This window comes from Carassius gibelio, chromosome B17 (genome assembly GCF_023724105.1).
Source record: "Carassius gibelio isolate Cgi1373 ecotype wild population from Czech Republic chromosome B17, carGib1.2-hapl.c, whole genome shotgun sequence".
Classification (NCBI taxonomy): domain Eukaryota; kingdom Metazoa; phylum Chordata; class Actinopteri; order Cypriniformes; family Cyprinidae; genus Carassius; species Carassius gibelio.
This window is the reverse complement of record NC_068412.1, coordinates 9,095,795-9,239,973: the sequence shown is the minus strand read 5'-3', so window position 1 is coordinate 9,239,973 and position 144,179 is coordinate 9,095,795. Positions and strand designations below refer to the sequence as shown.

General features: G+C 37.6%; 8 protein-coding genes across 9 annotated transcripts; 4 read left to right on the top strand and 4 right to left on the bottom strand.

The window, feature by feature from the left end:
- Positions 1–6,168: 6,168 nt before the first annotated feature.
- LOC127976699 (ectonucleoside triphosphate diphosphohydrolase 5-like) lies at positions 6,169–14,540 on the top strand. The gene is made up of 13 exons (XM_052581303.1): positions 6,169–6,704; positions 7,444–7,523; positions 7,978–8,121; positions 8,588–8,663; positions 9,217–9,252; positions 9,449–9,537; positions 9,629–9,708; positions 9,815–9,876; positions 9,962–10,063; positions 11,002–11,145; positions 11,255–11,311; positions 12,605–12,720; positions 12,923–14,540. Exons 1-13 carry the CDS (start codon positions 6,422–6,424, stop codon positions 13,004–13,006), a joined length of 1,353 nt encoding a protein of 450 aa, XP_052437263.1. The 5' UTR covers positions 6,169–6,421; the 3' UTR covers positions 13,007–14,540.
- A 799-nt stretch (positions 14,541–15,339) lies between these two features.
- coq6 (coenzyme Q6 monooxygenase) lies at positions 15,340–27,084 on the bottom strand. Of its 2 annotated transcripts, XM_052581300.1 has the most exons (13): positions 26,829–27,084; positions 26,382–26,590; positions 25,861–25,995; positions 24,365–24,423; positions 22,508–22,634; positions 21,076–21,206; positions 20,861–20,968; positions 20,659–20,721; positions 20,391–20,498; positions 17,749–17,951; positions 17,336–17,451; positions 16,430–16,596; positions 15,340–15,673 (listed from the first exon to the last, which is right to left on the bottom strand). In XM_052581300.1, exons 2-13 carry the CDS (start codon positions 26,587–26,589, stop codon positions 15,644–15,646), a joined length of 1,455 nt encoding a protein of 484 aa, XP_052437260.1. In that variant the 5' UTR covers position 26,590; positions 26,829–27,084; the 3' UTR covers positions 15,340–15,643. The 2 variants fall into 2 exon arrangements, with proteins under 2 accessions (XP_052437260.1, XP_052437262.1); XM_052581302.1 differs by lacking the exon at positions 26,829–27,084 and having other exon boundaries at positions 26,382–26,821.
- A 2-nt stretch (positions 27,085–27,086) lies between these two features.
- On the top strand, positions 27,087–32,150 carry fam161b (FAM161 centrosomal protein B). Its single transcript, XM_052581299.1, has 9 exons — positions 27,087–27,291; positions 28,008–28,318; positions 28,398–28,840; positions 29,223–29,554; positions 29,644–29,765; positions 29,871–30,038; positions 30,124–30,223; positions 30,311–30,477; positions 30,845–32,150. Exons 1-9 carry the CDS (start codon positions 27,283–27,285, stop codon positions 30,924–30,926), a joined length of 1,734 nt encoding a protein of 577 aa, XP_052437259.1. The 5' UTR covers positions 27,087–27,282; the 3' UTR covers positions 30,927–32,150.
- A 2,780-nt stretch (positions 32,151–34,930) lies between these two features.
- On the top strand, positions 34,931–39,051 carry ngb (neuroglobin). The gene is made up of 5 exons (XM_052581298.1): positions 34,931–35,152; positions 35,367–35,600; positions 36,482–36,590; positions 37,767–37,886; positions 38,050–39,051. The coding sequence occupies exons 2-5, from the start codon at positions 35,503–35,505 to the stop codon at positions 38,200–38,202; spliced, it is 480 nt and encodes a 159-aa protein (XP_052437258.1). The 5' UTR covers positions 34,931–35,152; positions 35,367–35,502; the 3' UTR covers positions 38,203–39,051.
- Positions 39,052–50,250: 11,199 nt separating this feature from the next.
- tmem63c (transmembrane protein 63C) lies at positions 50,251–110,953 on the bottom strand. The gene is made up of 23 exons (XM_052581297.1): positions 110,868–110,953; positions 76,910–77,189; positions 75,827–75,906; positions 74,232–74,319; positions 73,577–73,614; positions 71,925–72,067; positions 70,345–70,396; positions 70,113–70,221; positions 69,272–69,345; positions 69,035–69,115; positions 68,841–68,961; positions 68,527–68,660; positions 67,029–67,151; positions 64,854–65,007; positions 64,602–64,708; positions 62,581–62,667; positions 60,207–60,272; positions 59,947–60,109; positions 58,528–58,633; positions 57,693–57,860; positions 55,464–55,579; positions 53,550–53,624; positions 50,251–53,326 (listed from the first exon to the last, which is right to left on the bottom strand). The coding sequence occupies exons 2-23, from the start codon at positions 77,141–77,143 to the stop codon at positions 53,102–53,104; spliced, it is 2,544 nt and encodes an 847-aa protein (XP_052437257.1). The 5' UTR covers positions 77,144–77,189; positions 110,868–110,953; the 3' UTR covers positions 50,251–53,101.
- A 421-nt stretch (positions 110,954–111,374) lies between these two features.
- On the top strand, positions 111,375–114,125 carry LOC127976693 (palmitoyltransferase ZDHHC22-like). The gene is made up of 3 exons (XM_052581296.1): positions 111,375–111,534; positions 112,502–113,059; positions 113,139–114,125. The coding sequence occupies exons 2-3, from the start codon at positions 112,504–112,506 to the stop codon at positions 113,423–113,425; spliced, it is 843 nt and encodes a 280-aa protein (XP_052437256.1). The 5' UTR covers positions 111,375–111,534; positions 112,502–112,503; the 3' UTR covers positions 113,426–114,125.
- A 587-nt stretch (positions 114,126–114,712) lies between these two features.
- LOC127976692 (CLOCK-interacting pacemaker) lies at positions 114,713–119,231 on the bottom strand. Its single transcript, XM_052581295.1, has 4 exons — positions 119,079–119,231; positions 118,479–118,594; positions 118,087–118,256; positions 114,713–117,229 (listed from the first exon to the last, which is right to left on the bottom strand). Exons 2-4 carry the CDS (start codon positions 118,522–118,524, stop codon positions 116,420–116,422), a joined length of 1,026 nt encoding a protein of 341 aa, XP_052437255.1. The 5' UTR covers positions 118,525–118,594; positions 119,079–119,231; the 3' UTR covers positions 114,713–116,419.
- A 926-nt stretch (positions 119,232–120,157) lies between these two features.
- LOC127976691 (placenta growth factor) lies at positions 120,158–142,223 on the bottom strand. Its single transcript, XM_052581294.1, has 7 exons — positions 141,712–142,223; positions 124,140–124,176; positions 123,019–123,215; positions 122,733–122,812; positions 122,511–122,540; positions 122,366–122,428; positions 120,158–121,234 (listed from the first exon to the last, which is right to left on the bottom strand). The coding sequence occupies exons 1-7, from the start codon at positions 141,826–141,828 to the stop codon at positions 121,213–121,215; spliced, it is 546 nt and encodes a 181-aa protein (XP_052437254.1). The 5' UTR covers positions 141,829–142,223; the 3' UTR covers positions 120,158–121,212.
- Positions 142,224–144,179: the final 1,956 nt, after the last annotated feature.

Here is a 144,179-nt window from a genome sequence, read left to right as displayed (position 1 = left end):
CTTCGTGCTGTCTTTGCTGTAAACTGGTTTAAAGGGACAGAAGTGAGAGACTTATTTAACCTCATTTGATAAAACTGTTTTGAAAAAAAATATTTTACATTTAGAAATTTCTAGAATATCTGTTTCGGGTTTTTTGTTAGTGTAAAAACTTTTCCAAAATAAAAAAAATTTTCACTTATTTTTCACAAAATCTTGAAGTGTTCCTGTAGCTCAGTGGTAGAACATTGCATTAGCAAGTGCAAGGTTGTGGGTTCGATTCCCCAGGAACACATGATAGGTGAAAATTGTTAGCCTGAATGCACTGTAAGTTGCTTTGGATAAAAGTGTCTGCTAAATGCCTTAATTTAATATTATTTAATTAAAATTGACTCAAAATATACTTATTTGTTTTTTTTTGTTTGTTTGTTTTTTTTTTTTTTTTTACTTAACTTAGTTAAGTAGATTTACTTAATTTCCAAATGTGTTAAATTTACTTGAAAAATGCTTGTGCAAAAACTTGCCAAATAAAAATTAAGTAAATTTACTTATTACTTTTTTCAGTGCACCGGCTACAGTTATCTTTAATTCCGTGCTTTATATTTTATTGACTGCATTTCATAAATATCACTTAACATTTCAAATGAGAAAATGTCCTTGAGTAAATTCAGTTTCTGCTTACTGGATCACCAATTTAATCAAATATCATGGCATATGATGTTATTTCATGAGTATCATAGAAATGTAATGCAGAAATGAGGTTTTGTACACAAAATACGGATCACTTTTTAAAACAATTTCCAACACATAAATCAGAAAGAATGTCCATGAGAACGGCCTATAGCCGAATAATATTTTTTGTGTCCAAGTGTGTGTTTTGGATTGAAAAGCTGACCCAAATTTGAACACAACTGCCAATGTCCTAAGGTTTTGACCATACTGTCAAACCGAATTAGGAGATGAATCTACACTTCAAAGGTCAAATATCCTGTGGTGGCAATTCATGCCTTTTCTCTCTTTCTTTGCAGTTTTTAATTGCTGTCAAAAATGGCCGGGTCACAAGGGACACAGCTGGAAAAGCCTTGATGAAATAACAGTTTGGCTGACTGAATTTCACTCTGTTTTTAGTCACATGTCAGACCGCTTCACTAGTAAAATAATAATAATAAAAAAAGAAGCAGACACTCACGTTCACTCGTTTTGTTTCCATTAGCTAAGCCCTTTCTCAAGTGTTTTATCACATAACGTGAAGGCCAGGGGGGGATGGGCCTGGAAATGCCATCTGAGTCCACCGCAACAATACATTTTCCAGGATTTTGCTAGATTGGCAAATGTGAAATTTCCATGAGAGTCTAAAAAGGGACGTTTCAAGGTTGTCCAGACCAGGCTTCTTGTTTTCTTTCTGTCGGACACTTACTGGGACCCTGTTTTTTTTACCAGTATGAAGTAAGGGACGGCAAATGGAAAACAGCTGTTGACCAAAACAGCACATTTTGAAACTTTAAAACGACAGTTCTATATGGGATTCCATGAAAATTATTTGCAATGCACGAAATACGGGGTTTCTAAAACGTTTGCATCAGCATAATAATAAGGTACAAGTTTCTTTGTAGTTTTTTCTCGTAATTCGCCAGTTGCCACTGCCAGCCCATTGAACACGTGAGGGCCATAAAAGCTTACACTTCAAATTAGACATCACCCATGATGAGAAATTCATCTTCATAATGTAATCCACTACTGGCAAAGAAGCAGTGACCGAACATTCATGCTGGAACTTTAGATTGTGTAAAAAATAAATATACTCCAGATAAAGATAGAGTACAGTAGGAACGCAAATGATATGTTTATATCTAATAATACCTATCTATTTCATTTGGAAAAATTACATGGAAATCTGCCGGTTTCACTTGTTTATACTTTCTGTTGTCTTTTGGTAAATTAATAAAACAAAATGAATACTGTAAATGCCTCTTTGGTTATTATATCAATGCTTTATATAACATTATAACTCTACTATCTGGAAATAGTACATAAAAAGCCAGTCAGTGGTATTGTTGGAATCACAGAGGAATTAAATAATATATTATTTAAAATATATTATTGCCAGCATTAATTTAGCATTTTTCTGGGAACATTCTCCTGTAACTGGACATCACGTGTACACGCAACTCTATAAAATCTCCATATAGCCATTTCATGCATGTGATGTGAAGGCTGCAGTAATTTTGTAATTATGGACATGTGGGTCTACGAGATTCTTTGGTCTCATTATTTTTTAGATGAGTTTTGAGTTTCATGTTAACTCAGACCAGTATGGCATTAAAAAACAAATATATCCAAGCAAGTGGGGTACAATTTTGCCGATTCATCAATAGAAACAATAATTGCACTGTGTGTTTACATACTTAGACACTGTTTCGAGGAATTTTCGAAAACCAATCCACTACTCTGCTATAAAGTTAGCTAAGATAAAACCTAAAAATGACAACATTAGCTCCCTTTGTTGAGGTTACTTCATATTTGAATGCATGTTTATTTTGAAAGTAGGTCATGTATTGTGTTGACTTGCCAAGCTGTTTTAAAAGCAATTCATATTGTCGTCGTTTACTGATCTGTCAGTTCTACTCAGTCTTTATATAGAATTTTATTTTGATATTCATTGCTGTGATTAAAAGAGAATGGTTGCCATCACCCTATGATTTCCTATGAAAAACGGTTCACTCTGTGGGGACTCGTGTATAAAATAGGGGGTCACGTAATGGTCGGTATTCCCTGTTGTTTGCAACACCAGGGTGTAGCCTTCAGAAACCAAAAAATTGTGGGGTGAGCTGTAACTGAAGCACCATAAGGTTATGTAAGCAAAAGGGGATCACTTCCAGTTCTTCTAGAGGAGAGCAACTTGAGCAAGTGATTGACATGTCATTCTATAAGCTAGAATTACATAAGATGCGGAGTAGCCGCAAAGCTTAAACAAAATTGTAGTTGACTTAGCAGATTCTCAGAGGCCAAGCTAAAAGACAATGTAAACTTAGCTCAGAATAATTTCGATTCCGTCCAGCAGCACCACCCTCGCATTGCATGCTTTTTACTCGAGTTAGTTGCCGGCTTCCCAGCCAGTCATTTCTGTTCTGTTTTTTGAGGAAGCTGGTGTGCATCCATAAAACATTCCACAAGCAGAAAAAGGCAAAAGAACATATGTCTAAATGTCAGGGTGTAGCTACTGTAACCTTATGGCGGCTCTTGTCTTTAACTTCATATATGTTGTCGGGCGACTAAATTTAAAGCTAACTGCTATGACTGAGAAGAAATCAGAGACACCCCCCTTCCACACCCCCATAAAAAGTATCATCTTTATAATCATGTTTGTAATTACAAGGTTCAACAGAAGGTCTTAGGCAGGGCACCTGTTATAATCCATTCCTGTGGCACATTATTTAATGCATTTATAAGATTAATTTACAAAGGCACATTAGAAGTAAACCCATTTGTTCATTAAAATCCCTTTGAAAAGACGTGATAAACTGTGAATGGTTTTACATTTGTTAGGTAATTTCCTTGAAAAGTGTAAGCATCCCAACTGACCCAACACAGCTTAACCAGTTGTATGAGATTGGGACAGGTAAATTTGCTTGTCCTACCAATAGAAGATGGGTGAGTGTTTGGAAAACCTGTCTGATTATATTTGCAATTGCATTTGCAATTTTGCTTAGTGACACTTGAAGCGCACACACCACAGGGTTAACCTTGGTCAACTAAAAAAAAGTGATTCATAGTGTGCTGCCGTTGTATTTTAATTAACCAACGTTCATTAAGTGTTCTCATTTTGAAATTTTGAGGGTAAGTAAATTCCCATTTTCGGGTGAATTATCCCTTTAAAAACAAATGCATAATGAATAACACATTGAGTTCATTTGCGCATGGTCAGACCTCACAATTTTGTTGTCATATTTTGTTTTATGCGCTATAGAAGTAGTTTATTGTTTTGTAACTTTTCATTATAATGTAGATTCAAGGATGCATTTTACATTCTACTGGGCTGGCGAAAAAATTCTTCCAAATTATTATTGTTTCATTGTGGCAAAACTTGTTATAGTCAACATCACACAAATGGTTTTGAATGTGTCAGGCTTTTGGCGTGCTTCCTGGTTTATTTTATTTTTTTGCATCAGCTTAAACAATGTACTGTAATTGCCCTGCTTTATGCCATAAATACTGTTTATGATGTTTTGTGATAATTCCATGGATGTACAGACTGCCTTGTCAGTAATTGTCTCAGTTATGTGTGAACATAAGTAATCATTTAGCGACAAAAAGGGTGCATTTAACTGCTGCTGTAACATAGTCACTATCGTGTGTAGTGCCATATAAACCTGTCCATCCTGAAAGCTAACAGCATAATAGGAAACCCCATGAAGCAATGATCTTTTGCAGGAGACTGAGCAATTTTTATTAAGCTTAAGTAGTCAGGCACCTATTAAATTAGCTCTATACTGTTGCCATGGCATGGTTGAAAGTGTTCTTTTAACTTGTCAGAAGTCAATACGAGGGCTTGCACATGCATGCTTGGCACGGGAGAAAAGACCATTATGGGGTACCGCAGTTTTAAAAAAAAGAAGAAAAAGAGGAAAGAAAGTGTAATATTTTTAGTTCCAAATTACAACGTTGGAACTGTTGCTTTGCTCAGCCGACTGTCCGGGGATTGGAATGGCATGATGGGAGCAAAGGCACTGCCAAACTCCACCCAGGTTCTCTCCCTCCTTCCCTCTGCCCTCTCTGTGCTTCTCATCTCCCCTCTCAACACTAAAATTGCAGACCAGCCTCCACCACCCCTTCTTTCTGCTCTACACCATCCCTCACCCAGGTCTCATCTGCAGTGGCAGTGAGAGCCATTCTTAACTCGCTGTGCGGTGAACCACTTTCATTAGTTGCAAGTAAAAGAGCAAAAAGACATGTCATCGTAATGCAACCCTTCTGTCAGGCCTGAATATTTGAGGATTGCACAAAACAATTCATCCGTGCAACCCTCCTTAATGTGAAAAAAAAAAGGTTCTCAGAGTGGAGAAAACCCCTGTGTAACCCTACTATTCAGTTTGTAGGAGGCTTTCAATTCAATGCTTACCAAAACTGTCACCTAAGAAAATGCAATTACTTATATGCTTTCTCTGTGTATGATCCTACATTGTGCCTTGCATAACATTTTTGTAAGGAAATTACTAAACATTTTGCATTTACAAATCCTATATTTTAGAGTAACTTTAAATATATATAAATATGTATTATTAAATGTAGCCATTTACCTCAAAAAAGGTGAATTGTTTTGATTCTAATGTTTGACCCTATGTGTCCTGGGTACAGGATCTTCCACTACTCTGTGGGCACTGAAGGTACACAGACACTGATGTTTACCATCTGCTGTGCCAAAATACCTGGCAACTGATTTGAAAACAGCACAAGAAATCATTTGTCTACCCTGCATTTGAGCTCTGAAGTTTAATGATAATAATGCAATTTTATTCCCTTGCCACAAACTCCTACAATAAATTAGATAATGTCTACACCTCTTTTAAAGCGAACAAAGGAGGGAAAAGCCCTATTTTAGAAGTTACGAGAGAAATAACTCAAATTAACGGCATGTTACACAGAATCTCAAGATGCCAGTTAAATAGCCATTTAAGATTCTTTAGGAGCTAGTTCATGATATAACTACTATTGGAAAGGAAGCTGGCTTGCAGCAATTGGAAGCTTGCATGTGTAGGTTTAAATGCGTGTTAGGAGAAAGAAAAAGTGGTGAAGTAACAAGACTGGCCATAAGTAGAAAGTAAAGCTGTAAGTTTTAATTAAGTACACCCATAAAATGTATTTTTAAACCAATGCATTTACTCCTAGCAATCCAGCCGGTTTTGAAGTCTTAATATATGCTCTCTTTTGTTCTTCTGAAGACATTTTAGCTGCATCTAAGCCACTTCGGATGATGGGGGAGGGTATGAGAGGGTAATGCCAATTTGAACGCCTTACGTATAATTGACGAGGAAGAAACAGCACTCTTTAGCAGGTATTCCATGTCCATTTTTATAAGCAAGGGGAGGGGATGGTGGAGGATGGATTTCAGAAAGGCTTGCAATGACGAGGCTCAGGATTGGTGGATACCGTTGTTTGGCATGGCCCCCTGCCAAGCACTTATGTCTTTATATACTGTAAACAGATGACCGACCAGTCCCGAGTGTGTCTCTGTGTTCACCCTCTCCTTCTGGCTCTATCCATCTTCTCTTTCTTCTCTTCTTCATCTTTTCTGTAGACCTTTGCTGCATCTGTACACCCTCAAGACTCTCTCTCAACAAGACCGGGCAAAAACTGCAAACACATCCTCCTCCATAAAAACTCTTTTTCAAGAAACCGCCTGTCAAGCCTTCAGCTGTTTGCAGTGTCGGCGTGGGAGAAAGAAACCATGTCTCAGCAGATGTTACTCTTTACAGTGGTGTCCATGTGGCTTTTTGCCGGGTACTTTCTGGCAGAGGCAACATATTACAACCACCATATGTACAACCGCTACCGTGCGCTCAATCACCATGCCAACATGGACAATCAGCTTCCTCCAGAGGTACCTGTGGTGACGGAAGCAGTGGCCCCTCATCCAGTCAACTTCAGTCGCACCTTTTATGGGATCATGTTTGATGCAGGCAGCACTGGCACCCGTATCCATATTTACAAGTTCATTCAAAAAGACCCAGGTAAGTCCTTTCTCCATGTTCCTGTTTTTGCAGATTAAATGAGCTCTGGAGTTCCCCAGATAACTTACTTGCTCCTCTTGTAGCTAGAATTTGACTACTGTTTGACTGATGGTCCTGACTCACATCCATGCTTCAGTGTAGCTTACACCATGAACTCAGAATGATCTTGAAGAGTCCCGCCTTGCAGACTCTGTGAACGGCTGCCCACTTCATCTCTCTCTCTCTCTTGATCACTTTCTCGCTGCATCTGTCTCAGGAGCCTGTGGGTCATAGCACCTCTGTGTTTGCCGTGGTTCATTTGCTGCATGGTGAGAAAGCAAACAGAAACACAGGGGTGAGAAGAGGAAAGAAGGATGGAGAAAGTTGGGTAATAAGCAGCTGCAGTTTCATTTAATAAATTGCAGCCCTGAGCAATAAGATAAAGACCATGGGTTTCAGCTGAGGTTTCAGCTGATAATGCAATAATCGGTTCCACAAAATACCCATCAAATGGAGACATGGCATCACTCCTGATGAGGTAAACTCTGAGCCTTTAGAAACTCTTAATTTTCCTGTCTGGAAAAATCTTGGTGGTCGCCATTTGTGGTAAACATACAATAACCAAACGTCTCTGCTCATGCACAAAAACCTTAGGAGATGGAGTCGAGTTGCCCACAGTCCATCGCTAATGTGCACCTTCTAATAGCAGACGTCTTCAATTGTCCACTCTGACTTTTCTCTCTGTCTCTGTGTCCCATAGTTGAGCTTCCAGTGCTTGACAATGAGATGTACCATGCCGTGAAGCCTGGACTCTCAGCGTATGCGGATATGCCCGAAGTGGTAAGCCACTAACTTTCTTATGACAACATCAGGGAATGTGTTGCTTTCTATTACATTTTAATAGCTTTGACTTTTTCCAGTCTCCTCTGCACAGTGCAGATGAAGAAAGACTTTTTTAACATTTCCACTAAAGACAACTCTAAAACACCTAAAAGTCTTTATTCAGCAAAATGGAATTTGAATTCTTGATGGAGGAGTTATTCTTGAGTTTGTGACATTTGCAGATATTCTAGTAAAAACTACTGGTGTGGTTCTCAACAATGTAACCACAAGAAAGGTACATTAAAATTCTCTGGGTATTGAAACACCTTTTTGCTGGTAGCCAAAAAAGTTGACAATTAACCTCATTATAGATCATGGTATTGTCAAAGGACAGGACTAGAATGGATTTTTAGCCCACTTTTTTTATTTTGGAATACTTATAATAACATGATTTTTTTTTTTCATTTTCTAGGGTGGAGAAACCATTAGGCAGCTGTTGAAGGTCGCAAAGAAGACCATTCCCAAAGAGCAATGGATACAGACACCTGTGGTTCTGAAAGCCACTGCTGGCTTGCGCTTGCTGCCTCAAGAAAAGGCCAAAGCTCTTTTGGATGAGGTAAGGCTTTCTCTTCTTCACAGACAGTTTAGTAGAGAAACCAACCATCCCAAAGGAATAAACCACGTTGTGTGCAAGACAGAGAGAAAGAAAGACAGGAAAAGTAAGAGAAGAGAAACCAATACTGTGCAAAAGCAGCTGTTCTGAGGCTGTCTGGAGTTGAATGGACCCAAATGCATTTTGAATTATCGTATTCAACGCCACCACACCAGCCACACTTGTGGTTTCATGCTTGCCCAGTTTCAGACAAATTTTACCCAAGATTGATTCAGTGAACTTCCCGTCGACTCCAGATAAAAAGAGCTGGCTTGAATTTTTATGTTGTAACAACCAAATGGTTTCTTTCTTTTTTATGGTGTACATTACAGGGCAACACATGAGTCATTAACTCTTAGATTTCTTTATATTTTAGAGCTGAAAATGCACATGATGGGTAATATATGTAATTTCTGGTTTGTGTCCACAGGTCAAAGAAATTTTTGATGACTCTCCTTTCTTTGTACCAAACAACAGTGTCACCATCATGAATGGCACCAATGAGGGTACTATAACCTTTCTCTGTTTAACACATCCATGCTGAAGCATAAATGTAAATTAAACCCACATCACAATGCACATACTTTGAAACATCCTTTTTACCCCAGCTTTCCTGTGTCTGTTATTGTGAGAGTGACCTGAGTGTTTAATATAGCTGTCTGGATTAAACTTTGTCTGGAAGCCTCCCACGCTCAATATAAAATAATCCTCCACATTTTTTAATTTCAGTTGAAATTAGGTTTCATGAAAACTCAGACATTCATGTACTTGTCTTGTGGTTTTATGAGGTGTGACTAATTTCACATCTCAGGCATGTTTAATTACCTGGGCTGGTCCCTGATGGCCCCAGTGTAGATGTACAGATGTATCATTTCAATGGATACATTAGCCTACATCTTAATGCCGTAGTATTGAATATATCAAAACTATTTGTTAAGTAGTTCAAATGTCAAATATTGTCTAATAGTGACCGGTGTTTACCATTTTATTTAGAGCTGAGACTAAATAATTACGTGTTCAAATTCTGCATCTCAACTGCATGGATTTTCTCTCTTACAGGGATCTTGGCATGGGTTACAGTAAACTTCCTCACAGGTACAGTCATACAATATTATAAGTTATTAAAGTATTCAATTTAAGAGTAGCCTAAGAGTAGACCATGACTGAACTCCCACCATGAACTCTTACAGCTAGCCCTAAATATATTTCTAACCTCCAATATACTTTTACATGTTATTCATGGATGGGAATACCTGATATTAAACAAGTTTGCTAAACTTTTGCACTGCAGGTCATCTGTACGCTAAAACAAGGAAAACGGTCGGGATCCTGGATTTGGGTGGGGGTTCAACTCAGATTACTTTCCTTCCTCGGTTAAAGGTATAATGATAAGACAAAACCACAGCCGACATATATTAGTTAGAGTTTTCAGTTGTTTTTTACATTGACGCTATTTTCCTCTCTTTCTCAGAAAACTGTGCTGACTGCTCCTCCAGACTACATTGCCAAAATCAACATGTTCAACACCACTTTTGAGCTGTATACTCACAGGTCAGATAGCTTGGCGATACAAACAGCTATTTTGTCACTTTCTAGACAAAGAAAAACAATATGACATCCGTGGAAAAATTCATTTTTATGATTTTCCCATTTGCAGTTATCTCGGAAATGGACTTATTGCTGCACGACTGGCAACTCTTGGCGCTCTTGGTGCTGATGGTAATTATAAATCAAATTATTTGATATTTTCTATATTTGTTTCATAATGGATGATTATTCATTTTTCACAATGCTTGACCTTCAGGTCTTGACTGGAAAGTTTTCACAAGTTCTTGTTTACCCAAAAAATTCAGAGAAGACTGGAGCTTTGGCGGACTCACCTACAAAGTCAGTGGAATTCCAGATGGTGAGTGACCTCAGTCTCATAAAAAAAGTCAGAATTATTATTATTATTATATTTTTGCATGCATTTGCAATTATTGTGAACAATTCATTGTGATAAAGACTACCTTTCACAATTCATTCAATTCTCAGTGGTTACATATCAGTACAATGGTTAATTCTCATTTAGTTACTACATTTTTGCTTTGATTAATGTACTCTTTCATGCAAAAATGTCACATTAAGATTAACTTCAAGCTTCCATTTATAGTCGGAATGAAACTAAAATCTGCTCAGGGTCTTTTTCTGCCTATTTAAATAGTCAAGTTCACTCAGTTCACTCATCAAATGATTCAACACTCTCTAACCACAGACGTGTAAAAAAGATCACATGCTTGACATTTAGCCAAGCCTTTTCTCCCTGTAGCAGTGTTGTGGTGCAGAATTACCAGCTATGATAGGCCTTGTTAAGCAGTCCATATGGTTTCCAACTGGTAGACCTGACCAGCCAGTTAGCTCCAGGTCATATGAAAGCTGCCTATTTGGAGCTTCCTGTGAGGAAACCTCTCCCTGAAGAGTTTGTGGCAAACCCTCAAACTCACCGCATTATGTTGTAAGGAGCTACTCTCCATTCAAGATACCTCAGATATCAAGCACAGGGTTAAGGTTAGGTTGGACCGCCCACAGAATCCTTAATGTCTGTTTATACACGGATTCTGGGTGTCCTACTGGAGGCGAAATTGAGTTTACAAGGTACTGGGTATATATGGGACGGACACTGCTGAGCAAATATACCCAAGCACAGCATAAAAAACTAATTGTGATTGGTTGCTTCACATGTCTGTCAGACTGACTGCTCCTATCTAAACAGGGTTTTTTCGAAGTGGACCACCAGACTTTATACTGACTGAAAAAAAACTTTAATAGACATTAATACAGATACATCTGGTCCTTTATTTCAAGGTTTTGCAGGGTATAAGTTGTGCTACCAGGAGGTAATGCGGGTGGTGAAAGGGATTGTGCACCAGCCCTTTGAAGTCAAGGGAAGCAGCATCTTCTTCGCCTTCTCCTATTACTATGACAGAGCTGTTGAGTCTGGTCTCATTGGTAAGTAGGTCTACATTAAAGATAAGGGTCAATGCTATGGAATATCTACAAATTATTAATGATTCTTTAAAAGCTATGCTGAACTAACTGTATTGTCTCAATCATTTAGACGGGTCCCGTGGCGGTACTGTGGAAGTCAGGGATTTTAAAAAGCGAGCCAAAGAAGGTAAGACTTTGGATGTTCTCCTATTCTCCAAAGAACACTCAGGTCAAAGTCCTGCCGCACACATTGCACAAACATAAACCCTCGGTGCTTGTTTGCATTTGAGGTTCTCGACAATCACACTGGCTTCACAAAATGATAGCTCTGCCACCACATAAACATAGGTTGCATCTTTCCCACATGAATACTTCTGCTCGCGTGTGTTCACCTTTTTTTGAAACTCCCCGACCCGCTATCTCAGCTTTTCCATGCCCTTACTAGAGTTCTTGAGCAGAATGTGACGCATATGTCAGTTTGAGACCTGAAATTGATTCATGGAATTTTGGTAGATTGTGTCCACCAGTAAATGTCCGCAGAGATGATTTATCACGAGGGGGAATGAGTTGGCACATTATTTAAGGCTGTTATTTGTACGCTGACACTGTCGCATGGTTTCGATGAACCGCATTTGGCACATCGGTTGTTCCAGTGGCAGCAGCCCTGTGGATACCCACCTCCTACCTGACCGCGAGACAACACCTAATGCCCAATATCTAACTGGAGGCAGGCAGGACTTAATGTCTCACGTTTTGTGGGAACACTTGGTATCTCTCATCATTTGGAGCACAACCAGCACTTGTGTACGACCTAGGGTATGAAATTATTCATTCCCACTTTCCTCATCGTTTCAAACTCAAACAAATCATAGTGTTAGCAGGAGAAAAAAACTAAACATTGGGTAGACCTGTTTCACAAAGATGTGCCAGACGGTTGTAGCAAACACAGTACTGGTGCCTCAGTGTCTTACCTGATTTTCCCCAGACTCTGACACACTGTAGCCTGACAATCAACAGTCTGGGTCTCACTGGATAGTTTATACACTATGCTTATCATCTCTTGAGCAACATAGGAATCTTTTAGTCTTTTAATCTTGTCATGGATTTTTATTGCCCAACTCTGTACTCATAGAGTTACAAAATATTTCAATATTCTGAAGGAAATGTGATGGGTGCTTGTCCATGCAAAAACTCTTCGCCATGAGCATTGCTATGTGGTTGCAAAACTTTCAAAGCCGTTCTTAGTGCTAGGGTGTTCTGGGTGGTTGCTAGTTACTTGCCACCACTTTCCTCAACAAGCCACCCAATTTGAAGCATAACTCATGTCTTTAGCACAGATTATGTGGGATGAGAAATGCGTCAAGGTTTAATACGAAGGTTCAATGGTTTGTTTAAATACTAACTTTAAGTATGAGCAATAGTAAAAAGCTTCCCATAGCAAGCACAGCTAATTACTGTTCTTTGCTTTTTCTTAAACAAGTGTGCAACAAGATGACTAAATATCGTCCGATCAGCCCCTTTTTGTGCATGGACATGACCTATATCACATGCCTATTGAAAGAGGGGTTTGGCTTCAAGGACAGCACTGTTCTGCAGGTGAGTGGAAAATATTAAAACATTTTTTTTTAACAAATTAAAAAATGTGAAACTCTGAAACTGTATGGGGAGGATCTAAAATTGGTATCAAACCTATTTACTAGCTCAGTGTTAAAGCAAATTGCCAAGACATTCCATGTCAGATGAAGTACCACAGATTAGGCAACAGCATAATGGATTAATGATCTTCTTCTTTTAACAGCTTACTAAAAAGGTGAATAATGTGGAGACAAGCTGGGCACTCGGCGCCATCTTCGATCATTTCCACAAGCTCAACATTCATTAAAGCCTGCAGTCTTGCAGTCGACACCAGCATGAGGGGTAGCACAGGGGTCAAGCAGGTGCAACACTCACCTGCTGAAGCAGCCCCTCTTTGTCCTCCACCATAACTCTTCAATTGAGTTTCAGACCTGCCCTGCACTGCAGCCCTATATCACAACGCTCCCCCCTCTCATCAGTTAAAACCTTACAGAACTGTTCACAAAGAAATCACTATATTTTTGTAAAGATGGCCAGGCCAGCCTGCTATTTCTACTGTATGTTTACATGTTTTTCAGTTGCCGTCTCACCTGAGACACTGTCTGTCTGTCTGTCTGTCTAACTTGGCAATTTTCAAAGTTCCAGTGTTTAGTGCACCCATTTAAAGCTCCTGATTCATGCTGTTGTGCAGGATATTGTGCAGTGGGATACATGTAAAAACAATGTGTTTATTAATGTAGTTTCTGGCGCTTCCTCGGAATTAACTTAGTGCTTGCAAAGTAGTGTAGTGTTGTTTTAGGTTATGGTAAATTGTACTGAAATTCCTGTTTAGTGCCCTTATCTAGCACGTAACACTTTACAGAGTAGATGGTTCAGCTACAGCCATCTGCATATGTTTGGGATTAGCAATTTACCCTGGGGTTGATTGGGCAGGTAGAGATAAGGACAAATCATACATGTACAGTCACTTTACTCGAGCACATGAGTGCTGTTTTACGTATTAATTAGTTATGCATGTATTTATGCTTATCTGTTTGTATGTTAAGAAGCAGAGTTGAAGAGCTGATTTGGAACATTTTAGAAGCATATCACTCTTGATGAAATTCTATAGGGGCTTTTTTTTTTTTTTTTTTACCCAAGTTCTAACCAGATATGTATTTTAACACTGAAATGGCATGAAGTTGAATACACTTGCATTGCAGCCATTATCAAACTAAAAAAAGGTATGCAAATGCTAATTTATAAATGGCTCAATACTTGGATAAAATATTACTCAAATGACTACTGGTTATTAAAGTAGACATTACGTTACTGTATTAAAAACTGAGTTATTTTTATGCCAACATGCAGAGTTTAGAGTACCTTGAACCTCATGTATGTCTTTAAACTTGGGTTAGTTATTGTGAATGGCTTGAAGTCATTTTAGTCGGTCATTATGTAGAACAGCATTGAAATGTTACTGCTTTGTGTATGCAGAGATGCTCATGTGTAACTGGGCAGAACAAGGTGTAACTGGGCAGAACTTTTGGCAGTATCATGTTAAGTGTGTTTTGTGACTATTGTACAAATATTTATTACATGAATACTTGCTAAATATGCAGTGTGCAGTTGTTGCATCTCGTTAATTCAAGTATACCTTTTCATGTATTTTACTATGTCTGTATATACACCTCAGTAATGTACTTGTTTTTTTTTCAAGTTGTCATAGTTCAATCTATGACATGAAATCATTTACTGCTTTGCCATTTTTAGAGGTATTCTCGACAGCAAATGCTATAAATATGCTTTCCAATTCAATGTTGTGTATGAAGTGACAACCTATTGTACATGAATAAAAAATATATGAGAACAAGATGTTGTTTGATAGCTTATTTAAAAGGGATTTTAAAGATAAAATACACCTAGCCTACAAACCTCTCTTGAACCATCAAGTAGTCTATTCTTGAACGTTACATGGATTTTTCCCTCGAACAGTGTAGAATAAGGCTGACGTAACATTAATGGTAGTAGCCTATAACAAAAAAAAAAAATGTATACAAGTATCTACATATAGCAAACATTATAGACGACTATTGCTTGCTTACCTGCTCAGAATGAGACGAATAGATTTCCTTGTTGATCCAACTGGGAAGTAATAGGAAGCCCCCATTTTACTGTCAAGTCGTTTATCTCCATTATTTACAGATGGGCGAATTAAATTCGCGCCAAATTATGAAAACTGCATCCGCATGCCAATAAACGCGCGTCTGTGTAAACTTTAATGAGATATAAGTTAATTTGCTTAGAGAATATCTAGAGCGATCTTAAATGTAGACTTTCATTTGTCTTCATTGGTAAATTATGATTTAGGACACTGGACTCACATTTAAAAGATACATTTTGCATCACTTACAAATAATTCATTCTCAATGCAGTTCCGTTGTAGCCTACATCTTTATCTTACAAATTTCTGGCAGTAATGGATCACCAACATAATGCAAATTACGTGATTAAAGCTATGTATTATTATACCTTTGACTTAAACCTAATTTAGTTTTAACAGCTACTCCACAACTTCTACAGGGAAAACTTTCGACAACCTGTACAAAACTGAATACATTAGGTCATAAAATAATGTCTGGGAAATCATAACAACTGAAAGAAGTTACAACCATATAGATTTATTATTTATGAAATATAAATCAATATATCGATTTATGAAATGTGATGTTTTTCTGGAAACGTAAAAATGTTTGGTACACATGCACATTTACGTTCTATAAGTAAAGGCAGCAGAGTAGTAGTAGTTACATTTTAATATGGGTGACTGGAAAATATGGCATAAAATGTTTTCCTACGAATTCAGAGGAATAAAATATAATTTATTAATTTACACTTATACATTCCAGGAACAAAATCTTCTAACATTAGAGGTCCAGCAAACATCCAGTATGCAGCTAGTGTTTTACTTGCTGGCGTAGGCCATGATCTGCTCCTGTGGGTACAAGAAAAAACTTGAGGTAAGGGACATACAGGTAAGCAAGTCATAATTCACAATTTATAGTTTTAAATTGAGAAATGCACATCTTCCCACTTTTAATCATGAAGGGTGACACAAGTCCTTCATACATTACATTTTAGACACATAAACTAGCTGTAACATCTATAATAGAAACAGCAAAGGTGGGAGATATCCCTCGAGGCTTAAGACAAGTTACGGGCCCTCTGGTTGGAACCACTTAGTAAAGTAATGAAGCCGTTTCATAAGAGTGGCCTGTAATAAAAGGAGTGTGAAAACACAAGCCAACACCACCATGCATAGCCCTGCAACTCCACCCACACAATTTCGGTAACAGTAAATTTAGAGCTAAACATAGCCATAGTAGTAGCTCCTGACCATGTAAATTACAGGCACGGATAAGAGTAGAAAGGCATGTAATCAGAGGACAAGGTGGGGGGATGGGGTGAGAGAGGGGAAGAAGTCAGAGGAAGAGTGAAAGAGGAAGCTAAAGTTGGAGAGGTGAAAGAAGGCTAAAGCTGGAAGCAGAACAGAGCAGAGAAAGAGCCACAGATGACAGAAATGAACAAGAACATGAGTGGACTGCCACAGAGCTAAGGAAAAGAACAAGGTCCAAAATAATGGAATACGATGGAGAAAGGGAACAGATTGTTCAATACTTTAAGAGCAGGAAATAAAAATAAATCAGATATTTTGAAGGAAATGTGGGAAGAATAAGAGATGTGATCATACTTTAAGTGGAGGCAGTGCGTTGGTAGCCTGCAGCCCGAAGGTTCTCAATAGAACCATAGGGCCGGCATTAGTGGAGTACAGTCTCTTCATGAGGTCAACGGCTGCCATCATAGGAAGATTGTGTCGCTGACGTTCAGTCTCGAACTCCAACAAGTGCTGCATGGCTCCTAGAGTTCAAAGGAACAATGGTTAAACAGTAAAGCTTATGAAGTACTCTCTTTTTACAGCACAACAGTTTTCCTTTATGTTATCCATTTGGTACTTGCTGTCTGCACAGAATTGAAACCTTTTAGAATTTTTTTTTTTTTTTTTTACAGATTTCAACCACATTTAATACAATTTAATCCCATAAAATTCTAGTAATTTCAATCCAAAATCTAAAATCTTCTATATGAATGGATATGGAAATCATTAGTTACTGCTCTTAATTATACATATATGAATCAGTCAACACTTCCTCATAAGATTACCATTTGTGGCTGCAAAGAAATTTATGTGCAGTTCTTGGCAGGGGTGACAAGTAAAAACACTGTATACCGCTCCAGGACAACCAGTTCTTATTACTAAAGTTCACCCTCAATATAAGGAAATGGAAAAGAGCTTATGAAAAACCACAAAGAGCTCCAATGGGCTCTTCTGAACCAAAAGTATGCTACTTCAGGTATGAAATACTCTAAGATCTGACTGTACATAGAGCCTTCAAGTCCTTTGTTTCTTGTTTCATTTCTTCAACACGAGGCAGTTCTTCACAATATAGCTTATATAATGTATGAGTTTCTTATTAGATATGCAAATTACAATACTTCATCTAATATTTGATCTACATCTCTTTGTAGTCATGCAAGTACAAAGCCAGTGAATGATACATACATTCAGCTTGACTGCTGCTGATATTGGAACACTTACCAAGGTCTTTTCCATTAAATGCTGCTTGGCTAAGAACTTTTGTGAGATAGGCCACATCGCCAAAGCCCAGATTGGCACCTTGGCCTGCTAAAGGATGGACTCTGTGTGCAGCATCTCTAAAATTAGAAAGATCAGAAAATACAGAGAGGAAACCTTCAGTCAGGAGGACCCATATTTAACTTGACCGGCCAAACCTACAGAAATTTCCTCCTTGTGGATTCTATATAACCTTAGAAATACATCATCACATAGGTCTCAGACAACCACGTACTGTAAACAGTACAGCTGCACTATAAACCTATTGAGAGATTTCTCGTTTATATATACATATGGCTCTCCACTTATGGGGAAAAAATTCAATTCTGAACAAATTCTTAAACCAAAAATCGTTTCATTCAACTTTGCAAACATACCCAATAATGGCAACTCTGTGGCGGATGTATTCTGTGGCATGGCCCATGCCTAACGGGAACATGACCCGGCTCTTTGGGCCAATACCTGCAACGCTAGGTGGAAGCTGACGTGCAGAGCCACTGTCAGGCATCAGGACAGAAAGGGCCACCCGAAACAGAGAGCCGGCAGTCTCCACCAGTTCAGAATGGTTCTCATTACTCCACTGAAGAGAGTGAAACAGAGAGGTGAACAACAGTGCAATGGCACCAGAATGATATGTGCAAGAACCTCTATTCATAATAGAGTTGTTAAGCTTAAATTGGATGGAAGATGAGTGGAGAGCTCCTGCTAATGTCATTCCAAAATCTAAAATGTAAAAGGATGAATTGTGAAGCATTTTTTTCTAGAATGACTAAAAGCAAACCCCATAAAAGTCCATACATCTAGTGCACTGTAAAGCAAGCAAGTTTGAAAAATTATTCTGAAACCTACAAAAAAAAAAAAAAAAGTGAAACCAAATGATTCTCGTTTTTTGATATTTATTATATCCAGCTGAACTCTCTCTCTCTCTCTCTCTCTATATATATATATATTTCTTTTTTCTCCTGCAATAGCATACAGTTTCTTAAAAAATTCAGGAATCACAAATTAATTGTGGTTGATTCATATATCAACACTCCCAGTTTCTATTAATAAAAAACAAACAGGAAAACAAAAAAAAAACACAGGTAATACCTTACATTGGGGCACCTTCAAGTCAAAAAGGCTGAGAACCACTGCTTTTGAGGACTTTGAAAAGAGCACAGCATGGTATTTTTCAAATGTCACTTTTATAGTGCTTTTTTGTTCCTTTTTGGATTATGACAGTCCCTGGTCACTGCTGCTTTTTTATTGAATGGGAAAGAGCTCCGTAAACATCCTTCAGTGGAACACCACAATTTGAAGAAATAAAGTCATATGGGTTTAGAACGACATGAAGGAGAGTAAATATGGACATGATTTTTATTAACTGAATGCTATCTTTATCTTAGGCTCTAGAGGTAAGTTATACCTTCTTCCTTTTGTGCTATAAAAGCACTAAAGTCTTAAAACACAGGTAATTCAGCAGAGATGCAAAAAGCATGCCTAATTAAAGTAAAATGCTGAGCAGGCCACAAATTTGAGTTTGGTCTGTAGAAAAAACATTCCGTGGAGTAATGACCAACACTGGCAAACCTTGGGCTTAATTAGCAAACCAGTTTTGATGGCAAGTGTGACTCAGATGCAAAGGCCTGTGACCAGTAAGGCCAGTAAAAATAGCCAGCTTGGGAAAAGAGGAGTTGTTATTTTTTTGACAGAAACACAAACAAGAAAAAAAGGGTGTGAGGGTCAGTTTGAGGGCATTCAGCCGAAATGAAGAGAATGCAGAGCACAGATAGGACATTTAAATTAGGGCAGCATAATTACTGTATTTTCTGGACTATAAGTCACACTTTTTTTCATAGTTTGGCTGGTCCTGCAACTTATACTCAGGTGCCACTTATTTATAAAAATAAATATGACATGAACCGAGAGAGATGAACCAAGAGAAAAAATTACCGTCTACATCCGCGAGAGGGCGCTCTATGCTGCTCAGTGCTCCTGTAGCCTACACTGAAGACATAGAGCGCCATCTCGCGGCTGGAGACGGTAATGTTTTTTTCTTGTTTCTTGGGTCTAAATAAATGCGACTTATAGTCCAGTGTGACTTATAGTCTGAAAAATACGGTAATCAAATTAAATCGCAAAGGCAATAAGTTGCTATTAGACAGAAGCTGCGATTGTCACGCATATCATTCAGTGAATAACGGTTTTGTGATTAGTAGTAAATCTCCATCCAAAGGCTAGAGGGCACTCTCGTGCTGAAAATCCAAATATGTCCCAAAGAAGAAATCCATGAAACGCTACAGCTGAATAAACAAAAGATTTTTCTTCTTTCATCGATTCAACGTGACTAATAAACACACAAATACAGCAATATATGGTTTATCAGAATTATTATTATAATTTTCATCATAATGAAGTATATCTATAATGAAATGCTAATCGACATTAATCGACATAAGCCATTACCACTGCTTAGAATACAATTAAATATTGTGTGCCTTAATTATTCTGTTTAAGAAGCCACATCATCTCAAAGAAGGACTTATTTCAAACACTCGACTGATGTTATTAATTGAATTTGGAGTAAAATCATGTTATTAAATGTGGTATTTTTACGTGCTCTCAGATGAGGCAGCATTTACTACACAGAGCCGTAATTCACTGAGAAGATACACAAACAGCTGTCATTATCGCAAATGATTTCATAATCCTACAATTATATCGTCTGCGATTATGAACGCGATTTCACATAGCTTTTCAGAGAACTATGGCTATGTGTACTAAATGCTGCTCCACCTGAAAGCAGGTGATGGAGATTTACTATTAGTCACAGAAACGGCTTTACTGACAAAATGTGCATGACAATCGTGCAGGCCTAATTTCAATCAAAAATCACTTCTTTGTTATGTTATTCTACATACCAAAATTAACTAGTATGTATGTAAACTATGTAATACTGTAATAGCACAGAACTTGTAAGGTGTTCAGATTAGGAAGGTGGACCATACATGTGGCGACAGAGTCAGTGTGTACTCACAAATGCAGAGTTAATGGCATCTACAAAGCTCTCTTCATCCAGCTGTAGAAGTTCTTCAGCATGCTGATGACTGGTGGACCAGACCAGCGAGCTCTCCGTGTCTGACAACTGCACAGCAGACACATACACCACGTCTGGGCTTGAGTGCCATTACAAACACAAGCATTTTCCATCTAACCACTAAGCGATATCACGACGAGCCAATGAAACAAATCACAGTAAGACTGACATCATTTACAAGTAAAAGAAACTCTTATAGTCGGCTCACAGGAAGCATTGCAATGGGTCCGGTTGGTAGGAACCTCTGCCAGGCTACGTTGTTTTCTGTGGGCTGAAAAACAATATTGCAAGGTTAATGCATTCAGTGCAACCATATTTCTTCTGCAATATGACATTTCCGAGCAAATTACAGTATTCAAGAAGATGGGAGAAACCGATGATTTGAACTTGTAACTGGAGGATCATCATACCTCAGACAAATGCAGAACAGCGACGACTGCTGATTGATCGTAATTCCATTTGACTGTTGGGATGCCAGCCTCTCTCCGCACCATTGAGTTCGGCCCATCAGCACCAATCTGAAAGAGCCAATCAAACCTACTTTAAGAAGTTAAGGTTTTGCATATGCAGTTATGCACTGTTCTGTTTGTAATACCAAATGACAAACTGGATAAATTCTACAAACCAACAGCTTGGTGTGGAGAGTCTTTCCATTAGCTAGAGTCACTTGAACCCAAGGGATGGACTCAGAGACATGGTAAGGATGGGGCCAGGTGTACTTCACCACTTTTGTTCGGTACTGCACTTCAACATGGTCTGGTTTATACATGAATGATAATCACACCAAAAGACCATTACACATTAAAATAAAACACAAAAGGAGCATTAGACTAAATCTTGTTCGGTTCCACTTGAGAAATGGGAAAAAAACAAAACACAAACAGGGTTTGGCCATGACGAAGTAAAAAAATGAAGCACCATCAAACCACCTCATAAAACACAAAGTTGTTTTCCTTTCTCTGGTTGAGGCCTACTAGTACTGACAATTCTCTTAATGGCTTTGGCAAGTCCCCCATGGCTGACTAATGGTGTTTATCTACAAGCAAACCAAGCAATACTTATGATCAGCTGCCAATATCCTGCACACAACAGAGAACAAAAGTAAAGGAAGCAGAAAATCCACTTTCCTTAGAATCACTGGCGGTCTAGCGCATGAAAAGAATTCCGGTCGGAATTACGCCGACATTTCGGACTCTTGAGATCATTTTGTCCACAACATTGAACACTAGTTCTTGTGTACGGGTGAAACCTATTGGCTTGTTGCTGATTTGAGAGCAGAGTAACAGGAAAAAACAGCTGGCTGATGCATGTACGCTTTGTCTAGTACTTCAGCAGAAATAGCAGACTGTTAAAAAGCACCAACTTGATAGAAACACATGAACATGCACGTGCTACCGCACATCTGTTAAATGCAAGATGCATTTTAAAAAAGGCCTGTTTTTTAAAATAAGCCATTTTACAGAGCATGGCATGGAAAAGCCAAATGCAGAGCCTTGGAACGGTTTGGTTAATTACAACAACAAAATGTTACAGTAAAATGCTGTCCATTCTCAGGCACTCAGAGCAAGTGAGATGCTACGGCTGGAAAGGAATGTGTGTTTTTTTTTTTTAAATGGGTCAATAGACCACTGCACGTGTCCGAACTGGGTGGCGATTCTCGTGGGGCTTTTGACTCCCACCAAAAGTAATGTGCTGGATGATCGAAATAGCAGGAAAAACACGGATGCGTCCAAAGAAGTGGAATCTTTAGGATTTCGAAAAAACAGAAGAAGAAAGATGTTCAAAAGGAGTACGAGTACAAATAAACATTTTGCCAAGAGAGGAAGGATTGGCTTGTGGTGACATCATTTGCCAAGCCATCCCTAAAACTAATTAACATGGAGACCACTCAGTGCTCGAGAGTGCTGGGGAAAACATTTGGAAAAAGCACGGCAAAAGCAACGATTAGGGACATTTCATCATGTAATGATAAACGTTCACTGTGCGAAGCAATGATTAATAAAACTAACACATAAATTGAGCCATCCAGATGAAACATCAAAATGTGGATCCGTTACCAGAGAGAGTCTGCAGCTGTTTGGTGAGGGCGGCCACAATGATGTCGTTCTCAACGATGTACGCCATCTCGTCCTGCAGATTCTCCTTATCAAATGTAATCAGGGCATCTGAACAAGCATCCCAAACCTAAAGCAAAGAACCAAATTATTGCTGTGGTTTACAACTCTATCCTTATGCGACCGCTCGGGCGCTATTTATGGATTTCCAAAAGAGCACGTGCTTCATTGAACTTGAACACATCAAAGCAGTTTGACTGAGCGAAGAGTTTCGCCAGACACTCCAACCAAACATCAGCCACCAACAGCCTTTGAGGTTGCACGGTTGACTTTGTAAACGCACTGGGGTGAGGCAGAAATGTAAAATGCCATTCTTCGTGGCGATTTATGCTTGTATTTATAGTTAAGCCAATAATAAATAACAAATATGCGAACATTACTGTCGAGCTAAGTTTGTTTCATCCGAGTTGCCTTGCAACTTAGTTCATAAAACATGCAGAGGGTTTTAAATGCAAAAGGTCTTGGTGATGGATGCAGCTATATTTTAAAAACTAAAATGACTTGTAACTAAGGTGACTAGCAAACACCTAAATCCATGAGTAACATGGATTCAGAAGGACTGTTCTATCCTTCTTGTTTTACAGCCATGCTAAAACCACTAATAGTAGTGGTTTTGCAATTTTTGATACATGGTTACGTGGAAGATTTAAAACGTGACCAACCCACAATTATAAGGATTTTACACATAGGAAAAACACAGCTGTTGATAAGTTTTGGAGTTGCTATGCACGTCCAGTCGCTGCCAAATTAAAACGTCCCTTGCCAAAATGACCCTTTTAACGCGATCATTTCTGTAACAAAGATACCAAAAAAGATTCAGACCACTGAGGATGAAAACAAATCTAGCTGATAACACTTTAGGGAACCTCCACACTTTTTTTTCTGGAAACAATGCACTTCCCAAGCCCGCTTTAGTCGCTTTCCTCCAACCGCTTGAATTTAATTGGAGGGCAAGAGGGAACCTAGCTCAGTTTCATTCTTGTTTGGACATAAACGCACTCACAAACAAAAAACAACAAAAAAATACATTCTTAAAGGATAAAGGAAAAGTATAATGGGTGAGGTATATCACTATAAAGTTCACACTGATGACACCCCTCAGTTTGTCCAGAAACCACAGGATTTCATTCTGGCAGTGTAAAAAAATCCACATCTTACAGGAGAAACCCCAAATCGGCATAGTAAACGAAGGGATCTCTGCAGCTTTCAAACGCTCTCCCTGCATCTGAATCTTCGTAATTAGTAGACACGGTTAAATTTATGTCATCCCGCTAAATACAACTCTAATAGATCAACTGTGGCCAGCAATCAAAACCAAGCTTCACTGTCAGGTTGCGATGTGGAGTTTGAGGTTCTGCATCTCTAATGTATGTTTTGTATTCGGAGGCTGTGGTTCTGTAGCATTGATTTATGGTTGGCTGCTTACAGTGCGATGAGGCAAACAAGGAAGAGCGAAACACGACACAGCTGTTTTTAATGGAGTGGCTTCCTGCTAGGAGTAAAATAAGCAGGTAAGGTCATAGTAAATTACTGTGTTGGTTACACATAATGTGTTTTTGTTTAGTGGTTAGCTGCTTTTAAATGAATCACGTTTCTTTTGGTGTGATACTTGATTAATCCATTAACATATCTAATTGTAAAGTGCTATCCTTAGTAGGGTGTTCTTATGGACATTCTATGAAGTGGCAGGTAACACTGTTGTGTGCGAATATGATTATCATTCAGTAGAACGTAGAACTATCATTGCATAATGGCACCGCCCAAGTAATCATTGTATCACAACACACTGGTTTTACTGACCTGCATTTTATTATATGGCTTGCATCTCATATTTACAATATGGTCCCAAGCACCAAGACCTGTAACACAATAGGACACAATTAAAAAGGTTACCCTTTATCATATCCAACCACAGCTAAATGTAGTAACGGAAAAAGTGCACAGCGCAAGAGAGAAGGCTACCTACTGACCCACTTCCTGGTGAATCTTTCATATACAAACATCATACTGTAAATAGTTTTAATGACAGGAGTGCAGTTTCAGAGCTCTGAATGAAACAGATGTACTTATCCTGACCACAGACCTTGTGATTGGATTGTGCCTCCACATTACCTAAAGTACTGGTTCTAAATGATGCCCAACATTGCCCATAATGCAAACATGCATTCTGTGGACACAATCAAAAGCATATGTTTCGTTCGACATAACACACTGTGTAGCCTGGCAACGGAGGGTGGCTCTGTGTCCATGGCATCACATCTACTACTGTCCAGCTAAAATCTGTTGTTTGTTTGTTTTTTAGCCAAACCCTTTCTGTAGTTCTTTATTTTGATATTTGTGACTTTTAAAATATACTGGTAAGAAATCTGATCTGCTATCAAGGGGTTAAGGGAACTGTCCTTTTAATCAATGTTAAATATAAAAAATGTAAGTCATTTCATTTATTTGGATGTCAAAAGAGAACGTTTAAAAAAAAAAGAAAACAATATATTCTGTTCCCCAATATATTCTATTACACACTATGTAGATATTATTCCACAATGTAGATATGACAAGTAATGATGATTATGCTTTTAGATCTTCAGTTTTTAGTTTAAGGACTTTTGTAATTTTACTGATTTATTAATTTTCAATTAATATTTAGTTTTAGTTATTTTAAAACTTGAACTCAAACATATTAATTTTAGCTAACTGCCAAGGCAACAATTTGAATGTTCCATGAGTTATTTATATTTTACAATAAGGTTCAATTGGTTCACATGAACAATGAAAAATCATTTATTAATCTTAGTTAATGTGGAATCCAACATTTTCTAATAGATTAATAAAATGAAAAGTTGTATCTGTTAATATTAATGGACCTGAGCTAACATTAACTAACAATGAACAGTTGTATTTTTATTAATGCACTGCTCATTGGAAGTTAATGTTAGTTAATGCATTAAATATATATAATATATATATATAACAATATAGTCATAGTTGATAAATATCGTTAACAAATGGAACCTTATTGTAAAGTGTTACCTAATTCTTTACCTTTCTGCAGTTTTATTTTGGTTAGGTTTTGGTTAACAACTTCAACACCAACTATATGGTTTTTAAGAGACTATATTCTATTTGTATTTAATGGCGTCCATTTTTGGAAGACATGGATGAATAAATTAAGAATTATGATTATTTTTGGAACTACCCAAGGTAGATAAAATGGATTGTAGGGTGTTCCTTTAAGAACCATGTGAGTGGCATATGAACCACACAGAAAGAAAAATGTAAAAAGCTACACAAGTCCGTACCACTAAGAAGCGTTGCTGAACCTGGGCTGATGGAGCTGACCCTTGTACTGTAGGTCTCTGGAACCCTGTCCATCTCTTTTTTGTGACCAGCTTCCAGCAGAAGAATCTTTTTCCCTGCCAAATTTGGATCTAAACCTGAAAGAAGTACAGATTAAATGTTGTGTGATTTATTTTCTTTCCATTGCCCTTTCTAAATCACTGTTATGATGCTCCTTCTGGCATTTTGCATGTTTTTACCAATGCATTTGAATAAGAACTTATTAAAAGTTTGCATAAAATCTGTGCGTTGATTGCACGCTGCTTACTTTAGCACCCATTGTTGTACAACCGCAATTGCACCCTTCACCTCCAACTCAAACACTTTCATCAAGCAAAATAATAACCTCTCTTTGCGTGAAAAAACAAGGGTGAAGAAAAGTCACGGGAAGGACTTTATTACAACTTGGAATGCAACGTAGGAGAGTGGAGATGAGGGGCAAGAGCAGGCTGGGTCACTGTGCATGTCAGGGACACTCACTCACCCAAAGAACACGCCATAGCGGTGCCCACCATTCCCCCTCCGGATATGATAACGTCAAAGAGCTCGTTTTGAGAAGAGCTGGATTCCTCATCTCGCTCGGAGGACGCGACTCCTCGACGCAGCGCTCGCGCTCCATTGAGTGCCCTCAGTGCAGCACACTGCCGTCCTTTCCCGAGCGCTGCTAGTGTAGCTTTCGTAAAAGTGAACATTCTATCGAGACAACAGACGTTGTTACAACCAATAAGCCTTAAAGTACAATTCTAACCCTCTTCGTTATATCTGTCCTGTTATTGACAATAACGGGTGTTGTATCTATCTGTCATCCAGCCATGTTGTTGAAAGATGAACACGTAAGAATTCTGTTTGCTACACTCCTTCCGGATTTTAAAAGCCACTGAAATAATGAAAACGAATCATTCCCAAAACATTTAATTTGTCTTTACTTTACCAGGTGAAATGTATGTCACACACAGTTGTATAAAACGACAGCAGCTTCAGCTTGTTTCTTTTAAAACACTTTTACTTCTCAGCTCTTGTTCAGAGGTTGTAGCGCGACGGAAGCATGTTGATTTTAGCACCCTCTGTCGTCGTGGAGTCAAGTCCGTTTAGTTTCTTTAAACATGAACCTAGGCAACATGTATTCGTGTTGTGTTGCTTCACACAGTGTTTGCTGAAATAGATGCTGTGCTTTATCTAGTGTTCCCGGAATAAACTCATAGTGTGGTAAACTGAGGACTCGGTGCTGGTGCTCAGGCGCCGGTGGGTGGTGACTGTCACTGCCGCAGAGATCACGATATCCGCCGGTTCCTGCTGGGAGATGGAGTGTGTCTTGATCTCTCTGAGTTAATGGATGAGTGTTTCACTGATGTCCTCATAGCGGGCTCGATCACACCACGGATCAGATGACAATGGTGAGAAAAAATAATTAATGTCGGAAGAGGATGTGGAGGACCAGAGTTTGAGTTCAGATGGAAACACGTCTGATATGTTCCAGTGTATTTATCGATTTAACACTGATGAATCTGCGTTTGCTATTGATAATTTCATTCATTTCGAATCGCTTTTAGCGAAGGCGAACAACGAAAACAGAGCGCGACTCGACTATGCGCGTTTGGGGTTGCCATAGTAACAACATTTACGCTGGTGACGACCTTCAACACAGTTCAGAAACAACAACAACAAAAGACAACATCAATATTTTGATAACAATGTTATTTTCTTTTATATATATATATATATTTAAATATTTAACATATTTAATTTAAATTTAATTTTAATCATTTTAATTTTAAATGTAAAATATATATATATATATATATATATATATATATATATATATATATATATATATATATATATATAATTATTTATCAAAACATTCATGGAAATCAGTGCTGTCTATGGGACGTTGTTCAGTCAGTCCAATAACAATATTTCTTGTAACATTAGATTTCCAAAATACTATAGTTTCGCTTGCATAGCAGGTCATAATACATTTTAAATAGTGTTTTTAATTACAATATTTGAAATTATAATTTGGTGGCTGGTCATTCAGCTCCTTTCTTATTTCAAACCTAAAACAATTCATTAATCGAACGAACAAACTAAATACAGTTTTTCTGTGCAGATCTCTCCCACTTTAGATATCCCTAGATCTGAAGAGGGAGACAATGTGCACGTTTCGGAAAGCCTGCTGTCCTGTCATGAGGATAGGGATAAGTCTGATGTATCTCTTGAGTTGCATTTGGAGGCTCTGAAGGCCAAACGCAAGCAGCATCTGGAGAAACTAGAGCTCCGGCACCAGAATGGCCTGGAGAAGAGGCTCCTGCAGAACTCCCTGCTCACTTCAAGCACCGAATGGATACTGAAATCCAAAATACCCCAGCAGAGCATCAGCCATCATGATAGGCCCAACTCAGAGAACGGCAGACACCCCAGGTAATTCAAATCCTAAATTTGAAAGCGATGGTCTCATAGATCTTGTACTGAAACACACGTCTTCCAATATTGTCCGTAGTTCAAAGGTGATTCTCCAGAATTTGACCTCAAATGGATTTAAAGCACCAAGAGCTACTGGAACTAATTCTTTGGGAACAGTGCCAGAGCGACCGAGGAAGCCTCTCCCTCAGGATTCACGGAAAGCCAAAGAGGAGGCAGACCTGGCTGAGTGTCAGAAACAGTTTCGCGTCGCTCCCGTCCCTGAGCACATCTCAAAGCCTCTTTATGAGGACCTCATCCATGAACAAGAGCGCTTGAGGAAGGAAGGTCGCGAGCAGAGGAGAGATTTCCTCTTGACCACGCAGAAGCCCTTCAGGTTCCACAAGAAGCAGGAGAAGAAGCGAGAGAGGCTGAAGGAGGAGACGGCCTCTGCTGATAAAAGTGAAAAAACAGAACCAGTTTGTGTGAGGAAACCTATACCGAAAGCGGTCTTAGACCCCAGCTTCTCTGAGCAAATGAGAGGTGCATTTATTTGATTATTTATCAAAATCAAATTATTATATGCACTCTTGTATGTACTAAACACAGTATGAAGAGTTCAGATGCAAAAGCCTCCAAGTGCAGTTTGAAAGAGCAGGCTCCTGCTGTATTTATAGATTCAGTTCATTTCACTTTAATGGCAATTACAGTATTAGATTCTAGAATTATAGAGAAAAATGCAAAAAAAAAAAAAAAAAATTTGAAGATTTCAAAAGGCCCTTAGAAGCTTGCATCTTAGCTCTTCATATGTAACATATTAAAAGAAAAACTTTACATAAAAATTATAATTTAAGTTTCATTTGAATATTTAAATCATCCTAATTTACTCACCTTCTAAACCTGTTGTTATGTGATGCCGGTTCAGAGCAGGAGCAGCGAAGGAAGATTCGCATTCATCTGAGAGCTCAGGAGACTCTGAAAGCCTCCTCAGCACCCATTCAGAGACAGGAACCCAGTGCAGATAGACAGACACGCAGTGCTCAGAAGAGCAAAAGCAAGATGCTGGGTTACTTGGACCAGAAGCTGTCCTTCAGACCTAAAACTAACACTACCGTGCCTGACTTTGATAAGCTTTACCAGGCCTTTCAACAAAAGGCAATGGAGGCTGCAGAGAGGAGAGATGTCACTCACTGTAAACCTTTCCAGCTGCGCACATCCACGCTACAGCCACGCCACAGGAGCCCAGAAAACCCACAGGTTTCTATCTAGATGATTCAGTTTAGATTCATTTAATGCAAATCCTACGTGAAATGTGTTTTGTTGAGCATGCAATTATTCTTGACTAGAAATCTAGAGACAAGACGAATCTAAAGAGAAGCAGTTCATTTGGTGGCCTGACATCACTGTCGATGGACACTCTTCCAACTTACATAACAGATGCGGCCAGGAAGAGATCCATGGCTGTAAGGTGAGCCTGATGCCCGTCAATGAATAAAAACATTAAAACCAATAAAAGTAGTCAGATGTTCTTTTGGTGAAATTTTAGACAAGGGATGTATAATCTGTCTCCCAGGAGATCTTTGGAGCTGAAGGACCTGAAGGAGCAGGAGAATGCAAAGTGGATGAAGGAGCACAGAATCAAGTCTCAAGCTATGAGCAGGGCAGTAGCAATGAGAGCCAAGGCAATGGACCCTCATAAAAGTCTTAAAGAGGTCTACCAGGAGAAACTCAAACAGAACCGGTGAGCACTAAAAAAAAAAAAAAAAAAAAATGTCTGCAGCCAAGCCAGGAATGCAATAATTGATTATGAGTTGTTGTGAATGTAGGCAAGCTGATCTGGAGAGGATGAAAGATTATCAGAAAGAGCTGAAAGAGATCAAAACCAGAGTAACGTCTCGCCCGTACCTGTTTGAGCAGGTGTCACAGGTACACCCCTTAATATCCAAAATCCACTCTTCTTCCAAATAATCTACCTTTTATATTTGACCATATGCATATGCCTAATGCTTTCAGAAAAATGCCAAGAATAATGCTGAACGCAGATACAGGAATACTTTGGAACAAGCAGGTCTGGACGAAAATTTTGTGAGATCAAAGGGAGAAACAAATAAAGCCATCCATGTGGACAATGAGTCTGCGGATGAGGATCATGACAGCACTGAAAGCCAAACCCAGGAGAGGTATGGAGACACATGAACGACGGGGTTTCAAATTAATCTGCACTTCTTTTTTTTTGTTGCAGTGATTATTATCACAGAGCGGAAAACAAATCTGTTCAATGCAAAGTGTGTTGAAGTATTTATCCAAGTTTTAATGAACGGTTTGGCATGACTCTCGTGTGACCCGTACCCATCAAAAAAAAATAATCTAACTCGATGCAAATACAGTAGACGCGGTTTTGACATGAAAAGATCTATTTATTATACATCTTTCTTTTTATGAGTTCATGTCAGCTTTATTGTCATTGGCAAGGCGAAAAAGCAACCATGCAAATATGATGTAGGAGACATATGGATACATGCTGTTCTGCTATCCTTTTATTTACAGTGCAGGAAGTGGGGAAGACAGTGTCACAAATGAGGAGGAAAAAGAAGAGAATGTGGAAACCAAAGGGGAAGAGTTGTGCTGACAGACGCGGTTGGTGGGCCAGCGTATTTCATCCATATTCCATATGTGCAGGGGAGACTGTGGTCAGACAACAAATTGTTGACAGATCATTTCAGTTATGTGCATGATTTACTTGAATACAGATTTTATTTTTTAGTACTGTATATTGTGCCAGTGAATCAGTGTGGGTCTTTATAGAGCTGAGCCCTCTTGTTTGTTAAAGTTTTTGTTCAATAGAGAAAGGATTCAATAAATTCCATATGTATTTTTAATGAAACAGAAAATCAAAAGCAAGTTTAATTGTATGATTCTAAGCATGTTATGGGGGCTACCGACCCAACAAAGGAATAAGTAACTAAAAAACACTTGGCAACCAGAGGAGCTGCATATTAAAAGCAGTTTATTTGCTCGAGGTCTACTTACTGCACATTAAATCATCTTGTAAACCACAGAAACAGATCTTGGGTTTGGTGTTGGGCACCCTCAGGGTTTGCAAACAGTAAACTGGGGAAGCCTTGTCTTGGCACGAACACATCTTCCACCTTGGGTCTGTTAAATGTGGCTTTGAACGTCTGCTATAATTATGATTATAATTAATTATAATTATGAACTATAACTGTCACAGCAACTAGCTTTATTCACGAAACTCCATTTGAATGAGTACACAAATATCATTCTAAGAGAAGTCTTCTTTAGCACAAGGCCCATCTGAAATTCTCATTCCTGAAGTCAGGTTATTTTGAGAGTCATTGCACTGGTTGGGTAAACAGCCCTGAACATTTATCCTCTATTGGAAAAAGAGCTTGTGCTAGTGTATTTGGCCACATCAAGAGCTTTTTACTCCAACTGGCTTCTTCAGTCCTGGTTGGATGTTCTGTGTTTTTTTTAAGGAATTAAAGGAATTTGTGTTTCTGTGTATAGGGATGGAAAGTTCTTAGTTATTTTAAAGATTTTGAAGCATAATTTCTGCTTTTGCTGTTACATGATGATCTCAAGATGGAACATAATTACTTTAAACAAGCCTTGTAGCATGCAGTTTATTTTAAAGGCTAAATTTTAACTTTTGGTGAAAATATGATGGCAAGTCTTGTCTATTTTGTTGTACAACTTGTATATTTAGTGGTTGAAAGAGTGATGAAACTGAAAAATTAAATGAGTCAACTGCACATTTGAAGATGACTACCCAGTTTCACCTCATGATACCCATTCATTCTGTTTCGGAAATTCCTTTTTTGTTTTGGATAAATGAGGTTTAAGTGGAAGTAGGGTTTTGTTCCAATTCTTATACTGGTATACACTGGAATTATGTCTTTTACTGGTAATGGGAGGGTCAGGGGGTCAAGATTTGGTAGCAGTTTGGTGCATCATTTCGAAAGGATTTACAGGTTGTGTGTATATGAACATCACCACAAAATCCTACAAATGGAAAGTTTAGATTTTCTAAGAGCTCAAGTCTCAGACTTGGGGTGTGTCAGTGGAAAAAAAAGAAAAAAACATGGAGGATGGGATGCTGTATTTTTTATGCCAATCCAAAAGTTTGCATCACACTGGTTTCTTCCACACAAAAAGCCAATAGAATCTTGCCTTTTGGATTATCGCAGAAATGCAGCCCTGTTAACAACAGAAGTTCATAATTCATGATAATCTTCACAAATGAACACAACTTTATGTCGGCACCGATAGTCTCGTGGGCAGTGTGCTGACATATTGCACTAAAAGTGTCCCAAGTTCAAATCCAGGCTCAAGGACCTTTCCCCTATTTGCAGGAATACAATAAACACCACAATTTTATAAAAGCGGACTAGTAAATAGATGAGTTTACACATTCAGCGTGATCCCAGTCAACCTCTGTAGTCCCATTTAGCCACGGGGTAATTCTATTTCAAGACATGTAAATGCTTAAGAAAATCACGAGTATGGTATATCTGATGTATTTTATGCGCTAAAATAAAACATGAAAAATATATTGAGCTTGTGCTAACCAAAAAACAACAACAACCACAATTAAAAAACATTGATTTCAGAAACAATGGAATCAGAAGTTCAAAAAACTTTAAACTGTAATTCTAAGGATGCATTGTTTGTAGCTTACAGTAAAGGGTACTTAAAAGAGTATCATTCTCCAGTGATGACTATTCAAAAGTAGCTATGTATTCTGATGATATATATATATATATATATATATATATATATATATATATATATATATATATATATATATATGTTGAGGTAATGTTATCATACTAAGACATTTCTTTTTTTATATCTGTTAAATATGTGGATACCATAAAGCTGACTGACAAAACTGAGTGTCTGTCTGGTCTGTTTCATGCACACACATCACTCAAGTCGTTTAGGGAGGACAGAACGCTGCGTTTGAGTGACAGCTTCTATCTTCAGCTTTAAGTGTCTGATAACTGAAAGTTCAAGCGCTCCTGCGAGGTCGCCATGGCAACTGGGCTCTCTCCTGTCACACTATCTTCAAGTGACACAACCGAATGTCCCTTAGACTGATAACATGAAAGATATACCTCTGAATCAGGTTGGACATAAGATGCTAATTATTCATGGAATCCATGCAAATACATTTGTTCTTCTACATGTAATCATGAAAAAACAATAAAATAAACAGAGGGATTGACTAAGATTTTTCAAGAATGATCCTGTTAAGCTGGACGAAGGTGAATGAGTTTAATTGAACTTAAATGCACAGGTTACAACATTATGATTTCAAAATTTCTATTCCTTAATAATATGTTCAAGTTCAAGGCATGTCAAATTGTCGACTAAAAATGTCAAAATAAAGTTTCTTCCATAGTTATCTGACATCATACTGTAACTTTACACAACCATTTGAAAGTTTGATAAGATTCTTAATATTTTTGAAAGAACTTTCCCACCAAGTCTCTATAAGATGATCAAAAATACAGTAAAAGTAGCAATATTTTGAAATATGAATTACAATTTAAAATAACTTTATTATTACTTTATTATTATTATTACAACATATTTTACGATCTTTGAAGCCTGCGATGGAAAACTACATTTTCATCATCTTTATTCAAGTCTTCAGTGTCACATGATCTTTCAAAAATCATTCTAATATAATTATTCAGTGCTCAAGAAACCTACACAAAACAGAAGAGCAGCATTTATTTGAAAGAACTGTTTGTGACGTTCTTAATGTCTTAACTGTCTTAATCCTTGCTGAATCAAAGTATTAATTTCATAAGAGAGAGAGAAGAAAAATCTACTAACCCTAGTTTGAACAGTAGTTTATGTTCAGTATACAACATTCTTATAAATAACCATTGAGAAACGTTATATAGATATACTAGATACATTATAGGTTTCATAATTTCTTCTGATGGATTTGGTACTACATACAGTAACACGCAAGTAAACATATTGTTTTAAAAATAAAACGAAATAACTTTTTCACGAAACTTGAAATAAATGTAATCTTTTTTTTAAAGAATGAAGAGAAGTTTTTAAGCAGAATACAGTGACGCAGTTGACCTAACTCTGTGAGTATGAATACCAAAGTCATGCAGGACGCCTTGCCATTATTCAAAAGCACAAGAACTTTAAGTATTTATGTTCTTTCACTCATCTACAAAACAGTATATTCAGATTACTGTCGTTCTCCTTGAATGTGTTTTTTGATTATGTATGCATACAGAAGTGCCTGAAGGTGTTGTTATTTTGTTGAAGGCCAGACTCTCACCTGTAGGAGGAGCTATGGCTCGTAACGTGCTATTAGTAGAAGCAGCGGAGATTAGAGATATTTCCATTCTGTCCATAATTTCTGTCCATATGAGCACGCGAGGGTTAGAGCATTCAGGACAGTTACAGTGTGATTGAACAAAAACATAACACACATTCAAATATTTGTAAGTTACTGGTCTTTGTTGAAATGCATGAGATTGTCAATAAGGTTTCCTCATCCTAGTTTGCATGCACATCAAGCAGCATCTATGAGGTTGCATGCAGCAGAGAGGGGAGAGGGAGCAGATAGAGGGAGAGATAAAGCGAGAGAAAGTGAGTGTTTGCATGTGTGTGAGAGAGCGGGGGGAGCAAAGAGGAAAGAGAGAGAGTGAGACAAAGAAAGAGAGAGAGAGAGCAAACACAAGGATAGCAGGCTTGACATATACATATACGCAGTGAACAAACAGAAATCCTAATGCCAGAGAAAGACAGACGAAGGCATTGAGAGAAGAAGGTCACCTCTAGAGCAGTGGATGAACGGTACGTCAGCTTCACTCTGTTTAAAGTCAGGGCTAAGTTAGGTTTCTTGAGTGCATGAAGCATCTGCTGGAAAGCATTTGCAGCTAAATTTATTTCAGTGCATTGCAAATAGATTGTAAATCAAATGTATTTGAACCTGTAGACCCTCATGCAAACTCCTCTGATAAGTCTTATTTGTCCTTGGGAAATGATATGCAATGTTGGCACTTCACAGGGGGGTCATACCGGAAGACTGAACTCTGGAAGTCTGGAAATGGGAATTCGGTAGGTCCTACTTTAAACAGAAGAAGATATTTTGATGCCACACCATTGAAAGACGACCAGGGAACACAGCATTACTGAGAGTCACAATGGAGAAACTCTCTGAAAAAGATAAAGGTCTGATCCGGGACAGCTGGGAGAGTCTGGGGAAGAACAAGGTGCCACATGGAATTGTTATGTTCACGAGGTAATATATCAAGTCTCAATGCACGCAGGCTAAAACTGTTTTATAGCAAGGGATAGTGCTATTTAATTTAGTCTGCATGTTTATTTAGAAAGTTGCAAGCAGAGCTGTGCGGATCATAAACACATACGCTGCTTTTGTGGGACAGATGCATTTGTCCAAAATAGGAATTTAATAAAATAATTGTATTCAGCAATGAATAATGCATTTAAAATAATAACTATTTTTTAAAGTAAATACATTTTTAGAATTTTTAAGCAAATAAATAGCACTTAATCATGCAATAATTGACAATATATGAACAATGCATTTAAAATAATGAACAATTTTTTAAAGTAAGTACATTTTTAGAATTTTTAAGCAAATAAATAGTTCTTAGTCATGCGATAATTGACAATTAAAATGTGTCCTTGCATTCCATGACTACAGATTGTACTTATCATAAAGGTATAGCAATTGAATAAACAAACTAAAGCGTGATGTCTTTAAATCCATCAAACATTCTCCATCAGTCTCCCACTCTCTGTTTCTCTAACTGTAGCTCAGTGAGGGGCTTGACTTGTTGCTTGGCGACAGGGAGCAGCAAGATCATTTTCATCAGAATCACCTTCTAAAAAGAAAGATGCTACCAAGTATCACTTTCCTGAGTATTGCTTTTCAAACTCAGTATAAAGGATAAAAGTGGCTTTATTTGAAAGAAAATGAGATTTAAGCTACAAAGGAAAAAGGATGTGAATTGTTCTGTTAATCATCAAATTGCTTAAATTGCCTAATTTAATTGTCCTTCTTGTTAAGGAAATGTGAAATAAGCAATTGTGGTTGAAGATCCATGTCAGTGAACTGCCTTGTAGTGCTGCCTGATTAAATGTAACATTTCTTGTTAGGTTATTTGAGCTGGATCCAGCACTTCTTACTCTCTTCAGCTACAGCACAAACTGTGGGGATGCACCTGAATGTCTCTCCAGCCCAGAGTTCCTCGAGCACGTCACCAAGGTGAGGTCAGAGGTCAACTGTACAACTGGTGGAGTAAAAGTGCAGGAACCTACTTTTGGGCAGTTTCTCAATACATTTTCTTAAGCGATCTTGTGTCCTTGTGTTTTCGCTCTACATCATTATTAACTGCCAATGTTCAATTCTAATAACCCCCCCCCCCCCCCCCCCCCAAAAAAAAACCTAAGTAAATGTGTCAATTATTGTGCATTAAATTGTGGTAGTACTTAAAATGTGTTGGGGCGCTCAGTTGAGCAACAAGCATATGCATCATATGCAAAATTTGCTTTGACTGGCCAAGGAGCTCTGAAAGAGGCCATATGATTGACAGGTAAAGCAACCAATCAAGTTTTGTTTGGTGCCATTCAATGTTTTGGGGTGTGAAAATGTCCCGACAATAACAGATCCTTTTGTAAAACTCTTGGACATATTTGAAAGAGTCTATGCCGCAAACTTTACATATTTCATATACTTTTGCAAATCTAGGATTTAGTTGATCCTGAAAAGCATTGATTGTCACAGTTGTAAACAAAACGCCTTTGTTGCTCCATGAGGGGGTTTGGAGTCACGGCGTCTTTGTTTCCAGGCAGAACACACGTCTCATGAAAGAATTCAGCCAATCAGATGGTGGACGTGACGAGACAAGGCAGGACCAGTCTTCTTGAGAGTGCAAGGCTGTTCTTTGCTTTTGTAGAACTTAGAAACAGTCTTGGTGTGGCATTGTTGGTAAAGTAGTTGATAGGCCGGTAACTGAAAAGTTCCTCACAATGAGTCAAGGATATATCTAGATGGAGATTTTAATACTCATCCTCCACCTGCAGCAAACTTGCCTGAAAGCTGCATTTGCTCCCATTATATGTCAAAAGTTATGCTTTGATCTGTTTGGTTGTTGCTCATAGAGCCACATGGTTCATTTAGGACCAGAGTGTCCAATCCTGTCCTGGAGGACTCTGTTCCTGCAGAGTTTAGCTCTAACCCCAAATAAACACACCTAGCAAGACATTCAAACAGTTGTGTTGGATCAGGATGAAGCTAAACTCTGCAGGCGGGGATTTACCAGATTTTTGGACACCCCTGATTTAGGCCATAATGACTCTTTCTTTTGACTAACTTTGACCCAACTTCTGAGTTTACAGCCATGTAAACCCAGCTCAAGACCGACTGTATACATTTGTCCAGGTGATGTTAGTGATTGATGCAGCTGTGAGCCATCTTGATGACCTACATACATTGGAGGACTTCTTGTTGAACCTGGGCAGGAAGCACCAGGCAGTTGGGGTGAAGACTCAATCCTTTACTGTGAGTACACTATGCCAACATGGTTTAGTTATGGTGACTGAAATTAAATCCATAACACTCAAGCGTCAAAGATGACAGTGAGATTGACAGTGATCTTCAGGAGAGTCACAGTGATTTTCCAGACCATTGATTGATTGACTGGGTTCTTTCACATGTTCCCTAGGTGGTTGGAGAGTCCCTGCTTTATATGCTTCAGTCCAGCCTTGGTTCGGCTTACACGACACCGCTGCGCCAGGCTTGGCTCAATATGTACAGCATCGTGGTATCAGCCATGACCAGAGGCTGGGCCAAGAATGGCGAACATAAGTCCAACTGAGAAGAAGTTAGATGTGAGATTCACACTGGAACACCCTTGAGGTCACAAACCAACTTCTACACAAACTAAGAGTGAGGGGCTTGAATATGGGACCACCACTGGGAAAATCAGTTCATTTGGTTCACCGAATGGTCCTAACTTTGGTAGCTTGGTCTAACTGCGAACTGAGATTGTAGATAACGAAGCCTATGAGGTTGAAGTATGCTTATTAAGAGTGCAGGACATAGATAGTTTATGGTTGAAACTTCAAAAGCAAAATTAGCTTTGTACATATAGTAATGGCTAAATGTATTTCCTTCAACTATCTTAAATGTTTTGATGTTTCATGTGAGCGTAAAACAGATTTTACCATGCCCATGTGAGCTTGGTCAACTTGAAAAAAGTTTTATTCTGAAGCCTCTTGGAATCAATTTAGATGACGGCCTTTAAAGCCACAACAATTTAACCCTAAATTACACAGAATTAATGCTCCTGCCTGTGTGGTGTGTAGTTTAAGTTTACTGTAAGTTTAGTGATGTTCACTGCGCATGAACATAGTAGTATTTGGCAATATGGTCCAAATGATAGTATCAAAGACAATAAGCAATCAGTAGGCATGATTTTTTTGACACCATCCAAATGTTCATGTGAAATGTTGTTTGCCATATTTTTCAACCGTTAACAGTATTTCTGGCGATGAAAGTAAATGACGAGAACTGTTACATCTGAAATAGCTTTTGGGATTTTTAGACTGTTAATTCATAAACCTGTGCCATGTCATAAGTTTACATTTCCATTGTATGGGATTACACGCGACGCACTCTACTCCAAGACTTACTTACGAAAGACTTGTGTAGACTGTTACTTCACGTACAGTGACTGTTATATCATAGTGACTAGATGATTTGTTCACCTATTTACAGTTGTAGATAGTCAAAAAGTCTTTATGCTAACTGACTCCAGTGGGTGTTAGCCATTAATAAGAATTTTATTTCACAATTTTTGTTAGCAATTTTTGTGAGTAATATTTTTAAAAAATAGTAAATTGCATTCGTTGGCTTATTACAACCTTGTAAGTTAAGAACAAACACACTCTTATCTAAGATAAGAATATTTGTTCCCATAATAATGAGCTATAGAAAAATGTTCAAAGCGATGATAACCTTTTTGCTGCTATTCAATAGCTTTGTAGAAATGTTGTCCTCTTTATATAAGAGATATTTCTACATTTAAATGGTTCAGGCCAAGTATTTCAAAGTGCGTAGGACTGTCACAGATATTGAAACTGCGGGTATGTTACATTTTACATGTTACTTTATATGACAATACCTACTAGCCTTTTCTGTATGTTTATGTGTATGTGGAATGATTATTTATTTTTATGTATTGCTCAATGGTGCACTATTTTACTTTTTGTGTAATATATATATATATATATATATATATATATATATATATATATATATATATATATATATATATATATATATATATATATATATATATAGTTCTCTCTCTCTTTGAGACTGTTCTCTTTTTCTGAATATGTATGTACCACCTAATGGCTTTCCAATAACCTCTAAGATGTCTATCTTTATGGAATGACTAGCTTATTAGTATTGAGGATCTTTTATGAAGATGCAATGTTTACAAAATTTTCAAATGATAGTTTATGTTTATTGACCATTGAAGTGTCATGTGTGTGTAGTGTTTTCTTCTGTGCTTTTTCTCTTGATATTCTGTGACTGAATTGTCTCAATGTCTACCTCACTGAAGCAGCTGATATTAAACAGCGATGTTATGACCTGGCTCCTCAGTAACCAAAAAGTTATATTTCAATTACACTGTACATCCTTATTCCTCAGCCAGTCACCAATCAAACTAGAATCAGGATCAGTCAAGGCTCTATGTAAACATGTGTTGGAAGCTTATTTGTAATAAAGGACAGAAATAAAGAAAATCTTGCATATGGGTCCTTGCTGGAAATGAGTGCATGGAGATTCCATTTCAATATATTTGATCTCTCTATAAATCTCCTCGTCATATTTATAATATTAGAAGTCGATCTCAGCATACAGTGGTATATATTTAATTTGGAAAAAAGATAACTGCTGAACTTCATTAGCTTTAAGAGACGTAGTGACATTTTTACATGGCTAATTCTAAATTACCCTGAATCCTAAATATGTATAGTTTCAGCCTTGCTATGACTAAAGTCTATTATGCTATTTATTTATCGTAATGACCCCAAGTCCAACCCGTAAAAATTATTTCTACCATTGTTAATAAGTTTGGAAGTCATATTTTTATAATCACAATAAACAGTTTACTTTGACCCTACATTGTATGTTTATTTTTGTAGGGTTAAGTCTAATAATGGTCTTGCACATATCATTGCACTATGCTATATTATTTGCAGTCAGTATAGAGTCTTGTACACATAACAGAGTTGAACCGTTGATAGGGCCAGTATGTAAAAAAACTGTAAACATTATGAAAACCTGATATAAACCGGAAGAGAAACCTTGGTTTATTTCAAACCAAGGTTTCTCTTAGCTCATGTGATTGAAAAAAGTGCTCCCTTACTACCCTTTATTTTGAAATCGGAAAATTTCACAGAATAACAATGTTAAATAAACAGTATTCTTCAGAAAATGCATAAATCAATAAATTAAAATAAAGACATTTAAAAGGATAGCTCACCCAAAAATTATGATTCTGGCATTAATTTCTCACCCTCAAGGCCTTCATTCATCTTCAGAACACAAATGAAGATATTTTTTGATGAAATCCAAGAGCTTTCTGACCTCTTCTGACATGTTTAAGGCCCAGAAAGGTAGTAAAGACATTGTCAAAATAGTCCATGTGACATCCGTAGTTCAACCTTAACTTAGTGAAGCTACGAGAATACTTTTTGTGTGCAAAGAATACAAAAATAATTGCAGTCTATTCACGATCAGAAAGCTCTCGGATTTCATCAAATATTTATTAATTAGTGTTCTGAAGATGAACGAAGGTCTTAAGGGTTTGGAATGACATGAGGGTGAGTAATTAATGACAGAATTTTCATTTTTGAGTGAACTAACCCTTTAAGGGACGATTCAGGTCAAATTCAAATGTCCTTTTTTCTTTTACAGAGTTAAATCTAAACCAATGCATGAAACAAATTTCAATTAAATCCCATTAGTTATATCAACTGTAAGTCTTGAGGACACGGTTTCTTGAAGATGATCCTTATATAACACTGGCACACGGGCTTGAAGAAAAAAGAAACAGCATTTGTCTTATGTTATTCTTCACAATGTCCCAGTTCCAATAATCAGAAGGTTATGAAGAAATACTGTTTACGCCTTTGCACTCTCTGATGTGACACTGTCAGAGTAGATGAGACGGAGCAAAACTCCAGAAGCGAGAGCTGCTCACTGGCTTTGTGGATTCAATTACACTGCATCATTGTAAATGTCTTGAAGGCTGACTGTCAAGCCTAAGCATATTCTGCCTCACATATAAGAAGCAAAAACTGTGCCTCCAAAAATATCAGCGTCTATCCACCACTGCTATATAACACCATTTGAGTCTTTTTTTATTTTATTTAATAGGCTCCTCTTTGAAATGCATATGATTCCAGATTTATAATTAATTGTGAATATTTCTAAGAATACCAAAGAATAGAAGCCACAAACACTTGTACTATATCTGCCCTAAAAGCTAAATAAAGTGTAAAATCGAGAGACAGTGGGAGAGTGGGAGAGAGACGGAGATAAAAAGGCGCAATAATAATAAAAACACTAAAAACAATACAGACTAGAGATCATTATTTTTAGAAAGTCTGCAATGTGTTGGAAGCAGGGCATTGGAAATTACCATGACAACCATGACAAGCAGAGTGAGAGAGCGTGTGGAGGGTTTGTATTTTGAGACTCAGAGAGGACCAGAGAGTGCTGGACTGTGGCTTTGGGATCTGCATTCAGTTCACACATGTTCACATGGTTCTGGTTTACTATCAATATCAAAATGATTCGCTTGACTCTACACTAACTTCATGTCATTTGGCTAATTTAAACGTATATTTATGTTAAAATAGTCTAAGAGTAGAGTAATAGATCACCCAAATATTATGAAAAAATTATGCGGTAATGCGAATGATATATGATATAAGACACATAAGAGTTGGCAGAGGGAAAGAGTTTCAGCGACAACAAAAGGATCGGTCTGTTGCTCACACAAAGCTGTCTTATGTTGTCAGAGGGTTTGGAAATAGCACACAAGTTCTATGAAGCTTCTCCAAACTTCTCGTGCTAGAACCCACGGAGACAGAATCTCAAGACCCACCAAAAACACATTGAAGAAATCTTATTTAGTTCTCTCTTTCTCTCTGTTATTTTACTTGTGTTATTACATTGGGTAAGCCTGCTAATAAATGTGTATTATCAAAAGGATATAAAACGAACACATTAGTGTGAACTGTAGGTACAGATTAAGATAATAGCATAAATATAGCTAAGAGATAAAATCATTTATAGATTGATAATATATTTTTACTTTCTTGGTGGTGCATCAAGTGCAGGCTAAAGGCTTTTTTACATAAATGATGCATTGGCATCAAACCTACAATTCAGTGATCATATCAAGAGAGTCATCTGTTGATTCAGTAGATGCTCCGACAGAATCGATGCAGCTCAACGCTGTCATAAATCAAAAGTTGAGAAAAAGGCAACCAGCTTCAGGAGATTTTTGAGTTTTCAGTTTATACAACAAATATTTAAGAGACCTCAAAAATCTCCTACAAAAGAGAGTTGAGAAAACTCAGAAATATCCTGAAGCTGGTTGCCTTAATCTTGTAAGTTTTGTAAACTTTAGATTTTTTTTTACAGTGAACAATGTAATGAAAGGTTTTCCTTTGCATTTTTGAAAAGTTTACTGTACCAACAACAATCATTTAAAAAAAGATCTAATGACTAAACGACTCAATTCACTGTGTTATCTATACCAGGCCAGTAGTTGGCGATGTCATTTTGTAAAGAAACACTATGTGCTTCCTCACATACCTATAGGCTGAACATGCAATCATTCGTTATGTTGTCATTGTCATGTGACCTGTGACTTCACTGCCATTCACAAATCATCTCCTGTGGACTAAAAGTGAAGCGTCCATTAGATGTGCACTGTGGAATCTCACCGGAAATAAAAGCTCATCCAGGGACTTTTTGCCTACTGTATTATGAATACTGTGAATTTAGACTCATAATATTCACACACTGTTTTTCACCTACTATGTATGCAATTTATTATACTATATGCAATTTTGGATGCACCGCCTCATGTTAGCAATATGTAATATACACTATGAGTAAATACCCAAATATGTAAATGGCCTCAAACAAAAGAGATGTTTTACGCATTCACAAATCACTAGTTGGTCATAAAAACCACTGGTATGATCTACTTGATGAGACTTTTTAATCTTTGAGTAAATTGGCCGTTCATCACTGTGTGGTAACCAAGATCAAAGTTTGAACCGAACATTCCAAATTTGAAAAGCTAACTGTAACAGTTGTGGATTACTGTAGGTTCAGTAGCTGTGTGGTTCGTTCCACACCTTCCACGAGGGGTTGGTGGCACCTTACTGTACATGTCAGTCTCTGGTGTTGATGTTCCCTCTTCTAATGAGAGTCCTTCTGTGACACAGCCTCTGCCAAAGTCTTCACACCTTTCCTCGACATCTCCACTAGTTCCCCTCAGGATCCCACTAATGACAGGAAATACAAGACTGCACGCAGTAAGCGGTCAGATGGTTATCAGATACTCTCTGCACATTTAAAGTTGCCGTGGTGTGTTTGCCAAGAAAACTGCAGCAGACTGTAACAGTAATTCCCAGAAAGAGTTCACACCACACACTTATGCCAAAATTTCAAAGCAGTGCGGCTCGACATATCTGGGACGAAACGAAAATTACACTACTTTTAAAGCTATTAAGGGGGACAGATCATTGGGTTTTCTTGTTCTTTTTAAATAAAATAGCTTGATGTAGCCTACTATGTAGAAATACTTTGTGAAGACATACTCACAAAGCAAGGCTTTCCTCCTAGTCCATTTGAACAATTTATGGAAATTAGGCTGCTAAAGTTGAGCATTCATAATAAATCATAATCATCACAATTATGAAGTCACAACCATGACCATGTTAACATATGACCACCTATATTTACATATCAACACATTTCGTACCCAGCAAACTTATTATGAGAAAATCGTAACTACCCCTTTAAAAGATTACAGTTAGCCAATTTTATTATTTACATACAGAAGTCTTAAAGGTACAGCAGCAAAAACCATTTGCTTAAAAGAATTGTTGATCTAAAAATCAAAGTCAAATCTCGTAATCTTAAACCTGTATGTACGGTGCCCCGGAGGTGTCATGTTCAGTTCATTTAGTTTAGTCATAGCCACGTTAGCCATGTTTTGAACATGATATTACTGTATGTTGTGGCATCGAGATGCTATAAACGACATCCATTTCGCATGGCCATGAGTTTAATGCATAAACAAACCTGCATGACCAGAGCAACCCAGGATTATCAGAGATGGATTCATTAACTTTTTATTTTTAATTAAGAAAATATTATATTATTATAGAAATTATTACATTATTAAATTATTATATTAGCCTTGGATAGCGGATTGTATTGCGAAGGTCATCATTCAAATTATACGGTGGCCTAGTGAGCTCAGCACCCTGCAACTTCAGAAAACACAAGCAAATAGAAAAAGCACCAGCAAATCAAGAAAACTGCTTCATCAGTTTGACAGCAGGTGCTGCAAATGCTCACAATGCAAACAAATAAAGAAGTTCATTTGCAGTTTCTTTATTTGGTTTTTGTGGGCATTTTCAGTGTGTTTGTTGTCCAAATAATGAAGTTGTTTTCTTAATTTGTGGGTGTTTTTTTTCTATTTGCAGTGCTTTTTGTAATTTGGTTGTGTTGTGTGCATTTGCAGCGCGTGGGTTATCAAATTTATGAAGTTGTTTTCTTTGCAGCGTGTTGAGCTCTCTTGGCCACTGCAAATTAAGTTTACCATGAATAAATATTACATAAAGTGCGTAATATAAAATAGGCCTACAAAAATACATTTTTAACCATCCTACAGCCTTTTCCCCTTAATATTTGTATTTTATTATTATTATTATTAGCCTAATATTATTGGTTATATTTTTTATATTCATTTATATGAAGTTTTTCCCTTTATTTCGATCTCTTCACTTTGATTATGCTGACTGGAATTTTTGCTGGAATGCAGTTTAAATTTAACATATATTTAATTTTATAATTAATAGACCGTAATTATAATTATAAATACTATAGTGTTTCGTTTGAGGAATTAAGGAGTTAATCATTCATGTAATCATTCATGTAATCATTCATTTGTAAAAGAAAATTTCTCATCACACATGGGCATAAATACAATCACGAAATCAAAACTTTATTGGCATAATTGATAGGCATTTATTTGCAAAATATATGGTAGGCTAGCAAATGCTAGGATAATTATACAAAAAGTTAACTATGTAAAGCGATTCAGGAATTAAAAGGGTAAGCAAACAAATAAATGTACAAATATAGCCCTAATAAGTTAATGTAATAATAATAATATACAAATATTAAATTAAATGTTTAATGTTATAAAAATATTTAATCCACCTCAGATAATCACAGGTTGCTATGGTCAAGCAGGTTTGTATACACATTAAACTCATGGCCATGAGAAAAATAAGTTCTTCCCTCAACATAAGAAGTCGTGTTCCCACGAGTTAATCTGACTTTCCCATTAATAATAATTAATCTTGGCCACAACATATAATCACGTTCCCACAAGTTAGTATATTGTGGCCACGACAAAACTAATTGAACTGACCATGTCACCTCCTGGGCACCGTAGATTACTTTTTCTTTTATGGTACATAAAATTTAATTATTTCTTCAGAATATAGCTGACATGAGGGCCTGTAAATAATGACTAATGTAAAACTGGTAGTGAATGTTGACTATAGTACAATTGGTCAAGCATAATAGTGCAAAAAAGAAAGATTAACTTGATCAAGATTCATGTGCTAATAAAATGCAAACATTCTAACATAACAGCTTGTTTCATAATAAATCAAGCTGTTCAGATGCACATGCACAGCAGGGGAGACAAACACAGGTAGCAGTCAAATAGGGAAAACAGTGGCAGTTCTATTCCAAGCATATGGCACAGAGGAGGAGAAAGCAGCGTGCTCTGTTCCCAGGGGTATTCACCTCCTGAAGACTGTCTGCTCAGGAAGGTTGCTTAGGAGACAGAAGGAAAATGTCAAGCTAATTTTTTTCCTCCTGTATTGACATCTGCAACTGCGACAAGTGTATTGCTTTCTTCGCTGCTCCCATAAGTGGAGCACATCACTGATGAAACATGGTCTTATTTTGGTCCCATTTTTGCAACATGGATGCTTTTTTTAACATCATATATTGAGAAAGAAGTCATTTAGAATTTTGTATAATTTCTGCACTGTCTCTACATTTCTAAGTTTATATGTCACCTGAACTTTTTGTCATTTCAGCTTGACTACTGATCACATGACCTTCACAATTTGTAATTCTAATGGTATTCACAACTCGTCTGCATAAGATTAAGGGCAGTTCATGGAAGACCTTTATTTCAATGGGAGTTGAATGACTACAGCTGATAATGAAACAAAGTTAATAAGAGATTAACAACAAAAATTTGAAGATATGCTAAGTGGCAACAATTAGCTTTGGTGCAAAAGAATCGAAGAGAAACACAAACGTGAAACATTAGCTCAATTGGTAGAGCATTGTGCTATCAAGCACAAGGTTGGGGGTTCAATTCCCCAGTAACATAAGATAGGTTAAAAAATTGATAACCTGCATGCACTGTAAGTCGCTTTGGATAAAAGTGTCTTCTAAATGCATAAGTTTAATATTATATTAAGTAGTCTATGTAAATGGCACATTTTGTATTCTTTTTGCTACTTCAGGTGCTGTTTATGTGTCATATTTGCAGCATAAAATATAATATTTAGTATTTATATGTGTCATCTGAACAATAGTGCAAACCCTTGATTTTACTATCATTTAAACTGGTAATTTTCCACCTCTCTATAGCAATACACACTCACACACATAAATAATTAGGTTGACTGTGCAGAGCCAGGCCAAACTGTGGTAATTAGTATGCAGACTCACGTCTCTTCACAGCCTGGCATTAGAGAGGTGAGCTGTGGCATACACTCAGCCACATTTGATGCCTCCAACATATTAATCACCACAACCATCAGGGAATTTTCACCCCCCTGAATGGTAAACATCTGTGTAATTAATCCCGAAAAGTCCTTGCAAAGGCAAGTTGTGCTATTATCTCCACACAGGATCATTTGAACTTTTCGACCTATTGCAGTTACCGTATGTAAGTTACCGAGTAATTATATGTATCTATCTATCTATCTATCTATCTATCTATAGATAGATAGATATCTATCATCACTTGGTAAGCCATTTTTATCTGACTGTGTGCATGGACACATGGTTGGGTCGGTGTCCTTGCAAAAGCACATCTCAGCTCATGCATACAGACCAGAAGTGGCACAAACAAACAGCCGAGTATAAAATCATACAATGTTTTTTGTCTCCCGGTTGTTACTTCTGGAAAAATGTTTAGAATTTCAGATGAATCCACATTTTGGCCTTCCGTCAGATATCCCTGCCAGTTCTGCAAAAGAAAGGAAAATAATAGCTGAGACAAAAACCGCTGAATAGCCTAAATTAACCAAAGACTGCTTGTGGATGGACATTCACAGCGATTCAAAGGGCAAATCAATTAAATATCAAAATATCTTTCATTTTTATGGGTTTATTTCGTATTTCCACAAGCATCTGATGGTGGGACACATCTAATTCCATTTATCAGCTCTACTCAACCTATGGAACTTTCCACATAGACATGGAAACTTCCATAACTGAGGTCCTGGAATATACTGTAACTTAATTCCTTTCTGGTAACCTACTGTTGTGGTCTTTATAACAAGTCTAAGGAACAGATATTTACAGGGGAAGAAATCATGAATTTTAAGAGGCTATGTCTAGAAGCTCAGTGAAGCAGAACATCAGAGTCCACATTTTATCCGGCCCCTTATGACTGATGTGCATGTCCTACTTTTTGGAAGCGATTCTCATGTGCGGCTTCGGTTGTTGTGCTGCTGTGGTGTCTCATAACACACACACACACACATATGCACACATAACACATGGTAATGACATCTAGTGTGCAGGGAAGACATAATTGGCAGTTTTCAAGTGTTGACAAGTCAAGTGACCGCTGGCTATCTTCTGGTACGGCAGGAGATTTAATTAAGTGGCGACATTTCATTTTCTGAGTCTGAAGAACACTTATAGGAAACATGTTTTGGAGAGTGCAGCACGAAACAAATTTTTATTTTTTCAATAAAAATTTTTGTGATTGCCTATGACAACATCTAGTGCATTGGGATTGGCTGAATACTTCAAGCGTGTGACAGAAATGTTACAGATTCTGATGCTGTCCAATAGAGCGACAAGACGACAAACACATTACACACGTGATTTGATTGATTTCTAGTCGTATCCTCTTTTGGAAGGCCAAGTGTCCATTCGGTTGGCAGCAACCACATGTAACAACCCCAGGCTGGAATTGGCTACATTCACGTTAAAAGCCGATCTGGCGATCCACAGTGCAAAGCGAATGTATTTCCTCAGAGACCAGCACAGATCAGCTCCAGGCACGACAGACTGGATATCGTCCTCTTTTGGAAGGTCAAACAACGTAGTTTCGCTTTCACAGTAAAACACACAGCGTCTATACGACAAAGTGGTGGCTGCAACAATGACAATACTACAGGGAGAATAAAAATTATGCCTTCTTTCTTTGCGTAAAGATCTGGCCAGCGAATCTTCCCACATGGTGATGTGATGATGGGGGGCTGTTAGAACGAGCTGTTTTAGGGCGTGTGGATGAGTCTTAACTTTTATAAAGAATATCTCTTTGGATTTGAGACTTTAGTCTTCGAAACTTTACAGATCTTCTTTATGCACCAAATGCTTGTAACACTACAAAGAAAAAGGAAACATTTAAATTGCATTTAAATCCCTTTAATGTAGATTTTATGACTATTTCACTAGTTCACGCTTACATATAATTAGCTGAGGTATGGTATGCGTATTTGGCGTGCTGTCCGGGGAAGGGCTCCGAGCTCGGGAATGGCCCGAACCTAGAGTACCCCCGCTTCCCCGTCTATTTATGAAGTGAACTTGAAGTGAGGAGATGGGGTGGAGGAGGGATGCTGATAAACCGTCAATGGATAGAGGTAAGTCAGCGATATTTATACTATGGGATTGATTACTTGATTATGGTCCACCTGTGTTGATTAGGCTAAGTATCTGACGCGCTCCTCCCGAATCTTGTTAATAAATTACATTTAAATCTTTCTACTTGAAAATTTCAAGTTTAATTCAGTGTGTTACTTGACTTAAAGGGAACTTAAAGTTCACCCAAAAAATGAAAATTCTGTCATTAATTACTAACCCTAATGTTGTTCAAATGCAGTAGAAACTTTGTTCGTCTTCAGAACACAAATTAAGATATTTTCGATGAAAACTGAGAGCTTTGAAAGCAGAGGAATGCACACACAATTCATCTTAGTACTCTCATGAACGTGTCAAAGACTGTCATGTAAGAGAAGACATTTTTGAATAATTTTAATTATGCCTTTACTACCTTTCTGGTCCTCAAATGTGGTAGTGGCATTGCTGTCTATTCAGGGTAAAAAAATATCTTAATTTGTGATCCGAAGATGAACAAAGGTCTTATGGGTTTGGAACAGCACAAGGGTGAGTAATTGATGACAGAATTTCTCTTTTACTAGCAGTTTCTGAGTAAAAATAATTTCAACACCAAATGTTTCTCAGTGTAGCACAAACAGTGCAGGACTAGTTAGGGTAGGGATTTGTTTAAACATATAGAATGATGAAATAGAGACACTACTTAACAGCATAAAGTTTTTGTCAATTTAATTTTATACCCTTACGCCCTGTGCTGCTGCAATGTAAAAATGTGCAGCAATTTACTGTCATAAGCGCCCTGTCACATGACACGACACCTCAAGCCACATTCTGTAAACCAATACTGAATAAGTTGTATACATCGACAGCTTGCGAATACAAACAGAACAAAAATAAATATCAAAAAGTATCTCAAAAGAGCAGTATATCAGGTACAGTAGGTATTGAAGACTTGAGTGTTTGCATATGTTTGTGTATATCATAGATACTGTAAAGCCAATGATAATCAGTGTGAATTCGATGCGATTGGAATGCAATTGTTTACTGTTGAACTGTATAGACAGAAACACTTTTCACATAAGTATTCAGACGCAAATATTTGGTCAATGCATTTGCCTTGTTGAATATGTTTAGTGTGCTAGGAATTAACTTGCTCAAACTGCTGCTTCGCCATGACAGTGGTTGACCTGAAAGACTAAAAATGACTGTAGAAGTCAACATGCAATGCAGATTTTAGCATTTTTATAAATAGTGGTCCGACACATTTCAGAAATCAAAATCAACAACTTAGCGAGAATCATTTGCGTACTTGCACAGAGTATGTTTTGAGGCTAAGTCAGTTTAAAACTTAGGAATCTCTCACCTGCTTGATTCATTGGTGGTATGCTTTAGAATTTAGCTTTGTTTTATCTTGCTCTGTAGTCCATGCAGCATATTGCAGGTCATGCTGGATTGTCAGACATTTTTTTTTCTGTTTACTTCTTAAAATCTGTTTCTTCAAGGCACAGCAAGAGAGCACGGTACAAATCACAACTCATTTACATTCAGTAAAGAAAACCCTCCACCCACCCCTTCCCTTCCAGCCCTAGAACCACTAGCAGCAAAGACCAAGAATACAAAATTTACTAAGAAAATGAAAGTGTTACAGAAGTCAGAGCAACACTTAATGGATCTAAAGACAGCTGCAGGCTGGTTTGAGCATGTAACAGAGTTAAACAACATGCAGTTGGAGACTGGAATTGAAGACTTGTGTGTAGGATCAGCCAATGACTTGCCATTTTCAGTTTGTCATAAGACTTCCTGTAAATAATTTTACAAACATATTTCATGGATTTGATTATTTTTCTAATTCTAATTTCAATGCCAAGCTCCATCAGCAACTTCAACTCATCCCTTAGTTTGTAAAAAGTAATAAACATACAATAAAAGTCAATAGCCTTAGTCAATTGGACCAGAATAGATGCTAAAATACATGATGTTTCAATTCTAAAACCACAAAATGTAAATGTTATCATGAAAAACCGCTTGGCTTAGCAAATTTAGATCTTAAATTTTCCTCTTTTGGATAATGTAAACCTAAAATGACTTACAGTTAAAATAAAACACTTTTATATTAATACACAGTGCTCCAGACGGTGACTAAAATGCGCAGCAACAATGTAAAGATAAGCTGTGAAAGGCTTCGCGCTCAAATGTGGTTTTGTCAGACAATCCTTAGAAAGTGTGCTAATATTGCATGCATTTATGGCGCAAATAGTAACATACAAGTGAAAAAAAATTTGACTAAATACGAATACTAAAACAAATCATAGTTTATATAACTCATAGTTTATAATAACTGGTATTAAATCCTGAAGTAGGAAGGTATGAACTCAATGACTTAAGTGATTCTGAACATATACTGTAGGAATTACATAATTTGTTGGCCAAAAAAGACAATGCTTATTTCTGGAAGTCAGTGGCTATTTATTTGCCTGGAGCATTAATATAAATGGTTTTTCGAGCTTTAATCTTTCTGTAATGCTCCATAGACCATATTGTAAGTGCGTTACTGTAGAAACTGAGCGAGTTCAATTTATGCCAACAAAGCTTAAGGCTTTTTGATCATCCCTTTAACATCTCATTTTTTTTTTTTTTCCAACAAACTGATTGTTTTTGCAGATATTGTTTTTTTTTCCAGTTTATTACGTAAGAACTAAATTAGACTGTATATAAGTGACTGAAAACCTCACTTTCGAATGTCCTCACATCTCTACCACAGACCAAACAACTGACTGAACTTAACGGGAAAGAAAAAAACAAACAAATTATGGAATGAGTGCCTCATTGACTTTGAAATCTACTGTAGTGCCAATTGACTGCAGTATGCACAACACGACTGCTATTGTCACTGCAAAACAAACAATACCTGGGAGTGATTGACTCTGATGCACACTGCAATAGATGTTGAGGGTGTTAATGACAGTAATAATAATCTAATAATAGTAATGCACTCTCTGCATAATGTTGCACAATTACGTACCATTGCTAAAATACAAGTACTGAATAAAAATAACAGTAATAAGCACAAACTGCAACATCAGCAAAAGGATTAATAATAAGCAAATAAGATTTGGATGTCTCAACTTTTTGGAGCTACACAACGTGACTATGCATTAAAAAAAGTACATCGAAACATCTGTTGAAATACAATGTTCCAAGCCCCAGTCAACCAAACCACCAGACACCCATTAACATCATTAGAGAGAAAAGAAAAATACAGAAGGAAGTAGAAAGCATAGTCAGAGCAAGAGAAGTGGCTGGCCTCTTTCTTCGACAGATCTTTGCTTTTATCCACTTCAGATACCTCTTTGAAAGCTCATCAAAGTCCTCCATGTCAGTGAATTCCCAACAAGCTTTTTGAAGCTGCATGGATGTCCGCAATTTGTTGTCTTTTACTGGTAAATGGAGCTTGTAGAGGAAACATTTTGCAGCATAGTGCCTCTTTATCAGCCACTAGCTAAGATAAAGCATGGGGCTTGAGCGTTAGCGAGTGGGAAATGGGGAAAGGTTGGTCACTGGAAACCCACAGGACTGTCCATGAGAGGGCTCGGGCAGCTGGGATCTGGCTCATCCTTGAGTTCAGTCTCCAAAGTTTCCTCCAGGTCCTTCTCCTCCACCCCTTCGGGGTCACGCACTGAGCTCTGGCTGTTCCCCATGGTGCCGTAGCTCTGGTGGGCTGGAGAAGGCATGGGAGTCAGGCCCAGCTCTGGCTCCAGCAAGACGGAGGCTATAAAAAGCTGAGGAAGGAAAGAACGAGAGGTGAGTAGGTGGACAACAAGAGTGTCATTATCTTAAGAGCTTCTTTTTTTGATTATGCAACATGCTACATGTGAAGTGCCTTTGACACTGTGAGTGGACGCCTTAGAGGAGATGAGAGGAGAGAGACAAATTAATTTCATAAAGAGGATTTGAAATGAGAGTGTGATGAATGAAATGAGCTGTGACAGGATGAGCAGGTACATTAGCTGTGGCTGTGGTGGAAACAGTGCTTCTTTCCGCATCAGCGAAGCCTCCTTCTGTCGTCTGATCGGACATCTGCAAAAAAACAAAACAGCAATCAGTTTTAACTGCCTGAAGATATTATTATTTTCCAACAATTAAATCTCAATTGAATTTATTTTCAAAGCCCATCTAAAATAATATAATTCCAGTGTTATCAAGGCTGCACTGTTGACAAATGCATCTAGTTCTCATAAACTTTCCTGTTTTTAAAATGTAACTTTGTTAATGTATGATTTGGGGGTATTCAAGAATGAAACAAATAAGCAACCTGTCCTCCAACCAATACGCTCGTATAGGTCTTTGTCCAAATCCCTGAAATACGAGCGTATACTACAATTGCACCCCTATTGGCAAAAGGTCGTTTTCATATTAATGTTTTGTGTAGCTCAGTTGGTAGATTATTGTGTTATACCTTGATATGTAATCATGCTATCATGGGTTTGATCCCAGGGAACAGACATACACGAAAATGTACAGTATATGCTCAATAAATCATAATTTAGCATGATTTCTGTGAGGGTTAGGTTTAGGGGTGGGGTTAGGTGTGGTCATTCGAACAAATAAGCCACCTAGTAAAATATGTAGGAAATACTGTGAGATCGGTGTAAAAAGCCCACACCATTGCATTTAAATAAACGTGCATTTTGATTGGTAATGACGTTATACGTCATTTCATAACGACAGAAGCAACGTGATTCTGTTATTATTTTTACGCTCACTAGAGGGCACTTAACTTTAAAACGTAAAATATAGGTCGTAATAAGGTGCTTGCACCTATATGGTCGTTTTTTGTTGGAGGACAGGCTCCCTGGGAATCACTGGATGCTAATAGGTGTTATTGCACGGCTCTGTGGAATACTTGGTTCTGATTGGTCAGTCACGACATTCCAAGGTATGTTATCCCTGGAAAACAACCTGTAAGAGCTAATAACACCGGTTCATCCGGGTAACAGCAGTCGGCGCTGTGCTCTTGCTTGAACAATTTTTTTTTCTTGTTGGAAGCTTTGTGTTTGTTTAGCTAAACATTAAAACTCGAAACAAAATGGTGTGCAATTATTTAATTATGTCATCCTGGTATCGCGGACTCGCTCTCGGTTCATACAAACCCTGCTGCCATTTTGCTACGATTGTTTTGTACGCTGTAATGGATTAGAGAACTAACAAACTGGTAAGGTTTTAAAACATTTTCATCTTAATTATTTTATTACCTTAATTATTTTGTGGTGAAATGTCATGTAATACGTGGTTTGACTGCACCGTTTCACTTAAATGTCCATTAAGTTTAAATTTGTTGCTTGCTCGCAACTGCTGTCTTCACAGAAGCTTTGCGTTCAAATGTTTCAACTCAAATCAATATTTCACGTCTAATTATTTACTTATGTGGCAAGTAGCCATTTAATAAGCGTGCTCCACTTCGCGTCAGAGTCCCAATCACCCTGTCGGGGTTTATTCTGCGAGAACAACTGGCTGGATGTATATTATCCCTCACATATAAATCATTCAGCAATGAAGCAAGTGACATCTTTTTCAATGGGTCATTGTATCATTCACCCAACCGATTCATTTAAAAGCACAGATTTATTTAGTAACAAAACACCACTTTGTGCTGAATGCACAATGTTAATGTTGTGTCAATTTTCATGGAATAAAGCAAAAGCAGACAATATCCTCAATATTGTGTCTAAAATTTGTTTAACTGTTGTATAGAATCAATATAACAACAATATAACAGCTCATTGTATCTAATTATATAATATAAATGTAAAATGCCCCCATGTCCTTGTTAATTTCTGAAAATGAAAAGGTGTTAAACTGTCATAATAATAATGTCACAATGCAACAGTGCATCAAGATCAAGGTTTGATCGCTGACCTGATAGCTTGTTGATCTGTCGGGTCGTAGTTTTTTCAGACAGAAGCCAAAGCAGGAGAAGGCAATACAGCACAAGAGAGTTATGAAAGTGAACAGAGTGACGGGCTGCACTGGACCTGCACGAGAGATAAACCATCAGGTTTTGTTTTTATATGGGACAGAACAGGAGACCTGATCTTGTGGTCTTGGTCTTAAGATCTCTCAAGACCACATAAACATGGCCTCGGACTGGGTCTGGGTCTCATTACTAGTCTCTTGGTTTGGGTCTGGTTTCGGAAATGTATTTTTTATATGTACTTAGACAAGACCACAGTATTGTACAGTACTGCAATTTCCAACAACAAAAAAATTACCTCAGGTCAGCAAAGTATCTTTACCATTACAGAGATTTTGCAAGGATTTTTTGACTCTAATTAGAAACTGTCAAAGTGACTTAGCATTTGAATTTATGCTGTAATAATTTCCACATTTTCTCCATTCTAGTTCATTGTAAATGGTCAGTCTGAATCTGAGCATTGGTGCTTAGATATTGGTCTGGATCTAGGCCTGGAGTGGTCTAGTCTTGTTCCAAGCTGAGGTTTTAAGGGGTCTGGTCTGGGTCTTGGAGTGACTTCTTGACTCCAAGTGAACATGTATTCTACAGTAGAACGTGAACACATGCACATGTCGGCATCAGAGTATTTGTGACCCTGGGCCACAAAACCAGTCTTAAGTCACTGGGCTATATTTGTAGCAATTGCCAAAAATACAAAAAAAAAAAAATCATTGTATGGATCAAAATGATCGATTTTTCTTTTATGCCAAAAATCATTAGGATATTAAGGAAAGATCATGTTCCATGAAGATATTTTGTAATTTCCTACTGTAAATATATCAATGCTTAATTTTTGATTAGTAATATTGCTAAGAATTCATCTCTTCAAAGGTGATTTTCTTTATATTTAGATTTTAATGGACCCTCAGATTCCAGATTTTCAAATAGTTGTATCTCAGCCAAATATTGTCTGATCCTAATAAATCATAAATCAATGGAAAACCTATTCATTCAGCCTTCAGATGACGTATACATCTCAATTTGGAAAAATTGACACTTCGAGTGTTACTCCACCCAAAATTGTTTATAGCCCCATTTTGACATATCTGAGCTGTACGCAGATGGTGTATACTCTGCGCTGCGCCCATGCACTGTTTGCTTTCAAACCAAAGCGTAAATTCATGTAAAATAACTGAAGAGCATACGCCATCTGCGTACAGCTAAGATTTGCCAAAATGTTGCTACATTTATTTGGAGAGACACAGAGGAGAGGAGATGTTGAATAAAGTTGTTAATTTAGTTTTCTTTGTGTACAAAAAGTATTGTCGTCTCTTCATAGCGTTATGGTTGAACCACTGATGGCAGATGGACTATTCCGACGATGCTTTTTAATACTTTTCTGGACCTTGACACTGTTATTTATTTGGCAGTCTATGGGACAGTCTCAAGCCTACTTGGTTTTATCCAAAATATCTTAAATTGTTTTCCAAAGATGAACAAAGCTTTGACATGTTTGGAACGAAATGGGGGTAAGTGATTAATGACTTAATTTTCATTTTGGGATGGAGTATCCCTTTTAGACTGGTTTTTCAGGTCCAGGGTCACATTTGGTTTTCATCCATAATCTATGCAGTCATTCTATTAATGTTTTAATTAATCTGAGAGGAAAGCCTTGGATTTATTTGGCACATTATCAAAAAAAAAAAAAAAAAAAAAGTACAAAAGATGTCACTGGGGCCATAACTTTTTCAATAGGTACCCTTTAGATACAAAGGTGTATCTTTTGAAAAGGTATCGACCAAGTGCAGCATTGTTGTTGTTTTTCATTTGGTCTGGTTATATTTTTAACAAATAATTTTTTTAATGCATGTACAAACTGGTGCTTTCAGAATTTTAGAGAAAATAACAGATTCTACTACAGTATCTGAAAATTTGTCCAGCCAGACATACTCAAGACCAACTGGAAACTCGTAAGACAGAGAATGGAAAAATAGATAGGTAGTGTATTTATTGCCAATTCTTGTGCCTGGCAGTCACTATGAACAGCTGTTTAATGGAAAAGAGCAGTGTGCATATTCTTGAAACATTCTTCTTTAGTGTACCACAGAAAAAACAACAGTGTTTAGAATGACATGAATGTGAATAAATCATAACAACACAGTTACATTAGGCATGCCATTTCTGTGTGAACCTACCCAGTCTGAGCACCGAGAAGAACAGCAGCCAGAACATGCAGAGAATGGGTGCCACCACCACTTGACTGATGGCGGCCGAATGGATCCGCTGGCTGAGCTTTGTGGGTAGATAGGCGTAGTAGATATTATAGCGATCTACCATGTGCTTCAGTACAAGGTACAGCAACCCTGCGAAATGAACAGAGCTGGAGTTACCAAATAATCTTTGATCTTTCTAAATTACAGTGTCCTTTTTAAAAGTGCTTTTCAGATGGCCCAGCAGCAATGCTTTGTAGGTAAAGTCATTTTGTATGAAGTTTTCCTGACCTTGTATGCTACTGCACAGGTATAATATTTATATATTTACCTGTTTACCTAGACTACACGTGAGTGCAAGTTGCCAAATGAATTCAGAACTAAGTGAAAAATCATGATGATGGATGTCAGTCTATAGTAAATAAACAGTCATGGTGTGTATTGGTGACAGAACAGGCGTGGAGTGGGCGTCTGGATCTCGGCTAGACGGGTCGGAGCGTCTGGAAGACTACAGCGGGTTCGCACCTAGCGGCCATGTCACACCGTGATACTGAGATGCTGTTGGAGATACGGCTCAGACGCCCACACACTGACTGAGGATGGGAAACGAGGTATTAGAACAGGCACGGAGGTAGAAATCAAGACTGACGGGAAAGAAAAAAGAGAGCTGTGGGTAAAAAGGAACAGAGAAAATGAGAGGAAAAGAAAAACACGACACAAGTGGTGCAAGTGGAGACAAATGGATTTGAGTGCGAATTTGGGAGCGGAAAAGAAGTACTCAAAGAAAAGTCTGTTTGTTGTTAAAATTACGCAGACTCACCAAAGGGAACAATGATGGGGCAGGTGATGCTGTAGGTCATACTGACTGAAAATATGCACATGGTCCAGGCATATTCAAGACCAAACTGAAACTCGTAGGCCTGACTCTGAGGATGAGAACGGAGAAACAGCTTGTTAGTGGATTTACTCTTATTTCTGGTGCTATGGACAGTAGTTGGATGGAAAAGAGCTGTGTGAAGATACTTCAAATTTTCTTCTTTAGATTGATAGTCTGTGCATTTGGAACGACGTGAAGGTTAATAAGAATGTTAATAAAGAACTATTACTACAGAAAAATGCTTTTTTGGGAGGAGGGGTTCTAGACAATTACTATATATTAGTGCTGTCAAACGATTAATCACGATTAATCGCATCCAAAATAAAAGTTTTGGTTTATATAATATAAGTGTGTGTGAACTGTGCATATTTATTATGTATATATAAATACACGCACATGCTAGGTTATACATTTCAAATATTTCTATAAAATATCAATTATATGAATATAAATATATGCATGGAAATACATAGAAATATTAACAAAATATATACTGTATGTGTGTGTTTATATATATATATATATATATATATATATATATATACATAATAAATATACACAGTATACACACATTTGTGAGCCTGGAGCACAAAACAACACAAAAAAACATTTTATGGGTCAAAATTATCGATTTTTATTTTGTGACAAAAATCTAATATGCTTTGCTAAGAATTCATTTGGACAACTTTAAAGGCGATTTTCGCAGTATTTAAATTTTCTTTGCACCCTCAGATTCCAGATTTTCAAATAGTTGTATCTCAGCCAATTGTCATATCCTAACAAACATAGAAAATGTATAAATCTCAATTTCAAAAAATGTACATTTAAGACCAGGGTCACATATATTATGTAAACAAAACTTTAATTTTGGATGCGATTAATCATGATTAATTGTTTCACAGCACTACTATACATGCATTATTATTTTAGTTACTTATATGTTTAATTTTACATATACATACAGAGATGCTCACATTTATTTATATTTTTAAATAAACTAATACTTTTATTCAGCTAGGTTGCATTCAATTGATCAAAAGTGTCAATATCTTTACACTGTTACACATTTGTTGTTTTTAATTGTATATATATCAAACAATATCAAGCAGCCTTTATAATATGAAATATTTCTTTAGAAGCAAATTATCATATCACTTAAGGTTCATGTGACACTAAAGATGACAGTAATGATGCTGAAAATTCAGTTGTGCTATCACAGAAATAAATAACAATTTAAACATATTAAATATACAACCATTATTTTAAATTGTAGTAATTGTATGTTTTTACCATACTTGATAAGATAAAAACGATCAAATAAACGAATCCTTCAGCTATAAGATACTGTATGGAGTCACTCACTCTTTTAACATGTATGCGTTCAGCTTTAGATTTGGCAAAGCAAAGACGCAGAGAGTACACCAGAAGAGCAGGAACACGCAGAAGCTCCATAGCCGTTCCGATCAGACTGGACGTGATCACGTAGTTCACAAAAAAAGCTCCGTTATCAGGCAAAAACACACATCTGAGGGGATAAAACAAAGTGGACATAGGTCTCAGCGAATTGTGAATCTTGCAGTTCTGATTCAGTTAGGCAGCATCTGTAGATTTAGGCAACTTACTGAAACTTGACATCTGTTTCATCCAGAAAGTGGATGTCAAAGAGCCACCTGAAGAACAAATCCAGGCTGGGGAGCAGACAAGAAGATATGTAATGTGTAATAATGCACATTATATATATATATATATATATATATATATATATATATATATATATATATATATATATATATATATACAGTGGCTAACAAAAGTATTTGGACACTTAAACTTTATTAATGGCAATATATTAGCCATTCATTTTACTAATTTGTTTTAAGGTGATTTATAGGGGTCTATAAAGTCATCTCTCCTCCAGTCCACACATTACCTACAGCAGAGTAAGCACCAGTTCATCACATTAACTATGAAAATGCTAATGCTAATGCTAATGAATAATAAATGCTAATGTTTCTTGCCAAGTGTTTGGATACTTTCTGATAGCCTTTATCTATTGTTTTATGTTGTGTGAGTTAAAACATTTGCTTGCTATAAATAAAAAAAAAACAATTTTAAAACGAAGTTCTTAAAAAACTGTATATTCTATTATAAACATGTTTTCAGTTTTTGAGTTAAATCAAATTCAACATGTTTAGGTGGTGTAACTCTCTGGAGATTGTAAAAAAGTAAATAGACTGAACTTGAAAAAAAAAAAGAAAGAAATGTTGGCATAACTGGGACATCATTGTTTATTATTGACCCACATACAGTACTGTATATAAAGGAAAAAGGTTATTCTGAGCAGAGGTGGGTAGAGTACCCAAAAACTTTACTCAAGTAAAAGTAAAAGTAATTCTAGAAATATTTACTCAAGTAAAAGTAAAAGTACTAGTCTTGAATAGTTACTTGAGTAAGAGTAAAAGAGTATCGGATAAAAAATCTACTCAAGTAGTTAGTTACTAGTTACTTTGGGTCATATATACGGAGCCTTTTTTTATATAGATATATAGACAAAAGATGTATGTAATGTATGTGTGTGTGTATAAATGTATATATTTCATCAGCCTTTAATCCAATTTATGTAATTTATTATAAAACCCTGTCTGTTTATTTAAGTAACAAATATAGGTGTCATGCCATAACATATTTTTAATACGACTGACTTTATTTTAAATGTGAATTTAACATTGAAAGTTAATGTGATATAAATATTGCTACTAATCTTTCATTGTTCAGAAAGAGAGCAAATAACATTTACATTATTAAACATAATTTTCACTGACAGTCTAGATTTCATTCACTCTCCGAAACTACCATTAAAACACTGTGAAATCAATATCTTAATTATAGATTCGTACACACATCTGCACTTTGTTGTTTCTGACGAGAGAATTCGCCAGAAAGAGGTATTCAGTAAGTGAACGAGTGAAGGAAGCACCGGCATTTCAGCGATGACTCATCGAAACACCTCTGATTGGCCATTGCATTCAAAAGCTCAACAGAACCGTGTGTGATTGGTTATAATGCGCAGCGCTGTAAAAACGCGTCTGTCTCTGGCTCAGCGCCATCAAGCGATCACAGATCTGAATTTAGCAGCTGATGATATGACTTGCTGAACGTACTCGCACTGGTGTGATTGTATTAAAATTAATAAAATCTTAATCGGCTATTCTTTGTCTTTTGGAAGCTGCATTCAACCTGTTATAAGCCACACACGTACAACAAACTAATGTCACAGTGGTATCGTGTACTGTAATCGAATGTAGCCCAAGTTATTACCTGTTAAACAGTAGACAGCACACGCGTTCATCTAATAAGGATCTCCATCGCAAGCAAAGAATAGCCTTTGCAGATTAGCTTTCAATTCAGTGCAGTTCCATAGCCCCGTTTTCAACGCTGCTAATATTCTTAAACGTTACAACTCTGAGTGAACTGCTTCAGAGCTCAGCGCGTGCAGCATGGAACTGAACGACTCCTTCAAACTGATTCATGAACCAATTCACTCGTTTGCCAATTGGTTTGATCAAGCCTTTGAACAGAATTGACTCAAAAGACTGAATCATTCGCGAATAGGCATCGCTCATTGTCCAGAGAAAAGTAGACGGCGCGTTTGGAATAAACTGAAGCATTTATTGCATTAAGATAAAGTAACGAGAGGGGCGTCGCCCACAGTAACGAAGTAAAAGTACAGATTTTTCCCAAAAAATGTACTCAAGTAAGAGTATAAAGTACCCATCTTTAAATATACTCCGAAAAGTATTCGTTACCCCGAAAAATTACTCAAGTAAATGTAACGAAGTAAATGTAACTCGTTACTACCCACCTCTGATTCTGAGACAAAATTACATGTTTCACAAAACAGTATATTACCAAAAAGGTATATTTTAGCTTGCTGTGCTTTTATTGACATGCTATTATAGCCTATAATTACTGTTTTTCAGATTATAGGATGTTTACCTGGAGAGACCCAGTGATGGTAGAATGATCACCATGAAGACAAGCAGAAAAAAGCATTTATGCATGGTGACCTGATTCTCACCGGACCTGAAAGAGACACACATAATAAGAAAATTCAACTGATTTCACCTGAACCTAAAAAAAAATGAATAAATATATGAAATAATAATAAATAAACACATTTTCAGATTTTTTACATGATGCATTATTCCTTTCTCTATCATTTTCACACCAGTTCTTCTATTCGACAGACTGTTTGTGGTTAAAGTCAACACAATTCTTGCCTCAAGTGACATATTTAATGGTTAAAAAAATGTAAATGTATTAAGTAAATATTAAAATGAGATTTTATGTTGACTTGTGTCTATGACCAGATCCTCAAGTGCTGCAGGTTCTGCAGTTGCACAGTGCAGAGGGTTTGATCCACATGAACTATAATGTGACTCTGTGAAAGACGCCGCCAGTCTGCATATGATTATTCCCTTGTTGTGATCACTATGACAACAAGCCTGGAGAGGCAAGCGGAGCGAGCAAGAGAGAGGGACAGCATGTAAACGTGTTGTGCATGGGTGGGTGGGAGACTGGGTTGGGGCTTGCTCTGCAGTTATGCAATATGTTTGTGCGCTGATATGAACATGTTTATGCAATAGATTTAAGCTGCATTGCAAATACAATTACCGATAGCAGAAACTTATACTGCATATTGGGACAGCATAATTTTGATGCAATTTTTCATGTATGTGTTGTATAACTTATTGTTCGACTAATTTTGATACATTTCTTGGTGTTGTTGTTTATTTATTTATTTTATTTTTCCATGCAATGCAATTCCATGCAAAATTGTTTTAATGAACAATCCCATTTGTGTTGATAAATGTGTATGTGTGAGGAATGTCTTCCGAAATATATTAGGAAGGGGAAAAATAACTTAGGCTGACAATGCTTCATTAATTTTTTTATGTTTATTATTTATGTGTGTATTATGCAATCTTCAAAGTTGTGAATCAAGCAACACCTTCCCCTAAATTCTCATTACAAGAATGCAAGAAAATCACATTCTGACTATTTTAATATAAATAATAACATTTTTGTTAACGTAAAAAGTTTTCATGCATTATGGTAGTATTTGTGCTGCCTTTAAAGGGTGACTTCACCCAAAAATGAAAATTTTGTCATAAATCACTTTCCCCCATGTCGTTCCAAACCTGTAAATGCTCCGTTCGTCTTCGGAACACAATTTTATGTCAATTTAAATGTTACAACTATATTAAAGAAATATTTTAAATATTTAAAATAAATTAATTAGAATGTTCTAAGTTACTAAAATAAATACATCCTAGTATAATTAGCATTAAAAAATATTAGTCAGCACAACTGTTTGCAGATAATAAAAATAATAAGAAATGTTTCTTCAGCATCAAATCTACATATGAGTTCTGAAGGGTCATGTGACACTGAAGACTGGAGTGATGATGCTTAAAAATTCAGCTCTGCCATCACAGGAATAAATTACATTTTAAAATATATTATTTAAAAATATTTCAATTTTTACTTATTTTTTATCAAATAAATACAGCATTTGTGAAAAGTCATCTAATTAAATTAAATTAAATTAATGCATTTAGCAGACGCTTTTATCCAAAGTGAGTTATAGTGCATTCAGGCTATCAACCTTTACCTATCATGTGTTCCCGGGGAACTGAACCCCTAACCTTCCGCCTGATAGAGCAATGCTCTGAGCTACAGGAACATAAGTATAATCCAGATGCATTATGATAATCAAAATCATGATGTTTTAACATATAACTGGGATCATATTAGCAACTGATTGCAACACGTTCGCATTAAATTAGTAAAAATAATAATAATAATAATAATAATAATAATAATAATGTGTTAATAACACAATAACTATTTTCATTATTATATTTCCAGTACAACCCATTCACTTTAATGTAACTGAGTAAAAAGAGCTCCCTCTTACATTGATACAGGGACTAGAAAAGTTTAAAGCATCATACCTGGTCCAGTGGTACTCAAAAAAAGATGAATAGTACACAATGAAGGGCAGGAGAATGGAAAAGGCCCACAGGAGCAGGGTGGGGAAGAACTGGGTAATTACTGGGTTCTAGACAGTAGAAGACAGTAAAAGATCAGATTCAAAACATTCGACTTCCCAAAACAGCACAAAAAAGCACTTTCAGTTTTATTTTGCACTCTAATGTGGTGTAATACAGCCGGACAGTTATAAAACGGCTTTGATGGTCACTGACCCTTAAGCTTTCAACCGGCCGGGTGACGTTGAACTTGTCCATGGTGTTTACGATGATAGCAGGGGTCGTGAGAAAGAAGAGCAAGAGGAAGAGCAGGATGTTGAGCAGGACGCAGCGGAGCCACCAGCGAGAACCACACACTGACAGATTTTCCCTGGACGAACACAGACACCAATCAACACGACAGTCTTAGCTGCAGTTACAGGACAGACAGTGTGCGCTCTCCAAGAGTAACTGAGATGTTCAGCTGCTATTACATAAACCGGAAGGTTTTTGCTGGAAAACCCAGACTAAGCTGGTCAGCTGGTCTCCAAAACTGACCAAACTGTTGTTCAGCTGGTTTAGCTAGTCAGCCATCTGGTCTTCAAGCTCAAAACTGCCCCAAACCCTTCCAAAACCAGCAGAGTGTCAGAAATCTCTCTGAAACAAGCTTAGGCTGCTTAACGCTTTTATTTTTCTATTTTGTTATTGGTGACTACGGTCAATTTTCTACTCTTGGCCCAGTAAAGCCGGACATAGGAAATAAGAAAAAAATAAAAGATTTTTTAAATTGGATTCAAAAAATTTGTTTTGTTGTGTTTTGTACATCAGGCTTTTTATATCTCATATTGTATGATACAGGAAAATATGAAACCTATGAAATGCCTAAATCTTATTCAGAGGACCAAAAAGAGCAAAAATATGATGCAGTTTATTGATATTTATATGGCCATAAAACAATATGACATTCTGATACCTTGTAATGTAAATCAGTCCGATTTTTTTAAAGTCACTCTTACGTTTACTTTATAAAATTATTAAATGTTTCACAGCAAAAGTCTTTACTAAAAGGTCTTTACTTCTAAAAGAGCTTTAACTAACAAATGTTTAAAAGACAGCGATATATATATATATATATATATATATATATTCATGTATGTACATATAAAAATGAACAATGTATTTCTACAGCATTTATTAATCTCTTTTAAGTTAAAAAAATAAGGTTCATATTAGTTCACACTTAACATATGTCAACAGATACAACTTTAAATAATAATAATAATAATAATAATAATAATAATATATGTATATATATATATGTGTGTGTGTGTGTGTTTGTGTGTGTGTGTGTGTGTGTGTTTGTGTAATAAGTTTCAAGTTCATTTTTTAACGTTGTGTTTAACATTGTGTACAACAAAAGAAAAAGAAAATTGGTAACACTTGTTAACTATTAACTATGACATTTCCCTCAATAAATTCTTAATTTGCTGCTTATTAACAGTTAGTAAGGTAGTTGTTAGGTTTAGGTATTGAGTAAGATTAGGGATGTGGAATAAGGTCATGAAGAATAAGGCATGAATATGTTCTTGATTATCACTAACACATGGCTAATATTCTAGTAATATGCATGCTAATAAGCAACTAATAGGTGTTACCTATTCTAAAGTGATACCATAACATATTTTTGGGTCACTTTAAGTAATAGCAATGCACATGAAAGGCATAACACTGAGAATGAGGTTTACATAAAATGCAAACAAATACCTTTCAAAAGTAATTGTTTCCACTGATTAATTTTCTAAAATTGCAAAACCATTTAGTCTATAAATGCCGTGGCACAAAACATCGAATTCACGGGCTACACTGAACTGGAAAACATTTACACTTCAATAAATTGTTTTAATAAGAAGCAAACATGCTACAACATTAGAGCTTATATCCATAAAAAAGAAAGTCTTGAATTCACAGACACACACACACACACACACACACTTGTCCAGTCAAGCAGAAAGACAGGCTGACACTGCCCCCCCCCCCACACACACACACACCCACACACACTCACACTCACTCAATATATGATTCTCAACACATATTATGTAAGAGATATAATGGCTTTCACAGTGGCTGTCTAGGCACACACTCAGATTGAGACTTAATTAATCCAATTTCATCTCTCGAATCCAAGTCTAATGGCCCGGAACAAAGCATGTCATGAAAAATATACATGACTTCAGCTTTCAGATCACTGTATACTTAGTAAACGTTAAATAAAACATCATATAAAACATTGTAAACCCAGATCATTTCATAGAAGCAAAAAACAACACTGCGGTTATTCCTATACTTTTTATAGTTTTTTTTTAATAGTTTCGAGATATAGTTGCTGATGTGGCTATGGATTCGACTCACCAGATGATGTCATTAGGGGCCGGGGCGTAAGAAACGCCCCACTGATGGGACTGCACCACTGTGGTGATGCTGGACTGCTGGGGTCTGAGGCGGCAGTGCGCTCGGCTGTAGTCTTTCACAATACTACACAAGCAGAAGCACAGAGATTACATGCATTTTAGCAATAAGGCACAAGAGAACATGTGAATATGTGTCTATTCAGCAGACTACTAAATTACTATAATGTGGTTTTTAACATGCTGTACAGGACCAGAATGAACTGTTTATATATATATATATATATATATATATATATATATATATATATATATATATATATATATATATATATATATATATATATATATATATATATATATATAATAACGTCTGTTTAACATATTTGATGTGCTCTATGTTTCGTATGTGTGTTGCTTACTGTTTATATGAAGCGATCATTTCATTATGGCTCAATTCATATGGATTACTTTTAAGATGTCCTTGTGAACTTTTTGAAGCTTAAAAGTTTTGGTGAACAGGAATTTCGTTGAAGGGAGAGAAATCCGTCAGATTCCATTCAAAATAGCTTCGTTTTTTTTATTAGTTTTTTTTTTTAGATGTTTTGAAGATGAAGAGAAGTCTTTTGGGTTTGGATGACAAGAGAGTGAGTAAATGTTACACTTGTTTTTGGGTGAACTATGCCTTTAATAATAATAAGTTATACTTTTTTAAATAGGAAAACATATTTCTAATTAGCATAGGATAAATCTATTTTAGATCTCAAAAATCTATTTTAGTTCTTTTTTATTATTATTATTATAAAAAAATGACCTGACAGAAATCAAACTGATGACTGATCTGACTGTACCATAAAGTAACAAACTGTACATAATTTCAGATTTGGTAATAAATCTTATTTTCTGAAAATATTCATGAATTCATGAGTGTTTGAAACTTCTGTAATAGTTGTATATGAGTCGCTCAGTTGTCCTTAGACAGTGATGGATCTCAAAATAATACAGTCATTTTCGGAAAGGGTTCAAATACACAAAAATGCTGGAAAACCAAAGAAATTGTGGGACCTGAAGGATTTTTCTGAAGAACAGCAGGTAGTTTAACTGTTAAGGACAAACAAAGGACTCATAAACAACTATCACTAAACAAAATAAACACAGCTGTGGATCATGCAGCTAACAACACAGTATTAAGAATCAAGGGGATGTAAACTTTTGAACCGAGTCATTTTTATAAATTATTTTATACTATTATTTTCTCTTGTGGACTAAACATCTTTTATGTGAAATATCTCATTCAGGTACAGTACTAAATAAACAATAACCCTCTTGTTTGGGTAAAACAATGAACATTTTACAGATTCTGTAAACTTTTGACGTCAACTGTAGCAGTTAATAACCTTTTTATTCATTCTTAAATGTAGGTACTCATTCCTGTGCTTACAGGATTTCTGGTTATTCTCAGAAATCAGCTCAATAATCAGCTATATATCCATGTGACTTACACTGCAGTCATTCTCTCATCTCTGAAGGTAACAAAGGCAATGCCCAGCCTCTTCATAAAGATACGGTTCTTCTCTGCATTAAACTCATCTGTCAGCTTCTCCTCCAGTTCACTGTAATACTGCTCTGCATCCACCTGACGAAAAAGACCATGACATAAAACATGAGAGATGTGTCGAGCAGTTCAGGACTGACGGCTGGTGTGTGGTGGTCTCCAGTGGCCAACATGAGGAGGTGCAGTCTATAGGTATACAATCTGTACATATACAAATTTATCCATTCTGACAACTGTAATGACTATGTGAGGGACATTTACCTGCTCAAAGCCACATAAATCACAGCAGAAGATCTGTGCACACGGGTGAGTCTTTATCATGATCCTGCCTTCCTTCTGAGCTTTGGTTGTGAAGTACAGCCTTCCTTTCATTGCTTTTCGCCTGTAAGGGATTTAGTTTTAATACTTGCAGACTCAGCTCTATGTGATGCAGGAGATGTGCAAACGCAAATGACCTTTCGGAGTCCAGCTTCATTAGTTTTTGTACGTCAAAGCAGAACCGGATGTCTGTGACGGTGCAGCTAGGGTAGGCTTCGCTGTTTGGAGATAGAAGAGACATTGGCTTTTGAATAAGTGGAAATTGAATGGTTGTGTTGGCATTTCTATATCAGACAATATCAGATCTGCTGGAATATGGAGATCAAGCAATTTGTTGTAATTCTGTGGATGACAGATCTGTGCTCTTCACTCACTGCAGGTGTTTGGCGATCAGGCCGGGATCAGAGATTTCTCTGGGAATTGAAGTTATCATTAGAGTTCTGGCCACCTGCAATAAAAATCATTAAAAAAATCAAAAGCTAGAAATGCATTTGTTTGAAGAAATACAGTGCTTGCAAGCCAACAAACAAACAGTTTGAGTCTTTTTTGGAAGAAACTTGATCTATTACAATATCTCAGGTGATTGCACAAAAGGTTTCTTTATAGTCAAAAATGTTTTTAAAGTATACTTATAAAGTAGACTTTATTTTTTTATTTTTAAGGGAACTAAAAATGGTTCTTCTATGTCATCTCTGTGGAAAACTCCTCCTGGAATCTTCAGTTTTTAAGAGTGCAATGAAAGATCATCTAACTTTTACTTTACTTTTAAAGTCTATATCACATTTTCACTTCATTGTCATGTAAAAATAAAAAATAAAATTACATACATATATAATTTAAATTGTTAAAATAAAATAAAATAAAATACTAGTTGTCCAGACAGGCTAATATTTATTACAGTTTTACCTTAAATATAATTTAATGAGAAACAGAATGAACAATTACAATATAAAATGTATACAATTCTATTAGTAATTATTTATATATTATTTATTAATAATTATTTTTCTTTCAATGTAGGCTTCATTCTAAATGTAAATTAAATATGTAATTAATAATAAATAATTATTCATAAAATGTATAGTTATTTACCTATATTTTAAAAAATGACATATGAATACATAAAGCCCATTTTAGACCTGTTAAAAGCAGTGTTAAAAGCAGTGCCCGTTATGGACCAGAAACGAGGTGTAATAACACATGCTTTTCCCCAACCTTCTCATCTTCTCTGTATTCCAGTCGTGAGGAATGATGGGCCATGCACATTACTGTGATCACAAAATACAGCAGAGCAAAGATGCTGTGCAGCCACAGAAATATATTCCTATTGCACAAAGAAAAGAAAGTTATCAGGATCATGCCCACAACTTCATGAATATGTACATGCACAACAAGCCTATATCCTTTTTTTTTTCAGGTCTACATTCATCATAAAAAACAAACTTACTGTGCGGGCACATTAACCACGGTTGTTCTGCCGAAATTCTGTGGGCTATCTCCTGAAACGCATAGAAATAAACAACTTGTGTAACATATACTGCTCTTCTCACATACCAGCATCAAAAATAAAACTCTGAAAGTAATTTGAAGCCCATGTGGTACAGTGCAAACTGAATGTGAAATAAAAAACTCGCTACACATCAATCATTGTGCTTTGGGTTTGGTTGCTATGACAAATTTGTAAATGCACCGGTTTATTTCACAAATACAGTGTCAAATAGTTGCATAGAGATGACAGTGTCAAAACCCCCACCCTGTTTTAACCAGCCGGCCCCAAAGCTGCACCACAAACTGGTCTACCACACATCCACATTTAACACTTTTAGAGAACCGCAGTAAACTTCTGCCACCAAGGACGTATGAAAGTCATATGAAATGCTTATTGCAGGTGAAATAAAACAGCAAGAGGTAAAGCCAGTGGCTTTTCACAATGCTCTTCCTGTGGTGTGGAAAGTCAAGGCCTTTCCCATATTTAACTTGGCCCTTCTAACCCTCTATCGTGCCTCCCAACCATCTTCAAACACTGTAGGGTGGTCTGAATTATGCTTTTACACACGTCCACTAATGGAGGGTTATGACTGAGCTCTTCTTCATCTCCAAGAGTTTTCCCAGGCTTTTCATAAACTCATTCTTCAGGCCCACACGGAATCTGCATCCACAAAACCATTCGCAAATGTTACACATTCGCCCAGCTTTGGTCCTTTTTTAAACTGTAGAACTTTCAGCTACATTTAATACATTTGAGCATGTTAAAATACATTCGGCAGAATTCCCTCCCAGTCAAAACAGAAAATGTACACAGCAGTCAAAAGTTTGGGGTCGGTCAGATTTGTTCTTTTTGTCTCTTATGTTTACAAATATATAGTAAAAACAGTGGTATACTTAAGTTTTATTATAGTTTAAAATAACTGTTTCAATTTTGATACATTTTAAAATAAAATTTATTCCTGTGATGCAAAGCTGAATTTTCAGGAGCCAGTAAAAACAGTCATATTTTAAAAAATATTATTACAGCTTAAAACGACTGTTTTCTATTTCGTAACATTGTAAAATATGATTTATTCTTGTGATGACAAAGTTGAACTTTCAGCAGTCTTCAGCATCACATGACCCTTCAGAAATCATCTAATATGCTGATTTGCTGCTCAAGAAACTTTTCTTATTATTATTATCAATGTTAAAAACAGTTATATTTTGTTGGACACTGGGCTTCAGGATTCTTTGAGGAATAGAAAGTTCAAAAGAACAGCATTTATTCAAACTGGTATTCTTACTGACCACAAACCTTTGAACATTAGTGAAAATATTCACTCTAACAGTAACAATCTGTCAAAACTAATTCATGAGATTATTTTGAAGAGTCTTTCTTTAGGTGCAAGCACACTGATGAAATAAGATGTAATGTTGTTTTAAAGTTTACTGCCTTTTCCTGGATACCAAACGTGTTGTCTGTTGTCATGAATCCTTTATGGCTGAGCACTACTAGAGTAAACAGTGACCAAGCAGTTCTGGATCTGGTGGAGGTACCTAGGAGGTTTCCAGAGAGGTTGACAGGCAAGATGATGGTGAGTGACAGCGAACACACCACCATCATGAGCAGGATGATGTGACGCTGGAAAGACAGGTACGTGATCGCATCAATGCCACATTTACTGCGGATCTCCTCATCCCTACGGGAAGAATAAGGACAAAAAAAGTCTATTTAAAAAAAGCCTATTTACAATTGCTTTTTTATTATTTGGCAGACACTTTTATCAAAAACCAACTAATATATGCATAAGTATGTGGAAAAAAGAAAGAAAGAAAGAAAGAAAACCCTACTTTGGATTTTGACATCTTCTGTTATTGCGGTTCAACCAACATGCAAAACAAAACAAAACAAAACAAAACAAAACAAAACAAAACAAAACAAAACAAAACAAAACAAAACAAAACAAAACACACCAAGCAAAACAAAAACTAAGCAAAGCAAAAAAAAAAAAAAAAAAAAAAAAACTAAGCAAAGCAAACAAAAAGACAAAAAAAAAAAAAAAAAAAAAAAAAAACTAAGTAAAGCAAAGCAAACGTTTTTTTAAACTAAGCAAAAAAATAAAAAATAAAATAAAATAAACCCAAAACAAAACAAACAAAAAAATATTTTGTGGTCAGTATACTTTTTTTCTTCTAAACTTTCTATTCAACAAAGAATCCTGAGAAAAAATGTATCACAATTTCCACAAAAACATTCAACAGCTGTTTCCACATTATAATAATAAGAAATGTTTTTTAGCACCAAATCAGCATATTAAAATGATTTCTGAAGGATCATGTGATGCTGATGACTGCTGAAAGTTCAGCTTTGTCATCACAAGAATAATTCATATTTTACAAAGTAGAAAACAGTCGTTTTAAGTTGTAATAATATTTAAAAAAATATGACTGTTTTTACTGTATTTCTGATGAACATAAAAGACAAAAACATTTAGAAATCTTACCGCCCCCAAAACATTTGAATGGTAGTGTATATTCAAGTTTTTCAAAACCACATGAAACCAACATGAGAACAAACATGTGGCACATGATTTAAACTAGACTTTTTTTTTTTCCTTGTAAAAATGTTTTCATTTTTTTAATCGTGAAAATATTATTGACCCATGTGCATTCATAAGAATCAAACCTATGACTATGGTTTTGCTAGATCTGCACTAGTTGAACTAAACAGCAAACACGAAATCTTTGAGAGTTTTCAGAGTGTTTCCAATGAATTATTGACTTCGGTCAATAATATATATATGTGGCAGCCTTTTTAAAAGACCACACAAATACAGGAAGGCATTGGGGGCTATTATGATTACGAGGAGCCCTCATACACACACACACATACACCCCTCTCTGTCCTCGCCTCACACCGAGCGAGGAAACTCTCAGTCTGGCCTCTCGGTCGCCGGGGAGTTCAAGAAGCTTTTAAGGGAACCAGCTAAATATGGCACCAACATGCCATTTGAGTCGTCCAAATAACATCTCTGCAGCCGTGGAGACAGACTAGCGGCTGGTTTACGGTTCTGAAAGGCTTTTGAGCGTGCCCAGACGTTAGGCGTGCTGGTCCACCTTCACCCTGTGTTTTCCCTGCTTAATGAGATATAACATGAGCAAACAGGACGCTGGCTGATGACATCACCATGCATTTCTTGCACACTTACTTCATGTGGTACAGAGATGTGAGCCAGGAACAGAAGCCCTATAAAGAAAGGGAGGGAAGACAACGGTGTCATAAAAAGGTCTGGCATATAAAAAAAGAGCGCGTCTGGCTAGCGCAGCATCTGTCAGAATCATTTGTCCCTTAAGTGAACGCGGATAGCGTAATAAGTGGAAAAAGCCATGCAAATGCATGCAATATCTTTAACGTGGCTGTGATGTCTTGAACTGTCATTGCACATAAAACGCAAGGAGACAGAGTGAGGTCAGAATATAAACGGACAGATAGTGTGCATAAAAGAAAATAGCGTCTAAGTGCACAGGCTATTTTATATGACATCAGCTCTGGGGCGACGCTCTGTAATAATCCACGTCGACAGATTGAACTTTGTTTGTGCTGTATGTCAGTACGTTTCAGAGGTAGTAAATTTGCATCACTGTGAATATGAGATTAAAAACACAATCTATTAGCTGTACTCTATGCGATGCTTTTATTTGTTTCTAGGCAGGGGTGTCGTTGATAAAGACAAGGCCCTGTGGGTTTTTGCACTGCCAAATGTTGTAAATTCTAGCAAAGATCCTGTTTCTGCATGTTCAAACATTTCTTAAATGTCTGTGATGCTGTTTGTCTCTTTCTTCTCTTTTACAAAAGGTTCTCACCACGTCCTTGGTCTCTGAGTCTGATGGGCTGGATTCTGACGGGGTTTTCTCTTTCTCACTTGGTTCTCCATAGAAAAGTGATGTCAAGCTACAGAACAAAGACACACATACAAATGACAGGTAACACTTCAAAAAAAGACTTCACACACTGTTAGAAAATTCTATGAACTCCATTATATTTTCTATAACTGCCCACGAAAAAGATCCAGTTAATTTAACAAACACAATAGCATACTGTTTGAAATATAAACTTCCATAGAAATTAAAATTTCTAGAAATGTAAAAGACAACATTCAAAAACAGCAGTCCAACAGAAATGCAATTTAATTCATCTTATAATTCACAAGCTATAAAACACTTGTGATGTTTACTTTCATCCTGTGAACACAATTGAACATTTCAGTTAAAACCCACCTTCATTATACAGTATAGTCGATTAATGCTTTTATACTTGTTAATTTGGGTAACACTTCACTACTAGCATATTGGCTGTTTATTAGTACTTATAAAGCACATATTAATGCCTTAATCTGTGTGACCATATTTTAGATTCGGTAAACCTACCCAATACCTAAACATAACTACAACAACTACCTTAATTAGTACGCATCAAATTAGGAGTTTATTGAGGGAAAAACTCTTGGTTAATAGTGCATATGAGCTACCTAATCTGAAGTGGTACCCAGATAACCACATATAAAACAACCATTTAAGCAAATGTACTTTTGATTCAAAACCGTAGTAAGATATAGGCCCTATGACACTAGCCACAGTCTTCTGTAAACGCAGTATGTTGTTAGTCCCCTCACTCGATTACGTTTTTTCTATTACCAATATCCCTCTCAAGCTTCCATCAGTGATAGGCCTGAAAGCCTTAACTCGAAGCCAGATCCAAAACTAGCCTTAAGATCAGAAAACTGCAAGCATTTCCATCCAGGTCTATTATAGGCAATGAAAAGGAGCAGGTGAAATGCCAGTGTATACAAATGTGAAAATGCTATTTATGTGAAAGCCAGACCTTTTTCTTCTGCAGCTGGATGCAATGCTTTGCAGATACACTCACTAAGAATCAGCTGCACATTCACATAAACAAAGACTTTAACGCAACATGCTGATGCAGAATAAAGCAGCGCTGCTTCAACAGACGTCTTAAGACTTATGATTGAATTCTACCCTCTGCTCCCACAGGGACACTGTGTGTGTGAGCTGAAAATACTTTCAAAAAAGGTTTTTTTTTTTTTTTTAAGAAATAGGTCTTGAAAATATGAGCAAAATATAAATGAAATGGAATTTAAAATGCAATGCAAAAGAAGAACAAATTACCATATATACGGCATATGTATATATATGCATTCAACTGTTTATTTATATAATCAATGTGTATATATTACATATAAGAATAAATGTTTCAAACCAAATAATCAGACCACTAATATAACATCAGGATCCAAACTGTCCTGTGTAACCAGCAGGTGGCACCAGGATCTCACACTGACCTGCTAAGCATTCAGTTCACTCAAACACCACACACAGTTGTTCAATTATTTACATCTTAATGCATTCTTCAAACAGTCACCAGTTCTGAGATGATATACCTGTCGTTTTCCACAAGCAGAGCCAGGCGACCGTAGTCCCACGCTGCCTTCCTCAAACAAGAGAAGATCAGAAGCAGGAACTGAAATACAGAGACACCAAACCAGTTATATCAGCAGACTGTAGATAGTGTTCTAGAGTGGCCTTAATAAACAGGGAAACTGTTAGAAAATGTAAAATAAACAGGGAAACTGTTAGTAAATGATGTGCACAGTGAACCTAATCTCATATAGAGAATGCAAATAATCCAGAATATACCCAGAAGTCACTGTGTCACTTTACATGTGTGTCAAAGCTATTGATATAAATAGATAAGAACTATTTGTGTAAGCAAGCACTTAACTCACTAGACCTCTGGCCAGTGTAATAATTAGCCATTTCTTTGTCCGGAGAGAGACGAGGTGAGTGGTTGTCTTGGAAACTAACAGGCAGTGAGGTCTGCATGCACACTTGTGTTCATAATGACTCCGGAAGGAAGAGTCAACAATAAGACAAATGAAAACACTGACTGCTGGGAAGCTACAGGTCTCTACTGAGCTTCCTTGGTTGCTGGTTAGCAACTTGTTCTTAAAGGGGAAGCGTGTCGTTTCTGCCCCCGAAAATGTCACCAAATTAAAAAAATAATAATGTTTATAAGGACTATGGGACTTTAGAGCTAAATTTTACGCAAGCTGTATTTTCTTCTTTTGATTTTGGGGTGAAATATGACTTCCCAGATAGCACACGTATGTCTGCAAGAATATCTGTTAAAGATCTCTTCATCTGGAAAGCATCTGCTGTGTACAATCATCTGATCAAAGTATTTAAGGTGTCAGTTCTACATACATTATAAAAAATAAGGCTTTTTTATTAAGATTGGATTGTGTAGAATAGACAGTAAGCAAAGTGGGAGAGAGAGGGGGAGGTTGTATAAGGAAAGGTCTTTGAGCTGGGATTCGAACTTGGGACGCCCATAGCACAATGGCATTATATATCGGCGTTAAACATCTTGCACAGACTGAACGCTTGATCAGTAAATCAAGAAAGTCCATTAATGTCGTGCAACTGCAGCTAAACGATGCTGTAGAACTTTTTTAATATGTTACCAGCCACAGAACGACGTTGATGGTGAGGACGGTGGGGACTCCTCCGAAAGGCAGACCCTGCAGGACACTGCTGTGGGAGTGAGAGCGATAACATCTCTCCGCTGTGCCGTTCTCCTCCATCAGTGAGCCCAGGAAACTCCTGACGTCCAGCTCCTCCACGGGACTGCCACCGCCTGCGGGCAAGGATTTAAACACCGGCTGAGCCGTACCCCACAGGTCAGAGCGCACCGCCATGCCAGAGGCACGAGTCTCAGGAAGCCCTTCCAACGTCAAAGCATCACTGAGGAGAGACAACAGGAAACAAAAAATGTAATCGGGTGAAAAGTTTGAAAAGATAACACTGTACTCAATTGATGACATCAGCTACAAAAAAGTCAGTCTGAAAAAAAAAAAACCAAGTCTCAGAGACATACTGAACATCTCAGTTAAGGAGAAATATTCCAATTCATATCGGTGTTAAATTAAAAACATTACATTAAAAATACATTAAGGCTAAAGATAAATGTACAAAACTTCAGCAAACATTTTGTAAAAATTATTTTAAAAAGTACTGAAATGCAATTTAAAAGTGAAAATATAAAACAAAAGCTAATTTAAAGTATTAATAAATAATATTATATAAACTGTCCTAAAATAATATGTTTATATCGAGATCTCTGACTTTTGATCACAGGCTATGGTATTTTGGTATATCAGAGCACAGTCTGAGATATTGTTCAGATCTTTTCTGAAACTGGTGAGATTACTGGGGTCTTTCCCCATCCATTTAATCTCATGCTGTCTAGAAGAAAGAGAAAATCTGCGATCACTCTCCCATCCTTAAACCAAAACATGTTTGATAGTGAGAAGTGACCTGTCTCTAGCTTAAAAGTGTAGAAGAGTGTAAGAAAGTGCTATAAATGTAACAAGACGATTTTTTACTACTTCTACTAATTATAGTAATACTTTTAAAATATTATACAAATAATTCAAATAATTGTATGTACACCACTGTTCAAAAATATATTTTTATTTAATTAAAACTTTTTAATAATGAAATTAAATTAAATGTGACCACAACTGCATAAATAAATGCAGCAAAAACATTTAAATGATAATAGTATTTCAAAGTATTATGAACTGTTTATTTACAGACTTTGAACAAACATTAAGGCAGCTGGAAGCACCACTTCCATTCAGTTTAACAGATGTGTTTCGATTACCTTTATGAATATCGCCCTCCAGCACATTAACAGGAACACACAAACCAGCTCACTGGTTGTTTGTTGATTTTACAGATACTGGTTTGCCTTAAACTGCTGGTTGCCATATTAATAACAAATCATCTCCCCACTCATACATAGACTGAGCCACTTTACCTCGGTCACTTAATCCCCATAAAATCACTTTAAGATGCTACATCATCCTCAAATCAGCAGCCACAAGTCGACTCTAACACTTCTAATCTTTGAAATATCCACAGATTAAACACACAGTTTAACCACAGCAAGCGTGTGTGTTCCTATTACCTACAGTATCATCAGCATTGTTAAGAGAACGAGAGCGAGGCAGCAGAAGCTAATGTTTGTTATGATGCTGTCATTTCTTGCTGTGCATAATGTCAATCAGATGGCCATCTAAAATAAAACCAAAACACACAATGAATCAGGATCTGAAAAATTTCACACAACAAAACCTTAGTATGGTTTTTTAGAAAAAAAGGTACAAAAGCTGTCACTGGGACGGTATCTTTTCAAAGGGTACATCTTTGTACCCATATTAGTAGCTTTAAGGTACATATTATTACCTAAAGTGTACAGAGTATTTAACTAGCAAGACCATCAGGTTTTTATTTATATATCTAGCTATCTATCACCAGAAAAGCCTAGCAACTAGCCTAGGAATGCTAACAAACAACATGTTAAATCATGGTAACAACATGTTAGAAACATGCAATGTGTTAAACAATGTTAACATTTTAAAACGTTAGCAATATACTGATTCCATCTAGCAACATCTTAAAACATGCTAGCAACAACTAAAACATATTAGCTATGTGCTAAAAATGCTAAAACCATATGAGCTGTTTCAAACATTTAAGGCTTTCTCAAGCCAACATCAGAGTTTGTCCTAACAAATTTACTCTCTAGTTCTGTTAAGGCACTGTGAAAATATAATCATGAAATAAATCCCATTTTAATAACAAGATCATATAAAGTAATTCATCATAGAAATAAATTCTGTCTCAATAGATTTAATATTTTTCAGTACTATTAAAAATGTGTGTTGTCGATCATTTAAAAATGTTCACTGAATTAATAATATGCAGATTAATTAAACACATTACATTATTGTGGCAAATGAGTAAATCTTTATAATAAAATCTTCGTGTTCATGCTAAGAATAATTTGAATAACTTAAAGTCAGGGAATTAGCTTATTTCATATTCTAGTTTGTCGTCATCTTGACAAATGTTTTCATTCGTCACACTTCTGACACGACTAGATCAGAAATTGGACTATGAATATACAAGGTCCAACATACCAAGCAAATACTAATTACTAATCATCATCATTTTTACAGTGTGATTTACTGTTGAGTCCACAGCAATCAGTTTTGAAGCTGAGTTTGTCAGTGTGGTCACGGCAGATATGAGACACTCAGTGGTTTGTTTCAGAGAGTGAGAGGCCACTCCAGATCCTTCTGTACTGGTCTCCTGAACACAAACTTTCTCCTTCTTCTGCCCCCTACAAAAATACGATAACTAACTTCCCCACTCCAAGCCACCCAGCATCTGGCTCAGACGCAAATGCTAACACAATCTGGAACTGAACTTCCAGCTTGCAGAATATACACTGCTCACAAAAATTGAAGGAATGCTTTCAACATCAGATCTATCATGCTGGATATCTATACTGATATGAACCGAGTAATGTGTTAGGAACGAAAGGATGCCACATTGTTTGATGGAAATGAAAATTATCAACCTACATAAGGCTGAATTCAAAGACACCTCGGAGGTCTGACAATGGGTCCAAGGATTTCATCCCCTGATACCTAATGGTAGTCAGTGTGCGATTGTCTAGCCTGTAGAGGTCCGTGCGTCCCTTCAAGGATATGACTCCACAGACCATCAATGACCCACCACCACACCGGTAATGCTGAACGATGTTACAGGCAGCATAACGTTCTCCATGGCTTCTCAGACCCTTTCACGTCTGTCACATGTGCTCAGGGTGAACCTGCTCTCATCTGTGAAAAGTGGCGAACCTGTCAATTCTGGTGTTCAGTGGCGAATGCCAATCAAGCTGCACGCTGCCGGGCAGTGATCACAGCACTCACTAGAGGAAGTCAGGCCCTCAGGCCGCCCTCATGAACTCTGTTTCTGATTGTTTGTTCAGAGACATTCACACCAGTGGGCTGCTGGAGGTCATTTTGTAGGGCTCTGGCAGTGCTCATCCTGTTCCTACTTACACAAAGGAGCAGATACTGGCCCTGTGCAGCTCTCCTAAAGTAAACGCCTGTCTCCTGGAATCCCCTCAATGCTCTTGAGACTCTGCTGAGAGACACAGCAAACCTTCTGGCAATGGTACGTAGTCATGTGCCATCCTGGAGGAGTTGGACGTTTTTTAGGGGTCTTCTCATTGTTGCCCATCTAGTGTCCCTGTTGTTAATTTCATTAACACCAAAGCAACTGAAACTGTTTCTACTGCTTCTTAACTGACCAGGGCTGCGTTTCTCGATAACGATTGATCTTAAGAGCTTAAGAGCGGTTTCTACGCGTCATTTTACGATCATTTGTTATTGTTTCATGTGCGTTTCCCAAAAATGCACTTAATGTAGTCTCACGTAGCCGTGCTTTAAGTGCTACTTAGGAGTCGCTATCCATTTGTCAAGATCTGAAATGTCACCTAATAGAATGGCTGGTAACTGTAGTACACGATTGTTTATTGAAATGTTAACCTATTATATTATATAATAATCTATTATATTATATTATATTATATTATATTATATTATATTATATTATATTATATTATATTATATTATATTATATTACAGTATATTATATTATATTATATTATATTATATTATACTTTACATAATATTATATAATATACTTTATATATATATATATATAGAGAGAGAGAGAGAGAGAGAGAGAGAGAGAGAAAATTTATTTTGGGTCCAATACATGGCTGGTTTTCGTGCACGTCAGCAAGTCATTGACAATTTTTTCCCCCAGTCTTTGAAACATATTTCCTACATTACTTAATTTTTTGTCCTTTTTTTAAGTCATTTAATTTAGATGTGTTTTTATATTTTTCTTAAATTTTTAATTATTTCATTTATAAATAATAAAGAAAAAATTTGTAATAAAGTGCACAATAAAGTAAAATCAAATAGTTATATTATAATCACATTGCACTTGCATTAACTTAAAGGTGTAATCTACTGATTGTCCTGCAGGTGACCACATAAATGTCTTCTTACATTCGTAGATGTACAATGATTTTCAAGTGCTACTTAAGTTATGATGTTTTTGGGAAACAGACTGTAATATTAAGATCAGTCATGCAATCTTCTTAGGCTTACGAAGCTTTTGGGAAACGCAGCCCAGATCAATATCCCAGGAGTTTAATTGACTTGATGCTAAACTCTGATTAAAAAGTATACCTTTATTTATTTTTTTCAGACAAAATTTCAAGTCCATTGATAATTTAATTTTTCAAAAACATAAAAAATATATCCATATAATACTGCAATAAGATTATATCAAATATATTACCATTTGAATATCTTTGTATTTAGCTAACAGTTACAGTTACATAGCTCTTTTTCAAGTACCACAAACCATGTTTGCATTGCAATATAAAGCTTGGTCTCAAAATAGGTTTGTACCGCAGGCAACCAGTATGAAAAATATTGTTGTTAGAAAATAGTCTGACTCCCATCTTCTGGCCGCAAAAACCTGGATGCACATAGTATACTATACAATGCTGTACAACACATAAATAAACAACATGCCCTAATAAAATACACCTGGACTTATTATGGTGTGTTTTCCCTCCATGTGTTCTGTGTCCCATTTTTATTGTGTCATTAACACAATGGATTACGCCATGTGGATTATTTGTATCATCATCATCATCATCATCTTCCTCGTTATGTGTTTGTCTCCTGTACCACATCATGACAAATACATTATTTAACACTTCACAAATAATATAAACCATAATAGTGAAATAATGGGAGATAAACTATGTCACATTCCTCAAAATTAAGAGCCATCTTACTCTAATAGGTGTTTTTTTTGTAGTTTACTTAAAAAGAAAATGAATAACAGAAGAAACACATAAGCGTCTATAGTCCCATGGCTGTGGGGTGAGCAGCTGGAAATGCAATGAAAGCCACCTGAGCTCCAGATGAAATGCTGAAAAATGACACAAAGACACCTCAAGCGGCAGAGAGACACTGGGTGTAAACCCAACGAGAGCTTTCTGGTTCAGTACAAACAGACCCTTCAATGCTGCTCACAATCGTAAGGCAGTGTAAAGGAAATCATGATGTTCTTCACACTAAACTCAACTTATGCTGAATATTGAAAATAGAACAAATCACAATCATAACTATCAATGCATCAGGATCATTCTCTGAAAACATTTTAGCATATGTACAATACATACACACTGTATATGTGTATTCATACTGGAGTCCTACTACAAAACAATCTAAAAAAAATAAAAAATTGATTGAGTTTGAATTTAAGAAAATGTTTTATTTTGCCCAAATGTCAGTCTACTACTGAACGAACAACCTAATAAACAACTAAAAATATGTTTATCATAACACCCTGCAGACAGAATTATATGATGACACATAATTGAAAGTGGTTTTGTCTTTTTATAATAATAATAATAATAATAATAATAATGCATTTTATTTCATGGCGCCTTTCAGAACACCCAAGGTCACCTTACAAGCAATATACAGGTCACTGCATAAGACAAAACAAACAACAAACAAACAGCATATACATATAAAGTGGATTTAAGTCTCAATAAATTTTTTTTATAAAAAAAGCCTGTATAAAAAGATATGTCTTAAGACGCTTTGTAAAAGTCAACAAGCAATCGCTATTGCGAACATCGAGGGGAAGGGAGTTCCATAGGCGGGGGGCAACATAACTAAAAGATATGGCATCCATAGTAGTAAGTCGAATCCGAGGTACCACAAGAGAAATTGAAGATGAAGATCTAAGTGCACGTGAAGGAGTATAAACCTGGAGAATTTGAGTAAGGTATTGTGGTGCAAGATTATGAAGTGCCTTATAAGTGAGTAGCAAGATTTTGAATTCAACTCTATATTTTACTGGAAGCCAGTGCAATTGCTGGAGAACCGGAGAAATGTGATCAGTATAAGGTGTTCTAGAGAGAACACGAGCTGCAGGATTCTGAACCAATTGAAGCTTATGTAGCAATTTGGAGGGAATACCTGTGAGAAGAGCATTGCAGTAGTCTATACGTGAGGTGACTAGTGCGTGAATGAGAACTGCAGTATTATTATTTGAAAGAAATGGACGTAGACAATTAATATTGCGCAAATGGAAGTATGCAATCCGTGTGATATTATTAATCTGAGCTTTAAAAGGTAGTGTGCTATCCATGATGACACCCAAACTTTTAACCTGAGAGGAAGGACCGATTGCAGTATTATCAATGTGTAAAGAGAAACAATTAGATTTAGACACAACAGATCTAGTGCCAACAAGCAGAGCCTCAGTTTTATTGCCATTTAATTTCAAGAAGTTCGCTGAAAGCCAGTCTTTTGTAAAGGGAAACAGGTCAATTTAGCTCAAAGGGAATCATTTAAGATTTTAAAGGGAATTTGAACAGAATCACTGTTTCACGGCTGGTCACGGAGACGCGCCTGCGGTTCAGTGAACGAGCCGTTTAACATCAAATCTGCGCTGGATACTAATATCCAAACTATAGTGAAAACACTATCAATTAGCACAGTAACAAGATCGGCAGTTTAAGACATTAACTTGTAAGCACAAAACACAAGATACTTCTCTTTTCAATATGAATAAGGCTTTATTAGATAAATCTAAGACATATAAACTAATCTAACATATAAACGCACTCACACACACATTCACACAAGTTGCAGGAAGGTCGAAAGTTAGGGAAAGATGAGTTTAAGAGAATGGAAATATGGAATCCCAAGTTAACAGCAATACGTTAAATTGCATAGACATGAACAACCATCAATCACGTAATTAGCGCTCGCATTGAGTTCCTCAATGAGGTTAAAATTATATTAGATACACCAGTAAAGGTCACAGTCTGGAGGTAAAGTTACTTGCATCTCCTGTGAAGAAGGAGCCTCGGTGAAAGGGCTATCCCGAGGTCGTTGATTGGCTGGAAGTTCAGTCTCTGAAGTGACGTCTTGGGAAGCCCGTGGTTGTTGGGCGTTGGCTGAAAGTGCAGAGTCGTGTTCGCTGGTTGAAGTTGAATGGACGTTACAAAACTTAACTCAGAACACGAAACTCTCAAACGGAAAAGAAAAGAAATAAAGTTTGACGAGACTAGGTTGTGTTCCTTCTCATAGTAGCAGCAGGCAGGCACGCTGGAACCGCGCTCAAAGAACAATGATGACTACCGCATGGCTAGATGCTACAAGCTAAAGCTAGGTAGCAAAGCTACAAGCTAAAAGCTAAGAGCAGGCATGACTGATAGCACGAGCAAGGCTGGAACTAAAAGCCGACATGGCTAATAGCAGCAGCTAGACTAGAACTAAAAGCCGACTAAAAGCAAGGCATGACTGATGTCCAAGCAATGCTAGAAATAAAAGCAAGATTTAATCGTGTCCAAAGTTTTTAAACTTCCTTGTTGGCCACCCCTCAAATGTTGCCTTGACCAATCAGATATGTTCTTGGGGTGGGTATCATAAATCATTTGTTTATCTTACCAAGCATGTGGTTCTTGCCTCACAGGGTCTAATTTTGGACATGATTCCTATAACATGATTATGATATATTTTACAAATAAATGATTGTCAGGACAATATCAAGCAAGAAAATGTGATTATTTCAATACTAGACATGACTAGGTATCCTATAGTTATCAAAAGACATACACAATAAGTGATTATACATGATAGTCAAATGTGTGGGTTACACGTAAATGAATATGGAGTTAAGCAATGGAATGATTCATTCATAAGTCTTTTTTTGAGTTCATTCTGGTCCATATATAATGTATAAAAAGGGTTTCTTTGCCATTCTCTGGCAAAGGACTTTTCTGTGAAGACAAAGGTTTAAAGCCCTTCCCCCTTAGGAATTTCAGTCTGGTTTCACTGGCTGGGGGGGGGGAGTCAATGCAAGTATTTAACTTGATCTCCTGGGTTTACATGTGATGTCCAGCGTTGCATTCCAATCACAAACAATACATTTGACAATCTCTTCTTCGAATTAAAATTGTCAATAATTGTTCTATTGGTGTTAATGTTGAAAGCTGTTGTGTGAACAAGTTGGTTGGTTGGTTATCTTGCTTGGTTCTTGTGGCACTAGAACTGATTTATGACTTCCTGAGGAATTCAGCTCATGTTTCAATGCACACAGCTCTGATAGACTCTTTGATTTGTCTGATTTGACTCATTTCTGCTACATTTAATTTCAGCTAAACAGCTTGACAAAGATGGGGGAGGAAAAGAACCGGTAGGTTTGGCAGACAGGTAAAGTTGGGTGTCATCCGCATAACAGTGAAAATTAATACCATATTTCCTTAAAATATTACCAAGAGGGAGCATATATATAATGAAGAGAAGCGGGCCCAAAACAGAACCTTGGGGAACACCAGTGGTGACTGTAGATATTCTTGAACTAAAACCTTTTAGTTGAATACGCTGACTGCGTCCAGATAGATATGAACTAAACCAAGACAGAGCAGTGCCAGTAATACCAATGGAGACTAATCTGTCAAGAAGTACGTTATGTGAGACAGTATCAAAGGCAGCGCTCAAGTCAAGGAGGACAAGTATAGTTAAAAGCCCAGAGTCAGCTGCCAACAGTAGATCATTGGTTATTCTGACAAGAGCAGTCTCAGTGCTGTGGTGGGGACAAAAACCAGATTGGAATTGTTCATACAAGTTATTATTGGACAGATGTTCATGAATTTGAATTGCAATACACTTTTCAACTACCTTAGAGATGAATGGTAAATTTGAAATTGGACGAAAATTTTCAAAATCAAATGGATCACCCCCTGGTTTCTTAAGTATGGGTGTAATAATAGCAGATTTAAGAGATGGAGATACAAAACCAGAAGCAAGTGAAGCATGAACAATTTTAGTTATCAACGGCAAAAGGGCTGGTAAACAAGCTTTTACTAAAGGAGTTGGTAGAGGGTCTAATTGACAAGTCGAAGATTTAGATTTACCTATCAGACCCACTATCTCTGAAGTAGTTGGTAGTGTAAAGTTAGAGAAGACAGAGTGGGGAGGTGTGTGAGTGATAGACTGACAGGAGTCATTGTGAAGAGTACCAGTAAGTAATTGCCGATGTACATTTTCAACCTTAGATGTAAAAAAAGTCAAAAAGCGATCACATAAGTCAGTGGAATACATATCAGATGGCAAAGAATCAGGTGGTTTCAGAATATTGTTTACCACCGAGAAAAGTGACCTAGAGTTCCCATTGCTAACTCCAATTACATTGGAGTAGTAATCGGATTTAGCTGTAGTCAGTGCATTTTTATAATTTTGAATATGTTCAGCATACATGTTTTTATGAACGGTAATGCCAGACTTGACGTACAGCCGCTCTAACCTACGGTCTTTAGTTTTAAGTTCACGTAGTTCAGGTGTAAACCAAGGAGCTGAATGCACAAATGAAACCCTTCGCGTTTTCACGGGTGCGAATTCATCTAAAAGCATGTTCAGTCCATCATTGTAATATTTTACCAGTTCATCAACAGTAGTGAAATCAGATTTACTGGAAAAGATGGCAAGTTCATCAGCAAGAGTAGGCAAATCAATGTTCTTAATATTCCGAAATGTAATCGGGCGACACAGGTTTACCTTAAAAATGGCCAGTTTGGCACAGAATGAGACCAGAAAGTGATCTGATATGGATAGATCAGAAACAGTACAATTAAAAGGTGTTATACCAGAACAGCAAACAAGATCAAGAGTATGCCCCTTAGTATGAGTGGGCAGTGTGTTAAATTGTTGTATACCAAAGCAATCCAAACATGATAAAAATTCGCTTGTAAATGCATTACTGACATTATCTGTATGAATGTTAAAATCACCCAAAAGGATAACATTTGAAGATATGGAACATAGATAAGTCAAGAGTTCAGATAATTCAGTTAAAAAGGCATTATTGCTCTTGGGGGGGCGGTAGATAGTTATGAGAATGGTTGGAATCGCACCATTGATTTTTATGGCAATTGACTCAAAAGAAGAATATGTAGATATGTAGAACTGAGATACTTTCAATTTCTCTTTATAAAGTATTGCTAGCCCCCCTCCCCTTCCCATATCACGAGATTTACAAACATAACTATATCCTGGGGGAACACACTCGTTTAGATGGAAAAAGTCGTCTGGTTTCTGCCATGTCTCAGTTAGACAGAGAAAGTCAAACTCACGGTCAGACAGTAGTTCCGCCGCCGAATACTGGAGCATCGCCCATGCTACCGAGTGGTATACTGCAGAAAGAACGACCCAGATGTAGTTCATCCGCACCAGTAGCTCAGTGATCATCATAGTGGAACCGCGTGCCGGCGAGAGAACACTTAGTAACCGGCAGTCAATCGGCTGGAGATGTGACCGTCACTCGATTGGCAACCGCATAAAGCATCATCAGTCATAGGTACGCGGGTAGATCAACCAGCGTACAAACCCGCCGAATCGGCGTGGAAACAGAGTTCAGACTCCTTAAAATGATTTAATAACAGTTCATAAATGCATCCATGCATTCATAAGTGCAGGACGATTTTGAAGCACTAAAAGGTTTAAAATTCCCTCCCTGAGCAGCGCCAGCTAACAGCGCCAGCATTCACCCGGAAGTGTAGCTTTATTTTTGATCTATTAGAGAACTTTTTTTTTTAATTTTCCCCAAAAGGGTGGTACAAAAAAGTGCATACGCCAGTGCCAGTAAGATATGTGATCCATAATATTTGATGACCTTGTATTATTTTTTTTTGTGCTTTATATACAGGTGCTGGTCATATAATTAGAAAATCATCAAAACGTTTATTTATTTCACTAATTCCATTCAAAAAGTGAAACTTGTATATTATATTCATTTATTAAACACAGACTGATATATTTCAAATGTTTATTTCTTTTAATTTGGATGATTACAACGAACAACTAAGGAAAATCCAAAATTCAGTATCTCAGAAAATTATTATATTACTTAAGACCAATACAAAAAAGGATTTTTAGAAATCTTGGCCAACTGAAAAGTATGAACATGACAAGTATGAGCACTCAATCCTTAGCTATGCGGCGTGGCATGGAGTCGATCAGTCTGTGGCACTGCTCAGGTGTTTTGAGAGCCCAGGTTGCTCTGATAGTGGCCTTCAGCTCTTCTGCATTCTTGGGTCTTCCTTTTCATCTTCTTTTTCACAATACCTCATAGATTTAAGGGGTTAAGGTCAGGCGAGTTTGATGACCAATTAAGAACAGGGATACCATGGTCCTTAAACCAGGAACTGGTAGCTGTGGATCTGTGTGCTGGTGCCAAGTCCTGTTGGAAAATGAAATCTGATTCTCCATAATGTTGATCAGCAGCAGGAAGCATGAAGTGCTCTATAACTTCCTGGTATACGGCTGTGTTGACCTTGGACCTCAGAAAACACAGTGGACCAACACCAGCAGATGACCATCATTGACTTGTGACGGCTGGTGAAAGGACAGTCCGGAAACAATAGGGAGTTAACAAGTTTTAATGAGATGATGAGATATGGTACAAAGACACACAAAGACGATGAGGCGGTAACACTCCAGAGGGATGATAGACGGTGAGAAGTCCAGGCGGTAATGGAGTGTAGGTGAGGAATCCGGGTCTTGACGGCGTGAGGCAGCAGGAGAGAGTGGCACAGGAACTGCGGAGAACAGAGCCGAAGGTAAGTGTCCGTGGCTGAGTGATCGTAGGGAGAGTGGATGAGGTTCTGGGGAAACACAGACATCCAAACGCAAACTACACAGAAGCCGGACGGGGGTAAACACAACGACATGAAACAATGATCTCACAAACACAAGACGTGAGACAAGCCATTAAATAGGAGATGAGTAATGAGTGGCAGCTGTTGCTGATACAATTAACGGAGACGCCCACAACTAATCAGTGCAGACGCAGAACACACAGAATTCACCACAAAGTGTAAACAACCCGAGATCACGGTTTACCAACCGTGACATGACTGTGGAAACTTTACACTGGACCTCAAGCAATGTGGATTGTGTGCCTTTCCTCTCTTCCTCCAGACTTTGTGCAGTGTTGTAGTCGAGACCAGCTCATTCGAGTCCGAGTCCAGATCGAGTCCAGAGAGGGTCGAGTCCGAGTCAAGACCGAGTTCAGAAAGGGTCGAGTCCAAGTCAAGACCGAGTTCAGAAAGGGTCGAGTCCGAGTCAAGACCGAGTTCAGAAAGGGTCGAGTCCGAGTCAAGACCGAGACCAGAAAGATTGGGTCTGAGACAAGACCTAAAGAAATCTTCAAGAGTGTGTCAAATGTTTGGTGGAAACAATAAAGGTTAAAAGGGCCACATAGTATGTGGTGTAAAGGTAATTTTATTAGTATTATGAAGTGTTACTTGTCAATATTAAGTGCTCATTTTCACATAACATCGTTGTACCACTATACACATCCATATAACCTTTCTAGTACACATAACATTACTGTAAGACTCTATATTGTAATTCTACATAACACTTCTAGTACAAGTAACATTACTGTATCACTATACCTGTAAATGTTCAACTGTAACAGCTTTTACATAACTTTTAACCTTGAAGCTTAACTAATGACTGCTAATATCCTTACAATGTCTTGGATTATGTGCACTTTAGATGTTGTGAAGATTACAGATGGGCATAATAACTTTTTTTTAAAAAATAAGTGAGGAGACCACCCTGCTACCCAACCAAGCACGATGTGGTCTCATAATCAATCCACCCAGACTTAAAACTCTCACTATTGGTGCAGAGGAAGTGGGGACTGACAAAAGTTACCATTTCATCACTTTCTGTAACGGCAATGGATAATCTAATGCTAATTTCCCTGGATGGTGCGTTTTAATGCAGGGTAAAATACACACTAGTCGAAGTTTTTTTAGTTACGGACGGCATACACAGCACGTCCTGATTTTGCCAAGTCCGATGTGTTCCTAGGTCAACATATTTTGTTGACCCTGGAACAACATTTTACTCCAAAAATATATTCTTAACCATATCTCTACACCTAAACCTAACCTTAACCATGAGTAATCCCTAAAATCAGAGGAAATGATAGATGAATGACACTGATGTACAAGCACCAAACACTGATTTTAAGCATAAACTTCACAAAATCTATAAACTGGTTCTTCAAATCTGATTGGTTAATCACAATGTTGTTCCAGGGTCAACAACGATGTTGTCCCAGGAACATGTCTCACTTGGTAAAATCAGGTTAGGCGCATACACACAAGAGCCGACTGACTGTCCAGGAAAATTTCATGCAAAAGTGTGTATGTGCCAGGGGAAGAAAGCTGGATGAAATGCCATATAAGTTCAATGCCTTCTGTCAGACATTTTTTTTTTGGGGGGGGGGGGGTGTTTAGTGTTGAGACAGTCAGTCTGTGTCTGTACTCATTATATAATTTAATTAAACAATATTAGTTTTTTTCTGTGACCATTTTGTCCTACTTTGTAAAAATAACACAGTTGAGAGAAATAATGTAGCAATGTGGCTTTCTGGAAAGCGGGATCACTACAGGTGGATGGCAGGAGGGTAACTTAAGGCCGGTGACACACTGGCTGCGTGGCGTCTCTGCTGCGTGCCAGAAGCGTGGTGGTTGCTTCGCGTTTTCTGTGTCTTTACACACCAGAAGCGTGCCTGATGACTCGGCGCTGGCACGCTGCTGTAGGTGACATAAAGGGAGGCTGCCGAAAAACCAGGCTCCTGTCTTCATGACAACAATATCAACTTTTTTTTTTTTTTTTTTTTACACACCTACTGATAGGAAACCGTCAACAGTATTGACGGCAAAATAGAGTATGTTTGACAGGTGCAATGTTTGAAAATCGATCATTATTAATTTATTTTTTAAATTACATTACATCTGAATTTATGCCAACCTATAGACTTTCAAATATCAAAATATCATGAATTAATATGTATTTGTGTATAAAATTACATATAAACACATTTTCCTAGTATATTTTGCCTGGAAACGCTTCCAACATGAACGCGTGTCGCGTGAAAAATAGGCGGCGGTTCTATTTCTAGCATGCACGGGTTTTCCGCGCGTCTCACGCAGGCAGTCTGCAAGATCTAACCTGTTAACATGGGAGCCGAATTAAAAACAGACACGCCACGCAGCTGAGACGCTTGCGCCACACATCCATTGTGTCGCTGGCCTAACGTCTCACGTCAAAAGAAAATCACCAGTCATTGGATGTGTCAATCATACATCAATTTAAATAAACATTAACATACTGTAATAATCATGAAATATTTTGATTGGGACTCGAGTGGACTCGGGCATAAGTCCGATTCCTAATATGTTCGAGTCCGAGTCAATACCGAGTCAAAATGCACACGAGTCCATGACAAGACCGAGACCATTAAAATACGGTCTCGAGACCGAGTCCGAGTCTCGAGTACTCAACACTGACTTTGTGACCCTGATTTATAAAGGAAATGCAAAATTTACTTTCAATAGAGAACATAACTGTGGACCACTCAGCAGCAGTCCAGTCCTTTTTCTCTTTAGACGCTTCTGATGCTGTCTGTTGTTCAAAAGTGGCTTGACACAAGGAATGCGACAGCTGAAACCCATGTCTTGCATACGTCTGTGCGTAGTGGTTCTTGAAGCACTGACTCCAGCTGCAGTCCACTCTTTGTGAAACTCCCCCACATTTTTGAATGGGTTTTATTTCACGATCCTCTCCAGGGTGCTGTTATCCCTATTGCTTGTACACTTTTTTCTACCACATCCTTTCCTTCCCTTCGCCTTTCTATTAATGTGCTTGGACACAGAGCTCTGTGAACAGCCAGCCTCTTTTGCAATGACCTTATGTGTCTTGTCCTCCTCGTGCAAAGTGTCAGTGGTCGACTTTTGGACCGATGTGAAGTCAGCAGTCTTCCCCATGATGGTATAGTCTATAGAACTAGACTGAGAGACCATTTAAAGGCTTTGCAGGTGTTTTGAGTTAATTAGCTGCTTAGAGTGTGGCACCGGGTGTCTTCAGTATTGAACCTTTTCACAATATTCTACTTTTCCGAGATACTGAATTTGGGATTTTCCTTAGATGTCAGTTATAATCATCAAAATTAAAATAAATAAACATTTGAAATATATCGGTCTGTGTGTAATGAATTAATATAATATACAAGTTTCACTTTTTTAATGGAATTAGTGAAATAAATAAACATTTTGATGATATTCTAATTATATGACCAGCACCTTAATATATATATATATATATATATATATATATATATATATATATATATATATATATATATATGAAGCCTTTAGGCCTGAAATTCAATATTAGATTACCCTTACATCTGAACCAGAAAGAATCACCTACAGTGCTTGTCCACACAGTAAAACCATTTGTCAGATGAAGTCCCATTACCTGCTTGAGCAAGCACATGAACTTGGAGTATGTATGAAAAAAGCAAAAAGACCTGAGACAGCAAAAGGCAAGACCTAAATAATATTGTGAACTTGAATCGATTCATTAAATGAAACTTGTCAAGTCAGAAGGATAAATATAAAAAAGTGTTATGCTCCCAAGAAATGACTAACGATTAATTTTAATAAAACCATATCAGAGTCTGATGGCTCATGCGGAGAGATCAGTGAGTACTTGCTGTTTGTGTTGTGCTTGAATATTTTACTCCAAAGTCACTGAATGTAGGTTACATTTCAGTTTCCTCCAAATCAGCTCTCAGATGGAGGGCTCCTGAATACAAATGAGTCACAGCGTCATATTTCAGAATTCCTTCCTATTGCATTTGCCTGATGCGTTTTGGAAGTAATCTTGCTTCCCAAATAGAGAGGTGCAGGCTACTGCTATAACAGCTTTCTGGTGGTTTTTATTTGAGAAAAGAATTACAAATACATTTATAGCTTATTCAAGATTATTATGCAATTATTAAACAAATTAAGCAATTATTAATAAGCAATAAAGCATTCTATATTTTTTAAACAAAATACTTAAAATTATATATATATATATATATATATATATATATATATATATATATATATATATATATATATATATATATATATATATATATATATATATATATGTCACGGATCCGCCAGGTCCTACCACACACATTCCTCATTTCCCAAGATCACATTCACCTGAATTCTGATTTACCACACCTGGCACTCCCAATCAAGACAGCACCATAAATATCAGACACTCTCACTCAGCCACCGTCCGGTCTCGTCTCTACTGGCATACTCCAATGCTTGCGACTTCTCCTGACCCATATCTATTTCTGTTTACACAGAACCGCTTGATCTTCATCTTCCTCGAGGAATCCACCATTGGCAAACCATCCATTGTGTGCACTGGACTCATATCCGTGATCGACTACCATTCATCTCACCTTCACTCTACTTTAAACATCACTTCAATAAACTTGTCATCTGTATTGCAGTTCTGTCTCCGTAGTCCTCTGTCCCTGACAGAAGACCGGACCAACACCGAAGATGTCTCAACAAGACACATTTCAACAACTTGTGGACACGCTGCGGGCAGAACTGCTACAAACACTGTCCACATCAACTACCAACCAGGCTACCGCTACCGCAGTCCCAATGGCCAATCCTAAACCGTATTCTGGTGAGGCGAATGAGTGCAAAGGATTCCTTTTGCAATGTGAACTTATTTTTGAGATGCAACCTAACCGTTTCCCCACAGACCGCAGCAAAATAGCATTTATGCTTTCTTTACTTGCCGGAAAGGCGCTACAGTGGGCTGTCTCAATCCGGGAACAGAATGGACCAGTTCTCCTCTCCTATCGCGCTTTTCATGAACATTTTCTGGAGGTATTTGGATATTCCGAAAGTGATAATTCAGTCTGTGATGAGCTGTATAATATTCAACAGGGGAAAACTTCGGCGGCAGAGTACTCACTTTGATTCCGCACGCTAGCGGCTGCTAGTGGATGGGATGAACGGGCGCTCATTACCACCTACCGAAACGGTTTGAATGCAGAACTTCGTCTCCAATTATCAGCGTTTGATGATACCATCGGATTAGAAAAATTCATCCAGAGAGCCATCCGCAAACTGCACTCACTCGCCCACCAGAACCGCTGTCTCCAGGACCAGAACCCATGCAGTTGGATTCCACCCGCATTCCACTGTCAGAGCGTCAACGTCGCATCACACAGGGACTCTGCCTATATTGTGCTAACCATGAACATCATATTACTGATTGTCCTGTCCGCCCATCACGAACCCTGGTGAGTACGATTCAACCAGAAAAGCACATTTATACACCCCTGTCTGCTAACGTTAAACTGTCTCTTCACCATATGTCGGTTATAGTCACGGCCCTCCTTGACTCTGGTTCGGCAGGTAACTTCATCTCCGCAAAACTCTGCAATTTAACATCAAGAAGGAACCCATCACACCGAAACTAAGAGCACAATCCATCACTGGAACACCACTCAACCGGTCATACATCAAACATAAAACTTGTGAGTTCACTCTGACAGTGGGTGTCCTGCATCGAGAAACCATCAAACTACTGGTCCTGGAGAATTCCACCGCCGACGTAATTTTGGGAAGACCATGGTTAATGGAACATCACCCGGAGCTCTCTTGGGACACTGGAGAGGTGAAACGTTGGGGTGATAACTGCTTTCCACATTGCTTCCCTGACAGACCTCAACCCCATGCACGTCCAGTAAGTGTTAAACTTCACAGCAAAACCATTGAAAGTCCTAAAGAAACTGTCTCTGTACAAATCCCTCAGGAGTACTCAGATTACAAAGATGTCTTCTGTCCCAAGAGAGCTTCACGGTTACCACCTCACCGGCCTTGGGACTGCGCGATTGACCTCCTTCCGGGTGAACCAGTGCCTAAAGGTAAAATCTATTCCCTCACTCTTCCAGAACAAGAAGCCATGAATAAATACATCTCCGAAGCCTTGGAACAAGGGTACATATGTCCATCGACATCCCCTGCTGCTTCTTCATTCTTCTTTGTGACGAAGAAGGATGGAGGTCTCCGCCCCTGTATAGACTATCGCAAACTTAACAACATCACCTGTAAGTTCCGGTATCCCCTTCCTCTCGTCCCATCAGCACTAGAACAGCTCCGTGGAGCAAGTATCTTCACAAAACTAGACTTACGTAGTGCATACAATTTGATCCGAATAAGAGCTGGAGATGAATGGAAAACTGCTTTTGTGACTACTACTGGCCACTGGGAATATCTCGTAATGCCATATGGTCTAGTCAATGCTCCTTCAGTCTTCCAGGATTTCATGCACACAATATTCAGAGACTTGCTAAATGATTCAGTGATAGTGTACATCGATGATATCCTCATCTACTCTAAAGACTTTGAGACCCATGTGTTACAGGTTCGAGAAGTACTGGAAAGATTAAGAGAACACTCACTCTTTGCCAAAGCAGAAAAATGCGAATTCCACAAATCTGAGATCAAGTTCCTTGGATACGATGTCTCCAACCACGGAGTGAGTATGGACGAGAGGAAGGTGGCAACAATCAAGACCTGGCCGAAACCCTCCACAGTCAAAGAGCTACAAAAATTTCTAGGATTTGCCAACTTCTACAGAAGGTTCATTCAGAATTACAGCGTGATTGTGGCTCCACTCACATCTGCTTTAAAGGGTGCTTCCAAACAGTTGAAATGGAGCGAAGAGGCTGAACAAGCATTCACTCAACTCAAATCCGCTTTCTGTCAAGCTCCCATACTTGTTCACCCAGACCCCAACAAACTATTCACCGTGGAGGTAGATGCATCTTCTACAGGGGTAGGAGCCGTCCTTTCCCAGCGGCAGGGGACCCCAGCTCGTCTCCATCCTTGTGCCTACTATTCTCACAAGTTCAACCCGGCGGAGAAAAATTACAATATCGGCGACCGTGAACTACTGGCCATCAAACTGGCCAGAATGGCGACATTGGCTCGAGGGTTCTCGCCACCCCTTTACAGTATTAACGGATCACAAAAACCTCCAGTACCTCTGAGAAGCAAAAAGACTGAACCCTCGACAAGCCAGGTGGGCCCTTTTCTTTACACGTTTCAATTTCACCATCTCATACCGTCCAGGGTCAAAAAACTGTAAAGCTGACGCACTGTCCAGAATTTTCTCACCAGAAGAAGATACCTCACCGCCTGAAACCATCCTTCCTGAGAAAATCTTTGTTTGCCCTATTGAGTGGCACGAAGACGACATCATCCCTGACACTGCCACCACTCCGCCGGGTTGCCCAGCAGGATTGACGTATGTACCCTTACAACACCGCACACCTCTCATCACCAAGGCCCACACCTCTCTGGGTACTGGTCATCCCGGCACACAGCAAACCCTCTCGCTGCTAAAACATCGCTTCTGGTGGCCCAACATGGCCGAAGACATCAGAAGGTTCGTGAGGGGGTGCAAGGACTGTGCCATGGCTAAAACACCCAAAGATCTTCCTCATGGTAAATTACGACCTCTTCCTGTTCCACAACGACCATGGTCACATCTTGGAGTGGACTTTGCTACAGACCTCCCTGCATCACAAGGTAACACTTGCATTTTAGTTATAGTAGATCGATTTTCCAAAATGCTGAGACTGATACCTTTGAAAGGTTTACCCACAGCTATGGAAACTGCGGAATGTCTTTTCCAACACGTCTTCAGATACTTTGGCATCCCAGAGAATATAGTTTCGGACAGAGGAACACAATTTACCACCAGAGTATGGAAAGCTTTCTTCAAACTCCTTGATGTGACTGTGAGTTTATCATCTGGGTATCATCCTCAAACAAACGGACAAACAGAACGCAAAATCCAAGAGGTTTGTCGCTTCCTCCGAACCTTCTGCCACAGCCACCAGAACTCTTGGAGCCAGTTTCTACCATGGGCCGAGTACGCACAGAATTCCTTACGACAACTCACCACAGGTCTCACCCTTTCCAGTGCGTACTCGGTTACCAACCCCCCATGTTTCCATGGACCGAAGAACCATGTGAAGTCCCTTCCATCCAGCACTGGTTCCAAGAGAGCGAGAGGGTCTGGGACTCAGCACACCATCATCTCCAAGCAGCCATCCGACGCCATCAACAACAGGCTGATGCCAGGCGAGCCCCAACGCCCAATTTCAAGGTTGGGGACAAGGTTTGGCTCTCCACACGATACATCCGTCTCCGTTTACCTTGTATAAAGCTGAGTCCCAAATACACTGGACCATTTAAAATCATCAAGGAGGTCAATCCGGTAGCCTTTCAATTACGTCTCCCACCCCAATACAGGATTCACCCAGTCTTCCACACATCCCAGTTAAAACCTTATTACTCACCTGTCTCTTCTGTTCCCCCCACAGGACCTGGTGAAGAGGCCCCCCTCTGGATGAGGACAATAACATCTACACGGTCAAAGAAATCCTGGACTCCAGACATCGAGGTGGGCGACTAGAATACCTTGTAGATTGGGAGGGATTTGGACCTGAAGAACGAGCCTGGGTACCTCGAGATGACATCTTGGATCCCGAACTTCTACGAGAGTTTCACCACACTCATCCAAATAAACCTGCTCCGAGGCCCAGAGGTCGCCCCCCTCGACGTCAGCGGAACCCACGGTCCTCAGGAGCGGACCATTGGGGGGTTGGGGGGTACTGTCACGGATCCGCCAGGTCCTACCACACACATTCCTCATTTCCCAAGATCACATTCACCTGAATTCTGATTTACCACACCTGGCACTCCCAATCAAGACAGCACCATAAATATCAGACACTCTCACTCAGCCACCGTCCGGTCTCGTCTCTACTGGCATACTCCAATGCTTGCGACTTCTCCTGACCCATATCTATTTCTGTTTACACAGAACCGCTTGACCTTCATCTTCCTCGAGGAATCCACCATTGGCAAACCATCCATTGTGTGCACTGGACTCATATCCGTGATCGACTACCATTCATGTCACCTTCACTCTACTTTAAACATCACTTCAATAAACTTGTCATCTGTATTGCAGTTCTGTCTCCGTAGTCCTCTGTCCCTGACAATATATATATATATATATATATATATATATATATATATATATATATATATATATATATATATATATATATAAAAAAAATCAATGTTGTGAAATATTATTACAATTTCAAATATAGATGCACAACTGAATTTTAATTAAAAAAATATTTTAAATAAATGCTGATCTTTTTATTTACACAATAATTCTGAGAAAATTATCACAGATTACAAAATAATTAAAAGAAGCAGCACAACTGTTAACCATAAATCAGCATTAGAGTGATTTCTGTAGAATCAAATTCAGCTTTATATCACAGAATAAATAATATATATAAATATTATATTTTTAAGTATATTAAAATATAAACTATTTATTTTAATTGTATAATATTTAATGAGCATAAGAAACTTCTTTGAAATAGAAATTACTAATATATGTATATATGTGTGTGTGTGTGTATGTGTGTGTGTGTTTGTGTGTGTGTGTTAATAATATGTTACTAAAAATACATAAATATTAATGTAAAAAGTATGCTAATCTACTTATGTTTTCTTTCAATAATCTATTTTTAAATAAGAATTAATATATTAATTACATTTAACTGTATTTTTAAATACATTTTTAGATTTAAAAAAAAATCTAATTTCCTCAGTGATTTACTGAAAATCCTGCTAGGCAGGAAATATTACATTACTTTTCCCACTCATACTTCAGACGGGAATCCCTTGGCTTGACTTGCTGTGACTGAATGGATAGATTAGCCACAGAATATCCAGGGAGCTTCCTGCCAAGATGAAAGAAACTCCACCATCCACTCTCACATTCTCATCAATCTAGAGGACATAAAGCCCACAGTCCTGGAGCAGTGATATAATGAATCAAATACATGACAAAGCATTGCTGCAATTAAATATGCTCATTAGATAAGAACAACCTAATAAAAGCTGCTGTTATGCAATAAGGAATGAGAGTGACAGATAACAATTATACTTATATAGAAATGAATTATTGTAGCATAGCAATAGTTTTTCTTAGGGTCTTCAATGTGTTCTGAGTGTTTGTAGCATGTTTCTAAGCAGTTGCTTAGTGGTGGCTTCTATAGCCTCCTGTGTGTCCGTGTCCACAGGACAAATGCTGCTGAGCATCAATGTTTAAAGCCGTGTTACAATTCACAGTGCCCCTACGCAGTTTCACAGCTCCCTACAAACTCAGCATGGGGTGTCTGTAGAAGTTCACTTCCCTTGATAATATTTGTTCCTTTGGAATGCCCTAATACATCATCAAACTTGAATCACACAGATTCTAGGTCTCCAATATGTAAATGATTGTAAAATGCTTAATACTTAAAAGCCTGATAAATAACAGCTGCAATGTATAATTTGAAAATAAGTGTGATATGGTTCATTTAAAATATGCATGTGTCTGCTTGCCATACTGTACAGTATGTAGTACACTTTATACTTTCCCACAACTGCCTAGCAACACTTCTACGGTGAATTAAACTTATACTATACATTTGACTCGATATCGAAGTACAAATGTTCCATATGCCATGTGGCTGTGCTTTACATTGCATTCCCTACAATTTGGAGTCTCACTTATTTGCATATTCAAATATTATGAAGTCCACTTTAGGGCTCTACCATAAAAAATATGGTTGGACATTTTTTCAAAATACCCGTAGGAGTTTTCAGCAGTAATACCAAGGACTGTTTTTAGGCGTAGATGTCTGTTAAATAGGCGTCTTGTCTGCTAAGTTCGGTACTTTGAGTTCAGTTTCATTAGATGTGTTTATGCTGCCTTCATGTGCAATCAGACATTTCTGAAGCTGTAATTACGAGTTTGTCTAGTGCTTTGTTGTCGGAATGAAAAGGAATCGTTGGAGGACGTCTTACTCATGAGTTCATTCTTGCCCACTTACTGTGGAAATCCTATAATTAAAGTCGAAATGTAAAGGAAATACTTTGTCAATATCCACTGGCTAAATATCAATATTTTTAATAAAATACCAATATTTTAACCAAAATGTAATATCCTATTAATTGGCATCCATTCATCTTGCTGACAATGCTGGAATTGTGAAAATGCATCTTTTTTAGATTTAAGCACGCACAGTAAAGCAAATTTTAAGTTTTTGGTTAAAAGGGTGGACAATGTTTCAAATGTATCTAATGCAGATGCAGCCAAAGTTTGTTTCATAGATGTAAATAAGCTGTTAATATCCAATTTCTGATTTCTGACATTCTGATTTGCTAATTGATTAGTCCAACCTGTTCCTTGCTTTCAGCATCAGAAAATATGGTGATAAGAAATACAAGTATTTGATGCAGGACGTATATTGAAATTAGAGTAAATGAATTACACGTTTGTAAAATAACTATACACAGTCATTTAAGTTAGGGTGCCTAAATGGCGCTGTGTAACTTGGCTAAGCAAACCATCCTAATTAGGGTTTCCCATCGTCCCATGCTATTATCTTTTTGACTGATGCACATTTATTGTCTTATTGCACAAACTGTGCAGTGGTGATTATTTCAGTATGTTCTTTATGTTCTATTAAGATCTATTATTGATGGAAAGGATGTGAGTCATGAATGCAGTTATGTGACATCAAAGCAGCAATCTGGCTTATCACTCACTCTTTCACACATACACACACACACACATGTTGGTATATGTGGTTTATGGGGACTCTCCATAGGCGTAATGGGTTTTATTCTTTACAAACTGTATTTTCTATTGCCCTATACCCCAACCCTACACCTAAACCTAACCCTCACAGGAAACTTTGAGCATTTTTGGATTTTCAAAATAACTAATTCTGTATGGTTTATAAGCGTTTTGAATTACGGGGACACTAAAAATGTCCTCATAAACCACCTCCTCATTGTAATACCTGTGTCATACCTATGTCATTATACAAATTTGTGTCCTCATTAACCACATAAACAAGCTCTCTCACACACACACACACACACACACACACAAGCTGCATCAGCCAAGCCAATATTAAATGTAAAGGAAGTAATTTTTTGATGATGCAATAGCCTACTTCTAACCCAGCTTAATTTGAACAACTATATGTACGCCATTCATAGGTTGGAAACCAGTTTTAAAATAATGTTGTTGTTTTTTTTTTTTTCAGTTGGAATCGCTTTGGGAATTATTTGTTTCCAACACTACATCATGACCTATTTGTATGTATTTTATGAATTCGTATGACCTCCGTCGTTTTGTATTTCTTTGAGGGGTAGTTTTAGGGTTGATGTTAGGTGTGGTCCTTTGTATGAATTTTCTATGAATTTGCCACCTCATGAAATACGTATGTTTTTTTTTTTTTACAAATCTTACTAATTTGGATGATTTGTGAAATTGCTGTGAAGACTGGCTTGTATAAACTCACAATTGCTTTCACGAACTCACAAAGTCCAATTCTGCTTAAAAAAGGATTGACTACTTTCTTACAATTGAGAATTTATGTGTCACAATTCTAATTTTATACATTAACTTGTAATTGCATGTTTTTATAATCACAAGATATAACTTTGCTTTAAAGCAAAGAATGGTGAATTTATATTTCACAATTTTGATGTGTTATCAGAATTGCACATTTATATCTCACAATTTCTAAATGTACACATTAACTAGTAATTGCGTGTTAATCAGAATCACAATATATAAACACTCACAATTTTGAGAAAAAGTCAGAGTTGCACGTTTATATCTCACAATTTGACCTTTATGACATGCAATTGTGACTTTATATCTTGAAATTCTGTGAAAAAAAGTTGCAATTGCCTTTTTTTATTACTATTCAGTGATGGAAACAAACTTTTATATGAACCTTCTATAAGGAATAAGTTCCTTATGAATGGGGAAACCTGAAATCCTTAAAAGCTGTTCACCAAACTTACGATTCAATTTCATCCTTGAAATCACCAATGAAATCTGACAACTGTCTAAAAAAATGTTGTTTCTTATGCTCAAACAGCATAGAAAAGCTTATTTTTCAGGCTAGACCATCCAACTAGCCCCCACATATGCAGTCCTAAGTGTGAGTTTCTCACATTACCTGCAGTGATGCAATGTCTTTGCCAATTAGCAATTAAAAAACTTTTTTCAGAAGGCGGGACTTGCACTTTTTCCCATTCATAAGTAATAGAAGTGCACCATCTTTGTGTTTTTGAAGTCTTTGACCATGCTCTGTAGGATGTTGGCCCTCCAGGAGCCAATTTGGACACCAATGACATGAGCTACAAAAAAATCAGCCACTGTGGTTTGTTTTCACCTATAAATATAGGGTAAAATGGGCATTTGGTACTGTCACAGTGTCTGGTTTGTGTTCCCTGGGTAACCACTAGATGTCCTCCTTCCCCAAGGTGTCTGTCACTTCCTGAATCACATTTCCCATGATCTCTATCTTCGCATTGTACTCAGCTGTGACTAATCTTTAATCATTGTACTCAGCCAATTCCCCATTAGTGTTTGTCATCTCACTGTGTATGTATACCCTGTCTTGTATGATATTCACGTCCGTTTCATAGTCTTGTTCTTGCCTTGGTTTTGTCTCCTGCATGGACTGTTTATGATTTGGATTACCCCTAATAAATGACATACCCGCATTTGGTCATGTTCACGTCACGTCTGCTGATCCAGAGACTGTTCATATCACTTCTGCTGAGCCAGCGCCACAGCCCAAGAAGGCCACCAGCCCAGCACCTCAGCACAAGGTGGTCACCAGCATAGCGTCACGACGCAAGATGGACGCCAGCCCAGCACCACAGCATAGGATGGCCGCTAGCCCAGCGCCACAGCACAAGATGGCCGCTAGCCCAGAGCCACGGCCCAAGATGGCTGCCGGTCCAGAGTCATGGCACAAGATGGCTGCTTGCCCAGCACCTCTGCACAGGATGACAGCCACAGCTGACCTTCCAGAGTTGAGTCAGGTTCCAGTTGACCCTTCAGAGTCGAGTCAGGTTCCAGTTGACCCTCCAGAGTCGAGTCAGGTGCTTGTGGACCCTCCAGAGTCAGGGTTAGTCACCATTGACCTTCCAGAGTCAGGGCTAGTCACATTCCAGAGTCAGGGCTAGTCACCGTTGACCTTCCAGAGTCAGGGCTAGTCACCATGGACCTTCCAGAGTCATGTCAAGTCACTGGTGATCTTCAAGGACAGAGTAAAGTCACTGGTGATCTTCGGGGACAGAGTCAAGTCACTGGTAATCTTCAAGGACAGAGTAAAGTCACTGGTGATCTTCAGGGACAGAGTCAAGTCACTGGTGATCTTCAAGGACAGAGTAAAGTCACTGGTGATCTTCAAGGACAGAGTAAAGTCACTGGTGATCTTCAGGGACAGAGTAAAGTCACTGGTGATCTTCAGGGACAGAGTCAAGTCACTGGTGATCTTCGGGGACAGAGTCAAGTCACTGGTGATCTTCAAGGACAGAGTAAAGTCACTGGTGATCTTCAAGGACAGAGTCAAGTCACTGGTGATCTTCGGGGACAGAGTCAAGTCACTGGTGATCTTCAAGGACAGAGTAAAGTCACTGGTGATCTTCGGGGACAGAGTCAAGTCACTGGTGATCTTCGGGGACAGAGTCAAGTCACTGGTGATCTTCAAGGACAGAGTAAAGTCACTGGTGATCTTCAGGGACAGAGTCAAGTCACTGGTGATCTTCAAGGACAGAGTAAAGTCACTGGTGATCTTCGGGGACAGAGTCAAGTCACTGGTGATCTTCGGGGACAGAGTCAAGTCACTGGTGATCTTCAAGGACAGAGTAAAGTCACTGGTGATCTTCGGGGACAGAGTCAAGTCACTGGTGATCTTCGGGGACAGAGTCAAGTCACTGGTGATCTTCAAGGACAGAGTAAAGTCACTGGTGATCTTCGGGGACAGAGTCAAGTCACTGGTGATCTTCAAGGACAGAGTAAAGTCACTGGTGATCTTCAGGGACAGAGTCAAGTCACTGGTGATCTTCAGGGACAGAGTCAAGTCACTGGTGATCTTCAAGGACAGAGTAAAGTCACTGGTGATCTTCAGGGACAGAGTCAAGTCACTGGTGATCTTCAGGGACAGAGTCAAGTCACTGGTGATCTTCAAGGACAGAGTAAAGTCACTGGTGATCTTCAGGGACAGAGTCAAGTCACTGGTGATCTTCAAGGACAGAGTCAAGTCACCGGGGTTCTTCATGGGAGAAGGCAAGTCACCATTGATCTTCATGAACAAATGCAAGTCACCAATGATCTTCATGAACAAGGGAAAGTCACCATTGATCTTCATGAACAAATGCTAGTCACCAATGTTCTCCATGAACAAATGCAAGTCACCAATGATCTTAATGAGCAGAGTCAGGCCATCAATGATCTTCAGGAGCAGAGTCAAGTCAGCATTGATCTTCTGGAATCCAGTCTAAACACCATGGGATTACCAGAGACTCTCCATGTCTCTGCTGAACTACTGGAGCCTCTCCTCGACTCGGCTGGATTACCAGAGTCTATCCACGCCTCTGTGGAACTTCCAGAGCCTCATCATGTCTCGGCTGATCTACCAGCATCTTTCCTCGCCTCTGCGGAACTTCCAGAGCCTCGTCACGTCTCAGTCGAACTCTCTGAGAGCCCGACTGATCCTGTCGTGGCTACGGAGGCTACCCTTAACTTGTTCATGTTCTTTGTTTCAGACTTGCCCAACCAGACTTGCTCTCCTGCCAGTCCGATCCCACTGTGGTGGTCTTCTGCTCCGCCCTGGGGGGCTTCCATCCCGACCACACGGTTGTGGTGGTCTTCTGCTCCGCCCTGGGGGGCTTCTGTCCTGACCACATGGTTGTGGGCCTGGCCCTCCGTCCCTCCGCCCTGATCCTCCGCCGGTCCACCTCCCTCCTGTTCTCCCTGTTTTGTGTTGCACTTCTGGTCTCTGTTCCCGCCTTACATGTTCCTCTTGTCTCTGGTTTCCCCATATTTTATTTATTTTATTTTTTACCTGGACCTCCGTCCCTCCCCCTGAGCCTCCACCTGTTCACCTCCCTCCTGGTGTTGTTTTGTCAGTCATGTCTTGGAGCGTCTGATAGCCGCTCCGTAGTGAGGGGGTATTGTCACATGTCTGGTTTGTGTTCCCTGGGTAACCACTAGATGTCCTCCTTCCCCACGGTGTCTGTCACTTCCTGAACCACATTTCCCATGATCTCTATCTTCGCATTGCACTCAGCTGTCACTAATCATTAATCATTGCACTCAGTCAATTCCCCATTAGCGTTTGTCATCTCCCTGTGTATTTATATCCTGTCTGTCTTAGTATGTGGCACGGAGTCCTTGTATGATATTCACGTCCATTTCATAGTCCTGTTATTGCCTTGTGTTTTTGTCTTTGGTTTTGACCCCTGCATGGACTGTTTACGATTTGGATTACCCCTAATAAATGACATACCCGCATTTGGATCTCTCTCCGTATTTTCCTGTATCCCGGTCGTGACAGGTACAAGGAGCGAAAAGAACGGCTTGGTCTACTTAATGGTTTCATCAATGGTTTCAGAGCCATCATTTCTTTCATATTTATTTTTACAGCTACAGTTTTAATAAGCAACCTTTGAGCTATGTTAACTGGCCCAGATGCTGGTCATTCATATATCTCAGTCAGACATCCTAACCTCTGTCTGATACCAAGGATGCCATGCTACTATTTCTTATTCTCTCTCTCTCTCTCTCTCTCTCTCTTACACACACACATACACACACACATACACACACACACACACACACACACACACACACTGTGTGAAGGCCTCAGGTGCCAGTCTCAATCTTTTTGTGTATTTGTGTGGGTGTATGAATGAGACACTATTGCACCAAAGATAATTTTAGAAACAAACCTGTATGTGGTCCTTACACAACAAATCAAGTAGATGATGATAAAGAACTTACAAACAAGACCAGAAACTCTCTACATGCCAGCTCTTGGATGTCATGATGCAAAAGGGAATCTACGGAAGATAAACAGCTCCATCTACCCATATCCAAACATTACCTCTGCAAACTCTCTATAGCTCACGCTCCAGCCTCTGTGGCTCTTGGTGTACTGCAGAAGGATATATCAACTTTCAATCTCAGCCATGTGCACCATCAAATATTCATGCCTGTGCTGCGTTGAGATGCCAAATACACATTTTACTGAGGATTATTTGTTGTGTGTTCTCAGGAATGTATTACAAGCTTTTGATCACCGAACCACTGGAGGGAAAGCAGCAGGATTGGCAAATGACTAAGCAGCACGTCTACAAACTCTGGGAAAGCACATTATGAACTAAAATAAGGTTGTTTAAAGCCTCTCATGATGTAGTCACACCTGCTGGCTAAATGAATGGTTTAAGCATGGTTCCTAACAGTTGTTTTCAAAGAGGTATTCATTTGTGAACTTCCACTCATATCTGCCTCTTACCTCACATTGAATTAATAAGGTAAATATACTTATGATTAAATTCGGATAAGACAGAGATACAGAATCGTGTAGACTACAGTTTGCAACTAAACGGATGTACTGTTACTTCCTCTTCAGTCAAAAATCTGGGTGTTATATTAGACAGCAACTTGTCTTTTGAAAACCATATTTCCTATGTTACAAAAACAGCATTCTTCCATCTTAGAAACATTGCCGGATACATACCTGAGAAGAGATGATGCCAACCCCCTCAGAAGACCTCAGATGATGCTAACCCCGAAACAACATACAGAACTAACAAATATTGCTACTTACTATGCAATTACATAATTATTGCTGTTAATAGTGTTCATTGTCTGGTTGACTACATCTTGCATTAATTTTTCAAAAAATTCCTATCATATTCACATAAACTGACAGTCACCACTACTACTAAATATTGTGGAAACCTAATTTTCTAAAGTTGCTTTGCAATGATTTGTATCATAAAAAGCACTATATACAAATACATTTGAATTTAAAAAAACTTGAATAGTGTCATGCTGTTTAAACCATTAGTACAATGCTTAATCATGGTAGTAAATGCATTTACTAATTTATAAACACATCATAGATTTTACTGAGCTTATTGTTGTCTTTTTGGAATGTTATAGTTTATGATGTTTTAAAGATTGTTATTACAGTTTGCTCTACGTTTCATCTAAAGCTCATGGAATAGAGATACTAATGCATTTAACACGACTACCATCATAAACATTTTCTAAAATGATGGTTTAAATGTTCTATGTAAACTTAGCAGAAATACACATTTTTGCCTTGGTTTTTCCAACCAACATAAAAAAATGGCATAAAAACAATAAGAATAGTGCATTTCTGGCACCTAAATATTGGGTTGTTTTTGGCACTTAGAAAATTTTTCTTCAAGCTGCATGTCATTTTTTTTTTTTTTTTTTGTGACATTATAGGTGCTTTATTTCATGTTCTGCCACTGTACAGAATTCATTTCTAAATTATCAAAATATTATTATAACATATCAAAGATATATTAAGAGTCATACGGGTTTGGAAATACATCAAGATTAATAAAAATGACTTGATAAATTATCCTTTTAAGAACTGATCCACTTGTAAAACACATCTTGGACAACACAACTTTCATTCATGTCTGAAAAGAAATTAACTTGATCTATAACTGAGATGTTTTAGTGAGCACTTGATTAAATTAAAGGTGCATCTCTTTGTTTGCAACTAACATGCTATCTACACTGTTTACAAAGAATATAAAATTTTAAATATGCCTTTTTTTACTGTATTATAGCAATTGTATTATGTAAATGTAAAAAAATGTAATGTTGAAAAACATTCACATGATAAGACTTTAATGGACTTGGTTTAATTAAATATTATATTAACATGAACACACACATACAGTGCATATGAACACACACATATATAAAGTATATTTGTTGATCAAGTAGAAACCAAACAAACATAAAAAAAAGAAGAAATACAGAAAGGAGAGTTTGAGAGATTCACAATGCATTACGTTATATAAGAGCCAAAAGTTTTCACCCCTCTGATGCAACTGGCAAAGTAAAAATCAGTGCCACTAATATTTCTTCTTAATTGAGAATAGTAAGGAATGGGAGCCGAAAGAGACATCAGCCAAGAGCAGGTGTTCGTTCTGATGATTTATTCATGATCCAATTATGAGCTTCAACCAACATTCTGTCACAAGTGCAGTGACATTTCGACTACTATTAATTGCTTTATACAGTCAGTTTGGTTATCATGCATCGCTGAATATCATTCAAAGATGCTCCATTTAAATGGAAAGCAGATGGAAAATCTGACTAGTGACTGGGGCCATAACTGTGTCTTATCCTTAATAGTCAAATGGACACTGGCCATTGAGGAAATGTCAGGTTTTTATCGCTCGGAGGGGGAACCACTGATTTAAAGATGACTTCTTTCTGAAAGCATGACATGTGTTGCAAATGCCACAGAGGCTTAAAATCTTATTTTAGCTTGTCAGAGTATAAAGAAGTATAACTGGTGATAAGGTGTTTGCTATTTTAAAGTTAATCAATACTAGCTTAGTTGTTTGCCAGTGTTTGATTTTGGTGTGCAGGTTTGTTTCAACCTTTTTATTGCTTCATTTTTTTTATAGACGTTTTGTTGTCGTGGCACAAAAAAACTGATCTGATAAAAGGCCTGATTTGCACTGAAGAAGACTGCTGTGTCACACCTGGTTAGCACAAGGAATAAAGCCGAAAAATCACATTAGCTGTCTGGCTTAACCAGCAACAACCTGCTGTTTCATTAGCAGAAGGCCACATTTATTATCTTAGTTTTGCTGGTGAACAGCAGGACTATACTGCGTTGTCCTGTTAGATTAGCAGATATTGTAGCTAAGGAGGCAGGTGGGTGGTACAAGGCAGAGGAGACCTTGTTTTACTAAGAAAAGCCAATGTAAGCACACATTAGTTTTGAGCACAAACCTCACTCTTCACCACAGAAGCAAACTCTAAAAATCCTAAAAACAACAACTGAATCCTTTCTAAATGGTGGCATAATGGCACATTAAGCAGTCACACAATTCCCCTGCTCATATCACTCAAAAACACATAGAATAACCCTTAACTGTCTACTTTTATTCATGCCCTTTAGGCTATTGCAAAGCATGCTGGGTACTGAAAACCTCTTGAAAACACAATGTTACAAATATGTTATTATTCATCCATGAATTCTTTACAGTTGCACAGTTGGAGTTGAAATGAGTAATATGTCAATTAAAAAAAATCCATAATAAACAAATAAATAAATGCTGTGGTAAATGAAGACTATTTTTAGAAATAACATCACTTTCATAACAATGAAGCACACCTCCTCCCCAAACTTTTGGATGGTCCATTGCAATTAGACAATTTTATTAAAGTAGGCTTTTTTTTTTTTTTTTTTTTTTTTTTTTTTTTACAAATTCCTTTTAATAGATTTTCATGACTATAATGCAGTGTTTTTGTTACTGCATCCTTTTTTAGTCATAGTTATATAAATTAAAGGAGGTACACAACAATATACTAATGTACTATACTAATGTATATCTAATAAATCACTTTCACAATCACAGTGACCTCTGATGAAATATTTAAGTAAAGTCATTATGTTTAATAGCCATTATATAATATTAATGACATCTCTGCACTTAGACTATTATATACATAATATATATATAATAAAAATGTAATTAAATTATATAGCATTTAAATTAATATTATCATTTAAATTAAATTAATAATAAACATTTTAATGGGGAATGTACTTTATTGTTATGAAACAATGAAAATAGGCTTAGGCTATTTTATTTTGTGTTGAATAAACCAGCATGTGCCTGGCAGAAGTACCTGTTGAAGTAATGTTTAATTCTCAAAGGGATGATTAAAGACTACATTTCTAATCGTTAAAGTTATTATGATTATCTGCTTGAGCATCATCACAGCTTCTTTGCAACAGCGTGGAGAATCTATCCGCCCACATCCTCTGATTCGTAACGCGCAGCTTTGACTTGATCCCCATTCAATACATTATCCAGACATTATACTCCCAGCTGTCAGCATGTGAGGACTAATAAAGCCATTATCAGCAGCAGAAGCAGCAGCACAGCAGCCAGAACTTTAAAAAGACAATATAAGGATCTCACAATAATGAATGCACACCGCGCGCACTCTCCTGGCACAATACAACAGCGGGGCTCCTGGAGGTGTTGTACATGAGACGGTAAACAAACAAGCCAAACCAAAAACCATTATTATTCCATCGGTATGCCCATAGACACCTCAAGCAGTTCACTTATTTAAGTATCACCCCTCCTCTGTGTTTGGCACCCGAGCATTGCCCAGGTCTCTGCAGCAATAGCGTTTCAAACGCAATGTCTGTAACTGTTAGATCAAAACGCCCACTTTTAAAACCCGTTGAAGTTCGGAATGAATCATTGACTCGTTTGTTAGATCCTTTCTTGTAAGATATAATTGAGAATAGTTCATTTAGAAGCGAGGCGAATATAACAATAGTGCGGCTTACCTTTCCCACACGTCCTGCGGTGTTTGTCCGGTAGGATGCTTCTGTCTGTCTGCATCAGCACCAGCGCGCGCACGCGGGGAGCGCCCGTCCGCCCAGGGACCGTGTGGAAAGAGACACGCCTTCAACAAACACGAAAATTAAAAAGTTTTGACTTTGTGTTTCTGTGAATCGCAGACTCTTGCTTCTTTGGCACGAACCACGTCTTAAAATGCAAATATTAAGTCTTAAGGCATGGTTTTAAAATGTATCAAACGCTGCATAAATAATTAAATAAACCTATGTGCTTAAAAGCGTTGATTTGCACTGCCATCTGTCGGTGAACATTGTAAGTGCACATTTTGTGTAGAAAACAGTGTTATTCAGCGGCATAGATATATAAAATATCGATATAACTCACATAGTAATACAGACTAATGAATAAACACCTAAACATATCCATATAACGAGTGTAGCTATATATGACTGTTTTTCCAGTGGAGCTGGATGCTGTATCCACACCAACAGGCGGTGCTAAACTACTGAGAGACACCGCGAACAGATGCCCTCAGTATTACCAAATTATAACTGATTAGCTTTTTCTGAATGAATTATAGGCTAATTTCCCATCAGCGTGAGCGAGGGATGCGCTCCTGAGCGGATCAAGCGGCTCTGGTCTTGCCTCCGTCAGGTAATAACCATCAATAACCCTGAAAATCATCATCAAGCTACTGTTTCTAACAGATACGATGCTTCAGGCCTTGCTGTTCCTTAATCTGTTTATCACGAACCCTATCTGTAATATATACGTTCGTATAGGATAGGATATACCTATTTAGTTAATGCTTCCATATGGTTCATCACATCTTCTCTCACTCCATTGTCTGAAAACAATTAATTCTGGCTAATAAACACTGTATAGGCCTATATATTTAAATCCTAAAGGATGTCAATTCTGTTCTACGTAAGGTGTCTGTATAATCATCTGCTATTTAGGGTTATGGAAGCTATCCGTTTCTTGGTGATATGTTTTATACAAAATGATGAATGCATTTATTTATTCATTTTTATATTAAAAATACTATGTCCAGTCACACTTTAATGTGTAGAGACGTTTAAGAGACACATTTAATTTATTCCTGAATACAAAGTGTAAACACTGTGGTTCCAGCATTGCTTATTTTCTGTTTAGTCCTACCAAAGACTATAGATTAGAATAACATAGACTGAACCAATGGCGTGAGTTGGGGGCGGGGCTATCTGTTTTACTGACCAATGGAAGAGTTTTGGGGAAACGTATGAACTAGGTTACACTAAACCTATCTGAAATTTCGTTTGGTTCAGATTTACTGGAACAAAAATTTCACACCTCGCCAATATTTATTTACCAACCAAATTTCCACCAAGGAAGCCATCTTTCTTGATACTTTTTGGCCGAGAAAACATCTTTATTGACAGCCAAGTTAAATTTTTTACAGCATCATAAAGTATAAAGTAAAATTACAGCATGTCAGTAACATATAACTTTCTTTCATCATATTAGTGTTCATTTTCATAGGGATGAATTGCTTCAAAGGCCATCATGAAATGTATGATTTTATCATCTTCAGCTGAATGAATTTTCTCAAATAAGAGATTCTTTTATTAATCTAACACAGGCATGTTGTTCAGGATGGTAAAACTCAGACTACTCAACACGATTGCACCTGCATACTTCTTCACAGCAACCGTGGTCACATTCACCCTCCACCTCCTCCTCTTCATGCCCACTGTTTTCCAAAGTCCAGATTTGGCACTAAATCCCACCATGCTGGTCCACATCGCTGTCTTTCTCTTCCTCATGGGGAACGCTCTGGGTAATTACACGATGACTATATGGTACCCATCTGAGAGTGCCAACGAGACAGCAATTCCAGTCTGTTCCCCCGACTGCCCGGACCGAATTGATGCCCACTACCTCCTGAATGGACGCCACTTCTGTAAAGTGTGTAAGAAAGTGATTCTAAAACGGGACCACCACTGCTTTTTCACAGGAAACTGTATTGGGAATAGGAACATGCGCTACTTTATTATGTTCAGCATCTATACGTCCTGCTGTTGTCTGTATTCGTTGGTAATCGGGGTGGCGTATCTTACCATGGAATACTCCATATCCTTTGAGAACCCACTGACGTTCCTCACGCTCCTACCGCTCTCAACAGGTTACTTCTTCCTCGGTAGGTTTCATTTTGTCTGCTTGAGGCTTTCCTAGTTCAAATATCCCTGAGAAGAAATTTTTTTCTGTTCTCCCCTCAGGTTTTATTTCAGGTCTCCAGTTCTTTCTGGTTATAATGCTGTACGTCTGGCTGGGTATCGGACTGGTTAGCGCCGGATTCTGCTGTCAGCAGCTTCTTCTAGTAGCCCGAGGGCAGACCTGGTGCGAGCTGCAGAAAGGGCAGCTGTCAGACAGTCGTGGGACCTGGCGTGTCAACCTGACTGATGTTTTCGGTTCCCGGTGGGCTCTGGGCCTTTTCCTGCCAGTTCAGACTGTGGAGACCGTACCTGGGAACTGGCAGGTCTACCATGATCACAAACATGACTGAAAGGCCAAGAATTTGCCATATCAGTGTGTTCATCATGATTTGACCCTTGTCGACCGGTTATTAAATGTGAGAAGGGCTTCAGTGCAACTGATCTACCTTTTCAGTGGATTTCTGTCAACGCTGCGCAAATTAGGAGAGCGTTATGTCACAAAGAGGTTGTAACACCCATATCTATGTCTATCAGCACTGTGTTGAAACTCAATTTCAGCCCTAGTTCAGGCCAGCAGTGATTAGCAGCGGTAACATCAGAGAAGGAGGCCGGGATTAAAGGTTGGATGTGCATTTACAAAACAACGCACACTAAGTAATCAGCACACTATTACACAACACAACTGGCCTGCTAAAATATGGGTGACATTTAGTTTGAATTGAATTGAAATAAATTGAATTTTCAATTTCTGAAAAGCACATACATATTAACTTAATAACATCATTTTTCTAAAAATGTGTGATATTTAATATCACTAAAAAGTTATTGATCATAACAAATGTATTTAAATAGTATAATCAATTCTAATTACTCATTACTTTATTAGTTATAAAAACAGTTATACTACTTGATTGCAGGATAATTTTCTGTTACTCACAGTTAATGGCAGATATTGTGTGGTTTTGTCATTAAGGCCTGCAGAAAGAATTCAAATGTATTTCCCATTGAGGACAGATTAATTAAAACATGTTGATTTATAGCACGATTAAACCAAGCAGTAAATTTGTGCTCATTTTTTTCTTTGCGATCTGTCCAACATGGACAAAGTAATTAGTAATAATGGAGGGTCACTGTTCTGTAACTGAAACCCTCTTATAAAACAGCAATCCCCTATTAAGTTTCATGGCAGCATTTTAATTTTTATAAGTGCACGCTTACAATTGCTCTGCTCTCATTCCTGTTTGATATTTTGAAACATGGTCCTCAACATCCTTTGGCTTGCAGTTGAAATGAGCTTCATATCTTATCAAAATATCATTCACGTCCATCTTGACCGGATCAGATGTCTTGGATTAAATGCAGGTTAGTTGTTCAGAAACTGGAGTTTATTATGCTATCACAGCTTAGATGATATTTTCATATAATCATTTTCTACCATCTTTTTAGTCTTATACTGTTGTGGATTAATATTATCTTTCTGTATTTGATGCATGAAAAATATGGCATGCAATGATGATGAATATTTTTCTGTGATTTATTTATTTGTAACGGATTAGGTTACCACCAATATCGTTATATAAAACGGCGTTAACCAACCAATTTTTCAAACTTAAAATAACTAATAATCAGGGCATAGCTTTAATATATATTTTAAATGCCTTTATTTTTGAAGGCACATAAAAAGTCAAACGACACCTACAGAATACAAAACTGCACTTGGCTAAAACCAAACAAGACTATTGCATAGATTTCTACAGCAAAAATGTCTCATTTAGGATCGGGTTCTGATAAAGCAACACAATGGGTTTATAATTTTGGAAAGCAAATACAAATGCAATACAGAAAACGACAATATAAAAAAAAATGCTATCACATTCATTCAGTGCATTCATTACTTCACTAAACCTGCTGACCTCTATCATCAAAGCTTATTAGTACGTGCTTTTCAAACACAATGAACCATCTGTATGCAAGCAGTATGACAGATTGCAATAGAAAAATAAAATAAAATGTACATTGCCAATTCGGCTCATTCACATCCAAACCTACTGACAATCACAACCTCAATTATGAATGTACACTCACTTAATAATACAACAAGGCATTACAAATAACAACCACATCTGAAGTGCTTCTTCAAAAACATTCTCACCAGCACAAATGGTTATTAGTACCCTTACTCTTAACATCCATTGGTCTTTCTCATGGAAAACAACAAGAATATTTACTTGGCGATGCATTTGTGACCCTGGACCACAAAACCAGTCTTAAATCACTGAGGTATATTTGTAGCAATAGCCAAAAATACATTGTATGGGTCTAATTATTATTATTTTATACCAAAAGCCAAAAATCATTAGGATATTGAGTAAAGATCATGTTCAATGAAGATATTTTGTAAATTTCCTACTGTAAATACATTAAAACTTAAATTTTTGATTAGTAATATGCATTGCTAAGAACTTAATTGGGACAACTTCAAAAGGCGATTTTGTTGTTATTTATTAATTTTCTTTTTGCAGATTCCAGATTTTCTAAAAGTTGTATCTCGGTTAAATATTGTCTGAGCCCAACAAACCATACATCAATGAAAAGTGTATTCAGCTTTCATTATGTATAAATCTCAATTTTGAAAAATTGACCCTTTTGACTTAAAAGTTTTGTAGTCCAGGGTCACATTTGAGAACACATTACTCACATACAAACAATATTATTATAAACACATTTTTACAAATTAGATGATACTGAATTTCACATTTTCATCTGAATAAAAAAAATATATATATATATTATTACAGTGCACTTATAAGTTATAAGTACTCATATCGTTATCATTTGTTAAAGGCATTTTTTAAGTTACAGTGATTAGAAAATAACTTTTCCATTTAGTTCGATTCGGAGCAAAATATTTTTGCATTCCAGTTCTGGTTTTCCAAGGCCTTCTTTCCAAATAGTAACCAATTAGATTGAAATACCAAAACGGTTAATAGCGTTCTTTTCAAATTGAGTTTGCTAATAAACTCTGAATCACTGTATCACTTTATTTAGAAAAAAGGTGCAACTATTACCTAAACACTATACTTTTGAAACAAGGATAAAGATGACTTACGTTGGATAGATAACAGTTGGAGTGATAACCACTGAACACTCAAATCTTTCATGTTTCCTACTGATATTATGACAAGATGCTGAAAATTTGCTAAGCACCTGATTAGAAAAGTGGTGGTTGGAGAAAAGGTGGCTATTCCAGAAAACCGCAGAATACAACAGCTGAAATAATCAAATCCGAACCTGCTACTACACCATACAACCCTTACGCCCTTACAGAGTCCACAGGTGTCGATCTACTCGCTGTTTCCAGAGTTCTGGAGGATAAGCTGCAATCTCGTCCAGACTTTGGGATCTCCACTACATATGGCCTCCAAGAAGAGGTCAGTCTGAGCTTGCAGACTCTGAAGCTGGGCCTGGGAACGTTTATTTTGTCGAATAAGTTCCTTCGTGCGCAGTGTGATGCCCAGCAGGCCGGACCGATTCAAAATGTTATAGGTGTTGCAGAAGCGTTCGCGTTTGCTGGAGCTTGGAGAGAGGGCCTCTGGGATATTCTCCATATCACTGCTCTGGGTGACTGAAGCTTTGGGACTCTTCCGAGAGACCGAAGTGAGGAAGGAGTCAGTGCAAAGTGAGAATGGTGAAGTGGTAGTGTGGGGCTCCTGAAGGTCAGAAAGCTTGGATGAAGGGTTTTCCACAGCCACATCTTCAACAGCGTGACCAGTTTCTCCTAAAGAAGCAATGCTGGGGTCTACATCGTAATCTTTAAAAGTCTCGCACTCATCCGGTTTCAAAGTGGAAGTGTGGAAAGGTTTTTCATCATAACGGCGTCGCTGATGTCTTCCAGCATGACTGTGGTTTGACCTCTTATTGATCACACTGGGACCCTCATCGACTGTAGACCCTTGTGCAGGATGTGGGGACATTTTTGGAAAGGTGTTTTGCATGGGAACATGCTTTCTGGAAGGTTTCTGCTCTTCAGAGCTTTGGTCGGTACGGTCACCAGCGGACATGACCGGCTGGAGGAAAAGCAGCTGGGACCGAGGACCCACATCTAGTGAAGGGTTTAAGCTCCAAGATTTTGATGCAAGGGCCACGGAGTTACGCTGAAACAAGAATCATCAATGAACATTGTTGTAAAACAGACACGTACTCTTTAGTTCTCTTTTTAAAACAGAAACTTTTTTTTTCAAAACCACACAAGTATATTTTTATATTCTGCATGATTTGATTTTTCCTTTTCTTTATTGCAGATACCCTTATGTCATTGACCCAGCTGCAATATTTATAAAACAATATTTATAGTAATCGACTCATTCAGTTGGATTCAGTTTTCCAACGCTTTCGCTTGCTAGCTCTAATAAGCAGCAGCAGCAGGCATGAAATATGCAAGTGCAATGATATCACATCTTGTGTCTGTGAAAAACAGCTGTACACACAAGAGGCAATAAGAGCGTGAGCGAAGTCTGTCTCCTATTGCATATCATAGAAACATTTCATTATTCACACCGATAATTAAATTAGGTTCGGTGAAGAAACGTGTTGTGAAATATCTACTCTTATATCAATATCCCAACTAAAAGGGTAGGGAAAACCTACTTTAAAGGGTCATTCAAATGCTTTTTGTTATGAATAAATCACTGTCTTTGATATAGATTTAATGAAAATTAAGATTTAATACATATAGTATTATAAACACATTTTATGTCTACTTTGAGTAAGGTACATAAAAACATCAGTTTAAATCATTTACTAACATCTTATTCAGCTTATTGTTAGCTGATATTTTGAGAGTCAAAGATGGCGTGCAGAAAACACCGTAACTGTAATAACAAATTTAGTAAATATAACTTTGATACCAAAACACTACCGTAACCGCAACAAACCGATACGCGTCATGAGCTAAAGCTTGTCCAGAAAAGGAACAAGAAGAGACAAGGAGACTTACAGAAATGTGTCATACCTGCTTGAGAACAAGGTTGTTCATTATGATCATGGGAGAGACGCCTGGATGTGAGCCAGGAATGAAAGACACCGGAGGAGCTGTCGGCATGCTTTGTGATGCAGTACCCCTTGGTCCCATGTCTTCATATTCTGTCTGGTCCAAGGCACTAAAATATCCAGAACTTGCATCTACAGTGAGAAAATATTGTATTATTGTAAGGGTAAAACCCATTAATTATGTGCCGTTATTTACCTATAACAAAGTAATTATAGACAATATTGTATAAATATAATCAGTGATGGGGGATTAGTAATAATCATACCACGACATTTGAGAAAGAAAAGTACTGTCAGCATATTTTGCTTAAGACCATAATACTTGCACAGAAAAAAAAACAAGGGCTGTGAAACCTGAATCTCTGTCGATCTCACTGGAGGATTTGCGTTTGTTGCCCATGTTGGATCTTCTCTGGTGGTCCTGATTGTTGGATCTCAGTCCATCGGTTCAGCCCTGACCCAGGCAATGACTGAGAGCAGGACAGAGGCATGGGTTTAATAAATGAAAGTCAAAAACCTAAATGATTATCTAGTGTAACATGATAACATTTATGGACACTCACTTTTAGACCAAATGTAGGGTTTCATTAAAAAAAAAAACCTTCATCATGAATTAGCAAATATTGCTATTTACTATGCAAAGTTTCTCGTAGTAAATAAACAGCCCATGAATGAATCATAAGCAGAGACTCGGAGAGTGCCATGAAAACAAGTAAACAAGTCCACAAATATAATTGCTGGACCCTCATTCAGAACAAAAACAAAAACCTCTTAAAATACATCTTGACCGTCACAGTGGCAGCTTGTTTTAGATCTTGTATTGAATTGTTAATAGACACATACTGAACGGAGTCTGGAAATCTTGAACCCGCTGCTGCAGATACACGGTGCCAGACACGAGACTCTCCCATAAACACACACTACAGCACTAAACGCACGTTTTTCCTTACTTACCGAGAACAATTCTGCTTCTTCTCAAATCCTTTTCTTGTTAAGGCTTGTGTCTGAAACGACGGTTGACGAAAGAAAACTAAGCTTATATTTCTGTTGTTGTGCAAACTAGATCGCCCAGAGAGCAACGTGAGTTTACAAACGGCTCCGCCCTTCTCGACGGGCTTAAATGGCTGTTACCAGGGAAACCGCCGAATCGTCACTTGCTTAACTATGCAAGATCCGCCTTAAATTTGCATAGCGCCTTCTGATTGGTGCAGGGACGAACCCGTGCGACTGTAAACGTGACTCTGAAGCGTGGCGTGAAATCTGCACTGCAGCGTCAGGAGTGAATCTAGCACGCGCTGCAGCGTCATCCCCTCCATCCCATCATTTTTAATGTATGAAAAATGTAGTCCACAGAAGGAAAGTAACGTAACAAACAAAACTGTTGTTGTTTTCTACGCAATTCGAACGTCAATGACACGCAACAAGTTTGCGTCACAATTCAAAATAGGCTATATATTATTATTATCTTACAAGTATTATTTAAACCACATCTTATTTATTTATTTGCCATGTCCACAAGTGCTGTAAACTTTAAAACTAATTTATTAAGAGGTGTTCCTCCTTTCTGAATGGCGATCACGTGTCCAGATGGCCCTGAATTCACTTGGAAACTGATCCTTCAGATCTTTGCTTTATATACACATCAAATCAGTGTGAACACTGGATACACGAAAAGACCAAAACCTAAGAAACACAAACATCGTTCTAAAAACGTTTAACTGGGTTTACTGTTATTTTGACTATATGACTATATGAAGGACATGGATCTATAGACTTTCCAATTCCCCTTAAGAAATAAACACTTAGCTATGCTTTAGTTTACTACTGAAATCAAATGTTACATACTGTAAACTACATTTTAAACCGTATTTTAAATTAGATTTATGTTAACTGTTATGTTCAATATTTATGTTAATTGTATGTCATCATGCAATTAAAAAAGTGAAACTTTAGTAAGTTTTCTATGTGACATAAGTCAGACAAAAACCCATTCCATTCTTTGATCAAAATCACACGCGCACACACACAGGCCAAATGTTTCACAAAATAATTTTTAATAATAATCAGAAATAACAAACAATAGTCAATCTATTACGAAAGGTACTCTTAAAGTTGTATAATATTAATAACATACAACATTTTATACATTGGGAATTAAATAGCCCTTTGGTGAAAACTATTTTATTTATATTTAGGGCCAGCAGCTTAGATAATAACGCTTCTTTGGTTAAATTCCAACACTTTATAGACCTGAGTCTAAAGTGAGGAAAATTCAGTCATTTTCACTGACAAAACAATACAAAGCACCGACATTCACTCATATCATAATGAACGTCTGTCTCGGTTCCTGTTAACTAGCCCTTTCAGAGAAAAGTCTTTGTCCTAACACAGTGCACACTTTTATCTTTGCAAAGTGGAAATATTAGAGCTGAACCGGAAATATCTATTTTATTATCACCACTAGAGGTCAGTATGTCAATTTAACAATGAAGTCGATTGCTAACACACAGAACCTCAACAGAAAATACTATGTATTCACTCTTCTAAGATGGTTTTAACATTAGTTAATTGCAATATAGTCAGTAACACAGAATCTAAAGAGATGACATTTGGCATTTTGTTCTGTGCTTCCTTCTAGATTTATGAAGAAACACACGATGGCTTTGCTAATGTACTGATTAATGGAATATACCAGTTTTACTTCAGTGGGTTTTAATAAATAAAAGGGGAAGGCTTGGCAGCTGAACCACAACTACCACTACTATTACTTTATTACTTTCACTACTACTATTATAAAACAATAAAATAGTAATATTATAATAATATAAGTCCCTAGGATTTTAGATTTTCGGTTTGGTCTTCAGTTGTTTTTCTTCTGTAGAGAGCTGCACGACAGGAGTTTCCTGTATAGATGACTGGAAGGCCCCCCTGTGTGCTGACAGAAGCCCCATCACCATAACAACTCTGCTTTGGGGATGGTGGGGTGCAGAGCAGAGGCAGTATCCATAAGTGAATGATGATGACGGTGAGGGTCGCACAGAAGGGGGCAGATGCGCGCGATTGGCTGGCATCACGGGCGAGACAGCGTTTACCTACGGGGAGGCTGACAGCTGTAAGAGAGCACAAATTAATACAAGCGTGCCGTTTATGCTCTGAGAACAATGCACTCTTTGTACTCTGTGTCCTTTAAATACATAAAAAAACCCTGCTCTTATCAAAATGTCACTGAAATGTTGAGACTTAATCACAGCTTTGTTTCAGAGGGACGAGGTAGGTTATATATGAACTAACTAACTAATATATTAATATGACTTAGTTCTTCTTAACTCAATAGTGGGCATCATTATGCTTCTAATGGGGCCTCAAGATCACTTAAATAATTTAAAATAAAGTCAAAACAAACATTAGGATTATAGCACAAATGACTAAAGATATAGTAACAATTTTACCCTTTTATCTTAGTTTCTTAAAGTTTTTTGGAACTCACAATAAAAGTGTGACAAAGTCATCTAAATTAATAAAAAAAAATATAAAACTATTTTTAAACATTTTATGCATATACTCTCTTTTTCAAACTATTAATAAAATATTTTAAAACTATTTTTAAACATTTAATGCATATACTTTCTTTTTCGAACTATGCTAAGCTAATATTTTATTACGTGTTGTGAGCTGTTTACATTGCTCTGGACATGAGGGCCTTAAAAAAGAACAAGGACATTTTTCAGGGTCAGGTCAAGTAGAGGTACATTTTTACTAAAAAACAAACAAAACAAAAAACAACAAACAAATCGGTAATACATTAATTTAGCAACCAATTCTCACTATTAACTAGTTGCTTATTAGCATGCATATTACTAGCATATCGGCTGTTTATAGTGCTTATCATTTAAGCATATATTCTTCATGACCATATTCTACATCCTGACCTACATAATAACTAACTTTTAAACTACCTATTAAGCAGTAATTAGGCATTTATTTGAGCAAAAGTCATATTTAGTTACTAGTGAGAACTGGACCTTTAAATAAAGTGTGACCAAAAAAATTTATCAAATGCGGTAGATGCTAAAACAAATGTATTTAGATTTCATTCTGTACAGGAAATCTTTGTTAAAAATGAGTTCAGTCTTCTTAAAAATACACTGTTACTTAATTTCTGAGTGTATTTTGTGCTTATCTATGCTTATAAGGGTTAGCTTAGCAACATGCTAATGTAAAACCATCAATATTTAACTTACGTGTCACAATCTTTCACTCTCTTTTTCTCCTTTCTTTTTCTCCCTCTGTTTCTGGGTTTCAATCTGCAACAAAATAGAGCATTATTTTTAATTTCAGTTTGTTTGTCTACTAAAGTGTAACTGCGTCAGAGTAGTCACTTGTTACCTGTCTTGTTTCTTTGTCGGTTTTCTTAGTCTTGCATCACAATGAAAGAGAAAAGCGGAGAGATCATTACGAACTTGATCGAAATTTTAAATTCAACATTTATGTACAATATTCATATCTACAATATCAATACAAAGCTGTGTCACAATGCAACTTGTGAAATATGCAGTTTGCAGATTGCAAAACATGTGGTTGCATGAACAGAATTGATCTCTTCCTTACCTACATTCACAGGCTTTGTGCTCCACAAAGGTCATCTCCACATATTCCTGGCCCTGCTCCGCTGGCTTAATCTTTAATAACTGCAAAAAGTCATAATCTTAATATCCATATGAACCTTGTGCCTGACACAGACAAAACAAGTCTTCTATTACTTTAGTAAAAAAAACAACAAAAGCAACAGTCGCTATATAAAAGCATGCACTATTTTTAAAATTACTGGTACCATGTTTTTTGCTACTTTTGAGACAGTAAATACAGTTGGCCTTGACGAAAGAAAAATCCGTACTTGCATGGTGGAGTAAGATGTAAGTGTAGGGTGACACTCCAGATTCTCATCTCCACAGCAACCAGCGCAGCGGACCAATGGCACGCAGGCGGGGCTGAAGATGTGCTCCACCTCCCCAGGGTACTCCTGAACCACTTCCACTAGCTTCTCTATGGTGCGGCAGAAGCTTTTCCCCCAGACCTCTTGAAACAGCATCACTGCAACACAGCAAGAGAAATACAAGACAATGACCTTTACAAGTGTGCATGAATATGCAAGAAGAAATTACTGATCATTTGGAAGCAATCACTGAGCAAACTATGAACTGATTAGTGAGTGGGAGATCTATCAAAATACTAGTAACTCATTTTAGAAGAGATTACTATATCTATTTGCCACATGATCCACATTCTGCCACAGTTAACAATAATTCTGTCATGACAAATCTTTAGAGTTTAACATGGTAATATACATGGCAATTTTAATGTGTTTGGTCTTGGTGGAATAGATCTGCTACAAGGCTGCTGCTGCGGCAGAACAAGTACCGAGACTTGCTGCTGCCAAACATCCACAACATGCTGCTGTGAGCATGTAAGAAATATATACTGTTTTTTTTTTTATTTAAAAAATAACCCCCATTTATAACATACATGAAATCACCCTGATCTACACAGGTGGAGCTGGGGGAGGTGGGGGGTTTCTGAAGCTGAGCAGCAGTCTCATTGGCTGCTGATGTAAAAGAAACCAATCAGCTGTGGCATGTGAATAATCATGTGATTATATCAGACTGGGTTAGAGTCGATCGGGCCTGTGCCATCCAGAGTGTCATGACAGAAACATGTATTAATGTGCCTCACTACACTTATTAGTTCTCATTAGAATCATACCTGTAGTTACTAAAAGTCCAAACCTCATAATCAAAATACCTTTGTTCTTATTTCGCAAGGCAAATGTATATATAGCAATATAACAAGAAAGAAAAAATTTAAAACAGAGAAAATTTTATATATAAAACGGATGTTTATTGTGTCGTAGTTGCTCTAAACTTTGCAAACACAGTGATGTATATAAGACTATGTTAACTATATGCTGACTATGTATAAGACTATAGTATGTTTTACATCATGAGGTCATTTTCTTACCTTTAGCGCTGTTGTTTACGTTTACTAAGGAAGAACTCTGCAAAAAAGAGTGTAAAAAGAGACAGATTATGATATAGTCTCAATAAAAGTATAAACAAAGGCAACAATAATATAAATAGTAGTAGTAGTATTATTAATAATAAGCCTAATTATTATTTGAATAAATAATAAGACAATAAAAAAAACAGAAGGAAATTGACAACAGAAGGTTGGTGATACATGAGTACAAGTGATATCTTCAACCAAGAACATTATATAGTTAAATTAGACCTAATTTAAACAAATTAATGATATTTAAGTAAATGCATACATACACTTGTTTAGATACATAGACATTACACATTTTACATAATTATTTCTGACGTCTGGAGAACAAATTCCCTAAAACTGTTTAATTTTAATACACTCCTAAAGAGGTGTTTCCCAACATTTGTGTGTGTGTGTGTGTGTGTGTGTGTGTCTTCCCACAGTCCCATCAAACAGTCCCACCTTTTTTTGTCATCAAAAAGGATCCTACATCACTTTTTCAACAACCAAGTATCCCTGGTTTGGGAATCACTGACTTAAACAGGGCCTTTAAGCAACAGCACTCACTGGAGGCAAGAAACAATAATGCATGGTTCCTGTGCTGTTATAGGACATCTACTCTGTGAAAATCTCTCTTTCATGTGCGCCAGGACAAGAATCTGAGCCCTATCATATTCCTGTTTGTGTCTGTTCAAGTTCAAAATCTCCTTCCTGTAGTATTACATGAGCTATTTTCCCATTGTCAATCTCCCTCTGTGGTTATTTAAAAAATGTAGAAATCCGTGTGGTTTTAAATCAGTGCCTTAAGGGAAACTGCATTCAAAACTTTTGGATGGGAGATAGATACATCCACCAAACTCTCCAATACTATCCATCCAGAGGAAATATAAAACAGTGTTTGTTAATTAAATGAATCAAATAAATCTTTAAACCTTTGCTTTCCAAGATATTATGTTATATTGTATTGCACTATATTACAGATAATGCTACAGGCTCTTCGCAGAACTTTTTAGTAAATAAATTATAGCCTATATAAATGAGAAAAACTGGGGTCATGATTAGGCAATAAATGATCTGGGCTCGTCTCCATTTCCACTCTCCATCTTTACAGCCCCTTTCATACATCAAACCCATTAAATAACTGAAAAAATGACCATATATCTAAATACACCACATATGCTATACACAATGAATAGTGTTCTTGTGTTTTACTATTGAGAATTTAAAGGCCTAGGAAAAAACCTTAAAAACCATAAAAAATTTTATAAAAATTGTAAAAAGTTTGTGAAAGTGGAAGGGAAATGCTGCAGGGTCAATGTGTTGCAATTTTCATCCTGAAAAGAGGGAATTTACTGAGACATTTTCAGTAAAGAGAAAGTACTTCCATTAACCCCATGCTATATAGCTCACACTGGCAGTGCAGAACTTTCACTTCATGTTCCCTATTGAAAAAAAACTTTGACAAGGCTATGGGCCCATTCATTTAAAACACACATGACACAGTTATAAAAGTTGAGCTTCCATTTACTTGAGTGTGTGTTTTGGACAGACACAAAAGCAACGGTCAAACACGTCTATTATTTGAATGAAACATGTATTTTATAATTAATATTTCTCTTGACTGCACCATATATAATGAATAATGTTAATAATGATCAATGTTTTTCACTGAGCTTGTCACTGTGCATTCTAAAATGTTCTGCATAGGCAGCATATAGTCTTAAATATGCTTATAAAGCATAATAATTTTGCTGTGACTTTGGATTATGCCATCGAGGTAGGCAGCAAGCGTTCGTTGACAGTCACGGATAAAGGTAGGCCTATTCACAGGAGGTTTCTACACTGCAGGCACTTGGCATCTCCATGCTCCTTTGGTCATGAACAGAAGAGCAAGGTTCTCAGAAACTTGGCACATCATCTCAGCTATGTGAGGGACCTCACGTAGCACCTCTTTGTCCCTGTGTGTGTAACCAGATGGACTGTGTGAAAGTAAAATCCTCCTGAAGGTTCTATACGGGTCATAAATACTGAATAGGAATGTTGAGGGAACCTCCCTAATGTCACCAGCAGGAACTTCTGTAAACAAGATCAGGGCTTAAAGGTGCCGTGTGCGATTTTAAAAGCATTAGCTATGTTATGTCGGGCCACTCAGACTAATACTATCAAAGAAAGAAGCAAGTTAAAATCAATTTCAATCTTGTTTTTCTTTCACAATGCTAAAGAACACTACAGATTGTAATGTTCGATGTTCGCTGATTACTATTTACTCTTCTATCGTATTATATTTATTGTGATTTTTCACTAGTCATTTTAACTTGTCACCGTTATTGTGATAAGTGTTGACATTCATCTGTGTCTAATATTTTATTGGCTCCTCAGTCTGTCCGGATTATTTTGATGAGTCCACGATGTTAGTGCCTAAGGCTAATGCTTAAACTACAGACAGGACAGACTGCCCTGGAAAACACTGAGATGTAAAGCTTTATCTTCCTATATTACAAATATCTATCTATCTATCTATCTAGGACTCTGAGTGCATACTGAACTTTAGGGTCTCCTACATCTCAAAACATCAGGTTTAATAACCTCCAGTGGTGCAGTCTGAAGGATGCAAGGCAGGAAGTTTCAAGCAAAATAGGAAAGCAAACAAAATGGTAACCAAACATTTCTGCAGACTTGTGGCTCCTCTTAAAAATGTGGATTATGATAGAAACTCAGTGCATTACACATGCAAATAGGAAAACATGAGAGGTTGTTTGGGGAAAACGTGCTGGCTCCAGTGATGGTGAAATATATGTTGAAATACTAGTGGTTGTGATTTGCTCGGTTACTGACACTGCAAACCATGTCAAGCACTTGTTAAATAATTTGATTCTGGAATGGTTAAGAAAGTAATTTTTTTTGTTAAAATGCAGTGACAACTATAGATAAGCAATCAGTTCAATTTAAAGAGCTGAGCTGTAACCCAGGTCAGTATGTCTACGAGAAAGACCTGTCTCTTAAATAATAATCCACAGTGACCTGAAGTCATGCAGAAAGAGTTTCCTTCCATCCTGTCTTTTCCAATTGATCCAGCAGTGTGGGAGAGGGCTGGCCTGCTTCAACAGGAAGAGTCTGAGTAAACTGAAAAAGAGACTTCAAGCAGACATAAAGTCTATGGGAACTTTTACTTCAACATCACAAATTAGAATTTCATTTTATAAAATTGGTGCCAGACTGCTCGCCTTTATTGGCAATACTAAGTGAGACAGTGTGGATCACTGGAACATTTCATTGACGCGTAATAACCACGAGCTCCTTTATATTTAATAATGAGAACAGAATCCTGTGATCATGGTTTCATGCAGGCTGTTGCTTGAGGTTACATTAATTCAAACGTCTGTGAGCACACAATAAAAGACACATTCAAAAAAACATTACATTCTCCAGAAGAATTTCTGCTATTTCCACAAATAACTAGGCTACCCAACGAATAGTGCTTCTTTACTGGCCCAGTGCAAATCTGTCAGATCGCAGCCTCGCATTACATATTTTCTCCAACAGAAACATTTCACATTCAATTGCTATCCAGCTTTTGCAACACATTTGGGAGTTACATAATACAAAATGTACAAAATGATCCGATTTAGAGGAAATTTTGTTCTTGATTTTTTTGTTTTGTTTTTAAACTTGCAGATCTGTTCTAATATCCTAGCTAATATATTATTAATGCTATTATTATTATGGTACTTTATTGAAATTATTAAAGCAATACTCATAATCTCCCTGCCTACCCATGGTAAAATCATTATAATGCACAAAATTCAAGTCACTGCTTTTGAATAAATCAGGAACTATGATACGATAAAGGATATTATAATGTTCAATAAGCATTTTTTAATTATTGATAACTGAAATGAGAATGTATTGTGCAAAGGAATTCTTCATTATCAACAACGAAGTGCTCAGATTATTCTAATTCAGATTCAGGACAACACAAACAATATTTTCTTGGTTAAAAACATCTCCACACAAACTCCCTTGAAATTAGCCGACCATGGATAATTGTGCTCCTTATTACAGTAAGCCCTGTTGTGGCTATGTAAATGGGAGCAAATTGCCTCCAGATGAGAGATTAAAGCCTACAGAGTGGATGACAGTCCCCTGGGTGCCACTGAAGGAAGGACAGATCCATTTTTTCCTGATTGTGATTGCACCTCGTCCCTTGGGCCATAACCAGGCCTGTACAGGAAAGAGCCAAGGTCCTGTCACCACAACAACTCATGCTGAGACGTCTGGAAGCGTATGCATGTTAATTAATGCATGTGCAGATGAAGGGATATATGGTGAGGAGTAGGGGCTGCAGCATAAGTGTTTTGTAGATCATCCATATTGTAGAAGTTGCTCAGTTCATAAAACTATCCTATAGAAAATTCAAGCTAACAAGCCTTTCCATATAAAATATTTTCTACATGAGTTAAATTAATGCACTTTATTAATTAATGTACAAAATCTTGTGATACTTGCACTGATACAAGTTAACAAGCTAGTCATTTCCATAATTTTTATATATTTACAGTAGGGAAGTCAGTGGAGACCATCAAATGTTTGGTTACACACACTTTTAAAAATGTATTTTGTGTTCAGCAGAAGAAAAATATATAGAGGTTTCGATTAACTTGAGGTAAATGATGACCATTTAAATTTTGGGGTGAACTATCCTTTTAAATGCTCCCTCATGCCTAAATTCAATTTGGCGGGAAACCTTTGGGAAGTGTCGATGTGTGCATGTTGACTCATGTTTCCTGTTGGTTTTACTGACACAAAAAGGTGATGCCTGTGGAAATGAGTGGACATGTTTGTTGTAGTACATAAGTGGAGTGTCCATTTGTACCAGCTGGAAAGGACAATAATATTTGCACACAGTTTAGATGAATTTGAACACTAGAAACATTACTCTGTGATCATGAACAGGTGTGGTTAGGGTTAGGAACACTTCGTACTCATCACATAATCTGAAGTGAGCAGGATCAGTTAACAGTGGCGGCTCAGGTGTTTACTTTGCCACCAAGTCTGTCAATGGAGCTTGAATAAATAGCTGCCACTCCACATTATGGAGGCAGAGGAAAGCCGAGCAGACACAGATGGTCGGCTTCAAGTATTATTTGGCTGTAAGTGTTGACGGAGAGGAAGCACCTGCACTGAATGTTGTCCTGAGCCTCAGTGCACATAACATACACTCGTGCTGTGCTCCTGTCACTCTTTCTTGCCCCTCTTCCCTTATTGTTTTTTTCTCGACTTGTTTCTTCAGCTTTTTTCTCTGTGTTTTTTTTTTTGCCCTATTATCTTGAATTTTTAGGGCATTACTGCATTTATGGAGTTGTTGCTCTGCGCTTTATTTTTTAACTCGTTTTAAGTTAACACGTTAATGGTGGGGTAAGTGATTTTTGGAAGTCAATTCTGATATTTCAAATCACCAAAACAAACACCCCCCAAAAGGGTCTCACGCCTATTTTGATAGCTCCGCCCCACCGATAAGTACACAACCAAGGCAAGATTATGGCAGAATCTGCTGTATTAAACATATTATCTACTTTTCAGTCACACTTTGCGAGTGTCACAGTGTCTGGTCTTTGTTTCCCTGGGTGTCCACTAGTGGTCTAACTTCCCCATAGTCACCCTACTGCAGGCACTACATTTCCCACAAGCCTTTGTCCCATTCATCACTGTTAATGGCACACCCGTTAATTGCACTCAGCTGTCTCCACTTTCATCGTTTGCACCTATCCATATATACCAGCCTGTCTCTATATGTTTCATGGAGTCCTTGTTTTCTGTCACCCGGCTTTCTCTTGTTCCCTTGTGTTTGTCGTTTCTAGTTTTTGGACTGTTTTTGTTGTTATGACCTCTTGCCTGTTTTTTGGATGTGATTTTGGATACCCCATTAAATACTGCAAATGGATCTCTAGTTTCCTGTGCGCATTCGTTACAGAAGGACTCCATCATGCCCAGATCCAGCAGTGTGGGATTTCGTATCCGTTCCCCGCCAGCATGGAGGAGCGGAGGGGGAGGTTCCGAAACCTAATCACCCTCCGTCAAGAGGGGAGTGAGGTGGGTGGTTTGGGAGCAGTTATTCTGGACCATGGCGGTAGGAATGGGGTACAATGATAAGGCACTTTATCATTGACAAAGACCTTTTTAACGCATGCCTGGATAACACTGTGCCTGAGTGGGAGATGAAGGAGCTGGAGATCCTGGATTTTTGGGGGTTCACCATGTACCTACAACATCAGTCTCAGTGGGATACCCCAGCCACACCTGTCTCTCCAGCTGTGATGGCCAACTCTAGACCTGTGTCTCCGGACAGGAGGATCGCCAGCCCAGTGCCACTGCACAAGATGGCCACCAGCCCAGCACCACAGCACAAGATGGCCACCAGCTCAGCGCCACAACACCAGGTGACTGCCAGGCCAGAGCCACTGCCCAAGATGGCCGCCAACCCAGCGCCACTGCGCAAGATGGCCGCCAGCCCAGCGCCACAGCACAAGGTGGTCGTCAACCCAGTGCCACAGCACAAGATGGCCGCCGGCCCAGCGCTACTGCACAATATGGCCGCTGGTCCTGTGCCACTGCACAAGATGGCAGCCACAGGTGACCGTCCAGAGTTAAGTCAGGTCCCCACTGACCAGGTCCCCATGAGTCGAGTCAGGTCCCCGTTGGCCCTCCAGAGTCGAGTCAGGTCCCCGTTGACCCTCCAGAGTCAAGTCAACTCCCCGTTGACCCTCCAGAGTTGAGTCAAGTCACCGTTAACACTCATGAGTCAGGTCAAATCAACATTAACACTCATGAGTCAAACAAAACCACAGTTAGACCTCATGAGTCAAGTCAAGTCACCAATGATCTTCATGGGCAAGGTCAAGTCACCAGTGTTCTTCATGGACAAGGTCAAGTCACCAGTGTTCTTCATGGGCAAGGTCAAGTCACCATTAATTCTCATGAGTCAAGCCCAAAGTTATACCTCATGAGTCAAGTGAAGTCATCGTTGATCTTCCTGAGTCAAGTGAAGTCACCGTTGATCTTCCTGAACGAAGTCAAGCCAAAGTTGATCTTCCTGAACCCAGTCAAATCACCACGGATCTACCAGAGCCTCTTCATATCTCTGCTGAACTACCAGAGCCTCATCACGTCTCAGCCGAACTTCCTGAGTGCTCGTCCTATCCTTTCATGGCCATGGAGGACATCCAGGAACTCACCGCCTACCCTGTCATGTTCATGGAGACCATCTACCATCTCATCAGGGCCGAGGAGGCCACCCTTAACCTGTTCATGTTCACTATTTCAGGCCTACCCAACCAGACTTGCTCTCCTGTGCCATCGATCCCACTGTGGATGTCTTCTGCGCCGCCCTGGTGGGTTTCTGTCTTGACCACACGGCTGTGGTGGTCTTCTGCGTCGCCCTGGTGGGCTTCTGTCTCGACCGCACGGCTGTGGTGGTCTTCTGCGCCGCCCTGCTGGGCTTCTGTCTCAACCCCACTGCTGTGGTGGTCCTCTGCGCTGCCCTGGTGGGCTTCTGTCTCGACCGCACGGCTCTGATGGTCTTCTGTGCCTCCCTGGTGGGCTTCGGTCTTGACTGCACAGCTGTGGGGGTTCTCTGCACTGCCCTGGTGGGTGTCAGTCCCGTCTGCTCGGCTGTGGTGGGCTCCTGTTCCATCTGCGCCATCCCACTGGACTCCCGTTCCACCTGCTCCAACCTGGATTCCTTTCCTGTCAGCTCTGACCTAGCCCCCTGAACTTTCCGTTCCCTCCTGGCCTCTTTGTTTTGTTGTTGTTTTTTTTGTTTTTTTTTCACTACCGGTATCTGTTTCCCTCTCTGTTTCCTACTGCAGGTACTACAATTCCCAAAAGCCTTTGTCCCATTCATCACTGTTAATTGCACACCTGTTAATTGCACTCAGCTGTCTCCACTTTCATCGTTTGCACCTGTCCATATATACCAGCCTGTCGCTATCTGTTTCATGGAGTCCTTGTTTTCCGTCACCCGGCTTTCTCGTGTTCCCTTGTGTTTTCCTTGTTTCTTGTTTTTGGACTGTTTTGTTGTTATGACCAACAAAATGTATTATGTTATGACCAGTTAAATTTATATTATGCAATTCTGAGAAAATAAAGTCAGAATTCTGAGATGTAAACTCACAATTGTGAGTAAACAAGTCAGATTTATGAGATAAAAATTACCAGTTCAGTGGTGGAATCAGGCTTCCATAGATCACAAGGATGCCCTTGGGTTTGGAAACTTGGGATACTACAATTTTCATTGAATTCTATGCTCTGGTCTATGGCACTGCCTTTATTACACAAATAAATCTGCATATTTCAAACAGATTGCTCAAAGTTTCTATCAAGATTGCTTATTGATTTACTTCTGGTTCAAGAATCTCTAGCCCAATTATGTGTCTGCCCTCAATGTGGATTTTTTTTAATTTATTTTTTTTTGGGGGGGGGGGGGATCTTGGTGACATCACAAGTGTGCTTAGGTGGAGCACTGTCAACAACATCTTCTGACATAAGATCAGATGACCGAAATATCCAACAAAGCAATGATCCTCAGTTTTAAGAACAGACATAGGAAGTTCACTCTACCAGGAAGTTGGAATCTGTGATTTAACACAAAAGCTTCAAATATTCCAGCCCCACTGTCCTGTCCATATGGACTAAGATCTAACACAAACATGTAGAACCAAAATATAAAGTTACATGTAGGGAGAGAGACAATGTACATGATACAATGAGGAAGGAAATGAAAGATGGCATGTCGCATGACCGCCCGAAAAGAAAATGTATTAACACTCAGAGGAAAGACTATGGAAGTGCACACTGCAGCTGACACCGGAGACAGGAAGGTAAAAAAGACAGGAAATTAAGAAAATAGAATGGCTGCAAAACTAGTAAAGAACGAATGAAGCTGCACATTCAGTAAAGCAATCAAAGAATCTACAGTATCATGAGGTGACCGTGGATGTATTTAACAGCATGACCCAGATGTTCAGCCCATCACTCAAACTAACTACAAGGCTATTAGGCCTAGAAAGAAATATCAGAGCTTACTCAATAAACACTCTGGGACAATAAGAGGTTTCAGACTTTTTAAGAGTCTGAAATACCTCTTAACTTTGTTCAGTGGTTCTCAAACTTTTCAGCACCACTTTTGATCAAAGTAGGTGTAGGCAATGGAGAAATTTTAGACAAAATCAGGAAACAAATGAAGGTTATAAAAACCTTGTGGGAACATTGTTTTGAAATGTTTCTAAAAGATTGAAATGTCCCGTTTTCTTGTTGTGGTTTTGATGTTATAACCCAAAATATGTTATTTGAATGCTGAATGTTAGAACATTTTCTCTTAGCGTTATTAGTACATTCATCAAATACAAATAACATCATAAGGACGTTATGAATGTTGATCTCAGAATCAAGTAAAAATATAATCATGGGAAATTTCCAAGAATGTTGTTCTAAGAATGTTTTCTCTTAACCTTGTGTGAATGCATATCAAATATTAATAAAGTTATAAGAAAGGAAACAATAATACTTTGTCCTAACATTTTTATAACTGTTAAAAAAAATGTTGATGAGTGAAAGTTGTGAGAATCTTTCCTGTTAGCTGAAAGTTTCTGGCAAAATATCAGAACATGTTGCACTTTAAAGGGTCGGTCATGAACTGAGAAATATAAATTTTCTTGATCTTTAGACATATAAGCAGTCTTTGTACTATAAAAACTAAAAATCTTTTGTTAAAAACAACTTATATTGAAGCCAATTTTCCAAAACGACAGCTTGTGGAATGTACCACTATGATGTAATAGTGTCTAAACACATCCTACGCAGAAAAAGATAAATGCCTGCTTCTACATCACTGCCTGTTTAGCCCCGCCCACCGATTCACACATGAAGTGTAAATTACAAGATAGGCAAATGCAGGGCTGCACAGAAGATAAATGATAAAGTTGTTTACATTTTTTTTTAAAGAGTAGTTAAAATTTGTTTACAAACAAGGCACAATTATGTCTCACATTTAACAAAAACCCACCAATTCACTCTCAACAAATTAGAATATGGTGAAATATCAATCAGCTAATCAACTCAAAACACCTGCAAACGTTTCCTGAGCCTACAAAATAGTCTCTCAGTTTGGTTCACTAGGAAGGATACACAATCATGGGGAAGACTGCTGATGGACACCCTTTTCAAGGAGGGTAAGCCACAAACATTCATTGCCAAAGAAGCTTGCTGTTAGAGTGCTGTATCCAAGCATGTTAACAGAAAGTTGAGTGGAAGGCAAAAGTGTGGAAGAAAAAGATGCTCAACTAACCGAGAGAACTGCAGCCTTATGAGGATTGTCAAGCAAAATTGATTCAAGAATTGAGTGAACTTCACAAGGAATGGAGTGAGGCTGGGGTCAAGGCATCAAGAGCCACCACATGCAGTCGTGTCAAGGAATTTGGCTACAGTTGTCATATTCCTCTTGTTAAGCCACTCCTGAACCACAGACCAGAGGGGTCTTACCTGGGCTAAGGAGAAGAAGAACTGGACTGTTGCCCAGTGGTCCAAAGTCCTCTTTTAAGATGAGAGCAAGTTTTGTATTTCATTTGGAAACCAAGGTCCTAGAGTCTGGAGGAAGGGTGGAGAAGCTCATAGCCCAAGTTGTTTGAAGTCCAGTGTTAAGTTTCCACAGTCTGTGATGATTTGGGGTGCAATGTCATCTGCTGGTGTTGGTCTATTGTGTTTTTATGAAAACCAAAGTCACTGCACCCGTTTACACAGACATTTTGAAGCACTTCATACTTCCTTCTGCTGACCAGCTTTTTGAAGATGCTGATTTTATTTTCCAGCAGGATTTGGCACCTGCCCACACAGCCAAAAGTACCAAAAGTTGGTTAAATGACCATGGTGTTGGTGTGCTTGACTGGCCAGAAAACTCACCAGATCTGAACCCCAGAGAGAATCTATGGAGTATTGTCAAGAGCAAGATGAGAAACAAGAGACCAAACAATGCAGATGAGCTGAAGGCCACTGTCAAAGAAACCTGTGCTTCCAGACCACCTCAGCAGTGCCACAAACTGATCACCTCCATGCCACGCCGAATTGGGCAGTAATTAAAGCAAAACGAGCTCTTACCAAGTACTGAGTAGATGTACAGTAAATGAACATATATTCCAGAAGGCCAATATTTTTTTTATTGGTCTTATGAAGTATTCTAATTTGTTGAGAGCGTGAATTGGTGGGTTTTTGTTAAATCTGAGCCAAAATAATCACAATTAAAAAAAACAAAGACTTAAACTACTTCAGTCTGTGTGCATTGAATTTATTTAATAAACAAGTTTCACAATTTGAGAATTACTGAAATAAACTTTTCCATGACATTATAATTTATTGAGATGCACTTGTAGTTTTTTGTAGCACCTGTAGCACCCTTCTGTTTGCCAAAGTAACAATTATTTGATCAAAAGTACAGTAAAACAGTAATTTTGTAAAATATAATTACGGTTTTAAATAAAGGTCTAATTTATTGCTGTGATGGCAACACTGCATTTTCAGCATTCATTCCTCAAATCTTCAGTGCCATTCAAATTTGGGATTCAAGAAATTATCATTTAGTATCGCTGCTAAACACACACACACAAAACAATGACCCCCAAATGTTTAAATGGTATATGGAAGTGTCTGTAAGGATATGTATTCTAATAAAAAATCTGAAAAAAATTAGAAAATAAGAATATATATTGTACATTTTTATTGTTGTCTCATGTATAACTTAGAATGCATGATTTATGATGCCCGTCACATTCCATTATATATTACACCTAACAATCAGGTATGCTTAATTTAGTTAACACTTTTTACAATTCCACTAGTTCAACATGACTAGGCACCTTGAAAGTCATGCTAGTAGCTCATATATCAAATCTGTTGGGTTACTAGCCTAGAATTTACCACTAAACCATACCACAGACATAAAAGCTCAACCAACAATTGACTTTTCGGTTACCAGATATTTCTCTTTTACCACTAAGTCAGACCACCCACATAAACCAAATTAAAAAGTTGCCATTTTTATGTCAAATATAAATGGTGTTAAAAAAAAAGGGTAAATTTGCCCTTTAAACCTCAGCTTCCATTATAGACACATAATCACAGGTGACACATAAGCTTATGCTGAGGACAGCACATACAACAATGACATATGAAAGGATTTTTCCCAGTGCCTGACTCAACATATTTCTGGAACGCTCCACCCGACACGAGAGGGCAGGATAAGACATTTAGAAATGGTCTTCACAAACACATGGATAATATTTACTTTCTTATTCTGTTTGCTTTATCCAGAGGTGGCTAACAGTGGCAGAGCAGATGAGACAGAAGGGACAGGTGAGACAGACAGCTCAAAGGAGACATCCCTCCCTTGAGAAGAAAAAAAGAAATGCATTGGAGGGAGCTCTCATTATTTAGCAAGACTCTGTCCTAGTCCATTGGGATCTGCATTTCATTCCACCCAAGGGCAGAAGGTGAACGAAATGCATTGCACCAGTTAGTACTAGGTGGCCATTCTGAACAGCAACGGGTTTAATAGAAATTCAGTATCAGTGCCAAAATAGCTTCAGCTGTCACTAAATGGTTGGTCTTATCCAAACGAGACAGCATCTGCATGTGTGCATTGGTTAATTAAAATTCACAAACTGAAGACTAATGCTTTGTATTATTTCACTGGAAGAGTGCAACTGAAATACTGGAATAAGAGTATGTCTTTTTAGGTGCATCGAACGATATTAGAACTTTTCCATCAACTAAGCTTGCACATAAGTAAACCATTTAAAGAGTATTTCATGCTCAATCCACTGAATTTAAAATATGCAGTCTTCTTCATGGAGCTTTTTAAAACTATAATGAAAAGCATCTGTGCATTTTGGCACTAGGTTGTCTCCATATAATTATGTAAAGTGGAAAAAAGTGCTAAATTCAATAGCACTCATTTGACTGGCCACAAAGTTTTTGTGTTCTGTTAACAAACCTCAGCATTCGAGAGGGCTATATCTATTATTGTGCAAGTTCAGTAAAATTTTCCTCAAGATATGGGTGTAATAATATATAATGAAATAAGAATAAAAATAATTATAGGCCTGCTTATAATACTTAAAGAGCTAGTTCACCCAAAAATAAAAATGTGATGTTTATCTGCTTACCCCCAGGGCATCCAAGATGTAGGTGACTTTATTTCTTCAGTAGAACACAAACTGAGATTTTTAAGTCAAACTGTTGCATTCTATCAGTCTTATAATGTAAGTGGATGGGAATCACAGCTAAAAAAAGATAAAGATAAAGATCACATTTTTATTTTTGGGGTGAACTATCCCTTTAATGCAGCCAAAATAAAATAATATTGGCTGCATCTGAAATGGCATGCTTCCCAGCCATATAGCAGGCAAGATTTGTATCTGGAAAGAGTTAACATGTCTGAATGCTCATAAAACAGCAGTCAAAAAGTACCCAGGTGACCTATTACTTCTTAAAGATTCTGAAGTGCACATCTAGTGGTTGCATTACTATCCCACGGACCCTGGGAGAAAAATGGCAGTAAATGACAACGTGGTGAATAGAGTATGTTGAGAAAAAATGTGTTCTACACACATGCATACTATATAAAACATACTTTTATATTATTTTTATTCAAAAGAAGTACCTATTCAGAGAGTATGCAGTGTAAATAATCCAGCACCATTAACTATCTATGTTAGTGGTTCTGAACCCTGTCTCCTTTCTTTGGCACACCCCTTTAAGATCTTGGAGCAGAGATGGTCTTATTATTGGGACATACCAAAGTCTGCGTCTCTACCATTGGAGAAAGTGTAACATTCATGTGTACTTTGATGACCAATCACATCACAGCTCTGATGTCAGTAGGTTTCTGTCAGAGTTGTGTGGCAGTTAATAACTGTTTGCCGATAGCACTGAAATGAATAACTAGTGCCGTAAACTGAATCCTAGCTGTTGCAAAATTATCCTTCTATTAAACACAGCATTTTTTTTTCTGTGAAAGTCTGAAAATAGATCAATCCAAAATGAATGTTTGATGGCAAACATGCTGAAGATGAGCCAAAAGACTGTTGATTCATTAAATGATACGCTTTTGTCTCACAAAAGCAGGTTATTCAGCAAAATGAAGTCTCTCCTTCAGTAGCTATGTTTCCATCCCCATTTTTATGTGCATTTTGAAGTTTCGCACCAGAAAAAAGTAATGAAAATGCCAAATGTAAAAAAGAAAAAAAGTTTTAAGGCCCGCTTAAGGTGGGAGTTGACTTGTGTGAAAAAAGGTTAATGCGAATAATGACAGATTGAAACGCATTTCGCGAATACATTTCTCCAAGTGCATCAATAAAGTCATGTGACTTTGCACTATGGGACATCCTGACTAACCAGTGGACGGATCTCGATGCACAGCATCAGAAATATTGTTATAGTCATTCTTAAATGCCTAAGCAAAATCTATAGTCAAAGTATTCCTGTATAATTGCTTCAAAAAACTCTCTTCCATGACTGCGTAGCCAAACAGCAGCATCCACCTCCGAAGCAATGGCCGCATGTTTCGCTAGCTCACTCTGAAGCGCAAGTAATAATATGAGATTTATTATTAAACTCTTTTAGTAGGCTTTTCCTACTTTTCTCAATGATATTTTGTGTCAGATTATTAGGAAGTGACTATTTTCCTTTCTCTTTGACCCATTGGATGGAAACGGTGCTTATTCTCAAATGTTTTTTGATATTCCAATTTTGTGCATAAGTTAAATTCGCAACTTTGGATGGCTATTGACATCCTTCATTTTTCATTTTTTTAAACAACTTTGCTTTGAGTCTACTGATCTGATGAAGTGAATGTTTGATTTCCAAAACATATAAAACGTGATCTAGGTGAAACTCCAAAACAGTAGGTGGCAGTATTGCACCTTAATACCGGTTGCTACTCATCATAAAATTGAGGGGGGAAAAATGTAGTTACTGCTGAACAAAATCATTTCAGAGGAGATGATGGATGAAAGTAAAAAGAAAAAGAAAAAAAAAACTAAGCTTTCCAGTGTGGGAGGTTTTTTTTTGGATTCCACAAAAATGACACACACACCAGAAAGTGTCAATCAATAGGACATTTTTTATACACTTTTGTACAGTTTTGGTTAGAAACTCGCTCTTCACCTCCCCACATTGTATATTAAGTATGCATCAATGGCCAGAAAATCAAAAAAAAAAAAAAAAAAAAATTCTAAAGAAATTTAAAGGTGAATTTAACTTTTTTTTTTAAATCAATAAATGTAATTGATTTCCAGATATTATATTGTTTTTCTGGAAATATTGTTAGTGTAAATTATTTTGTCAATGATAACTATGTAGTGCTATACCAGCACCCCTTATTGCAAGCCTGAGATTGTGACATATTTTAATTGCAGAATGACACATTATGTAATGCAACAATGAATAAAATTTAATTTGCGTAGTTACAACTTACATATTTATTTGTAATCCCGTGTAATACCCATACTGAAGAGGTTCATTTTAACCTGTGTCACACAAACATTGAAGTTTCCATGATAGACTTTACTCAAGTTTAAAGAAAACATCTGTGAGCCGATTATCCAACTTTGGAAATGATGCAGCAACTCCCTTCCCTACACAAGTGATCATTACAAAACTGTTTCATACTGATCCCCCTGAAATAGAGAACGAGATTCAAAGAAGGAACAGGAGATTAACATATTGCATAAAAGCAATGTGAATGTCCAAAAAAAAAAAAAAAACTTCAATCAAGGTTCGCTTTAACATTTATACTTTTTGTCAAGAACGTTAACGTTAATTTTACATTAATTTTACGTTAATTTTAACAATAAGAAATGGATGTTACTTTGTTGAGCATAAGATTCCCATTCATATTAACAGAGGAGGTGTTTAATTGAACCTTTTCTTTACAATAATCAGTAGCATCAGTAACAGCCGGTGTTTGCCAGCTTCCTGCAACTCCTGAAAGAAAATAAATCAAAGTTTTGCCGCAAGCACAGAGACGAGGAGACAGACCCTCTCTGACTCACCCACACCTGGTATAGGGCCAGTGATATGATAATATGTGCAATTTGGGGTAAATCATTTGTGGGGTCCGGAAGAAGTGTGTGGTTTTTGGTTTTACTAAGCCCGATAAACCTTGTTCTGACCTGCCAGTATAGGATTAATATTGAATGCCAACATACAATTTACACTCTTTTTCCTTTTCTCTTTTAATTGTATTTTACATTGTTCAGCACTTTAGATAACTTTGCTTTATTTAAATGTACTATATAAATAAAATGTACTTAATTTTAATGTTCATCGATGCTCTTTTTAAGCTTTAAATCTGCAGCAAGCCACTATCTTCGCAACTATTTTCTTGGATGTGAGGTTTTATATTCAGATGACAGATAATGTGAGTGATTAAAATGTCAAACTTGAGGTCGCCTCCACAAATGAACTGTTGTGGTCTATAACAGTGTTTGGCCACACCTATAACAGGTGCATGTGACACATCACAGCCCATTTGTGAACACAATGAAATATCTTTTTTTAAAGAATGCTGCTTTTTTTCTGTTATGGAGGAAGAGATAAGTATAATGAGGTGGACTCTCCTGCCAACATTTCTCTTTAAAGTTCAACCTTGCCATCTCATATAATTTGAAGTGCAACATGTTATCTTGAGTTTTGGGACAGTTGTCTTCTTATTCAACATTTTGAAATTTCAAAATGAATAGTCTGAAGGAATATAGACAGTAATTTGTGTTTATATCTTAAAAGCACATGCTTGTTATGTCTGAGCCTGACTTCGACTAATACTGCCTAATTGGTCTCTCGTTATCTTTGACAACAGTAGAAGGCTAAAAACATAATCTGTCTGTCTGATGATTTTGGCATTCATTCATCATTAGTGAGTAAGGAGAACACGTCCTGTCGGCTACAGGGCGATGCAGTTCGTCACGTTCCGTTTCATGACTCAACGCTTTCTCTTCCAGCACTTCAAAAAGGGATCAAGTTATAGAGAGTGTTATAAAAACAGCTGTCTGGAGGCTTTACTGGAAGCCGCGTCAAAAGTAAACTGACTCCATTCATTAAGCCACTTCTGACCGTCAGCTGCACGTAGACACGTTCGAATCCCCCTCATTATATTTAAATTAAGGATCTCTGATATGAACACGTATGCCGCTTTCACATTTTTTACATCCACACTGGACGCAACAGGTCTCTAAACACGGTTTTCTTCCACTTTTACTTTTAATTTGACACGGTTATTTAAAATATGAGCTACCGCATAAGTAACCAACGAAATTAAAGAACGCGTCTTTATGTGAACCCCGTCCCATTCAGGAGATAAAACTATAAGGCTATAGGATCGAGTCTCCTCGTTCAGTGAATTAAATAGCGTTCTCGTTTTGTCTCGCTTGAAGCGCATGTGGTGTGGGCTATAATTTATGCAGGTTAAGTGTAAAAAAAGGACGGGCCATATGCTCACCTGTACAGGTAAAATGTTCAACTGGAGCGCAGCAAATATTTGTAACAGTGCCGTCAAATAACCCATCTCGACCGCCAGAGCAAGCCTGACCGTGGAAAGATCCAAACAGTAGTCCATCCAAATGGTAATGCCAATATGGAAATGTCACCATAAATTCCACAAAACGGTTCTAGGTGGCCAGCTCGCGCAGTAAAGTGTGCGTCGCTTTCTCAAAGAAACCAAATCAAACGAAACAAGATGTTTTCTTTTTGGTTTCATAAAATATCAGTGCTGATACGTCACTTAATTGCATCCAATCTAGATCTACCTCGGAATACCACCGGTTTAATGTTTAAAATAGGTCCTTTATGAAGTAAACAGTGTTTTAAATTAGGCTATAGCTTGCGGGTTTTAATCGTCCTCACGCGCCACTGGAGAGCCAGCGTCTGTTTCCTAGTGCAAGACTCCTGCTCGCGCATTTCCCAAACTCAGTGGCACACTTCCATACGAGCGCCCTGACTACCTTTCAACAAGTTGATCATTTAGCCTAAATCTCCTCCTCCTGAAGCCTTGCTCATGTTCATACTGTCCTCCCACTGCCCTCCCCTCCATGAACTCACATCTCACACTTTATTCACTTTTGTCACTAATTATGAGTAGAGCCACGTAAAAGTAGAGGAAACTGGTAGTTCTATTGGTGTAATGTGATATAGCCTATTTAGATGGATTCAGTAATGAATAAGATTTTCTTTATAATTAACAATAAAACCACTTATGATATATAAGTTATTGCTTTGAATGCATAAATGAGATCTTTACAATACGATTTCATTTGTTAGCAGCAGTTAATGCATCAACACATACATACAAGGGAGCTAAATACTTCACAGCACTTATTAACCTTTTGTTCATGAAAATGTCAACGTTCATGTTCACAGTGCATTTACTAATGTCAACAGATCTTAAAAATGTTTTAGTAAATGTTGAGATTCACATGATTTAAGATTAGTAAATTGTATATGTTAACTGTAGTATATTTAAGTTGTAAGGCAAAGTGTTACCCAGAAAACACACGAAGGAAGCAACTCTTTTTGTTCAAAACAAGTAGGCTTACTCTTCTAAATTTTGAGAAAGTTATGCATAAATTGTGATAATGTTGTCAGAATTATTGTATATTGTATAATTATTGTAGTTAATAATATTCAGGATATTCAGATTATATTTTGCTAACTGATTAGAGATTACCTGCAGAATATCTTTTTTAAATGGCAGAAGAGGGCATTTTCAGTTGTTAATGTTAATTATTAATATTGTTGTTGTTATGAAATAAAGCTATCTTATTAGCTGCTGCATTTTCAGTAATGTACATTTATGTGTAACTGTTTTTATATTGTACATTTTTACAGGAATGAAATGTGCACCCTCAGTGTTTGAAAAAAAAATGCATTTCCCATTTCATTCTCCCATATTCATGCTGATACTTTCATGCTACAGGTTTTGCAATTGTTATCATGTCATAAAACAACACCCACACTTTAAAGTATGCGTGTTGATGCTGGTCCATTCAGATATGGTTTATGTGGTCAAAAAAAAGTATTTTGAGCAAAGCTGTACAGGGTCCACAGTCGCTCAGACCAGAAAAAGCACAAGCTCAGAATAGACACCATGAGAAACAAACAAAGACTTTCTCTGAGTACTCTGTATTATTATAAAGTAGCCTACCAGTAGTGAAGCACACTCATAAGAAGACATGTGAGACGCTATTATTGCAATAAATCAGTGACGCATGGAGATGTACTGTACTGTTCCAAGCATATTTATCATAAGTGAGTGGTTTAGGACTGTATGGGCTGCTGATACTTTCCTACAGCGTTTATATACAAGTATGGGGTGTTTGCAGTAGCGCTGGAATGCACAGGCTAAAGATTCTTCAGTTTCACTGCATTCTTCACACCATGTTGACTGACAGGGCCTCTGTGTGCTATTGTAAAGAGCACACTTTGCTAGATGGTGTCAGCAAACACCCCTCCATTCTCACAGCACTTGCTCTTGGGCGCCAACCAAATGGAAGAAGTCAGCCTGGAAAAAGGCTTTATAACGAATTATACTCTCCTGTATATTTCAACATGACCATTATCTTTTTTCAAAATAGAGGAAATTTGAGTAGTTCCTGGCTGTTTAAAAAATGTTTTAGGTTGCCATGTCATTACTAAGTACTAAGTAGAGTCTTATAAGGTATACTGATGGAATCTTATTATATCTGTAATAAGAAGAGCCAATTTCCACTCTTTGATATTCATGTATATGCAGTATTGATGTATTTGCCTGTTTAATTTTCTGCCAGGTGAAAATCTAATGTCTAATCAATTAGGAAAGTAAAAACACGACTGAAAAAGCTGCGCCATTTGAGATATCAGTCATGTTTGACGCTGCTATGCATTTAGAAGAAATTAGTTCACCCAAATATGAAAATTGTGTCATCATTTATT

Excerpts from the sequence above, each read along its gene's own strand:
- LOC127976699 (XM_052581303.1), top strand. The coding sequence starts at position 6,422 with ATGTCTCAGCAGATGTTACTCTTTACAGTGGTGTCCATGTGGCTTTTT. Across the intron at positions 7,524-7,977 it reads ATGCGGATATGCCCGAAGTG|GGTGGAGAAACCATTAGGCA; the intron begins GTAAGCCACTAA and ends TTCATTTTCTAG. Across the intron at positions 11,312-12,604 it reads TAAAAAGCGAGCCAAAGAAG|TGTGCAACAAGATGACTAAA; the intron begins GTAAGACTTTGG and ends TTCTTAAACAAG.
- LOC127976691 (XM_052581294.1), bottom strand. The coding sequence starts at position 141,828 with ATGGACTACTGTTTGGATCTTTCCACGGTCAGGCTTGCTCTGGCGGTC. Across the intron at positions 124,177-141,711 it reads TGAACATTTTACCTGTACAG|AGTTCTTCCTTAGTAAACGT; the intron begins GTGAGCATATGG and ends TCTTTTTTGCAG. Across the intron at positions 123,216-124,139 it reads CGTAAACAACAGCGCTAAAG|TGATGCTGTTTCAAGAGGTC; the intron begins GTAAGAAAATGA and ends GCTGTGTTGCAG.
- tmem63c (XM_052581297.1), bottom strand. The coding sequence starts at position 77,143 with ATGGCGGTGCGCTCTGACCTGTGGGGTACGGCTCAGCCGGTGTTTAAA. Across the intron at positions 75,907-76,909 it reads TCAACGTCGTTCTGTGGCTG|TTCCTGCTTCTGATCTTCTC; the intron begins GTAACATATTAA and ends TCTGTATTTCAG. Across the intron at positions 68,962-69,034 it reads ATGAAGCTGGACTCCGAAAG|GCGAAAAGCAATGAAAGGAA; the intron begins GTCATTTGCGTT and ends AATCCCTTACAG.
- coq6 (XM_052581300.1), bottom strand. The coding sequence starts at position 26,589 with ATGTTCACTTTTACGAAAGCTACACTAGCAGCGCTCGGGAAAGGACGG. Across the intron at positions 20,722-20,860 it reads CTGTTCTGCATTTGTCTGAG|CCCACAGAAAACAACGTAGC; the intron begins GTATGATGATCC and ends ATTGTTTTTCAG. Across the intron at positions 15,674-16,429 it reads ACGCACTGCCTCCACTTAAA|GAGCAGATCATGGCCTACGC; the intron begins GTATGATCACAT and ends TTGTACCCACAG.
- fam161b (XM_052581299.1), top strand. Across the intron at positions 29,766-29,870 it reads AAGAGATCCATGGCTGTAAG|GAGATCTTTGGAGCTGAAGG; the intron begins GTGAGCCTGATG and ends TCTGTCTCCCAG. Across the intron at positions 30,224-30,310 it reads TGTTTGAGCAGGTGTCACAG|AAAAATGCCAAGAATAATGC; the intron begins GTACACCCCTTA and ends TAATGCTTTCAG.
- ngb (XM_052581298.1), top strand. The coding sequence starts at position 35,503 with ATGGAGAAACTCTCTGAAAAAGATAAAGGTCTGATCCGGGACAGCTGG. Across the intron at positions 35,601-36,481 it reads GGAATTGTTATGTTCACGAG|GTTATTTGAGCTGGATCCAG; the intron begins GTAATATATCAA and ends ATTTCTTGTTAG. Across the intron at positions 37,887-38,049 it reads TGAAGACTCAATCCTTTACT|GTGGTTGGAGAGTCCCTGCT; the intron begins GTGAGTACACTA and ends CATGTTCCCTAG.
- LOC127976692 (XM_052581295.1), bottom strand. The coding sequence starts at position 118,524 with ATGGGCAACAAACGCAAATCCTCCAGTGAGATCGACAGAGATTCAG. Across the intron at positions 118,257-118,478 it reads TGAGATCGACAGAGATTCAG|ATGCAAGTTCTGGATATTTT; the intron begins GTTTCACAGCCC and ends TTCTCACTGTAG. Across the intron at positions 117,230-118,086 it reads ACAACCTTGTTCTCAAGCAG|CGTAACTCCGTGGCCCTTGC; the intron begins GTATGACACATT and ends TTCTTGTTTCAG.
- LOC127976693 (XM_052581296.1), top strand. The coding sequence starts at position 112,504 with ATGTTGTTCAGGATGGTAAAACTCAGACTACTCAACACGATTGCACCT. Across the intron at positions 113,060-113,138 it reads AACAGGTTACTTCTTCCTCG|GTTTTATTTCAGGTCTCCAG; the intron begins GTAGGTTTCATT and ends TTCTCCCCTCAG.